Here is a 144,179-nt window from a genome sequence, read left to right as displayed (position 1 = left end):
TTCAGTGACTCTGAATGGACTCTCTTTTGCTTCTCTTTCCCTCTTATTACCAGGAGTGCTGAGTGACACGACTGGCAACCCTTTGATTTCCTTAGGGCAGGCAGATGGCAATTTCACGTAATATTACATGACAATAAAGGAATCTTAAAGTTCCCATGAACATTGTATGAATACTGAGGAAGGATTAAATCCATTCACCAAAGAATTAGAAAATTAATGGGGCTAAAAGCTTATCAAGTCCCCTGGCTGGCTGGCCCAGATGGCTTGTGTCCAAGGATCTTAAAAACAGTGGCTACTGAGATAGTCATTCAGCAGTATTAACTGTACTCTTCTAAAGAAGTGACAGAGGACTGGAAACCTGTCAATGTAATACCCTGTTCAAAACAGAGAGCCAAAAGGAAATAACTGTTGGTTTATTGGTCTAACATCTATTGTTGCGAAATATGAGAACCATTAAGGAAGCTGTATGACTTACCATGTTTGCTGATTATGTAATCTAGCAGAATTAGCATGGTTTCATGAGGGCAAATCACTTTGGACAAATTCATTGGAGATGTTTGACTGGAGAGGGGCGAAGCACTGCAGAAAGTAGGTGGTTAAGCATAGAAGATTCACAAGGATTGGAGGGCGCAAGTTATCAGGATCAACGGGATATTTACATCCTGGAGGTGATGAAATGACAGGTATAGAAAACTATATAGAGGGGCAGAGATGGGGTTGATTGATGGTCAGTGCCGCTTCCCACGGTGGGGAGGCTAAAAATTAGAGGGCAAGGTTTTAAGAGGAAGATGTCTAAAGAGGATCTGAGGAGTGATATAGACAAGAGCAATCCAGGAGTACAGGTACATAGTATCTTGAAAGTGGTGTCACAAGGTGGTCAAAAGACTTTCAGCACATTGGCCTTCAACAGTCAGAGTAGTGAGCATAGAAATTGGGAGGCTATGTTGCAAATATTGGCGAGGCCTCATCTGGAGAATCGTGTTCAGTTTTGGTCATTGTACTGCAGGAAAGATGCCGCCAATCTGGTCAGGGTACAGAGAAGATTTATAAGGAATTGGCCAGGACTCATGGGAAAGGATGAGCAGGTTAGGGCTTTATACTTTGGAGTACAAGAGGATGAAATGTGATCTCACAGAGGTGAACAAAATTATGAGAGGAATAGATCGGGTGATTGCAGAGAGCCTTTTTGCCCAGATTAGGGTCATTGGTAACCAGAGGACATAGGTTTAAGGGGGTTGAAGGAACCTGAGAGGGGGTGGCTGAGGCAAGTACTACTGCAAAGCTCAAGAAAAAAAATGGATGGATACATGGATAGGATGGGCTTAGAAATATATGGACCAAATGCAGGCAGGTGGAACTGGTGTGGGTGGGACATTTTGGTCAGCGTGGCCAAGTTTGGCCAAAGGGCCTGTTTGCACACTTTGTGACTTTCTAACACTACAGTGGGAGTATTATATCCAATTCCAGGTCCCATCAATTCAGAACAAGATCTTTCAGAGTTATTGACATCAGATTCAACCCTGAGATTCTTTTTCCTGTGAGTGAGGCAGAATTACCACTTAATGATAGTGCAAATAAAAACAAACATGCAAACAAAGAAGGAAATGTAAACAAACTGACAATATACAGGGAGAGAAAAAAAATCAATAAAGTGCAAAAATAAGAGTCCTTAAATAAGTTCCTGATTGAGTTTGTCATTGAGGAGTCTGATGATGGAGGGGTAGCAATTGTTCTTGAACCTGGTGGTGTGTCTTGTGGCACCTATACCTCTTTCCTGATGGTAGAAGCTAGAAGAGAGCACGTGTTGGGTGTTGAGGGGTCTTTAATGATTCCTGCTACTCTCCGACAGCAGTGTTCCCTGAAAACGTTCTCAATGGTGGGGTTGGTTTTGCCTGTGATGTCCTGGGCTGTGTCCACAACCTTTTGCAAGGCTTTATTTTATGTTCAGGGATATTGGTGTCCCCATACCAGACCGTGATGCAGCTATCAGCACGCTTTCCACCACACTTCTGTAGAAAATTACCAGGGTTTCCAATGTCATGTCAAACCTCTGCAAACTCCTGAGGAAGTAGAGCGTGTACATGCTTTCTTCACAATGCTATTGGTGTGTTGGGCCCAGGAAAGATCCTCCAAGATAGCGACTTACAAGAACTTAAATTACTAACTTAAACAAGGGAACTTAAATAGGGGACTTCACCTTGGAACAAAGGTTAAAGAACTGAACACAAATGTTCATGATCATAAACTGTTTGGATGAATTGAATAACAAACATTTCCAGTGATAGGACGGCGGGTAACCTGAGGGCACCGTGTGAAGGTGATTGATATCATTCTATGATACTTCAGAGGAGTTCAATTAGCATATTGCGCCACCTTCACCTTAGGTGTACTGCAGTGTATCAGACCAGGAATACCTGCCTCCCATATTAAGAGGAAGTGCAGAGCTACTCTTTAATGAATGAGCATCAGGATGGATGACCAGAAGTTGGTCAGGAACTAGAAGGTGATCATTGATAAAGGAAGAAAGGGAAATAGAAAGGATGGTGGGGGGAGGGGGGGTCCCACACCTTGGGTCACAAAAGCCCTCCATTTAACAACACAGAAAAGGCCCTCCAGCCCATGTGTCTGCAGTGTACCAGATGCCCAAATTAAACTGGGACTGCTGTTTGCACATGATCCACATCACTCCATCCCCTTCATGTGTCTGCCTAAAACTTCTTAAGCATTACTATTGAGGCTGCTTCCAACTGACACCCACCACTGTGCATCTCCTTTAAACCTCTCCCCCCCTGACTTTAAACATGTGACATTTCCACACTCTGGGGAAAAAAAGATTACGATTGTCCATCCTATGGTTTTCATAATTTTATAAAACTCTATCAGGTCTCTCCTCTAAGCCTTAAACACTCAAGGGAAAGCAACCTAAGCTTGTCCAACCTTTGCCCATAGCTCATAGCCTCCAAGGGAGCATCCTGGTAAACCTCTTCTGTAGCCTTTCTAAAACCTCTAAATGTGCAACCACAATTTGCATTGAAGAAACCAGAGGTGGCACAAGATGTCAGCCTGGAGGATCGGGGGAACGGAAATGGTGCATGAATAGAGCAGGCTGCAGAGATAGCGAGGGGGTGAGGCCTGACAAGAATTAATTTTGAATTGGTACATAGGAAATGAGGATCATGTCTGGGATGACTCCAGATGTGTTAAGGTCCATAAATTGTGCTCTTTAGACAGTTATCCAAATATTAGGTTAACTTGCCAAACCTTACAGTTGTGTTGGGTTCAGACATGCTCATTATAAAAATTACCTTGAGCCTGGAATCACGTTTGTAGCTTGTTTTATTTTCCCTGCTCGTCCTGAGCCTCTCTCTCCAAGATGCAGAAGTCTTGCCCCGTGATCTCATCGGCCTGCTTGCTCTCCCACCAATAGTGTAACATCACATCCCCCTTTGCGTTCAAAGCCCCCTTTTCTGTGGCTTCACCTGCTGCATTTACCTTTACACATTCCAAATCAAATACACATACAACACTTAAAACACACAAGTCTTTCTTGCCTCTGGTGTTTTACAGTCTCTACAGATTCAGTCTCCGTGTCTCTTTACTTCTCATCCTGACCTCGTTCTTATTATGCCAGGTGAACTCTGTGTTTCAGTCGGCAGAGTCTCTGGACCTGCCTTTGCAGGAGTGTCCATTTTCAGCCTGTGCTCTTGTTGCTTTTCATCTTGAGACTCTGATATGGGAACGAGTTATTGACAATTCCGTCTCATTGGCCCTTGTGGTCCACTAACCATGTATGACTGTGGGCTGTGGTGAACAGAAGTTACTGTACCTTGCTGTCTTGCATTGGAGATCCACACCTCATCTCCTGGTGCCAGCTTTTCCAGGTCGCTCATTCTCTGTCTCTTGTTATACTCCTTCACATCTGTATACGTCTTCTTCCTCTCCTTGTCCTGGAGTTGTAGCAGGTCTGAGAGTTCCGGCTGCAACCTCTCTGGAAGAGTTGGTAGAGTTGTGTGAAAGCAATGTCTTATTAGCAATTGGGCTGGACTGTAACTGTTGCTCAGTGGTGTGGCTCTGTACGCCAATAGTGCACAGTAAGCATCTTTTGCTTTCTCAAGCAGGTTCTTCACTGTTTGTACTGCTCGTTCTGCCTTGCCATTGCTTTGTGGATACTTAGGGCTACTGGTCACATGCTTGAACCCATAATGCGCTGCAAAAGCTTTCAGATTTTGTCCAGAGAATTGTGGACCGTTGTCGCTTACTAATGTCTCTGGAATGCCATGCTGTGCAAACATCGATTTTAAGTGAACAATTACTTCGGTAGCTTGTGTCGGGCTGAGTTGTGCTATTTCTATGAATCTCGAGAAAGAGTCCACAACTAATAAATATGTGTTCTCTTCAAGACTGAATAAATCTGGGCTCAGTTTTTGCCATGGCCTGTCAGGGAATTTACTCAGCATCAGCGAATCTCCTACATTTGTTCTTTCCTGGATACTCTCTGTGCCTCAAGACAATCTCGCTTATTTGATTACTCAGACCTGGCCACTAGTTTGATTAGCATGTTCCCAGCACTTTACAACCCCCTGGTGGCCTTCGTGCATTTTCTCGAGTATCTTGTTCTGCATGTTAGCCAGAATAACTAATCTCATACCACACAGGAGTAGTCCATTGTGCACACTCAGAACGGCCTTCTCTTGCCAGTGTTTGACTGGTCCTTGTAACCGGTTTCTGTCTGGCCAGCCTTCAGTGCAGTATTTCATGAACTGCACATGCACACACTGTCAGCACATAGTTGCTCTCGGTGCTCTGTGAGGTATTTGTCGCTCGTTGGGAGGTTTTCCATCAACGTCTCGACGTAGATATCAGTGTCCTCCATGAGGTCTTTGTCAGCACTCGTGGTTCCATCTTGTAGTGGGGAGCCTGACAGTGTATCCGCTGTTGTGAGGTTCTTCCCAGGTGTGTGCGAGGTCGTGTATGAGTATCTCATCAGCCTCACCCTGCACCTCTGTATCTGTGGCAACAGCGAATCCAGCACTTGCCCACCTAGCAGACTCACAAGTGGTTTGTGGCCTGTCTCCAACTCGAACTGTAGTCCTAAAATAAAATAATTTAATCCCTCGCAAGCCGAAGTCAGTGCCAAAGCCTCTTTTTCCAGCTGTGCGTATCATTGCTCTGTTTCTGTTAGCAATCTGGAAACAGAAGCGACTGGTGACCAATTGTCTCCATCCTTCTGTAGTAATACCGCTCCCAGTCCATATGAAGAAGCATCAGCTGATATTTTCAGTTGCCTATTTGAATCAGACAACTGAAGTCCCGGTGTGGATGATAGCTCTTACTTGAGGTTTTCTAAATGTCCTCTGTTACTCATGTCGCCAGCTCCATTGGTTTTTCTTGGACAGAGCTCTTTCAGTGGTTTGTCCTTTTCAGCCAGGTTTGGTATGAACTTCCCTCGTTGGTTCACCATACCGAGGAAACTTGAACTCACTTATGATTGTCGGCTCTTTCATGTCCTGCACAGCTCTAGTCTTGTCTTGGTCTCATGTCGTCTGCTGAGATGATATACCCCAGAAATTTCACCTGCCTTCTTCCAAATTTTTTTTCACACTGCCATGTTGAGAGTGACCCCTGCCTTTTCTGCTCATTCTAGGACTGCATGGACCCTCACGTCATGTTGGTCCTTAGTGGCCCCCCAAATGAGGATATGGTCCATATGTCGGACAACTCCTTCTAGGCCTGCGGTAACCTCGGTCACCATTCTGTTCTGGAAGTGTTCAGGGGCAGAGGAGATACCAAAGAATAGGCAGTTGAAATAGTAATGCCCGAATGGCGTGATAAATGTCACATAGAGAACTAATTCTTTGGACAAAGGAATTTGCCAAAATACCATGTTCGCATCTAACTTGGTAAAATATTGTGCACCGGTGAGTATGCCTCAGGTTTGATCCACCGAAGGAAGGTTAAACTTTTCTCTGCACACCATTCTTTAGGCTCCTCTATGCGGCTGATAACTCCAAGATTCTCCATCCTTTCAACCTATCTCTTCACTTTGCCCATGAGCGGCAACGGGACCCTTCGAGGTACTTTCAGTGAAAATAGTTTCACATCAGGCTTGAGTTTAATGACATTCGGCTTCTGTACTAGTCTGAGTCCATCGCAAAGTTTGGGGTGTGCCTTTCTGACTGTCTCCTGGTCTAGGGCGTCCAATTTGGCCACTAGCTGGAGTCTCATCAAAGCTGGTCTGCTCAACAGCTCAAGTCTCTCACCGTGTACACTTTTTCTGTGGTGCTCCTCTCTCTGTTTGAGAGCATTTCTTTTGCCAATCCCAGGATCATCAAATTTCACTCCACCCGCACCATAGATTGGTTTCTGTGCTTTTCCTAGCTTGATGTCTCCAGGTATAATTCTTTTGGCACTTGCTCCGGAATAGCTGAAACATTGGCCCCTGTATCGATTTTGAAGGTCACTTTGCTGCCTCCTACGTTAATGTCAGCCATCCAGGGCTCCACACCTGATGCTATTTCTCCGAGGAACAATCTGTCCATGTCCTCCGCTACCTCATTCACCATGTGGGTTAACCTACAGACTTTTCTGTTGTGTCCTCGTTTACCGCAGTTGTGCCATTTTGCACTCCTGGCTGGGTATTGAAATGCTGGGTGGAACAGTTGTTTTCCACATTTGGGGCATGTCTTGTGCTTTGCTCTGTGTCATTGTTTCAATTTTTTTGCTGTCCTGACATCTGCCCTTTGCCTTCAAACTTCTGCTGTCTTCCTCTCTTATGTTGCACTGTGTCTATTGCTAGTTTGCTTGCACACAGTTCTTGCAAGCCGGTTTGGTGCTGCTTTATCGCCTCTGACTGTCTAGCCATTGTGACTGCTTTCATGAGGGTGAGGTCTTTGTCAAGTTGCATCTACTCCTACAGTGACGAATCTCTTAGACCCACTAGTCTGTTGCGTAAAAGTTGGTCATGAAGATCCCCATATTCGCAGTTCTCTGCCGGTACATACAAGGCTGTAATGAATGTGTCTACTGATCCTGCACTCTCTTGTTAAATGTTGCCCATTCGTAAATTACATTCTTCTTAGGCACAAAATAATAATAAAATCCTCTCCATACTGCGTCGTACTGCTGCCTCTGCACGTCCGTTAAGTCTAAGCCTCATGGGGGGAAAGCTGATAAGAAGAAAAAGAAGAAAACCAAGTACAAATACATTGAGGGAGAAGAGTTTAATAGAATTAAGTTAATTTCGATAGAGAATTTTGAAGATGTTATAAATGAAGAATATGGAGAATTTTATAAGAGTATGAACTTTTTCTTTTTTTATATAAGGGGAGGGGAAGGGAATAAAAAGTTTATCTGATTGTTTTTGTAAGGGATGTTTTTGTTCTCTCAATGAATTATAAAGGAAACTTGGTATTAATGGAAATTCTGTATTTATGTATTATTAATTATGATTTTTTGTATAACAGATATGTGGTTGATATATGATTTTAATATTTGAACTTAGTTTTAAAGTGGATTTCATTTGTTAAATACATGTATTATGTTTGATTTAAGTATATGTTTAAGGGTATTATTTTAGTATTGATTTTTTTTTGTTGTTAGTAATTTTTTGTTGTTGTTAAGTTTTATCCTTTTTTTTGTAAGTGGGGTTTTTTCTATTTTATTTACAACATTGTTAATTAATTCTTCACTTTTTATTTTGGGGGGAGGGTTGGACTAATTTTAAATTAGACGATTAATGTGTTATCATTATTGGGGGGGTTAATTTGTGTAGTTTAATGATGTAGTATTCTAATTTTTATTATCTTATTTTTTATTATTTCTTTATATGTAATTTTTATTTTATTCATGTCATAAAATTTTAAATAAAGTTTAAAAAAAAGTCTAAGCCTCATGGCAGGTTGTCAGCCTCGTCCCCCACCTGGTTAGCTTCAGCAGAATTATTTACATTACTTGCCAGTCTGAAGCACCCGAATCTTCTCATCCACTTCTCCCACTCCTGTGGCTTATAGAAGTCGAGGGGTTCTGGAGGTTTTATTGTGAAAGTCGCCGTTGGAGGAGCCGCCACTCCCAATCGGGGTGCCTCTACATGTTCAGGCCCGTCCTCCATCTTAGCTCACCTCTTTCACTTTTATTCTTTCACAACCTGTCCTTCTCCCTGTGGCTCAAAGCTCCACTTCTGACACCACGTTGCACTCGTTATAAAAATGACCTTCAGCCTGGAGTCACGTTCGTAGCAAAAGTCCAGCCCTGTGATGTCATCGGCCTACTCGATGCCCCACCAATAGTGTTACACCACACTTACCACTTCTAAATAGACTATAAGGCAGAGGAGCAGAAATAGGCCATTCAGCCCATCAAGTCTGCCCTACCATTTTACCATGAGCTGATCCATTTTACCACTTGGCCCCACTGCCCAGCTTTCTCCCCATAACTTTCAATGCCCTGGCTAATCAAGAACCTACCAATCTCTGCCTTAAACACACCCAACAGCTTGCTATTCCTTTCCTGCTCTTAACAACAGATGTTGAGCTAACCTGCCTAGTTTCCTCCTTCCTGGACGAGGGAGTTAGATTTTTTTGTACCCTCCCTGAACTCTGCAAGTCTCAAAAGAAAAAAACATTCCACTATCACCTCAGCAGCCCCTTCCTTTAAAATCCTTGAAGGATTTGGCAAATGATCCCTCTTTAGTCTGTTGATTTTCCCAGTGCCTTTTGCCTCTCATGTTTGGGATAGTTACAAGTTTTTCTCTTCAATTGGAAACTGTTCCATCTGTTAGCTACAGGATGCTGGCAGTGTCCTCCACCATGACATTGACACAAAGCAAGAGATTAATGTTTCTGCCATTTCCTTGTTTCCTGTTATTATTTCTCCTCTCTCTAAGGTCTTGCACTTTTTACCTCCACTTTTATGAAGAGAAATAGCTTGAAAAAAAAAGGCCCTTTAGACCAACCTGTTCATGCCATCAAAGATGCCTACCTGAGCTAGCCCCATTTGCCTGTGCTTAGCCCACAAGCCTCTAAATTGTTCCTATCCATGAACCTGTCAACTATCCCCGTCGCCACCACTTCCTCTGGCAGCTCGATCTGCACGTCCTCTGTGGAAAGTTACCCCTTAGGTGCCCTCTTCCCCCTCACCTTAAGTAATTTTCCTTGTTATACAAATCCCAGTTTTAATATTCTTTCCAAAATTGTTCCTGAAAAACTCCTGGTCTTTTGATTCACAACTCTATTTAACCATTTTGTAAGCTTCAGCTTTTTATTCAGAATTTTTTCTTGATATCTTTAGTTAACCACAGATAATTAATACTTCCTCTTTCTGATTATGAAAAACAACTTTGAAACAAAAACTACAGAATCTTGAGCAAGCTGTAGGGACTCAGCAGGTCAGGCAGCATCCGTGGGGAGAAACGGACATCGTTTCTGTTAAACAAGAAAGTCTGCAGTCACTGGGGTTGTGTTGAAGAAACTTAGCAGGTCATGCAGCATCCATAGGAAATAGAGTGTAGCCAACAGTTCAGGCCTGGGCCCGTCATCAGGACAGGACCTTTTATTGTAAGGGGAAAGAAGCATTGGGCAGGAAGTAGAGAGAAGGACCATGGGAGGTGGAGGGGGATGTGGGGGTGGGGAGGGGGTTGTTGAAAGAAAAGGTGAAGACAAAGGGAAGAGTGGAACCAGATACCAATAACAACTTCTGCCTGACCCACTCAGTTCCTGTTTGATCAAGAAACAGCAACTTAAATATCTACTTTCCCATTTGCTGATTTTTCCATTAGCCAGTATTGTTCTCCATACATCAGCGTGGGATTCTTTCGGGCGTTCTAGTTTCCTCCCACCCTCCAAAACGCACGGGGTTCTAGGTTAATTTGGGTGAAATTGGGTGGGACAGGTTTCAAAGGCCAGAATTGGCTTCTACCATGCTGTAAAAATAAATTTAATATAAAATTAAAATATTCCCATCCACTCATTTCTCATTTTAATTGTCCTCACTTGAAGCAAGATGATGACTTTTGAACCCAAGTATTCATCTCAAACTGCATCTGGAATTCTACCACTTTGCTATCTCCTACTCCTCAGAGGATCCATATCTCTTATTAATCCTATCCATTAGCTGACCCAATCGCTTCGATAAATTCCAGGACCACCAGATGTTTGATGGATAGATAGTGATGTAATTGAAGAGAACCAAGACACTTGAACTTCCATCAAGCCACACCACAGTCTGTTAAAGCCCAGGGAACCACTCCAGCTTTCCAACCACTTCCCTCCAACATGTTTCTCCTACCTTGCTTATTGCTTTGTCTTATTGCTGCTGTCCTCCCCCTTTTACTCCAACCTAGAACCAATCTAATTTCCAACTTTTCTTTGTCCTTTACGTTGTTATCTGAGACGTTACTGGTTTTTCTCTCTCCACAGATGCTGCCTGACCCAGGCAGTCTAATATGTATTTTATTTCAGATTTCCTACATCTGCAGCATTTCATTTTATAACCTCACCATGCAATTTAATTCTCAGAATCCAGAGAGTACTCTTGTAAACGACACACTCTGGTAAGGCTCGAAATTGTGTTCTTCAGAAGTATGGAAATTCAGGTGCGATTTAACGGTTAAAGAATTTTAAAAACTTTTTTTTAAAGACATTTAGCATAGCCCATGAAGCCGCGCCGCCTCAATGCACCATTTACCCTACACACCCTGTCCATTTTTGGAGGGTGGGCAGAAATCAGAGTACCTGGAGGAAACCCATGCAGACACAGGGAAAAGAGACAGCACTGGATTCAAACCCAAGTCGCTGGCACTGTAATAGTGTTGCGTTGGTCACTATGCTGATGGGGCTACCCTTTTATTCCCTTGCATTGTTTTCTAAATACAAAGCCAGGATATCAGTCTTTTCTGTACTTGCTGATGACATTTTAAACATCTCTATGGATGGATCTAATCCCAAAAATTCCCCTAGTAAGTACTGTCCTTTTCTAAAAAAGTTTAATGTTATTAACCTCATATTTTCCCAAATCCCATAATCTGTACGTTTAAGCCTTTAGTCTTAATTTATTAATATTCCCATAATTTAATGCTACGAATCCACAGCTTATAACATTGACTATCTGCGTGTGTTGTTGTCACACCAACGTCATGCCTCATCCGAGCTGTTAATCAATCCCTAAGCACGAGGCCCCAAAACACATCTTTCCAATGATCACAACAACAGCCTCCTGCCACCCAATTCTCCAACTTGGATACTAATTCGTCTTCAATTCCAGGTGCTTCAAATTTAACTGATAGTTATTCACAAGGGATTTAATGAATGCCTTATGAACATGTATCAATAACACCACGGACTTGCCAGTCTGTTACTTTAAAAACTAGGGTCAGGTTTGCCCTTTAACAAGGGCCCACTAGCTCTCCAATCAGCTAAAAATGCCCAAAATGTGCATTCAGTCAAGCACTTCAATAAATCCCCGACAGATATCAGTTAAATGGCCTCTATTCCCTGGATTCCATCTGCTTTCTAAAAGAGAATTCCATGTGCAATTTTTCCAATCAAGAGAAATGGTTCTCTATTCAAGAAAACTTTGGAAAATTATTCTGAGGGAATCGGAAATATCACTGGCAAAGCTCTGGGGATTTGCCACTCCACAATACAAATAATTTCTTCTGCTTTTATTTTCCTTCTGTCATTGAAACGGTTTCCCTGGGATACCTGGCATGCAGTCATCTTCCAAAGTCAAAATCACAACAGCTATTACTCCGAGTCTGGCATTCCTTTATTTTCACTTGCAGTTTCCCAGGTTCTCAAATGGGCCCACGTCATTCCTAGCCACTTTCTATTTCCAAATAATAAGTATAGTTAACAAAATTTTCCTTTCAAAATGTCCTAAAATCTAATTACTCTTGAACGGCCTATGGAAGCCTAGTTTATGTGATCTCCTTGGAGATTACCTCATCCTTGGAACTCTATTTTATTGTCATGTAATAAAACCGAAAATGTGATTTTAAATTTTAAATGTAAACATACAGCATGGTAACAGGCCATTTTGGCCCATGAGTCTGCACTGCCCATTTTACACCCAATTAACCTACACCCCCTGGTACATTTCGAACAGTGGGAGGAAACCAGAGCACCCGGGGAAAACCCACACAGACATGGGAAGAACATACAAACTCATTACAAACAGCGCAGAATTCGAACCCCGGTCCCTGTCGCTGGTGCTGTAAAGGCTTTGCGATAACCACTAGGCCCACCAAAATTTCCTTTAGCCTATTCTAAAGATCACCTATCAGCAAAATTTGTCCAGCGCCCTTTACAGTTAGAGAATGAGAAGCAAAAGAGAATCGCCCTCCCCAAAGGATCACTGACTATCCATGGCTTCACCTTCATTGCTCCCGCAGCCGCACAGCCTTCAGTCCATCAGCAACCCAGGTTCAAGATGTACACCTCTGACACAGTCAGGAAGCCTCCAGCACCTGCTCTAGAAATCTGCTGGTATTCCAAGCTGTGCTTACCCAAGTCCCTTACATCTTTCCCATGCTGTGGTCCCAGAATGGAACAGTGCTCAGATGTGCTTTAACCAGAGCTCTGCCGAGATGCAGCAAATCAAAGTACAGTATTACACTAATCAGGAGAATAAGCAGGTCCACAGTTTCAGATGATATTCATCAGTTTGCTCTTCCCGATCTCCTCTGCACCTCCCCAACACCCTTAGTGGTTCCGGAGATGAATCACTGGCTGGGGCAAACGAGGAACCAGTTCCTTTAATCCCTCCCACAGTTCGAGATTCACTGATTCCAGAAACCAACTACAGCGCACCCGGCGAAGACTGTCCGCCATCACCCAGGGCTTAGATAGAACATAGAATACCGCATCACAGTACAGGTCCTACAGCCATCACTGTTGTATCTTCCTACTGTATATACTCCTTCCAATAAAAACTACCTACCTCGTAACCCTCTATTTTTCTTTCATCCACGTGCCTGTCTAGGAGTCTCTTAAATGCCCCTATTGCTTCAAACTCCACCACCACCCCGCCAATGCATTCCAGGCACCCACAACTGATGTTTCCCCTAAACTTACCTTCCCACAATTTACTGAGGTAGATTTGCTACTCCCACCCTGCAACAAAAGCACAGGTTTTTTGCCTTATCTTTGCCCAAGATTCTTGTAGCCCTCTATTGTCATCCTTCTTCACTTCAAACAGAAAAGTCCCATCTCTGCTAACCTTGCCTCATAAGACTTCTTTTCCAAATCTTTTCAAAGATATTTTGGCTTCAGTTTACCAAACAAACTGAATTTTGTTTATGATCTTTGCTTCAGTTGAGATCGAAGTTTTGTGAGTCTTGTGTGTTTTGTGTTTGTTTTGTGACTAAGTTTTTCTGTGGGCTGGTTGGAAACATAACTTAGACTTTAATTACATATGTTATATTTAGGCTGGAGAATTTATTAGTTTTACACTATTATAGAAATTTGCAAAGTAACCAGTGGGCATTGTTATAAAAGGGGGGGATTTTGAATTAAAGTTTGAAGGTCAATTTTTGTTAATAAAGTAATTGATTTTTACTCATGTGATATGCCTTCTTTGTGGTTGCTGGTTTGATCTTGTAACATAATTTCCTGGTAAATCTCCTCTGCACCCTGTCCTTAGTTTCCTCTTCCTTTAATGAGGTGACCATAACTAAACACTAAGTGTGGTCTCACCAGAGATTTGTAGAGCTGCAACATCACCTCTCGACTCTTGAATTCAACCCCCCAACTAATGAGGCCTTAACTATCCTTAGCAAACTGCATGGAAACCTTGAGGGATATGCAGATTTAGACCCCAAAGTCCCTTAGTTCTTCCACGCTGTTAAGTATCCGACCATTAACCATGTACTCAGCCTTTAGGTTTGACCTTCCAAAATGCATCTCCTCACATTGATCCAGACTGAACTCATCTGCCGCTTTTCCGCCCCAGCCCTGCATCTTATCTATATCTTTCTTTACCTTACCACAAACTTCAACATTATCCACACCTCCTCCGACCTTCGTTTCATCTGCAAACTTACCGATCCATCCCTCCACTTCTTCATCTGGGTCATTTATAAATATATCACAAAGAGCAGGGGTCTCATAACAGTTCCCTGCAGAACTCCACTAGTCACGGACCTCCAGGCAGAGTACTTTTGTCCATGACTTTTCTCTGCTTTCTACAGGCAAGCCAAATCTGAACACACACAGCCAAGGTTCTATGGATCCCATGACACATAACTTTCTGAGCAAGTCTCTCATGGGGACCTTGTCAAATGCCTTACTAAAATCCATATATACCACACCTACCTCCCAACCTTCATCAATTTCCTTTGTTACCTCCTCAAAAATCTCAATTAGGCTCATGAGGCACACCTTCCTCTCTCAAACCCATGTTGACTATCCCGGAGAAGATTTTACTCCTCCAAATGGTCATAAATCCTGTCCTTCAGAATCCTCTCTAATAGTTTGCATGCCACTGATGTAAGACTCACTGGTCTCAAATTCCCAGGATTCTCCCTCTTAGTTTTTTTAAACAAGGGGAATCACATTTGCCACTCTCCAATCCTCCGGCACCTCTCCTGTGGCCAAGGAGGGCGCAAAGGCCAATGTTCCAGCTATTTCTTCGCACAGCAACCTGCGGTATATCTCATCCAACCCCGGGGACTTATCATTCTTAAATGTTTCTGAGAAGATCCAACACTTCCTCTTCCCTAATCTCAACATGATCCAGCATTCTAGCTTGTTTTATTTTAACCTCACCTTGACCAAGCTCCTATCCTCTCCTTGCGCCCTCACTCCCTTCTCCACCTATCACCTCCTGCCTTTGTGACCACACACCCCCCCACCTTACTCTTTTGCTCAGACACCTACCAATATTTTTCCATACCTCAATGAAGGGCTCAAGCCTGAAATGTCAATTATGTATTTTTACATTTGCTATATAAAGAACACTGCTTGACCTGCTGAGTTTCTCCACCTTTATGCTTTTACTTCAACCACAGTGTCTGCAGATTTGCATGTTTTACTTCTCCTTTTTCTCTGGTGAACGCTGAAGTGAAGTATTTATTTAGGACCTGCCTTTGCCTCCAGGCATACGTTGTCTGCTTTATGGACAAGCAGCCCTACCTTCATTCTCGACATGTTCTGTTCTTCACCTACACATACAAAGCAGCATACGATTTTCCCCAGATATGGCAGGATGACAGACATTCTCATGGCACACAGAACAGTACAACACAGGAACAGCGCTTTGAGCAACAATGTTTGTAGTAAATACATGCCTGCACATGATCCCTCTAATGCCTGCCTATTCATATGTCGAGGTTAACGATTCAAAGTTCCTTTTATTATCATACACATGATAAACTTCAACTTTCATCTGCTATGTGGCAAACAAAGAGCCACCATGAGCATTGCCCAGTACCCCTTACAATACAAGAAAGAGCCCCTTCAGAGGCACCGAATATCCACGGATTCACTTCCGCAGACTCCGGTTCAAACCATCAGCACCCCGAGGTCCAGATCTCCCATGCAATCAGAAATTCTTTTGTGCCCAAGGCCCTTCATTTTTTTTTAAATTTTTTATTTTTCACACTATAAACCATATTGACCAAGATACATACAGACATTTTTCTTCTTAAATATATAGTGTCGTTTTCTCCCCCTTTTTCCCACTCCCTTCCCTCTCTCCCTCACTCCCTTCCCCATTTATTTGAAGTTCAATCTATAAGATACATTAAACCCGTTAAACAATGTTGTCACATAATAAAAATAAACAAGAAATTTTACTGAGTCAGTTCTTTTCATTATCTTCTCCTGTCATTTTAGGTGATGGAAGTCCACGGTAGGATTTCTCTATTGTATTTCATGTATGGCTCCCATATTTATTCGAATATTGTAATGTTATTTCTTAAATTATAGGTTTTTTTTTAATGAAATACATTCATTACAGTCGGGAGAGGAGAGGACAGAAGACAGAACTAGATAAACTAGACAGAAAAGAAAAGAGTCGGGGGAAGGTAGGAAAACTTTTTTTAAAAAGTCTCTTACCAGGGCCTGAGGGGAGGAGTCGGCGTTGGAGGCGGCCATTGGTCGGGAGGCCGTGCAGGTGAGCGTGTCGGGAAGGTAAGGTGTTTTAAAAAGGCTTTTACCGGGGACAGGGCCTAGCAGTCGGGAGAGGAGAGGACAGAAGACAGAAAAGAGTCGGGGGCAGGTAGGAAAACTTTTTTTAAAAAGTCTCTTACCAGGGCCTGAGGGGAGGAGTCGGCGTTGGAGGCGGCCATTGGTCGGGAGGCCGTGCAGGTGAGCATGTCGGGATTAATTGGGTAAAAGGCAGATAAATAAGAGGCCCAGCGCGTGAGTGGCCCAGCGCATGAGTGGCCCAGCGAAGGAGTGGGACTTCCAGGCTTTGGCTCATCAGGCTTCGGCGAAAGCAGGCGTAGAGAAAGACCTTCCTAGGTAAAGTGCATTGTGAGTACCCTACCATTAAAAGGCTGAGCCATGTCCATGGGGTTGGTGCTATGCTCAAGTTGCCAGATGTGGGAGCCATGGGTGACCTCCACCCTCCCAAAAGACCCTATCTGTGCCAGGTGCAAGGAGGTGGGGTTCCTTAGGGGCCGAGTTGAGGTACTGGAGCTCCAACTAGATGACCTTAGGCTCATCAGAGAGTGTGAGGAGGTTGGTGACAAGACCATAAACATTTCCACTGGACATACCTGCAGGGGATGTAATGAGACACAAGCATTTAGGAAAAAAATTAAAGAAATGGAGATGCAGCTAGATGATCTGAGGATAATCAGAGAGAGCGAGGAATTTATTGATTCAACACTCAGGGAAGTGCTTACCCCTGGATTGGGGGGGTCAGGAAAGTGGACTACTGTCAGGAGTGGGGCAAAAGTTGCTAGCTCTGTGGAGAGCACCCCAGTGGCTACAGATCTTAGCAACGAATATACAGTATTGGATGAAGTAGGGGGAGATAACCTGCCAGAGGTAGCGACAAAGGAGACAGTGGTACGGAAGGAGAAGAAGGGGAACAAGGTGGTCATTGGGGACTTCATCGTTAGGGGAACGGACAGAAGATTCTGCGAACCTGACAAGTGTTCCTGTATGGTGTGTTGCCTCCCAGGAGCCAGGGTACGTGTCGTCTCGGATAGGGTTCAGAGTATCCTGGGGGGGGGAAGGAGACCGGCCAGAGGTCTTGATACACGTGGGCACAAATTACGTAGATAGATTGATGGAGGAGATCCTGAAGAGAGACTACCGTGAGCTCGGAAGGAGGTTGAGAAGCAGGACCTCCAGGATTGTAATCTCGGGGCTGCTTCCTGTACTGTGCGAAGGTGGGGGCAAGAATAATAAAATCAAGAGGTTAAACGTGTGGCTGAGGGAATGGTGCAGAGTGCAGGGATTCAGGTTCATTGACCATTGGGATCTCTTCTGGGGGAGACGGGACCTATACAGGAGGGATGGTTTACACCTGAATGCGAAGGGGACCAATATACTGGCAGTTAGGTTTAATAAAGCTGTCGGAGCTGATTTAAACTAATTTGGCAGGGGGAAGGGAACAGGACTGATAGGGAAGTAGATAGGAGAGAGAATATAGGGGTGGTTCCGATAGACGGTGAAACAATAAGGAATAAGGGAGCTAAAAGTGATAGGAGAATAAGAACGAATGCACCAAGAACCAAGGTGGAGGGAGAAAGGAGGTATGGCATCAAGGTATTGTGTATGAATGCAAGGAGTGTAAGGAATAAAATGGATGAGCTTGAGGCGCAAATGGCGATGGGAGGTTATGACATTGTCGGAATAACGGAGACATGGCTGCGGGAAGGGCAGGACTGGGAAATAATTGTTCCAGGGTACACGTCCTTTAGAAAGGACAGAAAGTTAAGAAGAGGAGGTGGGGTAGCTCTGTTGGTAAGAAATGAGATTCAGGCGTTTGAAAGGAAGGACATTGAAACAGGTGAGGTAGAGTCTGTTTGGATTGAATTAAGAAATTGCAAGGGCAAGAGGAATATAATGGGGGTCATTTACAGGCCTCCGAAAAGTAGCTCAGATATCGGTAGTAGTATAAATCAGGAATTAAGAGTGGCATGTCAAAGTGGTAGCAATACGGTAGTTATGGGGGACTTCAATATGAAGGTGGACTGTGTTAGGTCTGCTTTGTTCATGAATGAGTGAGACAAACACCAGGCTGAGTCGAAATCAGGGTTCTTTGTTCTTTATTACCGGATTGTAACACTTGCGACCAACCATGTTAGTCGGAGAATGCATTCTGCCGTTATCAGCAAAATGGTGATTTTTTATACCCTTGGATATGTGCTTAGAACATCATCATATCATTACTTGTCCAATGACTAAAACTGTTGCTATCCTTTCCCTGCTAGCTTCCTGCCTCTCAATCCATCAATGTCTCTCTTATCTTGTAAGTACAAGGATGCATTCACATCTTGTTACTGCCCCGTACATTCCCATCTCATGATGTTTTACCTAACAGGAGTACAAGGACACCTCCCCTTCTTGTTACAGCCTTGTACAGGGTAACTCCCTACACATTCCCATCTCATGATGTTTTACCTTACAATTGGGATAATCAGACGGGGGCAGGAACACAAGAGAGCGAGTTTATAGAATGTCTACGAGATACTTTCTTGGAACAGCTAGTGGAGGAACCTACCAGGGGGAAGTCGATTCTGGACTGGGTGCTGTGCAGCGACGCAGACTTAATAAGTGACCATGATGTAGGGGAGCCATTAGGGAATAGTTACTTTTAAGCTGCAATTAGAAAGGGAAATGGAAAGGAAGTCGGAAGCATCTGTACTTCAGTTAAATAAAGGGAATTTTGCAGCTATGAGGGAGGAGCTATCCAAAATAAAATGGGAAGATACACTAGCTGGGAGGACAACTGGGGAAGAATGGCAGGTTTTTATGGACATTTTTCACAGGATTCAGGTCAAATTTATTCCAAAATGGAGGAAAGGCTCTAGGAGATGCAAATGGCAGCCCTGGCTAACTAAGGAAATCAAGTGCATTATCAAGTCCAAAGGGAGTAATTATAAGATAGCGAAGCGGAGTGGGAAATTAGAGGATTGGGAAACCTTCAAAGAACATCAGAGGGTAACTAAGAAAGCCATAAGAGACGGGAAAATGAAGTACGAGAGGAAATTAGCAGATAATATTGCGGAGGATAGCAAAAGCTTTTTTAAGTATGTGAAGAGGAAGAAATTGGTTCGGTCTAAAATTGGACCTTTGAAAATGGGCAAGGGTGAAATTATTACCGGAAACAAGGAGATGGCAGAGGAATTTAACAAATACTTTGCAACTGTCTTCACCAAGGAGGATATAGGTTATAGTCAGTTAGGGGGTAGTGGTCATGCGGTACCAAGAGACTTGGGGAACTTTACTGGGGAGGTAGGGGATCTAATGGATATCCGGATCCAGAAGCAGGAGGTTATGAGTAAATTGTTGGGACTGAGGGCTGATAAATCCCCAGGGCCTGATGGGCTGCATCCTAGGGTGCTTAAAGAGGTGGCTATGGAAATTGTGGAGGCACTGGTCGACGTTTTCCAAAGTTCCATAGATTCCGGGGAGGTCCCTGAGGATTGGAGAGTGGCTGATGTGGTGCCGCTTTTTAAGAAAGGAGGGAGGGAGAAAACGGGAAATTATAGACCGGTTAGCCTGACATCAGTGGTGGGGAAGATATTGGAGTCCATCATAAAAGGAGAAATAGCAGAACACTTAGTCAGTAATAATAGTATAAGGGCTAGTCAGCATGGATTCCTTAAGGGTAAGTCATGCTTGACTAACCTTCTGGAATTTTTTGAGGATGTGACAAAGAGGGTGGACTCAGGAGAGCCAGTGGATGTGGTGTATTTGGACTTCCAGAAGGCCTTTGATAAGGTACCACACGGGAGTCTAGTGGGCAAGATCAGGGAGCATGGTATTGGAGGTAAGGTGCTGACGTGGATAGCAAATTGGTTAAGAAATAGGAAACAAAGGGTTGGAGTAAATGGGTCTTTTTCAGAATGGCAGGATGTGACGAGTGGAGTGCCTCAGGGATCGGTGTTGGGTCCTCAGTTGTTTGTAATTTATGTTAATGATTTGGATGAGGGGATTATAAATAACATGAGCAAATTTGCAGATGACACTAAACTGGGTGGCGGTGTGGGGTGTGAGGAGGATGTAAGGAAAATGCAGAGGGACTTGGACAGGCTGGAGGAGTGGGCGGCTAAATGGAAGATGAATTTCAATGTGAACAAATGTGAGGTTATTCATTTTGGGGGAAGTAATAGGAAAGCTGAGTATTATTTAAATGGAGACAAGCTAGGGAGTGGGGAAGTGCAAATGGATCTGGGTGTACTTGTTCACCGGTCACTGAAGGCTAGCATGCAGGTTCAGAAAGCTGTGAAGAAGGCAAATGGAATGTTGGCTTTCATAAAGAGGGGATTGGAGTATAGGAACAGAGACGCCCTTCTGCAGTTATACAGGGCCCTGGTGAGACCCCACCTGGAGTACTGCGTCCAGTTCTGGTCTCCAAACTTGAGGAAGGACATACTAGCTATAGAGGGTGTGCAGCGCAGATTTACAAGGTTAGTTCCAGGGATGGCAGGGTTGTCATATGCAGCAAGGCTAGAAAAACTGGACTTGTATCCATTGGAGTTTAGAAGGATGAGGGGGGACATGATTGAGGTATACAAAATCATCAGGGGGATAGACAAGGTGAAGTCTGATTACTTGTTCCCAATGATGGGGGAGAAGAGGACTAGAGGGCATAGTTTAAGAATACAGGGTAGGCCCTTTAGGACGGAGATGAGAAAGCATTTTTTTACCCAGAGAAGTGTGAATCTGTGGCATGCTCTGCCACAGAGGGTGGTAGAGGCGGATTCGCTGATTATGTTCAAAAGAGAGTTAGATAAGACTCTTGTGGGTAACGGAGTTAAGGGTTATGGGGATAAGGCTGGAAAGGGGTACTGATGGTAATGATCAGCCATGATCTGAATTGGCGGTGCTGGCCCGACGGGCCAAATGGCCTACTCCAGCTCCTATTGTCTATTGTCTGTTATTCATTTCTAAGTACCATTGTTGTATTCTCAAGTTGTCTTCTAATTTCCAGGTTGACATAATACATTTTTTTGCTACAGCTAGGGCTATCATAACAAATCTTTTTTGTGCTCCATCCAATTCGAGTCCAAATTCTTTGTTTCTTATATTACTTAGGAGGAAGATCTCTGGGTTTTTTGGTATAATTGCTTTTTGTGATTTTATTTAATATATGGTTTAGATCTTCCCAAAATTTATCCACTTTCACACATGTCCAAATTGCATGAATTGTTGTTCCCGTTTCCTTTTTACAGCGAAAACATCTGTCTGATACTGTTGGGTCCCATTTATTTAACTTTTGAGGTGTGATGTATAGCCTGTGTATCCAGTTATATTGTATCATGCGTAACCTCGTGTTTATTGTATTTCTCATAGTTCCGGAGCATAGCTTCTCCCATGTTTCATTCTTTATGTTTAGATCTTGTTCCCATTTTTGTTTAGGTTTACCGTTTGTTTCCTCGTTCTCCTTTTCTTGCAGTTGATGTACGTTTGTTACAAATTTTTAAATTATCATTGTGTCTGTAATCATATATTCAAAATTGCTTCCTTCTGGTAACCTAAGACTGTTTCCCAATTTGTCCTTCAAGTAGGTTTTCAGTTGGTAGTATGCAAACATTGAATCGTGAGTTATATTATATTTATCCTTCATTTGTTCAAAGGATAATAATTTATTTCCCGAAAAACAATTTTCTATTCTTTTGATCCCTTTTCTCTCCCATTCTCTAAAGGAAAGGTTATCTATTGTGAAAGGGATTAGTTGATTTTGTGTCAATATTAGTTTTGGTAGTTGGTAATTTGTTTTATTCCTTTCTACATGAATCTTCTTCCAAATGTTGAGCAGATGATGCAATACCGGTGAATTCCTACGTTGCACCAATTTTTCATCCCATTTATATAGTATATGTTCAGGTATCTTCTCCCCTATTTTATCTAGTTCTAATCTGGTCCAATCTGGTTTTTCCCTTGTTTGATAAAAATCTGATAGGTATCTTAATTGTGCGGCTCTATAATAATTCTTAAAGTTTGGTAGTTGTAAGCCTCCTTGTTTGTACCATTCTGTTAATTTATCTAGTGCTATCCTCGGTTTCACCCCTTTCCATAAGAATTTCCTTATTATTTTCTTTAACTCCTTGAAGAATTTCTCTGTCAGGTGTATTGGTAATGACTGAAATAAGTATTGTATCCTTGGTAAAATGTTCATTTTAATACAGTTTATCCTTCCTATCAGTGTTAGTGGTAAGTCTTTCCAATGCTCTAAGTCGTCTTGTAATTTTTTCATTAATGGATGGTAATTGAGTTTATATAGATGGCCGAGGTTTTTATTTAGTTGTATACTATATGCGAGCTCTCCACTGGCCACCGTGACAGAGGTGCACCAAAGAAAAGGTACAAGGACTGCCTAAAGAAATCTCTTGGTGCCTGCCACATTGACCACCGCCAGTGGGCTGATAACGCCTCAAACCGTGCATCTTGGCGCCTCACAGTTTGGCGGGCAGCAGCCTCCTTTGAAGAAGACCGCAGAGCCCACCTCACTGACAAAAGGCAAAGGAGGAAAAACCCAACACCCAACCCCAACCAACCAATTTTCCCTTGCAACTGCTGCAATCGTGTCTGCCTGTCCCGCATCGGACTGGTCAGCCACAAACGAGCCTGCAGCTGACGTGGACTTTTTACCCCCTCCATAAATCTTCGTCCGCGAAGCCAAGCCAAAGTAAATACCTAGGTATCGCATTGCTTGTGTTTGCCATCTAAATGGCGATTCTTTCTTAAACTTTGTGAAATCCGCATTATTCATTGGCATTGCTTCACTTTTATTTGCATTGATCTTGTACCCCGATACTTCTCCATATTCCTCCAATTTCCTATGTAATTCTTTTATTGATATTTCTGGTTCTGTTAAGTATATTATAACGTCATCTGCAAATAGACTGATTTTATATTCCTTCTCTTTTATTTTTATCTCTCTTATTTTATTTTCTGTTCTTATCAGTTCTGCTAGTGGTTCAATAGCTAATGCGAGCAATGAGGGAGATAGTGGACATCCCTGCCTTGTTGATCTGCTCAAGTTAAATTGTTTTGATATATATCCATTTACTGTCACTTTTTCCAATGGCCCCTTATATAATGCTTTAATCCAATTAATATATTTCTCTGGTAGGCTGAATTTTTGTAGTACTTTGAATAAATAATTACATTCTACTCTGTCAAAGGCCTTCTCTGCGTCTAAAGCAACAGCTACTGTTGGAGTTTTATTTCCTTCTACTGCATGAATTAAGTTAATAAATTTACAGATATTGTCTGTTGTTCATCTTTTTTTAATAAATCGAGTTTGGTCTAGATTTACTATTTTTGGTACATAGTTTAGCTATTATCTTATAATCTGTGTTAAGTAGAGATATTGGTCTATATGACGCTGGTGCAAGTGGATCTTTCCCTGTCTTTGGTATTACTGTAATTATTGCTGTTTTGCATGAATCTGGTATGCTTTGTGTTTTATCAATCTGGTTGATTACTTCCAGGAGGGGAGGAATTAATAAGTCTTTAAATGTTTTATAGAATTCTATTGGGAATCCATCCTCTCCTGCTGTTTTATTGTTCGGTAGTTTTTTTAATATCTCCTGTAATTCTTCTATTTCAAATGGTTTTATTAATTTATTTTGCTCCTCTGTTTGTAATTTCAGTAGTTCAATTTTAGTTAGAAATTCATCTATTTTGTCTTCTTTCCCTTCGTTTTCAGTTTGATATAGTTGCTCGTAGAATTCTCTGAAGTTTTCATTGATCACCGTTGGATTATATGTAATTTGTTTGTCCTTTTTCCTTAATGCCAATACCATTCTTTTAGTTTGTTCTGTCTTAAGCTGCCACGCTAGAATTTTGTGCGTTTTTTCACCTAGCTCATAATATTTCTGTTTTGTCTTCATTATGTTCTTCTCCACCTTATATGTTTTGTAGTGTTTCATATTTTATTTTTTTATCTGCCAATTCTCTTCTTTTAGTTGTATCTTCCTTTATTGCTAATTCTTTTTCTATATTTCCCTTTCCAAAACTCTTCTGTTTCCCGATTGTAGTCCTTCTTCATCCTAGTTACATAACTTATTATTTGCCCTCTAATGAATGCTTTCATTGCATCCCATAGTATAAACTTATCTTTCACTGATTCCGTATTTATTTCAAAGTACATTTTAATTTGTCGTTCAATGAATTCTCTAAAATCCTGTCTTTTAAGTAGCATGGAGTTTAATCTCCATCTATACATTCTTGGTGGGATGTCCTCTAGCTCTATTGCCAATTACAGGGGTGAGTGGTCCGATAATAGACTAGCTTTATATTCCATTTTCCTAACTCTCCCTTGAATATGGGCTGATAACAGGAATAGGTCTATCTTTGAGTATGTTTTATGTCTACCCGAATAATATGAATATTCCTTTTCCTTTGGGTGTTGTTTCCTCCATATATCCAAAAGTTGCATTTCTTGCATCGATTTAATTATAAATTTGGTTACTTTGTTCTTTCTGTTAAGTTTTTTTTCCAGTTTTATCCATGTTTGAGTCCAAATTAAGGCTAAAATCCCCTCCTATTAGTATGTTCCCTTGCGTATCTGCTATCTTCAAAAAGATAGCTTGCATAAATTTTTGATCTTCTTCATTAGGTGAATATACATTGAGTAAATTCCAAAATTCTGAATATATCTGACATTTTAATCATTACATATCTCCCTGCTGGATCTATTATTTCCTCTTCTATTTTGATTGGTACATTTTTATTGATTAATATAGCTACTCCTTTGGCTTTTGAATTATATGATGCTGCTGTTACATGTCCTATCCAATCTCTCTTTAATTTCTTGTGTTCCACTTCAGTTAGATGTGTTTTTTGTATGAATGCTATATCAATTATTTCTTTTTTCAGTAAATTTAACAGTTTCTTCCTTTTGATTTGGTTATGTATTCCATTAATATTTAAAGTCATATAATTCAACATAGTCACTTCATACTTTGTTTATCTTTCCTTTCCGTTTCCTCATCACCACCTTCCCTTCTTATCCATTTCTGCTTTTTTTTTTGAACACATTATAAGACAACATTTCTAAAAGAAAATATTTCCACTATTCTCATATCTAAAATTCCTTTAACCCCAATAGTCCCTCCCTTTTCTGAGTTGCCCTTTGTCCCTTGTCGGGCAACCACATCTCCCCTCTCCATTTGGATTTGCGAATCCGCTCACAAGCGTCAACTGATTTCGCAGTGACTGTTATTCTTCCCCACCCAGCCCCCCCAGTAAAGATTTTAATCTTCATATATAACAAAGGTCTTAATTCCCTCCTTACTTCCTTTCTTTCCCTTCTTAGTTCTTACCTAAACTCTATTTTGATATATATATATATATATATACACATATGCATATATATATATATACACATAAACATACATATATATACATATACATATATATACATATACATATATATACATATACATATATATACATATACATATATATACATATACATATATATACATATACATATATATACATATACATATATATACATATACATATATATACATATACATATATATACATATACATATATATACATATACATACATATACATATATATACATATACATATATATACATATATATACATATACATATATATACATATACATATATATACATATACATATATATACATATACATATATATACATATACATATATATACATATACATATATATACATATACATATATATACATATACATATACATACATATACATATATATACATATATATACATATACATATTCTTTGGCTTGGCTTCGTGGACGAAGATTTATGGAGGGGGTAAAAAGTCCACGTCAGCTGCAGGCTCGTTTGTGGCTGACCAGTCCGATGCGGGACAGGCAGACACGATTGCAGCGGTTGCAAGGGAAAATTGGTTGGTTGGGGTTGGGTGTTGGGTTTTTCCTCCTTTGCCTTTTGTCAGTGAGGTGGGCTCTGCGGTCTTCTTCAAAGGAGGCTGCTGCCCGCCAAACTGTGAGGCGCCAAGATGCACGGTTTGAGGCGTTATCAGCCCACTGGCGGTGGTCAATGTGGCAGGCACCAAGAGATTTCTTTAGGCAGTCCTTGTACCTTTTCTTTGGTGCACCTCTGTCACGGTGGCCAGTGGAGAGCTCGCCATATAATACGATCTTGGGAAGGCGATGGTCCTCACACACACACACACACACACACACACACACACACACACACACACACACACACACACACACACACACACACATCTAGTTTGTTGTCATTTTTGTTCTTGTTACATCTCTTCATCTCTCTGTCTGTTTTGTAGTTGTTCTGCAAATTTTCGTGCTTCTTCCGGATCCGAGAATAGTTTGCTTTGCTGCCCCGGAATAAATATTTTAAGTACCGCTGGGTATTTTAACATAAATTTATAACCTTTTTTCCATAGGGTCGTTTTTGCTGCATTGAACTCCTTCCTTTTTCTTCAGGAGTTCAAAACTTATATCTGGATAGAAAAAATTTTTGGACCCTTGTATTCCAGTGGTTTTTTGTCTTCTCTTATTTTTTTCATTGCCTTCTCCAATATATTTTCTCTTGTTGTATATCTTAGGAATTTTACTAGAATGGATCTTGGTTTTTGTTGTGGTTGTGGTTTAGGGGCTAATGTTCTGTGTGCCCTTTCTATTTCCATTTCTTCCTGTAATTCTAGTCTTCCTAGGACCCTGGGGATCCATTCTTTTATAAATTCTTTCATATTTTTGCCTTCTTCATCTTCCTTAAGACCCACTATCTTTATATTGTTTCTTCTATTATAATTTTCCATTATATCTATCTTCTGAGCTAACAGCTCCTGTGTCTCTAACTTTTTTATCAGATTCTTCTAATTTCTTTTTTAAGTCATCTACTTCCATTTCTATGGCTGTTTCTCGTTCTTCCACCTTGTCTACTCTTTTTTCTATATCTGTCATGATCATCTCTAATCTATTCACTTTTTCTTCTGTACTTTTTATTCTTCTTTTTATTTCACTGAATTCTTGTGACTGCCATTCTTTTACTGTTTCCATATGTTCTTTAAAAAAAATATATCCATGTACTTGCCCTTCCCTTCATCTTCCATTTCTCTGTGTTCTTCCTCCTCTTCTTCTGAGTCCACTCCAGGATCTGTGTCCTTTACCTCTGTCTCTTCTGGTTTTCTTGTTGGGTTGTTTGTTTTATTTTGTTGGGTATTTTTGGTCTTCTTATTTTTATTAGAAGTGTCTTGGTGTTGGTCTTCTTCCTCTGGGTTGGTCATCTGTTGTTTCTTTGATTTCCTATTTTTATTCTCTTCCTTCTTGTTCTCGTTATTTTCTTTTTTTTCCTGTTGAGAGTCTTGCTGTTGTGTTGTGGTTGTCTGTTTCAGCTGTGGAGATTTACTCCTCAGTTGGTCCCCCCTCCCATTGGTGTTTTTTTTGTCTTGCGCATCGCGCATTTTTGTTTGGGTCCGTGAGCCATTTTTGTCGTCCTGAGTTCGGGGTTTCCACTGACCTCAGGGAGCTGGCTTCTCTCTCCACGGCGGGCCTCCTCGTACCAGTAAGGCCTTCACCTTCCTCCTCCGACGTCCTTCCTTCTTCTTTTCTTCCCGTTTTTGGTTTTTCTTTCTTCGCTGCCATTTTCTCCACACTTTCACTTTCACTTTGTTATGGTTTCTATGTTTGTGCCTTTGTTTTTTTCTCTATCTTTTTTTAACTTTTCTGGAGAGGGCTGGAGGTCCCCTACCGGCCACTACTCCATTACGTGACTCCTCCTCCCCGAGGCCCTTCATGAAGCATTTATTGTCCTCAGCACCCCTTGAATCCTGGTTCCCACGAGCCAGTCTCCAGCAGCTCACTTGGATCCTTCAGCCGCTGAGCCCCTCGGTGCGCTGCCCTGGTCACCTTCCCTGTGGGCTCACCTGCTATGCTTCACCTTCTCAATGAACTTTGCTCTCCGGTCCGCTGCTCCCCCAGAATCTGTGCCCCTCGTCGTGCTGCCCAGAACAGGCACCACCATCTTGGGCACAGAGCTCCGTGGTAACATTTTAATAGGCCCCAAATGCTACTGTTACACCTGCTTCCACCACTACTCCTGGCAGCCAGTTCCAGGCACCCACCAGTCTGTAAAAAAAAACGACTACATCTTTTTAAAATCTCTCCCTCTTTTATATACAGTATGTCCTCTGAGTATATAACATTGTTACTATGGGATAAAGGCTACTTTCCCCATCTCTGCCCCTTATAATCCTGCACACCTCCTCAGGTCTCCCCTCAGCTTCTGACACTCCAGAGATAACCACCCATTTGTACAACTTCTCTATATAGTTCGTAGCCTCTAATCTTGGGAGTATCCTAGTAAATGCATACGAAACATCAAACTTGAAGGCGGAGTACATGAGAATTCTTAACAGTGTGGAAGAACAGATGGATCTTGGGGTCCAAATCCATTCATCTCTCAAGGTTACCGCTCAGGTTTTTAGGTTGTTAAAAAGGTTTATGCTATGCTTAATTATTATAAATATTAGTTGGGGGATTGAGTTCAAGAGTCATGACATAACATTGCAGCTCCATGAAACTCTGGTTAGACCACACTTGAAATATTGCGTTCATTTCTGCTTGCCTTGTTGCAAAAAGGATGTGGAAGCTATGAAAGAGTGCAGAGATTTATTAGGATAATGCCTAGATTGGAGAAAGTGCCTTATGAGAAAGCTAGGGCTTTTCTCTTTGGAGTGAAGAAGAAAGAGATATTTAATAGAGGTCTACAAGATTATGAGAGGGGGGAGAGCAAGCACCTTTTTCCTAGGGCAAGAGTGGCAAACACCAGAGGACATCTGTACAAGAAATGGGGAGCCACACACAGAGTAATAGATGACTGGAATACATTGCTGGAGTGGTGGCGGCAGCTGGTACAATAGCAACATTTAAAAGGACTCAGACAGGCACATGGATGTTAGAAAAATAGAGGGTTAGGGTGTGAGGTAGGGAAGGGTTAGTTTGTTGAGCAGGCTTCTATCGGTCAGCATAACATAATGGGCCAAAGAGCCTGCACTGTGCTGGAATGTTCTATGTTCTACATCTCTTCTGTAACCCTTCCAAAGCCTCCACATCCTTCTTGTAATGGGGCCACCAGAATTGCGCACAGTCTTCCAAATGCAGCCTGCAACATGGCTTCCTTACTCCAGTATTCAATGTTTCAGCCAATGAAGGCAAGCATCCACAGCCTCCTGACCATCAAGGAGTATTTTTCGGGATGAGTGGCAGAGAGGTTAAGCTTAAAAACATAGAGCCTCAGCAACTGATGCATTTGCCATAGATTACTTGATTACATTTTCAAATACTTAATGGCCCAGAAAGGGAGCAAACATAAATAAAGAGGGGGGAAAAATGCCGATGCTACTGCTGGTGTGGACCCGGGTGGAGCAGGGAGTGGAGACAAAGCACTCCTCTGCAGGGTTCAACTGCCCAGTCTAACTATCAAAAGCTCTGTTCAGGCTTTAAATGGCCTATTAAAGGAGCTGGCTGTGTTTTATTTTAAAATCCTGTGACTGTGGGATCTGGACCCCAGATGGCGATGCCTGTTCTGGCAGCTTCCTCGAGGGGTTCAAGACTCCGGGGAAGTAGAAGGTGGGCGCAAGGCACCAAAAACCACTCCCAGTACAAGAAGCAGAGACGATGACCCTATGGGACAGAGACCACAGCAGACAGACAGCCCTATGGCTGAAGAACACACAGTGGGGGGCTGTTGGTGAATCAAGGCAAGGAACCCTTGCATGCTGTGGGCTGCTGGCAACTTGCAGTCAAAGGACTTGCACCAGGCTACCACCTGCTGGAGACTGGCTGAAGGAGTACCCAGATATCAGAACTGGGATGCAAGAGGGTGCCAAGGACAAGAGGAGCTTCAGCAGAGGCTTGGGCACTGGTTTCCTGATCATGTTAGTGGTTCGGATCTAAAGCTTGGGATGCCAATGGATTGGACTGAAGTCTGTGTGGCTGCCAAGGATACGGGAGAACAGGAGTGAATCCACGGACACTTGGTGTCTGAAGGGACTCCCTTTAGCTTCTCTTTCCTTGACTGTAAGGGGTGGCGGGCAATTTTTGGTGATGGCGAATTTTTGCCTGAAGTAATTTCATGTTATATTACATCTATTTTATGACAATAAAAGAATCTTGAATCGAACCCATGGAGGTCAGGCAGGAACCGAAGAGTTAACAGGATTTATTGCAAGACAACTCACAGGCAGAAAGTATTTGGGTGAACTCGGGTTCACAGGGGAGAGAATGAGGCAGCATATCCAGAACTGTAATGGAATAGTCAGGTCTCGAGGTAAGAGGGACATTTAACACCATTTGTGAGAAGACAGTTCACAGAGGTCTTAAGGATAGAATTACAGAAAATTTCTGAAGCAGGAGTTGTTAACTATAGGGAAAATTGAAGAGACCTAACCTGTGATTATTAAAATATTTGAAAAGGGAGATAAATGCTTCCACGTGTGGAGGAAACCTTAGTCAAGAGTTCATCGATATATGAGTCACCAATACATGTCTTTCAGGGAAAATCTACATTCCTGGAAAATGGTAAAATATGGAACCCATTAGCAGGGCCAGGTTGGGGTCAAGGGGAAGATCACATTTTTCTAGAGCCACTAGGCTTTTTCAGGTGCATTCTATGCTAAGAATATGCCTGAAGAATCAGAAGAGGCCCTTTAAATTGCCATTCAGGTGGCTGCATTTAAAGCACAACGCTGGCTACCTGAAGGACTCAGCTGCACAGGATGCGGCTCTGAGCGCACTCCGGCTCCTGCCCAGGGTCAGCTGTGATCAGCAGCCTGACCCTTTAACATCCGCTTTCAGCCAGCTGCGTTTAGGTGGCTGGGGGAGCCACTGAGCTGAGCTGATTATCCCTCTCGGAGGAGGGTTACGTAGCTCGCCTCAAGAGCGCCTCCTGCACATTCAGGTGGCCTCAAAACAGCCGCATATTGCCTAAACATGAGGCTTTACATGCGGGGCAATTGGCCACCTGAAAGTACCTACTGTTTACAATAGGATGTAATGATAGGATTAGATTACAGGGGGAAGGCAAGAACAAGATGGGAACAGAAAGATTAGCAACAATTTGGTGTCCGACAGAACCAACATCAATGCTGCAAATCTCGTGCATACATGCACATGTAGGATGGAAAGCAAATCTCAACCCTTCGGTGCTGAAGCTTAGACACACCTGCACCACGTCACACACATGCACAACTCACGTCTCTCACACACATCCCTCACAACTCTCATACACAAATACACACCCAACTCTCACACCTGACTGACTCTCTCACACACATCCTCCTGTCCCTCACAAGCACGCATCACACCACCCCCACCTCTCACACACATTCCCCATCTCTCTCACACACATACACTACATTGTTACTCTTTCTCTCTCACACACAAACATGCACTAACCATCCCTGTTTCCTCTGTGTATAGTCTCTCTCATGTGTGCATGTCCCTGTCTTGCGCACATCCCCCATCTCACACACATACACAATCCTCATTTCTCACATATACACCTGCTACTCACACGCACATCCCCAATCTCTGATACACACAAAAACGCACACCCTGTCTCACACGTACACAATCCTGTCTCTCTCACAAACATAATCCCCATCTGACACACATACACCTACCACTATCACACAGGCCCACCTTTTTCTCTCTCTCACACACCGGTCTCAAACACACCAATCTCGATCTCACAAACATACCCACCACCATCTCTCACAAACACATTCCCCACTTAACAAAAACACACATCGCTTGCTTCTTTCTCACAAACCCATGCCACTTCTCATACCCACACTCTCCCATCTCACACACACACGCCTGTCTCTCTCCCCAACATACACCCCGTTACTCACACATCCCCCCTCACCTCTCTCTCTCTCACACACACACACACACACACACACACACATCCTTCCCCCGTCTCTCTCTCACACACACACCCTTCCACCCCCGTCTCTCACCCACACACACTCTTCCCCCCCCGTCTCTCACACACATTCTACCCCCCTTCTCTCACACACATTCTCCCCCCATCTCTCACACTCACATTCTTACCCCCCCCATCTCTCACACTCATTCTCCACCCCACCCGTCTCTCACACATTCACAGATTTCCCACCTCTCACACAAACACAATGCCCATTTCTCTGGCATACACATACACCCATCACTATCTTTTCATCTCCCTCTCTCAGAGATTTCCCATCTCTCTCACACAACCCTAATTTCTGATACACACACAGATGCCAATGTCGCATACACACATTCCATCTTACATACACACACCCATCTCTCATAAACACCCACCATGTCTCACACACTCCTGTTACTCTCTCACACACACATCCTACCGTGCATCTTTTAAATACATCCACCATGTCTCATACACAGACTGTCTCTCTCACACAAACCCCTACCCCGTCTCTCTCACACAAACCCCTACCCCGTCTCTCTCACACAAACCCCTACCCCGTCTCTCTCACACAAACCCCTACCCCGTCTCTCTCACACAAACCCCTACCCCGTCTCTCTCACACAAACCCCTACCCCGTCTCTCTCACACAAACCCCTACCCCGTCTCTCTCACACAAACCCCTACCCCGTCTCTCTCACACAAACCCCTACCCCGTCTCTCTCACACAAACCCCTACCCCGTCTCTCTCACACAAACCCCTACCCCGTCTCTCTCACACAAACCCCTACCCCGTCTCTCTCACACAAACCCCTGCCCCGTCTCTCTCACACAAACCCCTGCCCCGTCTCTCTCACACAAACCCCTGCCCCGTCTCTCTCACACAAACCCCTGCCCCGTCTCTCTCACACAAACCCCTGCCCCGTCTCTCTCACACAAACCCCTGCCCCGTCTCTCTCACACAAACCCCTGCCCCGTCTCTCTCACACAAACCCCTGCCCCGTCTCTCTCACACAAACCCCTGCCCCGTCTCTCTCACACAAACCCCTGCCCCGTCTCTCTCACACAAACCCCTGCCCCGTCTCTCTCACACAAACCCCTGCCCCGTCTCTCTCACACAAACCCCTGCCCCGTCTCTCTCACACAAGCCCCTGCCCCGTCTCTCTCACACAAGCCCCTGCCCCGTCTCTCTCACACAAGCCCCTGCCCCGTCTCTCTCACACAAGCCCCTGCCCCGTCTCTCTCACACAAGCCCCTGCCCCGTCTCTCTCACACAAGCCCCTGCCCCGTCTCTCTCACACAAACCCCTACCCCGTCTCTCTCACACAAACCCCTACCCCGTCTCTCTCACACAAACCCCTACCCCGTCTCTCTCACACAAACCCCTACCCCGTCTCTCACACAAACCCCTACCCCGTCTCTCTCACACAAACCCCTGCCCCGTCTCTCTCACACAAACCCCTGCCCCGTCTCTCTCACACAAACCCCTGCCCCGTCTCTCTCACACAAACCCCTGCCCCGTCTCTCTCACACAAACCCCTGCCCCATCTCTCTCACACAAACCCCTACCCCGTCTCTCTCACACAAACCCCTACCCCGTCTCTCTCACACACAACCCCGTCCCCCACACACACATTTCCCAGACATATGAACCTCAAATTGCCTAAGTGCAACGCTTAGGCAACTTGGAAAAGCTCAAGGAAAAAAAAAACATGTATGCCAGATCAGCACTATCTGAAATATGAATCACACACCAATGACTAATCGACACCGAATTTTGTTGTGATCCCGTATTTATTGGCCATGTACGGGAACCATCATTTTCTAGTAAAATTGACAGAAGCAGAGTGAACAGTTCCTTTCTGATCATTGGGAATGGTTTGATTCCTTGGGGGTTGTAAATTATGATGGAAATAATCACAGAGAGCCACATGAAGACAAGGGTGCAATGTTAAATAGATGTTATCTGCAGCCAATGTCAGCTCCAGATTGAAATTTGAGGCACAGAATGTGAGGCACAATCTTTATTAAATCAAACAAACTATTTACTTCTCTCAAGAGTACAAACTTAAAAAAAAATAAACTGCAGGCATCAGCCTTGTGCAATGTGACTTTGAAATATGTTCTATAAAAACAATGTGTGAATGAAATGAAAATCATAATCACATGTTTGAAGCTCAGTCCATATTGTTCAGTTTGGTTGGGGTTAAACGACTCTCAGTGGTGGAGCCACAAGAACCACACCATCCCCACGGACAAACAGCATTGGGATATTTCTCTTGGTGGACTGGGGAGAGAAAGGAAAAGATCACGGATAAGATATTTTGATGAAAACAATCCTGAGTTCATTTTGATAGTGGACTAAACTGTTGAGACTATTTGCCAGATGGTATTTATCTGCCTAGTTGCAACATTACCTCCACAGCTATGCATTGCTATAGTTTGACAGCACCATTATTTGTGACAAGGCTTGATCAAACAAAACCATGAGTGAGACTCCACATCCTGCAGCACTGTTGAAAGCCAGCTTTCATACATGTAGGCCAATGGTTGAGCCAGTGCTACAGGTAACGCGAGGTCACTTGTACTCCCTCTGATCAGCAGCGATTCAGTGTTCCTTCACAGGCTCTGCTGTTTGCACCCTTCACTGTAATCCAGGCAAATCACGAGAACTGACTTGAATTTCCTGAAACTGTAAGCTCAGTTATGCCAGTCTAATTTAGATTTCAATCCCACAGTGCAAGGCCCCAAATAAAAACACCAGCATCAGTTTCTCTGTAAAAAATGCTTATGATCCTTCAGCTTTGATTTTAATACATGGGTCCTTATTTAGAAACGCTGCACTGGGGCCAGTACTGCGCACACTGCACTCCACCTAAAAGCTCCTTTGCGCAGGCCTGAGGACAGGTCCACGTCCTCCCCCTCAAAAGATGCTCACAAACTCAAGCTCGCATGCTGGAACATCAGAACCATGCTAGACAAGGCTGACAGCCACCGACCTGAACGTCGGTCTGCCCTCATCGCACATGAACTCCTCAGACTTGACATCGACATGGCCGCTCTCAGTGAAGTCCGCCTTGCAGATGTAGGCAGCCTCCAAGAACGCGGCGCAGGCTACACACTCTACTGGTCTGGCAAGCCTATGGATGAACGACGCCTATCTGGTGTAGGCTTCATGGTCAAGAACTCCATTGCCTCCAAACTCGAAAACCTCCCGACAGGCCACTCGGAACGGATCATGTCCATGCGACTCCCCCTTCAAAACAAGCGTCGCATCACCCTCATCAGTGTCTATGCTCCAACCCTCCAGGCGAAACCAGCAGAAAAGGACAAGTTCTACACTGATCTGCGCGACCACATTCAACGCACCCCTACAGCCGACGAGGTTGTCATCCTTGGCGACTCCAACGCTCGCGTTGGCAAAGACTCAGAAACCTGGCCAGGAATCCTGGGCAAGCATGGTGTCGGCAAGTGCAACGACAACGGGCGCCTCCTGTTGGAGCTCTACACAGAACAGCGGCTTGTCATTACAAACACCCTTTTTCAGCAGAGGGACAGCCTGAAGACATTCAAAAATGTTTTCTGCTGCTCAGCCAGCTCGATGACGACATCACACTCCCTGAAATCTCTCTCAGCTGCAAACAACAGTGGGGATTGGGTTGGGGAAGATCTCTCGCTACAGAAATTGCCAGATCTCTGTTGGAATATTCAAGGTCAGAAGGAGAATTGATTGCTTCATCATTTCCTTTAGATTCTGAGCCACACAGAGTGAAATTCTGATGAGTCACTTCTGTTCCAGCATTCAGTAAGAACAGAACTGATCCTTTGCCTTTTCAACCCCCCATGTCTCCCTTATACAAGTGTTCTCGAATCAAACAGCCGAGAATAAAATTCATCAACTTAGAATCACGGTCCACAATGAAAATCTTTCTCCTATCCCAGATCTTGAGAGCCACTCTTATTTTGATATTATATTAGAGCAGCTCATGTTGTTCCATTGTTTAAAAATGGCTCCAAAAGTAAACCAGGAAATTACAGGCCTGTGAACCTGACGTCAGTAGTAGGTAACTTATTGGAGGGTGTTCTAAGAGAAAGGATATACAAGTATTTGGATTAAGGATAGTCGGCATGTCTTTCTGCGTGGCAGGTCGTGTTTAACCAATCTTAAAAGTTTTTGAGGTTTCCAAGAAAACAGATGAAGGAAAGGCTGTGGATGTTGTCTACATGGACGTTACTAAGGTCTTTGACAAGGCCCCACATGGGAGGGTAGTCAGGAAGGTTCAGACACTAGGTTTTCATGTTGAAGTAGTGAAATGCATTCAACAATGGCTGGATGGTAGAAGCCAGAGAGTGGTAGTGAATAATTGCTTCTCAGACTGGAGGCCTGTGACTAGTGGTGTACCTCAGGGATCTGTGTAGGGACCATTGTTGTTTTTTGTCTATCAATGATGTGGATGATAATGTAGTGAATTGGATCAGCAAGATTGCTGATGGCACGAAGATTGGAGGCGTTGTGGACAATGAGGAAGGCTTTCAAAGCTTGCAGAGGGATCAGGACCAACTAGAAAAATGGGCTAGAAAATGGCAGATGGAATTTAATGCAGAAAAGAGCGAGATATTGCATTTTGGAAGGGCAAACATAGTTAGGAAGTACACAGTAAATGGTAGAGCACTGAGGAGTGTGGAGAAAAAAGGGATCTGGGAATACAGATACATAATTGCCTGAAAGTGGTGTCGCAGATAGACAGGGTTGTGAAGAAAGCTTTGGCAACTTGGCCTTCATAAATCAAAGTATTGAAGTACAGGAGTTGGATGTTATGGTAAGGTTGTATAAGACATTGGTGAGGTCAAATTTGGAGTATTGTGTGCAGCTCTGGTCGCCAAACTATAGTAAGGTATTCAGCAAGATTGAAAGAGTGCAGAGAAGATTTACTAGGATGTTGCTGGGTCTTCATGAGTTGAGTTACAGGGAAAGATTAAACAGGTTTGGTCTTTATTCCATGGAGTGAAGAAAAATGAGGGGAGATTTGATAGTTTACAAAATTATGAGGGGTAGAGAGAGAGAGAGTGGGCTCTTTCCACTTAAATTAAGAGAGATAAATTGAAGAGAACAAGGCTTTAGGGTGAAAGGGGAAATGTTTAGGGGGAACTTCTTCACTCAGAGTGGTAGGAGTGTGGAACGAGCTGCCATCTGACATGGTAAATGTAGGCTCACTCCAGCTTTAAGAATAAATTGGATAGGTAAATGGATGGGAGAGGTCTGGAGGGTTATGGAATGGGCGCAAGTCAGTGAGACAACCAGAGTAATGTTTCAGCACAGACGAGAAGGACCAAATGGCCTGTTTTCTGTGAAGTGATCTATGGTTCTATTACCACCCCTTAGTACAGTGGTTCACAGCCTCCCCCCTACCCTCACATACCACCTTAATTAATCCCTTACTCACCACGGAGCACCTATGACATAGGTGCATCCCATATGGCATCCCTTAAGGGATTACTCAAGGGTGGTATGTGTGTGGGGAGAAAAGGTCGACAACCACTGTCTTAGATTCTCCCATCATGCAAAACAATCTTTCAACGTCTACTGTCTCTGCCTTTCAACATTCAAAATAAAATGAAGGGTCACATTCCCAAAATAAATGGTCCACCATTCAAGTTTCTTCACCTAGGGTGAGCAGTTTATTTTGTGAAGAAATATTGGACAAGTTTGGGTTGTGTCTGCTGAAGCTTAGAAGATTAAAAGACTCAACTGAGAGTACTTGACAGGCTGGATGCAGAGATATTCCTCTTGGAGAAAAAGAATTAGGGGGTTCTATTTACAAACAAGAGGTCATCCTTTTAAGACAAATAAGCTGATTTTTTTCCTCTCAGATGGTTATTAGCATCAAAGAAGCTTGAGTTTTCTTTTCAAGGTTAGGTAGGTTCTGGATAAGCAAGGGTGTGAAAGTAGTCAAGGGTATGGAGTTGAGGTTACAATTAAATCAGTCATGGTCTTGAGGGTAGAGCAGACTCACAGGATAGTGATGTGCTCTTGTTCTTAATTCAAATGTACCTTGTCAAGCCCCCTCAGAATGAGACACAAATAAACACGTTTTCTACATGGAGGTAGTAACAAGCCACTAAACAGTAAAAACACACAAAGCTGGAGAAACTCAACAGATCACACAGTAAACTTTATATAATAAAGATACATAACCAACATTTCAGGCTTGATCAAGGTATGAACAAAATGTAGGCAGGCGCCCAAACAAATAACCATAACCATATAACCGTTTACAGCACGGAAACAGGCTCTTTATCTTTGCTCAATAAAGTACATTGTTTGAGCTGCTGAGTTCCTCCAGCATTGTGTTTTTAACTTCAATCACAATGTTTTCAGACTTGCATATTTTACTCCTCTCTTCTCAATAACAAGCCACTTCTGTTTAGTAACAAGGAGATGCTGGCATTCAGCAAGAACTGCACAAGGGTCCAAAAGAAGTGACGACAGTCTATATCCTGCCCCTTGCTTCTCCACTGGATGGAGAGGGGCAGCCTGAGCAGCCACATCTTTCCCTCTGATGCCGAGATTGGAGACAAACTGCTTGGAGAGGGATGGAAGTAGAAAAATGTACTGCCCAACTCTAAGCTTCCCGATGAGACCCTAACCTGCCACAATAGATGGCAGAAAATCCAAGACAAGATCATGAATACAAGATGCATCTTACTTACTTTGTAAATCTCTTCATAGGTTTCCTCATCAATTTCCACGGTTGTGACAGTCTCTTCGACATCACCCAAAATCATATTCAAATGCTGATCATATGCCTGTGATTACAAAAAGCACATTTCAAATTATTTCTTGTAATCTCAAGAACAATGACAGATTTTGCACCTCATTATATCTGCCTACGCCTGAGAACCTGTGCATTATAAAATACAACGCCCACGTGCATGATGGTGGATAACTGTGTACATTTGTCTGACACATTGCAATCACAGGCATCTGCTGAGAAGATGCTTGATCACCAACACAAGCAGGTGGGTGCTATCGTGGCTTGGTGACAAATGTGAACACAAACAAATATATTAGGAAAATGATAAAAGAACACAGATTGGTCGGATCCAATTATCCCCTCTCCTGCTTCACTCAACTCAACATGCCACACCATAGATGGCTAATTAATAACACTTCAAGGAGAAGAGTAAGCTGGAGTTACGGGTTCTGGTACCTTTCCAAGAAACTATAACATTGCTGCTAGAAACTTCCTGCAGAAAGAATAGTTCGTCTCCCCACCCCCTCCTCCCCACAGTTAGGAGACTCTTGAACCTCCCTGAACCACCCTAATCACCAAAAGACCTACCTGCACTTCTGAAACACTGCTTTCTTTTGCACTAACCAGAACTGTGAACAGGATTGCGGTTTGCGCCAGTGACCAAGGATCGAATCCCCCATTGTAAGGAGTTTATACGTTCTCCCCGTGACCTGCGTGTGTTTTCCCCGGTGCCTCAGTTTCCTCCCACTCTCCAAAAAACATAGGGGGCAGTAGGTCAATTGGGTGTAATTGAGTGGCATGGATTTCAATGGCCAGATTTGCCATCTACCGTGTTGTAAATTTTTAAAAGTGGTATCCTTTTTTGTCTCACAGCATATTGTTTATACTAGAAACCCATAAATTATTTGTCCATATATTTATTTTGGATCACTTGTATACATGTCAGTTGTGTACTGTGTGTTTGTATGTGTACACCATATCCAGGTACACACTGCTTTGTCCGGTTGTATGTGTTGCACATGTACAATCAGATGACGAACAAACTTCAATGTAATTTTTCTTCCTTATGTACCCGTCCAGCTGCAGCACGGAAGAATTGTACAAATGACTCCTGGAAAAACCTCATTTGCTTAAGATGAGGCCTCACACTGTTTAACTACTTTTCTCCATAAAACTATACCCCACACTTTTGTTTGAATTCTTGCACTATGTGCAGGTCGACTTCCCTGGATAGCACGTAAAACAACATTTTTCACCACATCTCAATACTCGTGATAACAAACAATTCAAAAAAGACATTGAACCAGTTCCTTTCAGAAGGAAAATCCTCAAACAACATCACTTTCCACCCTTCCGCCATCAGACAAACAGGCTGAAAGACTCATTTAAGGACTTACTTTGCACATTATTTATTACTGAATTTTTTTTTCTGTTTTGCACATTTCTTTACATTTCTCTTTTGTACTTCTATCTTTTCTTGAGTACTACTGATAAGTAGTAATTCTGCCTGGCCCAGAAGAAAGAATCTCAGGGTTGTATATGATGTCATGTATGGACTCTGGCAATAAATCTGAACTTTGATTTTAAACGTGATTATTTTGCTGATAATTCATTAGCTGTTGATAGGATCTGTGTTTGAAAATTAGTTGCTGCATTTACCACACTGCAACAGTGGCTACACTTCACTAAATCATTTCCTTTTGCAGGCAATGTTCTTTCCTAAACATAGACATTTAATTTACTCATTCCATCACCGCTATTACATTGCATGTTTATTAAGGCAACTTTAAACTCCTTCTCCCTCTGGAATTCGATGTTCTAATGGGAGAGACCTTGCTTTTTCTGTTGGCAGTTTTCTCCTGCAAGCTGAGACTTTGGGCGTATCGTCTTCTGAAAAGCTTTCAACAAAAATCAACCCACACAGGAAATGGCAGTCAAATTAGATGTGCTCCTGGCCTCCAACACAGCTTTTTCCAAGAGTTATAAATCGGGCAACATCATCCAGTGACCAAGTCATGTGGGACTCTGGTGTTCAAAACCAATGCGAGAAACAACATTGTTTTCTCATCCAAAACATAAAACTAGCAGCTTTGTTCCTAATTTATGAGATCAGGTTCCAATAAATCAGACAACTGATTTACAGAAACATCTCAACTTCCAGCTATAGGAGAGGGGGCAGTAGTTTTTGAACTGATGACCTGGGATTCCAATTTACACCCTCCACCCAATACTGTACCAGAACAGTGGTGATCCTGAACAAGGAAACTCTTTTTGGCTCCCTGAGTGCAAAAAAAATGGCGTTTCAAAATTATGCAGTGTTAAATTTAAAAAATGTATTCACACCACTGTGGAAGTTGATTCTAGTAATTTAAACCCGTGCCATCCAATTACACCCAAATTAACCTACAGCCCCATATGTTTTTTTGAGGGTGGGAAAAACACTCAGGGAAAACCAACACAGGCCAAGGGGAGAACGTACAAACTCCTTGCAATCAGTGCCGGATTCGAGTGCTGTAATAGCATCACACTAATGCTTCTTTCACAGTCACTTAGACTTAAGGATCATTTGCTTCTGCGACAGACCTATTAGTCCTGTGTAAACACTGCCAGGGTAAGGCAGGTGGAGCTTGACAAGGTGGGTAAATGCGTGGTTAGGACTGTCATGACTCCATTCACTGTCTGTGTACTCCCAGAGACACAAAGTGTTTGATGCCTTCTTAGATTAAAGATTCCAGGAGCCAGTGCCATCAAGGAAATTTAGAGGATGCCCCCAAAGCACATTTTCTGCCTGTTTCAGGTGCCTGGTGGCAGCCATGCAGATAATATGGCTTTCCCATCACATATGACTTGAGGGCAATGAGAAACTTGATGCTGGAATGTCTGAACTGGTGCGTTTATCATGCCAATGGATTTTGAAGAGATAATAGTGGTGGTGCCTCTCCAGTGCTTTGGGTGTGCTTGCTCTAGATCAGCTATGCTCAAGGTTTTTTTTGGTTATGTCCCCCTTAGGACTTAGCTCAAAGTTTATTGGCCCGCTTTCCTGTGAAACAGTCAAGTTTTGGTTTCTTCTATACTTCTACCAACTAAATTTTAAAAAAAATTATGTTACATGAGGTGAAATCAATGGTTTTACTTAAATGTGCTATGGCCCTCGGGTCCCCTCTTGGCGGCAGGTGCAAGATTCTCAATTGTTCATTTTGCCAAAGCCTGCACAGGTAATTTGAAGACAGTTATAGATTTTTTTTGGTCCTGTTTGAGAAGTTTCTCCAAGTGATCCACATCAAAGAACCTTGCATGCAATACACAAATATGCTGGAGAAACTCCACAGTTACACCGTATCCATTATGTTGGTGTGTTGTACTCCACGGCAGCATCTGCAGACTTCCTTGTTTAACTTGAATGACGGTGGAAGAGTGCAACTTTATATGGTGAGGTCAGGGCTTATTCTCTCATCAGTTTGCATGAAGGAATCAATGAGGATGTGGAGCAAATTTTGGTGGAGGAACTCAGGTCACACAGCATCATGGGTAGAAATAGTCAACATTTTGGGTTGGTGCTCTTTATCTACTAAAGGAAAGGAGGTGATATTGCATATATAAAAGTGGAAGGGGTACAGAGGTAAGAGGGGGAGGCACTGGGAAGGTGGGGATAAGAAAAATTAGAGGGGTGGGGGTTTAGTGTAGGTCACTTCACAAACAGTAACACCACAAAAGACCTCGCATTTAAAATGCTAGAGCTTTGCTGAAGCTTAGCATAGAGGCTCTGGTTGGCTTTGCAGAAGCAATGAAGAATGCTGATCTATTGTGTATGGGCAATAAAGTCCAGGATCTTATAAATATTATAAAGATTGGGTTTGGAGCCTTGGGAGAGGTTTTAAGATTTTTTTCACAAGCAAAGAGAGGAAAAATCAACAGGATTCTTGAGAGAGAGAGAGAGAGAGAGAGAGTGAGGTCAGTTCTGCAGGAGCAGTTGAGACTGCAAAATAACAAGCTGACAGCTTGTTGAAAGACCCCATTTTGAAGATGGGTTGTGAGTTCTGAGTACAGCCTGTTCAAAACCCTTGTAGTCCTTACGAGAGGAAATGGCTGACTGGAGTGTTTCTCCTGAAATAAGGGAAACAAAAGGAACTCTGTGGTGGCCTGGAAGAAAAGATTATCATTTGGAAAACCCATGATGGGGCAAGTTTCTTTGGCAAGACAGTGAAGTGACTGATTGGAGGAAATCAGTTTGTCTATGTCCAACGAGCAACAAATATCTCTCTGAAACCAGCAAGAACTTTCCTGAGCAGTAACCACTTACCTTTAAGCATCAGAGCCTGGTGAAGATTCATAAATATTAAATTCTAAGAATAGCCTGATACCAGTGAACTTGGACTGTGAAACAAAGAAATTTCCTGAACATATATCCATTACATACACAGGACTTAAAATTAGAAGGGGTTTAAGTTAATAGTAATAAGTTAAAGTTTGATCTTGTTATTAAGCTTAAATAAAATTAAAAGCAACTTCTGTTTAAGTAACCATTGTCTTGGTGAATTTCTATTGCAGCTGGGTTTTGGAGTCCTCTGGGCTTGTAAAAGGGGGTAAGTACAGGAGTTGGTAGAGAGATGAAAACAATAGAACCAGATGGGGGTGAGACCACCTAAAATGAGAAAAATCAATGTTCATGCCATTGGGTTTAATTTTGTCCAGGAGAAATGTGATGTCCTGTCATCAACTTTATGTTTGGCCTTATCCTGACAACTATAGATCTATGCATGGGAAGTTGAAATGACTCTTCAAGTTTCATCCATGACTTGTATTATCCAATCTCCGTTTGATCTCGCCGACAATGGAGGAAGCCACACTGAGTTCCCTGAAAGCATTAGATCGTGTTGGAGGATATGCAGGTCTGCCTCACCTGGAAGGTCTGTCTGTGGCCCTGGATGCAGGTGAGAGAGGGGGCAGGGGGGAGATGTGGGGACAAATTTTGCACTTTCTGGAATTACAGTGGCAAGTGCCCAAAGGGTGGTCAGGCATTTCTCATGCTTTTGATCTTACTCCATCTACCCAACAAACAGAACTGGGCTCTGGTCCTCGTTTTCCATCCCACTAGTCACCGCATTCAATATATTATTTTCTGACACTTCCACCAACTTCAGAGCAATCCCACACATTCCTCTTGCTACCCCTATCTGCTTCTCTTTAATACTCTCTGGTCCTCTCTTCCCTTCCACCACCTTGTGACCGCAGAAAGTGAGCAGTGCTTTACGTGCACATCATCCGACCTGATCTACACTGCGAGACCAGATCCAGGTTGGGGACCACTTCACCTGCGCTCTGCTCACCGTTCTCAACTGGAGCTTCCTGTAGCCAACCATTTCTGCTCCCCCATCTATAGCTATACTGACATTAGCAGATGAGGCCAAACATAAACTTGAGGAACAAAGCATCATATACACTTCCAGACAGTCTTAAATCTTATGGCATGAATATGGATTTTTCTAATTTTAAATATCCCCCATCCCCCATCTGGTTTGATTGTTTCCATCCATAAAACATTACAGTACAGGTCCTTCAGTCCATGATTTATGCCAACTGACATAAACTTAGTCAACAAACTAAACCTACCCTTCCTTACACCCATAACCCAACATTTTACTTGTACCATGGGCCTAAGAGTCTCTTAAACGTCCTTATTGTTCAAGCCTCCATTACCACCCCTAATGCATTCCACCCATGACTCTGTTCAAAAAATCTTAACCCTGACGTCTCCTCTTAACTTTCCTCCCCTCACCTTGTACAGATGTCCTCTGGTGTTTGCTACCGCCACCCTGGGAAAAAGGTGCTGGCTGTCCACCCTATCTATAGTCTCTCATGATCTTGTAGAGGTGTATTACATCACCTCTCCTCCTCCTTCGCTCCAAAGAGAAAAGAAACTTGCCAAAGAAACTCTGTTAACCTCGCCTCATTAGGCATGTTCTCCAATCTAAAAAAAAAATTCTGCTAAATGTCCTGTGCAGCCTCTCCATAGATTCCACACCCTTCCTGTAATGAGGCAACCAGAACTGAACCCAATATTCCAAATGTGGTCTATCCAGTTTTATAGAGGTGGAACATTACCTCACAACTCTTGAACTCAATCCACATCTGCAGCATTTGCATTTCTCCAAGGATAATTTGGAGCATGGCCTCCAAATGGGAGCATAAAAAGGGGAGTGCAAAACCATAGAAGACAAAAAATGGTCCTTCAGGTCTGTGTCAGCTCTGAAAAATCTTTCCCAGTTGTCTCACTCACCCTGCAAATTTAACTGAAGTATTTAACCAAGTCCCTTATGTCAGCTGTTTAACCACTCTGCTTCAATCAGCTGTGCGGGCAGTGTTCTGGAATATACAATTCATCAGATAGAACATTCCTTGGTGTCACCTATGATTATATTAAAAAAAACATTTTTATGTGTGAAGGATGACTTGGTTCTATTCCATTTCCACAAGTTTAATGCAGGACCCACAGAATGTCACAGGTGAGACAGGTCGAAGGCCACCAAGGAGGCAAATTCATAGTAACTTTCAGGCCAGCAAAAACTCACAATGTGGAAGGGCATCCACAAGACTATACCATCTTCCTCCGCTGGTGAGGGCTCCCTCCCAGATGCACTGAACAAGTTGTACGTGCGTTTTGAGGAGAAAAATGATGTGGCGGTAAAGAAGACCATCTCTCCTCCAAATGATCAGGCGCTGTGACTTACAGTGGCTGATGTGAGGAGAGCGTTAGGCATAGTCAACCCACGGAAAGCTGCTGGTTCAGATAACATTCCCAGCAGAGTGCTCAGGGGATGTTAAGCTCAGCTGGCAGATGATCTCACCGACATCTTTAACATCTCGCTGAGCAACGCCGTCGTTCCAACGTGCTTCAAAGCAGCCACCATCATCCCCGTGCTGAAGAAACCGTCAGAGTCCTGACTCAATGACTACCACCCTGTCACATTCACCCCTACCATCATGAAGTGCTTTGAGAGTCTCATCATGGGGCACATCAAGCTCCTCCTGCTGCCCCCCTCATTGGATCTTCTGGAGTTCTCATATAGATCCAACTGCTATAAGGACAATGTCATCACCACCACCCTCCATCTAGCCCTCACCCACCTAGAAAATAAGGGCACGCATGTTCGAATGCTGTTTATTGATTTCAGTTGAGCATTCAACACAATCAGTACCTGATTCAATACTATCAGTACCTGATAGGGAAGTTGAGCCTGCTGGGTCTAAATATCTCCCTCTACAATTGGAATCTTGACGGGGAGACTATAGGCCGTCCAGAGCGGAAACAGCACATCTCAGACCACTGATCACAGGGGCCCCACAAGGCTCTGTGCTTAGTCCATTGTTGTTCATTCTGCTGACTTGTGACAGTGCAGCAAAACACAGCTCGAAGTACATCAAGCTCGCTGACGATACAATCGTGGTGAGCCTCATCAACAAGAACGATAAACCAGCATACAGAGATGAGGTCCAGTCGCTAATGGACAGGTGCAGAGCCAACAGCCTGTATCTGAATGTTAATGAAACAAAAGGGATGGTTGCCCACTTCAGGAGGGCCCGGGGTGGGGAATCACTCTCTGCTGATAATATTGACAGCTCTACCGCTGAGATCTTCTTGGTGTGCACTTGGTGGAGAAACTCACCTGATCCCTCAACAGCTCCACAGCCAAGAAAGCCCAGCAGTGCCTCTACTCCCTGCGAAGATTGAGGAAATTTTATCTCCCATCACCAACCCCCCCACCCCGCAACATTCTACAGAGGATATATTGAGAAGATTCTGAATCATTGCATCACTGCCTGGTTTGGAAATTACAATCCAAGACTGCAAGACTCTGCAGAGGATAGTGGAGTAAGCAGAGAAGATTATTGAAAAGTCTCTCTTCCTACTGTGACGGACATCTACAAGACACGATGTATGTGGAAGTCAAATAACATTGTGAAGGGCTTTTCACACCCCTCTTGTAAACTTTTCTCCCTTCGGCCATCTGGTAGGAGGTACTGCAGCATTTGGGCCCATACATCCAGATTGAGCAATGGTTTTTCCCCCAGAAGTCAAAAGGCTCCTTAATTCCGAGAACATATGTGCACTAGTAGATCATGGATTTTTATTGCATTATGTTTTAATATTTAACTCTTATTTATGTAAATCTGCTCCATTGTCCTGAGAAACACTATCTAATTTTTATTGTGCATTGCATTACGGTATGAACGACAAATAAAGGGGACTTGACTTGACTGGCTAGAATATCCTCAGCCTCGAAAGCCCCAAACTCCAATCCCCACTCCTCAACTTTAAGATGCTCCTTCAAGCTTTAGGTCATCAGCCCCAATACCTCTTCCTGGCTCAGTTACCAATTTTGCTTAACCAAACCTTCACAGGGCTATTTTGAACTTAGTTTAAAGGATCTATGTAAACAGAAGTTATCATTAACTTTAGGAGTAAAACACAAAAGTCTGCAGACACCGTGATTGAAGTTAAAAACAATGCTGGAGAAACTGTGCAGGTCAAAAAGCATACTTTATCTTTCTCTTTGGCTTGGCTTCACGGACGAAGATTTACGGAGGGGGTAAATGTCCACGTCAGCTGCAGGCTCGTTTGTGGCTGACAAGTCCGATGCGGGACAGGCAGACACGGTTGCAGCGGTTGCATGGGGAAAATTGGTTGGTTGGGGTTGGGTGTTGGGTTTTTCCTCCTTTGCCTTTTGTCAGTGAGGTGGGCTCTGCGGTCTTCTTCAAAGGAGGTTGCTGCCCGCCGAACTGTGAGGCGCCAAGATGCACAGTTTGAGGCGATATCAGCCCACTGACGGTGGTCAATGTGGCAGGCACCAAGAGATTTCTCTCTTTTTTTTTATTTTTTATTTTTCACACCATAAATCACATTAGCCATGATATACACTTTTTCTTTTTCACACATATACAGTGACTTTTACCAAGAGATTTCTTTAGGCAGTCCTTGTACCTTTTCTTTGGTGCACCTCTGTCACGGTGGCCAGTGGAGAGCTCGCCATATAACATGATCTTGGGAAGGCGATGGTCCTCCATTCTGGAGACGTGACCCACCCAGCGCAGCTGGATCTTCAGCAGCGTGGACTCGATGCTGTCGACCTCTGCCATCTCGAGTACTTCGACGTTAGGGATGAAAGCGCTCCAATGAATGTTGAGGATGGAGCGGAGACAACGCTGGTGGAAGCGTTCTAGAAGTCGTAGGTGATGCCGGTAGAGGACCCATGATTCGGAGCCGAACAGGAGTGTGGGTATGACAACGGCTCTGTATACGCTTATCTTTGTGAGGTTTTTCAGTTGGTTGTTTTTCCAGACTCTTTTGTGTAGTCTTCCAAAGGCGCTATTTGCCTTGGCGAGTCTGTTGTCTATCTCGTTGTCGATCCTTGCATCTGATGAAATGGTGCAGCCGAGATAGGTAAACTGGTTGACCGTTTTGAGTTTTGTGTGCCCGATGGAGATGTGGGGGGGCTGGTAGTTATGGTGGGGAGCTGGCTGATGGAGGACCAAAGATAAAGACACATAGCCAATGTTTTGGGCTTCAGCCCTTCATCAAGGTACGAGCAAAATGTAGGCAGGCACCCAAACAAATCTTTATCTTTGCTTTATATAAAGTGCTGTTTGACCTGCAGGTTTCTCCAGCAAAACTTTTATCATTAACTTTCAATGTTCCCAGTCAAACCAACACAGGTTCTGCATTGTGCCTTTTCCCTAGAACTTCTCTATACACTGAAGGCTTTACGTAGTAGGTTACACTCAACAGCAACACTGGTCATTGGGAAGAGATAATGCAGGAGGTTAATCAGTGCACGTCTGACACAGAAAGCTGGACCTGCTGTTTTTAATTCCAGAGTTCAGTTTAAACCTTTGTTTAAACCTTTGTGTTCTCCTGCAGCATGGATGGATCAAGGTTTTGCCCAAGATCATGTCACAAGTGGCAGTGTTAATCAATCTTGACATGCCCTACAGGAAATTTTTTTTAAGCTTAATTAAAAACAGAGCAATTTTATTAACTGTACACAATCTGCTGCAGCAACTCAATGGATTGAACATCAGTGGGAGAAAAACCATCGTCGATGTTTTGAGCTGAAATCATTCATTGAGGCTGGTCAACCATTCTTTTTCTCCCACGCTGAATTCCTCCAGCAGATAACGTTTAGTCACCAATGTGTCATCAATTGTACCTGTTTTGGGTGTTCACATTCCTGGCTAGTTCTGCATTACTATCCAATGGGGAGACCAGGCTCCAGATGTTAGAATCTGGAGCACAAAACAAACCACTGGAGGAACGCGGGGTCAAGCAGACTGTGGAGGCAAAAGGATGGTTGACAATTTGCATCCAGACCCACACCAGGACTGCTCCAGACAACCTAGTGTTCAGTGATCTGAATAAATGCTCACTCAGGTCCCAATGAATATCGACCTTTCCCAATCTCGCACCAGTTAGAAATTACTCTACTATTCTATTTTCTGAATGATCTTACTTTTTCCCCTTAATACATTGCATCTGCCATGTTTTCAGTCAGCTCATCGATATCCATTTAATGCCTCTTAAGTGGGATTCTGACCAGGGAGTCAGAATCCCATCCAGTTTAAATTTAAACTTAGACATAGAGCATCTTAACAGCCTGTGCCGCCAATTACACCCAGTTAACCTACAACCCTGGTATGTTTTTAAACGGTGGGAGAAAATCTGAGCACCGGGGGTGGGGGAAACCTACACAGACACGAGAACATACAAACTCCTTACAGAAGGTGCCAGATTCAAACCTTGGTCGTTGGTGCCGTAACAGTGTTGGTGCTAACTAACCATTACACTGCCCTACTCAAAAGCAGCAGCTTGGATGCAGCACATTTAGACTCCACAGCCAAATCATTATAAGGATTGGGAATCACTGGGGCCCAAATACCAATTCCTGTAACAACTGCTAACCAGTGAAGCACCCACTTGTTCCCACAGCAGTGAAATCATTCAAATGGTGACCTACGTGTAATCTGCCCCGAAGTTCTCGATCGTTCCTCATCTTCACATAAATCCGTTCATCCAGACTCAGTCTAATCAAGTCCAAGGGCTCCTCAACGGTGTTGGTTGTTTGAGGCTAAGGTGGAAGGAACGGAAAACAATCTTATCAGAAGGTAAACACAGCAAGCTCCTGGGTTTCAGTGAAGCTTTCAATGGCAAGATAGATTAGACAATGATAATGCATTGAAGCAGCAACTTACATTTACACTGCATCTGTAAAACTTCCAAAGGTAATTCACAGGAATGCAAAACTCAGGACAGATAAGAGTTTCAGGTGAGTATATTTTCGTGAAGGACTTTCAGACTTCAGGCAGTTTAATCCGCAATGATGAAATGAAGAAAATCAATAATATACAAGAAAGGTAGGGCACAAATTTCCCAGAGCACACTGGGTCTGGATACTATTTACTGTTATGGAATAAAACAGAAATGTAACATTACACAAAATTGCTTTTAGTCTGCCATAAGGCAGACAAACATTCACCATTAGCATTGCCCAGCACCCCTTAGAGAAAGAGAAGCAGAGACCCCGAGAGTTATTGATTGCCTGTGAATTTGCCTCCAGCCTCTGCAGTTGCACAAGTCTTCAGCTCAGTTCAAACCATCAGCAATCCAAGCCCAGATCCAAACCTCTGACCCGCTCAGGAAGCCTTAAGTGCTCTGGGCCCTACGGGAACTCTTCCTGCCCTCGCCATCCTCACAAATCCCAGTTCTCCTGAGCCAGTCTCCAGCAGCACGCAGTGAATCCTTTGATCTGGTCACCAGCATTCCATGATCTGCGTGGGTTGCTCACCCGCAAGTTGACAATAGCTCAGCTGCAGAGCCCCTTGCTGGATCAACCACTGCAGTTACAGTACTTGGGATCACCTCCTCTGCTTCTCTTTCTCAATAGGGGGGCCATTACTGGTGGCCTGCGCTGGTCCACTGCTCCCCCGGAGTCTGAAACCCATCAAGGCCGCTGCTGAGCACAGGCACTGCCATATTGGGCCCAGACACCAGTCACAGGATTTTAAATTAAAGCACCATAGGCTCCTTTAACAGGCCTATAAAGCCCAATCGGAGCCGTCATCAGTAGAACTGGGCAGTAGTACCCTGTGAGGGAGCACCGACTCCCCTGGGTCCCCACCGTCTCCCCCGGGTCCGCACCAGTGGCAGCACTGCCAATTACATGTTTAAATCAAGATTCCCTTTATAGTCACAAAATAATACAAAAAAATTATATACTTCAACTTTTGCCTGCATTAAGGCAAACACAGAGTCACCATTAGTATTGCCCGACACACCTAACAATAAGAGATAGAAAAGCAAAAGAGTTCCTTCAGGGACACAGTGTCCATGGATTCATCTTCAGCATTCCCACAGCCTTTGCAAGCGCATAGACTCCTGTTCAAAACAATGGCATCCCAAGTCAGCAAACAGCGGATAAACACTGAGGTGGGATTTGGTCACAGAGTTTTTGAGGAGTTGTAACTCATGATAAATGTGAGGGCTGCCAAATGAGGAGAGAACAACATCAGATCAGGATCTTCAGGCAGGAAATATTACACAAGTGAAATATGGTGGCTATAGAAGAAATACAGTTGGAAGCATACAGGGCAGGGAGAGGAGAGGGAACATTGATAAGGTACATAAGACACCAAGACCACTAACATCCTGTTCAACTCATGTTTTGAACTCACCCACATAACAGGGTCTCCAGCACCTTGAAATCAGTTTGCATCCATTCCACTACCATTCTTAATACAAATAAATCAGAATTTGTGAAATTTTCCAACAATTTAACCCCTGGAGCATCAGGCATCATCCTGCTGAACCTGTTACATTCACAGAAATGGTTCGTCAATTTGGCACCTTGGCAGGTGTTAGCAGTGAAGGTGATGCTGACGAGTCACATGGGTCAAGGAAACCATCTCAATGTAACAGAGAAAAGAACTGGGGGGATAGAACCAGAAAAGGTTGGAACAAGGACTGCTCTGCATTGCCAATGAAATGGCAAGCTTGGCCACAACCCATGCAAGTGTCCTTGGCTACACCTCTCATTTGTGGAGAGCAAGAGAAGTCAAAAGAGATGTCCAGGGGAAGAACAAGATCTGTCAGGGAGATGTATTTTTGTTGATGAAAGTGGGAGGACTTAAGGCCTTTTTTTTTTAAATTTTTTATTTTTCACACCATAAATCACATTAGCCATGATATACACTATTTCTTTTTCACACATATACAGTGACTTTTTCTCCCCCCCCCCCCTCCTCCCAAGCCAACCCCCCCACCCCCCCCCTCATCCATTTTAGGTATACAATCTAGGTTGCATTAAGCCAGTCAGACAATGTCATTCAACAAAAATACACCAGAAATTCTACTGAGTCCATTCTTTTCTTTCCTTCTCCTTCCATCAACTTAGGTAATGTTTGTCCTCGGTAGGTTTTCGCTATTGTATTTAATGTAAGGCTCCTATACTTGTTCGAATATTTCAATATTATTTCTTAACCTATATGTTATTTTTTCTAATGGAATACATTTATTCATTTAAATTTAGTAGTTTCTTCCTTTTAATTTGGTTATGTATTCCATTAATATTTAAAGTCATATAGTTCAGCGTAGCCCTTTTATATTTTGTTTATCTTCTCTTTCCGTTTTTCCATCATTACCTTTCCTCCTTTTCCATTTCTGTTTTCTTATTTTCAACTCTTTATAAGACAACATTCCTACAACATCCAACATTTTCCTTATTCTCCTATTTCTATCTTATTTATCCCCAATCTCCCCTTCCCCTCCTGAGTTGTCCTTTATCCCTTGTCGGACAACCACATCTCCCCTCTCCATTTGGATTTGCAAATCCACTCGCAAGCGTCAACTGATTTTGCAGTGACCGCTATTTCCCCCCACCCCGCCCCCCCCAGAAAAGATTTCACTTTTCATATGTCACAAAGGTCACTCTTTTAATTCCCTCCTTATTCTCTCTATTCCATTACCTTCCCTTATTAATTCTTGTCTATACTATCTATATTTTCCTCTAAGTACAGATACTTTCACGTATGCACATTGTCTCTATTCACTCTTATACCTCTTTACCCGCATACATATCAATCGTGATCATTTTTACTCTCATTACCCGTCTTCCTCCCTCAGTCTATTTTTGTAATTGTTCTGCAAATTTTCGTGCTTCTTCTGAATCCGAGAATAGTCTGTTTTGTTGTCCTGGAATAAATATTTTCAATACCGCTGGATGCTTTAGTATAAATTTATACCCTTTCTTCCATAAAATCGCCTTTGCTGTATTGAACTCCTTTTTCTTCTTTAGGAGTTCAAAACTTATATCTGGATAAATGAAGATTTTTTGCCCTTTATACTCCAATGGTTTGTTGCCCTCTCTTACTTTTTCCATTGTCTTCTCCAGTACCTTTCTCTTGTAGTATATCTTAGGAATTTTACTACAATAGATCTTGGTTTTTGTTGTGGTTGTGGTTTAGAGGCCAATACTCTATGTGCCCGTTCTATTTCCATTTCTTGCTGTAGTTCTGGACATCCTAGGGTCTTGGGGATCCACTCTTTTATAAACTCCCTCATATTCTTGCCTTCTTCATCTTCCTTAAGGCCCACTATCTTTATGTTATTTCTTCTGTTATAATTTTCCATTGCATCTATTTTTTGAGCTAGTAGTTCTTGTGTCTCTTTAGTTTTTTTATTAGATTCCTCCAATTTCTTTTTTAAGTCTTCTACCTCCATTTCTGCTGCTACTGCCCGCTCTTCCATCTTGTCCATTTTCTTTCCCATTTCTGTTAAGGTCATCTCTATTTTATTCATTTTCTCTTCTGTGTTGTTTATTCTTTTTCTTAAATCATTAAATTCCTGTGTTTGCCATTCTTTAAATGATTCCATGTATCCTCTAACAAGAGCAAGTATATCCTTTACCTTGCCTTTCCCTTTATCTATTTCACTGTATTCTTCCTCTTCTTCTTTCTCTGGGTTGGCCATCTGTTGTTTCTTTGGTGCCCTTTCCTTCTCTTCTTTCTTGTTTCTATTGTCTTCTGTGGTCTCTTCTTGCTGCAGGTGTTCTGCAGCTGTCGTTGCCGGCTGTGGAGATCGACTCCCCAGCTGGTCCCCCCTCCCGTCGGTGTGTTTTCTTTCATTCGCATCGCGCATGCGCGATTCCTCGCGCATGCGGGGTTGCGCACTTTTACTCGGCTCAGCGAGCCATTTTTGTAGTCCATTATTTACTGACCTGAGGGAGCGGGTTTCTCTCTCCGCAGCGGGCCTCTTCGGACAGGTAAGGCCTTCACCTTTTTCCTCCTTTGTCTTCTCTTCCTCTCTTCTTACCGTTGCTTTCGATTTTTCTTTTTTTGTCGCCATCTTCTTTCCACCTTTATACTCACTTTTCTGTAACTTTTATTTCTGTGCCTTTGTGTTTTCCTTTGTTTTTCCCGACTTTTCTGGAGAGGGCTGGAGTTCACCGTCCGGCCACTACTCCATCACGTGACTCCTCCGACTTAAGGCCTTCTTGATGGAGAATGGAAACATTTAAAATTGAATATCCAAGAAGATGAGGGGCTGGAAATTTGAAGTTATCAAATTGGTGGAGGGCATGAGGTGCCCTGGATGTATGCAAGAAGAACGAGACAAGGGGCGAGAGGACAGAGTAAAGTGAAAAGTTCAGAAGAAACAGAAACTTTCTGTTGCATCTATTAAGATCCAAACCTCATGACTTCACATCTACATTATCATTCACAGGCCTTTTATTCTATTATTCTGTCTAGACCAGGGGTGTCAAACTCAAATTCACGGAGGGCCAAAATTAAAAACTTGGACTAAGTCGAGGGCCGAACTAAATATTTATTGAAAATTTTCAACAACATCTGCATGTTTTCTCTTCTTTCAACATATGTAATGTTAAACTTTAGGATATAACTTTAGGAGGATAATGTTACAGGTCAGGTAGCTCAAGTTCACCCTTTGCTTGACCTGAGGGAAACCTATTTGGTCCCTGTGGAGATGTAGTCAGCATTCACAGGCTGTGTCCATTTTGGCCTGCATCAGGACTCAGCATTTCCTGCTCACTTCTCAGGCTCTAGGCCTCTATTCACCCTCGACCCACCATCCCTCTACCTGACCAGTCCTTTACCCAACCTCTACTCACCCCTCACTCCACTCGCTCTGCCTCTACCCACCCCATCCTATACACGCCCCTCTACTGCCTCTCCCCTCAACCTGTTCCTCCCTCTACCCGTCTCTCACCCTCTAATCACCCCTCCCCTACTCACCCTGCCCCTCCCCTTTTACCTCTTCCCTATCCACCCCTCCTTCTACTCATCCCTCCCTCCAACTGCCCCTCGCACCACCATAACTTCCCCTGCCCATTACTCCTCACCTACACCCTCTGCCCACCCCTGCTTACCCACCCACTCAGGCCCAGCGCGCTGCCGATCGGCCTTTGCGGACAGCCACCATCTCTCTCTTCAAGTGCAGGGCCGAACCAGCCGTCCCTGGGGTCCGCGCGGGTGCAAGCACTGAAGGCCGTGGCGACCGGAGAAGTGCGCTCGCGCTGTGGAAGGGCCGTCCGGTGCCAGTCGCGCGGAGCTCGCGCAGCCCGGGGGCCATGCGCAGCCTGCCATGCCCGTCGCGCCGACAGGAAATCACAGGCGCTCGCCCATCCGCCGCACCGCTCGACAGGTGGGAAAAGTGACTGGTTGTGCGGGGAGCCTTCCAACTGGCTTGCCGGCTGATGACATCGACAGACTTCTCGTTACAATTTCTCGTGTTACAATGGGGAAGGATGTTCAATGAAGGGGGAGGATGGTGGGGGTGACATTACCAAAAAACAGCATCGGCTCTCGCTGCAGGGCGGGCCACCTCTAATACATTTTTGAAATGATCTTGCGGGCCAGAGTTTGACATGTGTGGTCTAGACCTATTGATCTGCATCCAGTCTATATCCCTTCATACCCCTCCCATCCATGTACCCGTCTAAATGTTTCTTAAAATGTTAAAATTGAGCCCACATTCACCACTTCAGCTGACTGCTTGTCCACACTCCCACCATTCTCTGTAAAGAAGTTCTCCCTAAACCTTTCCCCTTTCACCCTAAACCGATGTTCTCGGATTCATCTCTCATGTCTCATCTAACCTCAGTGGAAAGAGCCTACTTGCATTTACTCTTTACCCCTCAATTTTTGTATACCTCTATCAAATCTCCCCTCATTCACTCAATCAAATCTCCCCTCATTCATTTTTCACAACTTTAACCAATCTCTTAATACATCTTCAAACTTAACACTTCCACCTGCATTGCTCACAGTAGCACCTATACAGCCATTCCCCGACATGCGTGCAAGTTCTGTTCTGATCAATGGTTGGATTGCGAAATGGATGCTAGTTGGATGCATGTTATGAAGGCATGTAGAAGTTGTATACCTCTACAGCATTCTTTGGTATTTAATACAATAATGGTTTAATCCAGCAGGAAAATTTGTTAGATTTATTTGAATAATGCACACTTACCGAATAGCAATTGAGAGAGTTGCTGTGATGTACATAATATTGGGATGTCGTCTGACAGTCTCTATTGTACACACACACAGCCTTTAGCACTGGTGGACATACGACCAAGCGTAATTTTTATATTTACATATATTTTTTGATTTTTTTTTTTTTTTTACAGTATTTTTTTCAATCTTATGCATGGGTGGTCATAAGTCACAGATTGTAAGTAGGGGAGAGGCTGTATTTGAGTCAGCAAAAAACTTCATTATGTGGTTTTTTTACTCCATCCCAACAATCTACAAACTCCAAGTTCCCAACACCCCGACCGCCCCAACTATTCGCTCACCAGAGCTCCTGATGCCACAACCACAGATCCTTGCCTTGGCTGCCTGCTCATCCAAGCTCCTGACACCTCAAAGATGGACTTATCAACTGGGATACGTTCCAAGCGGACGACCTGCAATCTTGAATTTGTGCCCTCTTGTCCTCAACTCTCTCACCATGGAATGACGTAGGTACTTACCATGGTCAAAAGTAGTACCCATGTAATAATAGATTCCCCCAAAATTTAAACACAAAAGATTGGTCCCAAAACTAAACTATTTCTCAGGTACATATGGTAGATTGGGAAAAAAGAGTTGGGACTGGATCTCAAGAGAGAGATTTTGGAGATAGCTTTTTAGAGCATCTTTTCAATAAGGGAATTGGCTATACTGGATTGGGTGTTGTGTTATGCACCCAAGATAATTAGAGAGCAAAAGGGCACAATGGTCGCATTACAATGGAGTTCATTTTGAGATTTAACAAGGAGAAAGTAAAATCAGATTTGTCAGTATTTCAGCGGAGCAGAGAATTACAGTGGCATGAGAGAGGATCTGATCAATGATGGAGGCACTAGTCAGGAAGATGGCAGAGCAGCAATTGATGGGGTTTCTGCAAGAAATGGGGAAGGTGCAGGATAAATACATTCAAAAAAAGGAAATTGTGGTGCTGCGAGCAGCTGGCAAAAAACGCAGTCACCACACCAAAGATCGTTTATTCAAATTCAGTGCGCGCCCCTTTAAGGCCAGCTCGGGCTCAGTCACCATGTGCATGGTGATGTCATAATCACTGCCCAGAGCGCGCACTGTAAGGGAGGCTGAAGTCGGAGAGAACCCCTGAAGACGCCATCTCCCCATGGCTGCCCTGCCACGTGGCTATACACGCAGGGCCGGTTCACCATGAGGATGTGCCCCGCCACACAACCCCCCAGAACTGGCTACGCATCCCACCACTTTGGCGGTTGTCCCCGGCACTTGGGCACGGCCATTTGCACCGGCTGGGATGTCCAAATGAGTGGCTTTTAAGTGGTCCACAGTAGAGTTCCTCTTCCCCCTTCAAATCTAAGGTGAAAGTTCCACCTGACTGCTGGAACTCTATACGGCCCTTCATATGGGCACTGTAACAGGCCCCCTGTGGTCCTCCCTGGACAAATACAAACTGTGCCACATCCAAATTGGGTCGATGGGATGGTCGGGTGCCATGGTGTGATGGGGAGGCAGGATTGGGTTGGCCAGTCTTTGGCGGAGCCGCTCACTTTTCTTGTGCAGCGTATTGGCCACCGGGCCGAAAAACTTTCCTGGCAGGGAGAATGGCGTGCTGTAAGCCATCTCTGCTGATGAGGCTTACAGGTCCTCGTTAGGCGCCGTTCTGATCCAGAGGAGGACCCAGGGCAACTCGTTTACCCAGTCTGGGCCAGAAAGCCTTACCATCAGAGCGGACTTCAAGTGCCGGTGAAATCTCTCTACCAACCCGTTAAGACTGTGGGTGGTAGGCCTTGGTGAGGTGAAGTGGCTAAAAGCCTCGCCAGCTGAGTCCATAGCGTGGAGGTAAACTGAGCGCCTCTGTCGCTCGAGATGTGCACCGGCACACCAAAACGAGCGATCCACTGGCTGACCAGGGCTCTGCCACACGTCTCCGCTGACGCCTCGTGGACCGGGATGGCTTCCGACCATCTCGTTGGTCTGTCCACTATAGTAAACAGGTAGCGTGACTCTCTGGACACCTGCAAGGGGCCCACGACATCCATGTGGATATGCTGGAACCTCCGTGTTGCCAAGTCGAAATGTTGAATGTTGAAATGCCTGCGCGTGCCTATGAATTTTAGACGCCTGGCACCTGATGCAGTTGTGGGCTAATGACGCCACCTCTTTCTTGAGTCCATCCTAGACGAATCGTTGCACCACCATCCCCACAGTTGCCTTTATTGAGGGTGGGCGAGATCGTGGATGGAGCTGATGACCCTTGCCCTCTACTCCTGTGGAACTACCAGGTGCGGTGAGCCAGTGGAGGTGTTGCAGAGCAGCAGCTGGGCAGAGTCAGGAAGCCGGATATCCTCAAGGAGCAGACCCGAGATGGCAGACCAGAGAGCTTGTGTTTCGGTGTCGTTTTGTTGGGCCTGCGCTAGTCACACGTAGTATAGGCCGGGCGCTAACATGTTGATGGGCAGCCGGGAGGGAGCGTCTGCAACCACATTGTCCTTGCTCACCCTATACCAGATGTCCGCAGTGTATTCAGACACAGGCGCTGTTCCCTGGCCGACCACGGGTCCTTGACCATAGCCTTGGGTGAGGGGCTTGTGATTGGTAAAAACAGTAAAAGTTCGGCCCTCCAAGAAATAACAAAGTGGCAGATGGCCAGGTACACCGCCAGGAGCTCCCAGTTGAATGCACTGTATTTAAGTTCTGGCTGCCTCAATGCTTACTGATAAAGGCCAGCGGGCACTATTGTCCGTCCAGCCACTGTTCCAATACTCCCCGACTGCCATAGCGGAAGCATTGACCGAGAGTGCCGTGTGTGCTTCCAGGTGTGGGTGTACCATTAGCATCACCTCAGCGAGGGTCTGTTTCGTCGCAGTAAAGGCCTCGTCCGCCTCCTCCAACCAGGCCAGGGTCTTCTCTTTTGCCGCAATCAGCCCGAATAGAGGGCGCATGGTGTGGGCGGCGTTGAGGATGAATCTATGATAGAAATTTACCATCCCCAGAAATTCTTGTAGGCCTTTAAGGGTGAAGAGTTTGGGGAAACGCTGGACGGCTGCCACTTTCTCTGGTGCCGGAGCTGCCCCAGACGCTGAGCTGGTGTGCCTCAGGAACTGCAATGTTTGTTTCCCAAACTGGCATTTGGCCTTGTCGACCGTGAGGCTGAACTCTGCCAGACAGGCAAACAGGTTACGGAGATGGGTCTTGTGCTCTTCGTGGCTGCAGTTGGCCACCAGGATGTCATCCAGATAGATAAAGATAAAGTCCAAATCCCTACCCACCATGTCCATGAGGCGCTGGAACATCTGGGACGCATTCTTCAACACGAACGGCATCCAGAGGAACTCGAATAAGCCAAAAGGGGTGATAATGACGGTCTTTCCAACATCGTTGGGGTGAACCGGGATCTGGTGGTATCCCCACACCAAATCAACTTTAGAAAAGAACCACGTGCGTGGAGGTTGGCCGCGAAGTCCTGGATATGGGGGACCAGGTACCTGTCTGGAGTCGTGGCATCGTTCAAGTGCCCGTAGTTTCCACAGGGTCTCCAACCACCAGATGACTTCGGGACCATGCCGACCAGACACTGTCCGACCGCCAGACAATGCCCAACTCCTGGAGCCTGGAGAATTCCTCCTTTGTCTGCTTCAGTTTCTCCGGTGGCAGCCATCTAGCTCTGGCGTGCAACAGGGGGCCTTGTGTGGAGATGTGGTGGAAGATTCCGTTTTGGGGGAAAGCAACATCGAAACATGGCTCCAGGATGGCGGGAAACTCACTGAGGATCTCATTGTACTCGTCCTTGGAGGCAGGTACTGTGGAAATTCTGGGTCTGTCATCGTCCGCCGTGTCCAGTAACACTGAGTGAAAAGTTGAGCAGCATCCTACCCCTCACATCCACCAACAGGCTGTGAGCCCTCAGGAAGTCAGCTCCCAACAGCGCGGTGCCCACCAAGGCCAGCACGAACTTCCACTTAAACTTTTCTTCCCCGATCTGTATCTGTGTCTTGATTGCGGAGCCATTGGCAGCCTGCAAGGTTGGACCGGGAGCCCGGGTATGAGTCTCCAGTGCTGTTAGGGGAAGGGTGCTCAGCTCGGCCCCTGTGTTCACCAGGAACCGGCAGCCCGTGGATTTGTCTGATGTAAAGGAGGCTGTTCACGTGGTCAACCGTCGCAGCCGTCAACAGCGGTTGGCCTGGCTGTTTCCCTGAAAATTGCAGGGTTGGTGGCACTTGCAGGCTTGCGCTCCCCAGCGCTGGTGGTAAAAGCACCATGTTGACTGGGTTTCCTCTGGCTTGTGCTTGGGGGCATCCTGCGGTCAATGGGGCCCCAGTTTTGAAACCTGGCTGAGGGCCGCCTCGCTTTCCTGCTTTGTGGGCCAGAGGGCATCTGCCCGGGCTGTGGCCTTACTGGGGATCAGTGAAATCTTCTTCAGAAAGATGTAGCCAGATATCTTCTGCCATTTGTTCTAGAAAAATTTGGCGAAAGAGGAAACACGGTTCACGATTCTCCGCCAGAGCCAGCATCTCATCCATGAGGGGAGAGGGGCTGCGGTCCCCCAACCCGTCCAGGTGTAAGAGCCTAGAAGCACGCTGCTGGGGAGCAAGGCCAAACTTACCCAGGAGCAGGTTTTTGAGGGCGGTATACTTGCCCACTGCTGGTGGTCGATTATAATGAGGTTGTCCACCCTCGCCGCTGTCTCCAGATCCAGTGCGCCCACAATGTGGTAGAATTTCGAGGCGTCAGCTGAGATGTTACGCAGGTGAAATTGTGCCTCTGCTTGCACAAACTGCGTTCGTGGATGATGGGGCCAGAAGGTGGGAAGCTTAAGGGCTACGGCGTTTACCTTGGCTGCATCCATCGTGAACTGGGTCCAGATAGACGTCTGGGCCTGTCGGGGTCACCACTGTGGTGCTGGGAGCAGCTGCCAAAAAACGCAGTCACCACACCAAAGATTATTAACAACTGTTTATCCAAATTCAGCATACGCAGTCACCATGTGCATGGTGACCTCATAATCGCTACCCAGGGCACGCGCTGGAAGGGAGGCTGGAGTCAGAGAGAACCCCTGACAACGCCATCTCCCCATGGCTGCCCCGCCACGTGGCGATACACGCGGGGCTGGTTCACCATGAGGATATGTGCCACCACAAAATATTCAAATGGAAAAATGGGAATGGGAATAAAATTGAAAATACAAAAATGTAAAGGGACCTGGGAGTTACAAGGCACTGGTGAGACCTCAGAGTATAGTGAGCAATTTTGGGCTCCTCATTTAAGAAACAATATGCTAAAGTTGGACAGGATTCAGATGATTCTAGGAATGAAAGGGCTATAATATGAGGAGAATTTGATAGCATTTGGCCTGTATTAATTGGAATTTAGGAAAATGATGGGGCTCTCACTGAAACATGGATTGAGTAGATGTAGAAAGGTTGTTTCCCATGGTGGGAGAGTCCTGGACAAGAAGGCACAACTTCAGGATTGTAGGTCATCTGCTTGTAACAAAAATGCACAAGAATTTCTTTAGCCAGAGCATGGTAAATCTGTGGAATTTGTTGTCACAGGCAGTTGTGGAGGTCAGGTCATCGGATGTATTTAAAACAGATTGAAAGGTTCTTGACTGGTCAGGTGGGGCTGCGTGGGAAAATGGATCAGTTCATGACTAAATGGCGGGGCAGACTCCATGGGCTGAATAGCCTATTTTTGTTCCTATTTCTTATGGATTAACAACTTTTTGAAAAACCACCGTACATTTTTCACAGCAGAACACAAAAGATGATTTTTTTTGAAGTATGGTTATTCTAAGGTTTCTTCTGCAGCATCTACTTGGTAGGACAGCTTCAACATGGACAAGTCAATTGCCTTATTCTGGTCATATCATAAATTACTCAATCAGTGGGCCATTCAGGAATCAAAAGTAAAACAACCTCTGGCTTTACTTTTTAAATAAAACCACATTGTGGCTAGCACCTGAAAATGTATACCACACAAGATAAACAAGAGGTATATTTAACAATCTCAAAAAAGTCTTGAGGTTAAAGACTTTCTCACAGCTGTTCAAAGTGAGAATGAGACATAATAGGACAGGGAAGCCAGAGTCAGAAAGCTGCTGGTGTCATCCATGTTTAGAGTTTGCTAACTGCAGGTTGGTCAATGGCAAGGGTAATACAATGTTCCTTCCCTGATCATGCGTGGTTATTCCACAGGGGATATTGATTCCATTCCTCCCTTATCCCTCCAAAATCACAGCCCAGAAGAAAATAATTACAAAAGTAGTAAAGTTTGGCACATATACACAAAAATGCTGGAGCATTCACTGGAGGTAAAGACAGACAGCCAACATTTCAGACCCGAGCCCATCTTCAAGGTAAGAGGATATACTTGAAAAAGGACTCGGGCATGAAACATTAGTTATATTTCTTTACCTCCAATGAACGATTTGTAACCTGTTGAGTTCCTCCAGCATTTCTGTGTTTTGACTACAATCACAGCGTCTGCAGACTTTGGTGTTTCACTCCAGGTGAAGTTTGTAAAGAAGGCAAAGAGCTGGTGAGACGGCGCAGAACCTGCAAGGAACAAATTTGGGATGGGTTGGAAAGAGGGAACAAACGACAGCTGGGTTTATTCTCACTAGAAAGTGCAAAGCTGGAAGGGGGTGGGGGTGAAAGAGATAGATAGGATAGTCAGAATCTTTTCCCCAGGGTAGGGGAGTTAAGAGCACACACAGGTCCTCCAGCCTCGAATGTCTGCACCAAATCATGTTAAATTTAACTAAAACTCTTCTGCCTCCACATAAGCCATTTATACCTCCAGTCACTGCAAATTTATTTGTCCATCTGAAGGTATTTCTGGCCACCTGTTGCAGGCACCCACCACTGTGTTTTAAAAAAATGCTTCAGAATCAGAACTTATTGTCATGAACATGTCACGAAATTTGTTGCCCACGCATCTCACTTAAACTCTGCTCTCCATGCACCCTCCCCCACCTTCAGTATTTGACTTGATCCTGGGAGAAAGAATCTGACTGGCTATCCTGACTACGCTTCTCTTAATTTTAAGCTTTTATCAGGTCTCCCCTCCAAGCCTCCAGAGAAAACAACTCGAGTTTTCTTACAACTCATATCCTTGCAAACCTTTCAGTACTCTTTCCAAAGCTGCCACCTGAATTTCATGCAATACTCCAAGTGTGGCTGAACCAAAGTTTAATAAAACCGTAAAACAATTTCCTTGCAGTCCACACACTGAACAATAAAGGCAAGCATACCATGACAATGAAAATGGCAGTGCTACCACTGGGGCAGACCCGGAGGAGCAGAAACACAGTGCAGCTCTGAAGGGTTCAACCACCTGGTCCTAATGCTTTAAAAGGCCTTCTAAAGGAGCTGACAGTATTTGTTAGTAATCCTTCAATCACAGAGGTCTGCGCCCAAGATGGCGACGCCTGCAGCCACTGGGGGGGGTTGCAGACTGTGGGGAGCAGCCAACCATCGCAGGGCACCAAAAATGGGAAGAACAACCCCCATTGAGGAGGTGTAGCAGAGGAGAGAACCCTACAGGATGATGACCACAGCAGCAAAACAGAGAAGAGCTCAGCAGCTGTAGGACACACAAAAGCTGCGGGCAACTTGCAGTTGGGGGACCCACACGGGTTGCAGGCTGCTGGAGACTGGCTCACAGGAACCAGAAATTGGAGCTGGGATTCAAGCGGGCGCTGAGGGCAAGAAGGGGCCTCAGGCACTGAAGGCTTTCTGATCACTTTGGAGGTTTCAATCTGAAGCTCAAGTTACTGATGAATCGAGCAGGAATCCGTGTGGCTGCAGAAGCTGTGGAGGTGAATCCATGGACACTCGGTAACTCTGAAGAGACTCTCTTTTGCTGCTCTTTCTTACTGAGTGACTCTAGTGGTAGCTTTGTCTGCCTTACAGAAGGCAATTGGGTTTGATATTACATTTCTGAACTACTAAAAGACAATGAATTAATCTTGAATCTTTATCAACTTATCTACTTGCTTGCTACTTTCAATTAGCCATGCATCTGGACCTGCACATCCCCCTGTACATCAACACTTTTCTTTGGCTTGGCTTCGCGGACGAAGATTTATGGAGGGGGTAAATGTCCACGTCAGCTGCAGGCTCATTTGTGGCTGACAAGTCCAATGCGGGACAGGCAGACACGGTTGCAGCGGTTGCAGGGGAAAATTGGTGGGTTGGGGTTGGGTGTTGGGTTTTTCCTCCTTTGCCTTTTGTCAGTGAGGTGGGCTCTGCGGTCTTCTTCAAAGGAGGTTGCTGCCCACCGAACTGTGAGGTGCCAAGATGCACGGTTTGAGGCGATATCAGCCCACTGACGGTGGTCAATGTGGCAGGCACCAAGAGATTTCTTTAGGCAGTCCTTGTACCTTTTCTTTGGTGCACCTCGGTCATGGTGGCCAGTAGAGAGCTCGCCATATAACACGATCTTGGGAAGGCGATGGTCCTCCATTCTGGAGACGTGACCCACCCAGCGCAGCTGGATCTTCAGCAGCGTGGACTCGATGCTGTCAGCCTCTGCCACCTCGAGTACTTCGACGTTAGGGATGAAAGCGCTCCAGTGAATGTTGAGGATGGAGCGGAGACAACGCTGGTGGAAGCGTTCCAGGAGCCGTAGGTGATGCCGGTAGAGGACCCATGATTCGGAGCCGAACAGGAGTGTGGGTATGACAACGGCTCTGTATACGCATATCTTTGTGAGGTTTTTCAGTTGGTTGTTTTTTCAGACTCTTTTGTGTAGTCTTCCAAAGGCGCTATTTGCCTTGGCGAGTCTGTTGTCTATCTCGTTGTCGATCTTTGCATCTGATGAAATGGTGCAGCCGAGATAGGTAAACTGGTTGACCGTTTTGAGTTTTGTGTGCCCGATGGAGATGTGGGGGGGGCTGGTAGTCATGGTGGGGAGCAACACCTTGCATTTGCCATTTCTCCACCCATGTAATTGACCTATATCTTTTTTTGTGTTCATTGCTAGCCCTCCATATTGTCTACAGCTCCACCAATCTAAACAGCAGGGATCCCAGCACCTATTTCTGCAGAGCCCACTGGTCATGTAACTCCTCAATAATGCCCATACATCATGCCTTTTCTGTTTTATATGTGCAAGCAATTTTGAATCCATACCTACAATCCAGTGTGGATCCCATGAATCTGTACCTTCTGGATACCCTACCACGAGGAACCTTTATCAAAAGATTAAACTCTATGTAATCACTATCCTCTGCCCAACTTATCACCTTTGTAAGTAAAAACTCAAAATGCTGGAGAAGCTCAACAGGTCAAACAGTGTCCTTTATGTAGCAAAGGCAGAGATACATGATCGACATCTCAGGTGTAAACCCTTCATGAGTAAATGTCCGAACAAAAGGTGGGGGGGAAGAGGGGTGGCAAGGCAAGAGATGATAGCTGGAGAGAGGGAGGGGACTGCAGCAATGTGGGGAGAGGGAGATGGCTGGGCTCCATGGGTGAAAGAACTGAAAGAACAGGAAAAGGGGAGGGAGGGGAAAGAAAGGCAAGCTGGTTTAATGGAAATCAGTAGTCAATGTTCATACCATGTTCCCAGTCAGAAAATAATGTGTTGCTCTTCCAATCTGCAGGTGGTCAGGGTGCTGCTGTGCCCTCCCTCCTTTCTCCACCTATCATCTCCTGCCTTGCCACCCTCCTTCTCCCCTCCTACTCTTTTGTACTTGCTGGCATTTTCTCATACTTTGATGAAGGGCTTAGGGAATTTTGCCACTACACAGGCAAATCTAAAAAGAAATGTGTAGGAATTTTGAGTCAATTCCTGCACTGCAATTTATCCTTTTTGGAGGAAGCCTGCAGCGTTAATTGTACCGGAAAAATTCATTGACGGTCATCCACTCTACTGCACGCTCAACCACCGGACCTGTTGCACTCAGGAACTTGCAGTCTAAAAAGGCGCCCAGTGCGAATGACAACACAGGCAGTAATTATGTTCATTTTAAACTGTGATTTTCCTGACAATGAAGTCTAAAAACCATAACCGGCTACTCTCCAGTTGGTCAGGACATTATCTATTGCTAGTGAAAATGCAAAGATCTCCACTAAGGCACTAGCAATATCCTCCCTCGCCTCTTTCACTAACCATATAACCATATAACCATTTACGGAGCAGAAACAGACCATGTTGGCCTTTCGAGTCTGCACCGGTTCACTTGTATATTTTCTTGCCAGTCATCCTTCTTGTCACTCCTCCTCCTCTCTTCTCCAGTCCTGCAAACGTTCAGCAAATTTTTGGGCTTTCTTTGAGTCCGAGAACAGTCTATTCCATTGACTCTATACTGCATATAAATGATTTGTAAATGTTTGTTTTTGCACCGAGGACCAACCATTTGTCGAGTTGTACTTTAAAATTGTATGATAATAATACACTTGAACTTAATATTACCATGCATTTGGTATTCACTGAGTCAACAATTTACAATGCTAAAAAATGCTGCAGAAATTCAACAACCTGGGATATATCCTATTGAGCCCTGAGGACAATCAATCTTGAGCCTCTTCAAAAGACCCACCATCACAAAAAGCCCAAGCATATTAGAATTCCCCAAACTATCCTCCATGTCCTTCCTCTTGGTGGCAAAATACTCATTTCGTACCTTGCCCATATCCTTGGCTCCAAGCATAAATACCTTGTGCTTTCCTTGAGTGGTCCTACCCGCCCTTGTTTTTAAACTCACGAATAAAATGTTTTGGCGTTCTCTTTAATCTTACTCAGCATGACTCCTATTACTTCCTAATCCCCCGCAAATTCTTATGTTTCTCATAGCTCCCACGTGCTTCCTTTTGTTTTGCAACTCAATTCACCTCACTCAACACCCTAGGCTTCCTCAATTAGCTTCCTTGTCTGTCCTCCTTACTGGAACCAGGGGAATGAGCAGTATACACCTGAGAGAAATGTAAAGGAGATCTGAGGGGCAAGTTCTTCCACTCAGTGGCCACAAGGAATGAGCTGCCAGAGGAGGTGTTGGAAGCAAATAACTGGTGTTTGAAAAGCATTTGGACAGCTGCTTGGAGAAGAAAGATGGTAAGGGATACAGACCTAATGAAAACAAATAAGGTTAGCGTATGAGAGGCATGAGAAAGGGGGGCTGAAGTGCCAGCTTCTGTGCTGAACAATCATGAGACTGCTATAAAGCCTCATTAGCAGTGTTTTAGCTTATTTGAGAAACAATAGATTACTTTTAGAAGTCTAGCTCGTCAGACTTTGCTTACCTATGGTCCTGACCACCCACTGCACATACCTTACAAAGTCATTTGGCTCACTGCTTTATTCTAATGGGGTGAAAGGCCAACATAAGCCTTCCTTCATTTTGATAGATGTCCAAAGATTTGACTACAGTACAGTCCAATAATGCCAGAGTATGCAAAAAAAATCAATGGAAAGGCTTCTCTTCTTGCAAACATTGTAAAGTAACAGATTCTAAGCAATGGCACCACAGTTGTTCAACGCCCTGAGCTTGATACCTCGTGATGAACAAGTGACGACGGGCTGCTGCATTTCAGAACCTGTTTGGAACATTTGAGTCTACAGCACCATCTGGTGGGAATATTTAAAAACTATAATCCATATGCAACATCTGGATATTTACTATATTGCACTGCAACCCCATTAACAGATTACCTCCAATCAGTTCCATTGATGCCATGTCACAACATAAAAACCATCCAATATCATTACTGGCCCGCCTACATTTAGATATGACCTCTCTTCCTGATCAATTTAATTATTTGTAACTGATGCCACTGCAAACATAAAGGAAATTAATACTGTGGGACTGTCACATGACACAGGCTCTGGTAACTGAACAGGAACCATCCGGAATACTTAATAATTGAAAGTCACCTGCTCCGCATTTGAGAAGTGATTGGCATGCAGCCCATGAGGATGACGCAAGATACTGCTCATTCCCCTGGTGATCTTCCATACTCCAGATATAATTTATTAAGTCATGGTTACAAACTGATCACTGTGTCTATGCCATTTTACCTCAACTTTCAAGGGCAGATTAAGAATTACAGCCACTCACTGCAGACTCATCCCAAGGTTCTACTTTGTTTGTCATCAATTTGTAATGGATGCAATTAGAGCAAGAGCATTACAAGGATCCCTGACACTCCTTCAGACTTGACCCCCCCAACCCAAAACCTTGATTCACATCAGCATTCTACAAAGCTGCTCTGCACGTATAATTAAAAGGAATTATGCCTCGAAAGCTTAGAATTAACAAGTTGTAATTGCATGACTTTAGCACAAGTGGTGAAGAAGGCAAATTCAATGATGCCATTAATTTCAAGAGCAGAATATAAGAGCAGGGATGCGATGTTGAGGCTTTGCAAGGCACTAGCAAGACCTCACATGGACTATTGTGAGCAGTTTTTGGTCCTGATTAAAGTAAGGACATGTTGAGGGTTCAGGGATGGCTCACAAGGATGATTTGGGATTAAAAGGCTTATCATATGAGGAGCATTTCATGGCTCTTGGCCTGTACTTGGTGGAATTTAGGAGAATGAGGGGAGGATATTATTGAAACATTTCAAATGCTGACAGGCATGGACAGAGTAGATGAAGAAAGGTTGTTTCCAATGGTGGGAGAGTCCAAGACAGAAAACACAGCACAGAAAGTAGGCCATTCAGCCTTTCTAGTCTGTGCCAAAAACATCATACTGCTAGTCCCAATGATCTGCACCCATTCCATAACCCTCCAGATCTCTCCCTCCTTATCACATCAGATGGCAACACGTTCCACATTCCCACCACTCTGAGTGGAAAAAGTTCCTCCTAATATTCCCCCAAACCTTTCTGCTTTCACCCTAACGCCAGTTCATCTCGTATTTATCTTTCCTAATCTAAGTGGAAAGAGCTTACTCGCATTTACTCTGTCTGTACCTCTCATAATTTTGTAAACCTCTATCAAATCTACCCTTATTCTTCCATGATCCATGGAATAAAATCCTAACATGTTTAAACTTTCCCTGTAACTCAACTTCTGAAGACCCAGCAACATCTTAATAAATCTTCTTTGCACTCTTTCAATCTTACTGATAACCTTCCTGTAGTTTGGTGACCAGAACTGCACACAATACTCCAAATTGGCCTCATCAATGTCTTGTACAACCTCACCATAACATCCCAACTCCTGTACTCAATACTTTGATTTCTGGCCAAGAAATCACAATCCCGTCTGCCTGTGACACCACTTTCAAGGAATTATGTTCAGTACAACTCCGATTATCCGAAATCTGATTCTCCAGGATATCCGAAACAAATCAGAAATGCTCATTAATCCAAAATTTTTTCAGAGCCGAACTGACCGGGGATACAGGGCTGCCAGCAGCAGCACGGACCTCAGTGGGGAGGTGTTGGCGATCGGCAGCAGCCAGCATTTTTTTGGTGAGAATTAATACTTAAAAAGCCTTCCCTTCTTGTTTTTTGCTGTTTAAAAGCTGTTACAAGTGATTTGCTGTTGCTATTGGGCTCTTTTTTTAAAAAATGACCAGTTCTCCAAAAAAACGTTTTTCCGTCATAGGCATAGTCCTGACTATTTTGGATAATTGGAGTTGTACTGTATTTGAATTCCAAGATCCTTTTGTTCCTCTGCACTCCTCAGTGCCCAACCATTTACTGTGTATGTCCTACCTTGGTTTGCCCTTCTAAAATCTAACACCTCACACTTGTCTGCATTAAATTCTATCTGCCACCTTCTGGGCCATTTTCTCAATTGGTCCAGATCCCTCTGCAAACTTTGAAAGCCTTCCTCGCTGTCCACAACGTCTCCAATCTTAGTGCCATCAGCAAACTTGGTGATCCAATTTACTACATTATCATCCTGATATAGACAATAAACAGCACCAATCCCTGAGACATACCATTAATCATAGGCCTCCAGACTGAGAAGCAATCATCCACTACCAATCTCTGTCTTCTCCCATTCAGCCAATTTCGAATCCAGTTTACCATGGATACCTTCTGATTTAGCCTCCCATGTGGGACCTTGTCAAATGCCTTACTGAAGTCCAGGTAGACAATAGCCAGAGCTTTTCCTTCATCTATTTTCTTGGTAACCTCCTCGAAAAACTCTTAAGATTCGTTAAGCACTACCTACCACGAGCAAAGCCATGCTGACTATCCTTAATCAGACAAGAGGGCACAACTTCAGGATTGAAGTTTTGAACAGAGATATGGAGAAATGTCTTTAGCCAGAGGGTGGGGAATCTGTGGAATTTGTTGCCACAGGTGGTGTGGGTGCATTTAAAGCCCTTTCACACTGCCAACCCTCCTAGGAAGCAGGTAAACTTACTGGGTGTGCTGCAATCGGGAGCCTTTCAATCACCGGTGCTTGATTTACCTGGTTCATCAGGAACCCAGCATTTTAAGAGAGATGTATTAAATACTTGCAGAGCAGTGAAATCATAATGGGAATAAAGCACCTATGCACTCAATGTATAAAAGGCCATGGGAAAATCTACCGCAATGGGCTTTAGACTGTTCAAACTTAGGACAAACCCACAGACCAACTTACCATTATTCCCTAAACAATTTACATAGCATTACTTTTAGGTATTAAAAGTAACCTTGCGATGATTTAAAGCACAGGTATGTACTAGCAGCCCTGCCGAGTACACAGTTATATTTCATAGCGCAGCCAATCATGCTCTGACCACCACACCGACTCGTTATATTTTACAGAGCGGCCGACCATGTTCTGACAGACTGACACAAGCACGCAGACATTAATGGTACCTGGTAATTCGAGTAGACCATTCACACTATTAGAGTGTTTAACGAGTTAACTCGGCCGGGCTCTAACACTTGCTCCCACCAAGAGTCAAAACCCAGTTGATTTTTACTCCCCCTGCCCAATTGGAACCTTTCACATTGCCAGATTACCCGCTCCGTACCCTCTCATTTGGTCAGGTCAACCACATGAACTTGGCAGTGTGAAAGAGGCTTAAGGCAGAGATTGATAGGTTCTTTGTTAGCCAGGGAACCACGGGTTATGGTTGATATAGCAGTTAGTGCCACACCTTTAAAGCACCAGTGACTGAGATCAGGGTTCGAATCTCGCGCTGTCTGTAAGGAGTTTGTATGTTCTCCCTGTGTTTATGTGGATTTTCCCAAAAGGCTCCAGTTTACGGGGGTGAAGCTTAATGGGGTGTAAATTGGGCAGCATGGGCTCGTGGGCCAAAATGGCCTGTTACCGTACTGTATGTCTATAAAAAACTTATGGGGAGAAGGCTGGGCAGTGGAGCTGAATAGAAAAATGTATCAGCTCAAGATTGAAATGACACGGCAGACTCGATGGGCTGAATTGCCTATTTCTGCTTCTATGTCTCATGGTCTGATAGGGAAATATCCAAATGCATTTCAGTCACACTGGGAAACAAAAAGAAATATTCAAGAAGATGACTAAAGCTTGATCAAGGAGATAGAACTTGATTGCATTTTAAACGAGTGACTGGGGAGGAGAGGCCTGGGAGGGAACTCCAGAATGAAGTGCACCTAGCTTTCAAAGATGGGGCGATTAAGTTCAAGAAGAAAACAAATCCAAATGCTTGAATCCAAAACAAAAAAAAGACATTGGGAAAACTCAGCAGGTCAAGCAGCATTTGTGGAGGTACAAGTCAACATTTCAGATCAAAACCCAGCATCAGGCCCGAGGGAAGAGAAAAGACAGCCAGTGTACAGGAGTATGGGATGAAGGAGGGTGGGTGGGTGCATGAGATAGACTAGTAGGTGGTGCCAGATGGAGAAAGGATGATGGGCTAATTGAACCACATGGTGGAAGAGAACAGGAGGAATGAACAGAAAGAGAAAACTAGGTAGCATGTATGGAGAACATGAAGGATATGAATTACATGAAATTGTATACGCGCTATACGCTACCCATGCAGAACACTAGGTGGTGTTAGAACTATAGAAACAGCCCCTCTAGTCTTTGCATAACTATTATTCTGCCCTGTCTCAATGATCTGCACCCAGTCCATATCCCTCCATACCCCTCCCACCCATGAAGCTTGGCAAGTTTTTCTTAAATGTTAAAAATGAGCCTGATTTATACCCCTCATAATTGTGTATCAAATCTCCCCTCATTCTTCTACATTCCAATCTTAAACTTTTTAACCTCTGTAACTCTGTTCCTCAAGTCCCAGCCACATCCTAGTAAATTTCTGCACTCTTTCAATCTTATTGATATCCTTCCTGAAAGTAGATAACCAAAACTGCACATCATACTGCAAGTTTGGCCTCACCAATGGTCATTAATTTGTGTTTAGCCTTTTCACAGCAGGGGGACAGACAGGTCAGAGTAGGATTAGGAAAGAGAGTTAAAGTGATATACATGGCAGTTGTGGACGGTGCAGGGGTTCTGCAAGGCAATCGCCTAGTCAACCTTCGGGTACTTTGTTGCAGAGGTAAAGAAAGCCAGGATATTAATAAACAAGCATTTTATGTGTAAGAGGTAGCTTCAGCAAACAGTTTTAAAAAAAATTAAATACACAAAAGCAGAGGGTTATGGGTGCAAGGTAGGAAAGGTTTAGATTATGTTTATATAGGTCTGCACCACACTGTGGGCCAAAGGGCCTACGCTATGCTACTTTAAGACAACTCAGGAACACTTTAATGATTTTGTTTCAATGGAACAGTGTTTGAAAGATTGTTAATAGGTGGCACAGTTAATGTAGCAGTTAGCACCATGCTGTTAGAGCGCCAGCAACCGGAGCTCAAATCTGGTGCTGTCTAGAAGTTTGTATGTTCTCCCCTTGGCTGCGTGGGTTTCCTCCGTGTGCTTCAGTTTCCTCCCACCATTCAAAACATACTGGGGTTGTAGGTCAATTGGGCAGCTCGGGCTTGTGGACCGGAAGGGTCTGTTCCCATGCTGTATGTCTAAACTTAATTTAAATATAGCATACATTAACTCTGCATTGAAATAGTGCAAGGTCAAGAAGCAGAGCATGATTTGGGTCAAAAATAATCCCCCTGAAATGAATGTACTGAAACAGGGTTATGTTTACAGACTGCAGAATGTCAAAGTCAGGCACCAACTTTGAATGTAGTACATCATGCAAGATTCCTTTATTATCATGTAAAAGTAAAGAACATGCAATATTACACATATTTGACTTCTTCCTGTCAGAAGGCAGACAAAGAGTCACCATTAGTGTCACCCGGATGCCCCTTACAGTACAGGAAAAAGAAAAGCAAAAGAGTCGCTTCAGAATCACTGACTGTTCGCCTCCATCACTCCCACAGCCTCTGCAGCCGCACAGACTCCTGTTCAATCCATTGGCAACCTGAGCTCCAGATCCAAACCACCAACACGATCAGGAAACCTTCAGCACCCAAGGCCCTTCAGGAGGTCTTGTTGCCCTCAGCATCCTCTGGAATCCTGGCTTCAGCAGCCCATTCAGATCCCTTGACCGCAAGTCGCCCGAAGTCCACGAGTCCTTCAACCACAAGATGCTCACAATCTGTGTGGGTCCCTCAGCTCCTGAGCCCCTCACTGACCTGTAGGATCATCTCTGCTGCTTCTTCTCAAGAGGGTATGGACTCCCCATTTCTAGTCTGCTGCAGCCCTGGAGCCTGCAACCTCTCATGGCCACTGCCAACATAGACCTGTGGTTGCAGGACTTGCAAACACTATCGGCATCTTCAACAGGCCGTTTAAAGCCTGCAAGGAGCCATGGCAGTAGGAACAGGCGGTTGAATCCTTCAGAGTGGCGCTGTGTCAATGCTCTCTGCTCTCCTGGGTCCACCCCAGCAGCAGCGTTGCCATTACAGCTATTCCGGCAGCACTGCTTTTCTTTGAAAGCAAACAGATCACCTGGGGCAGAACAACTGCATTAAATCTACCAAGGCTCTCATACAGTATATTATTTGAAGTAGAGATAGAACATTGATTAACAAATAAAAGAACAAACAAAGGGTTGAAGCACTTCAAGGGCCATGTTGCTGAAACAAATGACATTTGTCACAGAACTGCAGACAATGTAAAAGGTTCATGGAGCAGCTGAATCTGCTGCGCAATAAAGGATGATGAGGAAGAGGAGATGCTGTTAGTTATAAATGAAGCAAAATGTAACTCAGTAACTGGGTTCTGGACTTCCTAACAAAAAGATCAGTCTGTCCAGGTTGGCAGCGGAATGTCGAGTACCATCACGCTGGGCACTGGCGCACCTCAGGGTTGTGTGTTCAGCCCTCTTTTGTTCATACTACTGACCCACAACTGTAATGCCAGTTCAGCTACAATGGTCATATAGCTTGTAGATGACACAACAGTAGTTGGCCTTATCAGTAATAATGAGTCGCACTACAATGTGGTGGAAAACTTCGTAAAATGGTGTGAGAATAACCACCTGGACAAGACGAAGGATTGTGGACTTCAGGAGGATCAGAGATGATCACCCTACATCACACATTAAAAGCTCAGTAGTGAAGAGCACCAAGTTCCTCAGAGTTCACTTAACATGTAAGCAATCCTAGACAAAAACATGTCAAGAAGGCGCAACAGCAACTAGACTTCCTGAGAAGAGTGAGATGGGCAACATCTTGTCAACTTTCTACAGGAGCTCTATCAAGAGCATTCTGGCCAATTGCATTGGATCGAAGGTCAATCCACAGGTTTATAGGAGCGGCAGAGGATCACTAGAGTCTCCCACCTACTGCCCCCACCCCCCCAACTCCATAGAGGATCTACCGAGATCTTTATCTGGATGGGGGGGGATCGTCGCAAAATCGTTGAGGACCCTTTCCACCCTGCACACAGCACCTTTTAGCTCCTCCTGTTGGAAAAGAGATACAGGAGTATCAGAGCCTCAACCACCTGGATGAGAAACAGTTTCTTCCCACAGACCGTGAGCCTGATGAACTGATCATTCATACAAGCCCTCCGAGACTCTTGCTATTTATTTAAATATATTTACTTGTTTTTATATATGTATGTATGTACTGCGCACACACATGTATATAATTTGCCTGCTGTTTCATCAGGTTGAACTTGTACAACTGATCAATAAACTTGAAAATGTTTTAGAACAAGGACAATAAAATTCAGAAAATTGTCAGCGAACCCATTAAGTTTGTAACAAACATTCCCTGTACCAGGTGATTTGTTGTGGTCATTCTCTTAAGCTGTGTTAAACTAAATATGAATTGGCAAATTTACGTTTTCATCAGAAAAGACAGATAACCAAAAAGGAGGGTAAACCAGCAATCAAATGAGAGTTAATGATTAAACATTGACTAACATCAGTTGTCTGGAAACTGTCGAAACATGTTAATTCAAGAAAATCTTCTAATTAGGCAGAGTCGACATGTTTTGTGAAAGGGAAATAGCATTTAATAAATCAAAGTTTTTTTTTAAAGAGGACGTAGACAAGAGTGGAGAAAATCAGGATTTTTCAAAAGATACAAGATATCATTCATAAAGCAAAGCAGGAATAAACAGTGGTCCATTTCAGGTTGGCAGGCTATTAAGAGGGCCACAAGGATTTAGTAATAGCCATCAGTTCTTTACAATCTCAGAGAAGTGCAAGGTGTTGTATTTGGGTAAATAAAAGCAGACAGTACTTGCTCTATTAACAGCAGTGGCCTGCAGAGTGTTATGGAGTAGAGGGACTTAAAGGTGCACATACATATATCTTTAATGATGGTAGCAGAGGTGGACAGAGTAATGAAGAGAGCATTTAGGACACGCCATCATCGGTAAGGGCATTGAATACAAGTGTTAAGACATCATGTTGAAGTTATACAAGTCATTGGTGAGACCACACTTGGAAATGTATGTACAGTTTTGATCGCCTAACCAGAAGAAGAATATTGTAAAATTGAAAAGGTTACAGATTTAATGAACGTTGCCAGGATGAGGAGAGTTATTGTAAGAGTCTGGAAAAATTAAGCCCATTTTCCTTAAAGCGTAGGGAGTTGGAGTAATCATGAGACGTATAGATGAAATGACTTGTGATAGTCCATTTCCTAGACTAGAATCTCTTCTTCTTTGGCTTGGCTTCGCGGACGAAGATTTATGGAGGGGGTAAAAAGTCCACGTCAGCTGCAGGCTCGTTTGTGGCTGACAAGTCCGATGCGGGACAGGCAGACACGATTGCAGCGGTTGCAAGGGAAAATTGGTTGGTTGGGGTTGGGTGTTGGGTTTTTCCTCCTTTGCCTTTTGTCAGTGAGGTGGGCTCTGCGGTCTTCTTCAAAGGAGGTTGCTGCCCGCCGAACTGTGAGGCGCCAAGATGCACGGTTTGAGGCGTTATCAGCCCACTGGCGGTGGTCAATGTGGCAGGCACCAAGAGATTTCTTTAGGCAGTCCTTGTACCTTTTCTTTGGTGCACCTCTGTCACGATGGCCAGTGGAGAGCTCGCCATATAACACGATCTTGGGAAGGCGATGGTCCTCCATTCTGGAGACGTGACCCATCCAGCGCAGCTGGATCTTCAGCAGCGTGGACTCGATGCTGTCGACCTCTGCCATCTCGAGTACTTCGACGTTAGGGGTGTAAGCGCTCCAATGGATGTTGAGGATGGAGCGGAGACAACGCTGGTGGAAGCGTTCTAGGAGCCGTAGGTGGTGCCGGTAGAGGACCCATGATTCGGAGCCGAACAGGAGTGTGGGTATGACAACGGCTCTGTATACGCTTATCTTTGTGAGGTTTTTCAGTTGGTTGTTTTTCCAGACTCTTTTGTGTAGTCTTCCAAAGGCGCTATTTGCCTTGGCGAGTCTGTTGTCTATCTCATTGTCGATCCTTGCATCTGATGAAATGGTGCAGCCGAGATAGGTAAACTGGTTGACCGTTTTGAGTTTTGTGTGCCCGATGGAGATGTGGGGGGGCTGGTAGTCATGGTGGGGAGCTGGCTGATGGAAGACCTCAGTTTTCTTCAGGCTGACTTCCAGGCCAAACATTTTGGCAGTTTCCGCAAAGCAGGACGTCAAGCGCTGAAGAGCTGGCTTAGACTAGAATCTAAGACAACAGGTGACAGGTGTAATCTAGAAGGAACATAACAGGATAATTCTTCACTCAAGAGGGTGGTGGGCACATGGAATGAGCAGCCCAAATGGAAGAGGCTGTCATAAATTTAGGCAACCAGCTCGGTAACAGGCCCTTCTGGCCCACAAGCTCATGCCCCCCCCCCCCCAAATACACCAATTAGCCTGCCCACATGCTTTTGAAGGGTGGAAGGAAACTAGAGCACCCAGAAGAAAGCTATGGAGATCTGGGGAAAACGTTCAAGCTCCTTACAGACAGCACTGGATTCGAACTTGGGTCGCTGGTGCTGCAACAGCATAGCACTGACCGTGCCACTCATATACAGTATTAGTTTCATTTAGAAATACCTGGATAACTCCAAGGATGGGAGCAGATTGGAGGGATATAGGCGTAATGGGGGCAAGTGAGACTAAAGCAGGAGGGTACGTTGTTCAGTATATGTGATATTGCACAATGTGTATGCCAATGAATTCATTATCTCTCATCTAATTCCCTGGAAAAGAAATATCCTATCAGGGATGATGAGTAATATTGGTCTATATTCAATGAAAAAAGTTGTGAAATAATGTTCTTTGAGAGACGACATTGTACATCAATAGAATAGAAATAATATCACTTAATAGCAAGAATGAAGAGATTGTTAGCATGTATATTCAGAAATCTTTGCAGGTAACAGGTTGTGAATCAGTTAAGAAAGCTTTTAGCATGTTGATGATGTCTTTGTGAAGCACTATGGGAGATTTTCACATTTAAAGGTCCAGTCAAACTGTTGCAAGGGCAGATACAAGAAACCATGTCTACATTACCAAGCTATTTTCTATAGTAACCACATATGGGCAGTACGGTCAGCATAACAGTTAACGCAATGCTTTTACAGTGTCAGCAATCAGGACCGGACCGGGGTTCAAATCCTGTGCAGTATGTAAGGAGTTTGTATGTTCTCCCCAGATCTGTGTGGGTTTTCTCTGGAGGCTCCTGTTTCCTCTCACCATTCAAAAATGTACCGGGGATGTTGGTTAATGCTGTGTAAGTTGGGCAGGGTGGACCCGTGGGCCGAAATGGCTTGTACATCTCAAATTTTAAAAACAAAATTCCATAATTACATTAACATTAAAAAATCTATCAGTCTGTCATGAACTTAGAATGACTGGGTCTCCACAACCCTCTTGCAATAGAATGACAACCTTTATGGCAAAGAAAATTCCCTTCACAGGTCCTAAGAGGGTTACCATTCAACTTCAGACTAGACACACCAGCCTGGGAAACAGTATCCTGGTACATATTCAGTCAAGTCCTGGAAATATTTTATACGTTTAATGAATTCAACCCCATTCTTCCAAACTCTAAAGCTTGTTGTGCCAGCCTACATTAACCTCTCCTCTTTGGAAGGACCTACTCACTATTCAAGGAATCAAAAGAAATAATAATTCTCTTCCTCTCTCCCCTCACCAAAATACATTCCCTTTTAGATTGTAACAATCCACCTGAAAGTGTGCTTGAAACAATTCCATGAGTATTTAAAATGATAATTGGATATGTCCTCAGAGCAAAAATTGGACACATGATGAAAGGCCTTCTGCTTCTTTGCTCTTACATTTGACTTGGATACAACTGTCATGGATTTAAAAATACATTATACTATTAAAATTGAATATGTTTCAAGTAAAATTATATTGCTAAAAATTTGGAAGTTGGATATTGATTTGGGAATGGACAGATGACATGCAGAAGTTCAGAGTTATATTCCACTTGAGAAAATACTTAGAATTTAAGAGATAAATATCAATTTTTGTGAAATATGGAACCCATATTTACAAATTGTTGGTATTAAAATTTAAATGAATCTCGAACATTCCATTTCTCCTATGGGTCTCTTTAGCCCATTTCACACTTGCAAGTGATACCAGGAATTAAATGCCAAGTGTGAAAGCAAAATCAGCTCAACACCAGGGATTGACAGCCTCGACCCCGACATCGACGTTGCAATCAAGCAAATGTGAAACGGATAGTTGAATTGTGGGATTGAAAGGACCCAAGTTTTTGTGTGAGTGCAGGAAGATTAAAATGAAGGAATAAACTTAGCCATGGGAAAGTCGCAGTGGGGAGAGAGAGAGAGAGGAAATAAATAGCAATAAACAGCATTAAATAGCAACAGTGGACTTTTTTAAACAACGTGGGAAAATTGGTAGCACTGTAGCATACAATTTATAGACTGTGGGGAAAAAAGCAATGGTGGACCTGACTTCTCAGAACACCATGCGGCAGAGAAACCCCTCTATGAATGCTCTATGCATGCAGCCGATCATACAGCCCTTTCTCTGCCACATGGAATTCTGGGAGGGCAAGTCCACATCCGCTTTTCCCTCCACGGTATTTATAAATTGTACATGATAGTGCTACCAACTTTTCCACCCTGTTTAACAATTGTCTGCTATTGCTATTTATTGCTGGCACTTCCCCACGGTCCCTTATAAAGATTTATATAGGTCGACACAACAACAGCAGGGGCTGAAGAGCTCACACTGTGCTGCACATAAAGCTTAATTATGTTATAATTAATTTTGTTCAAATACAAGATCCTATTACATTGATCAGGATTTAGGGCAGGTCCACCATCACTTGATGCGTCATGACATCACTGGTAGAAGGTAGAACAGTCCTAACCCCAGGGATGGCTCCTTGCAAGTGTGAAAGCGTGCAGTGTCCCAGTTAGGAGTGGACATGTGTGAAAACCGAAAGCCCCATTCCTATCCCAGGAAACTGAGCAGCCAATTTAGTGGGATACAAGCATGAAAGGGGCTTGTGAAAAAGTATTGGATGTGATCCTGTTGTGGTTTTCTTGTCCATTTTCTTTTTCCTTTAGTTTGTAGGGGGTTGGGAGGATTTAGAGGAGGTTTTTCTTTTCTTTGTATATTTAATATATAAAAATACCAAATGTATTTGGATTAAGTTTGAAATATTGTGATATGTTTGATGTGGTTTTATATTAAATAATTTTTTTAAAAATACCATATACTTTGGGAATGTAATGAAGTCAATGTTATGTCCGAGAATTATTGCACAACAGATGATGGCACGATGCTGCAGAACGATCCAGCCAGTTGCTTTCCCTTGCTCTAAACTATTTAATTCCCTTTTGAGAGTCCTGAAAAACTCAACCCCCATCATCCCTGCAAGCAGTTAGCTCCAGATCATTACCCACACAGAAAAATATTTGTCCTCTCATCCTTCTTTATCTTTAGCTCTTTAAATTTGCACCCTGATCCTTGAATTATCCACAAATCGGAACCTTCTCCCTCTATACCTGATGGAGCCTTGAATGCATCTCATCTATTCTCCTGGACCTCCCCTCTCATCTGCTCTCCCAGACACACCAAGTTCTGCAGTCTTCATCTTCTACCCACCTTACATCCAAGAGATTATCCTTTGCCATTTCCACCATCTTTACTGATATTTTACCACCAGACATCTCCCCTTTCCATTCAAGATTCGGAAAACAGCACCACAGGTGAAGAGGCTAGTGAAGGCAGTTGCACAAAGTACCTAGTGAGAAGCATTATTCTGCAAGCAGACTTTCAGGTTATCTCAAACATTCACACAGCCATATAAAGCACAAAATTATAGTGTAAGATTGCAGTGAACAGATTAATGAGAGGTGGGGTTCATTCAGTAGCCCAATAGCTGCAGGGAAGAAACTAAGTTCACACTCTTAAAACCTTCTCCCTTAAGGATGAAGGTGATGGGTCCTTCAGTACAGTAGCTGCCTTTCCGAGGCTGCAGAAGTGGGTGGAGTCCATGGAGGGGAGGGAAGTTTGCATGATGTCCTGAGCTGCACTTATTACCTTAGTCAGTGTAGTTTCTTCTGACGTTGAGCAGAGCAGCTCTTGTGCCACTCTTTGATACATCCAGCAGGTATGCTTTTAGCAGGCTGAGTCTGTACAAAACACTGGCTAGACTGCTAGTAGCTAGACAACAGGAAGGAGGTGGGAGCAATGGGAGTCAGTGAAGAGATTCACTAGCATGATGTTTGGAATGGAGGGCTTCAATTATAAGGAGAGATTGGATAGCCTAGGTTTATCCTTAACTGAAATGAGCACAATTATGGAGCGACTGTATACCAGATAAACTCATGTAAGTCAATCTCATGTAATAGTCGACCCTGTAGCGGCCCACGCACGGAGATGCGGACCAGCCCACAAAATGGCCAATAAATGCTGTGACCATGCAGACCTGGAGTGACACCAGCTATCATCCCAGGTGACCTGCATGGCAGGAAGACAGCAAGCTGTGGCAGGAATGCCAGCCAATCCCAGGCTGGTGCTCCAGTGATGTGGTGCCCTGATGTCAGTGCCTAGGGCCCAGATACACGCTGCAGCCAGTGCAATAAACCAGTCTCAACTTCAAGACTCCATGTGTGCGTGTCATTCTTCTCCACATCCACGTAGCGCAAACGCTACATTGGTGACCCCAACAGATCCAACCAGCAGTTGGACTTCAAGATGATGGACCAGGCAGAGCCAACGATCATCCACATGGTATCTCTCAGGCTCCCATTGTTTTGGGTGTCACAGTCACATGTGGTTCGAGCAGGCTGAGGCTCAGTTCCAGCTTCGACCCATCTCTGCCGACGACACCTGCTACTTCTACATCGTGAGCACACTCAATCAAGACACAGTAGCAAGGGTCGTAGACTTCCTTCGACAACCTCTGGAGCAAGGCAAATACGTGGCCCTCAAAGAGCTGTTAACCCACACTTCTGGGCTCTCCTGGCGCGAGCACGCTGCCCAATTGCTGCACATGGACGAATTGGGGGACAGGGCCCCATCCATCCTAATGAGCGAAATGCTTGCTTTGACCAAGGGCCACAAGTCTTGCCTGCTCTTCGAACAGATCTTACTCGTGTACGAGGACTTCAGCGACCCCCAGAGAGTTGCTTGCTGTTAAATGAAGTTGGGTCAGTTTTTAAGCCTGAAAGCCTCTGGATTTCAGTATCTAAAATACAAAGAAAGATTGAGTAGACTGGGTCTTTATTCATTGGAGCTTAGAAGGTTGAGGGGGGATTTGATAGAGGTATATAATATTATGAGGGGATAGATAAGAATAGATGTGAATACGCTCTTCCCCTTGAAGGTAGGTGAGATTGGAACAAGAGGGCATAAGCGTTGGGGGCAAAAGTTTAGAAGTAACATGAGAGGGGGTTCTTCACTCGGAGAGTGGTGGCTGAATGGAATGACCTTCTGGAAAAGGTGGTTGCAGCTGGATCAATTTTGTCATTTAAGAGAAGGTTGGGTGAGTGCATGGATGTGAGGAGACTGGAGGGTTATGGACAGCGAGCAGGTAGGTGGGTCTAGAGGAAATCACTTAAATCGGTACGGACTAGAGGGGCTGAGATGGTCTGTTTCCATACTGTCATTGTTATATAGTTACAGGAACTTTGACCTCAAATTCAAACCAGCAGCGGCCTGCATCATACAACCCCTCTTCGCACTAATGGCAGGCAAGTCAAAGGACATTACCTGGGACAATGAGTATTCGAGGGTGTTCCAGAACACCAAAGACACACTGTACCCTCCTGGTCCACCCAAGACGAGAGGCACCTACCACTCTGACAGTCGATGCCTCCAGCACAGCAGTAGGGGGCGTACTGGAACAGCTCATTGAAGGCCAGTGGCAACTCCTGGCCTTTTTCAGCAGACACCTCCGCCCACCGCCCCCCCCACCACCCATCCCACCGAGCTCAAATACTGTGTTTTCAACTGAGAGCTATTGGCACTGTACCTGGTGGTCAGACACTTTAGTTACTTTTTGGAAGGTCAGCAATTCAAGGTTTTCACTCTTCACAAGCCATTGACTTTCACCTTCCATAAGGGATTGGACCCATGGTTGGCCCAGCAGCAGAGACACTTGTCCCAAGTGTCCGAATTTACCATGGACATACAGCCCTGTGATCGTATCAGTCCACACCCTGTCCCAGGGGTCTATGTGGCTCTTGCCAAGGCACAGCAGTGGGACCCTGAATAAGATAGTGTCTCCAGTCTCAGGGTAGAAGACGACACGTCGGCCCAGGTAACCTGACACTCCACCAGAAGTCCTCACCCCATTGTGCCAGCTGCATGGAGGCACCAGGTTTTCGATGCCACACACAACCCGGTGCATCTGGCCATATGATGGTGGCTAGGAGGTTTGTCTGGTGTGGCCTCTGGAAGCAGGTCAGCCAGTGGGTCAAGACCTGCACGCACTGCCAGTCCTCAACAGTGCAGACACAAAGGCGCCCAGACAGATTTTTGAACCAGCACAGTGCCGGTTCAGCCATGTCCACATCAATCTAGTGGGGCCATTACCAGTGTCCTGTGGGGTGAGATACCTACTTACCATGATCGACCAAGGTGGCCCAAGGCAGTCCCGCTGGCTGATACCACCACAGAACCTGCACCAGGGCACTCATCGACACATGGGTGCCCAGATTCATGGTCCCAGAGCACCTAACCTCAGACGGGGGGGGGGGGGGGCGGCAACAATTTACTTCTGGCCTCTCGGCAGTGCTGACTAACTTCCTGAGGACACACAGCTCCACCACACCATGGCATACCACTCTCAGGCCTATCTATGGGTTAGTGGAGCAGTTTCACAGGCACCTGAAGGCAGCCTTGATGGCCCGGCTCAAGGGTCCCACCTGGTGGATGAATTGCCTTGGGTCCTGCTGGGTATTCACACCGCGCTAAAGGAAGACCAACACCTCGGCAGCAGTGATGGTCTACTGCACACCTATAATCATAGCAGGGCAGTTCCTGGCCCCCAACAACTGCTCAGAAGACCCTGCGGCGAAAACTGGGGTCCCTGGTCCCGCAACAACCCCAACCACATGGCCAGCCTAAACATAACATACTTGTCAATATGGGTTTCTGCAAAGGACCACCCCTACAATGACCCTACGAGGGGCCCTACAGAGTCATCAGGGACAACACTTTCATCCTTGACGGCAGTGGTAAGGAGACCTTTACCATAGACCACCTGTAACCAGCTGGTCTCCACTCCTCCCTCACGATGCAGGGGCAGACCGCCCAAGTCAATGGCCCAATCACCGATTCTGTGGGGCCTGCACATAGAGTCGCAGACCAGCCCACAAAATGGCCAACGAACACGGTGGCCATGCGGACTGGCGGGAAGATAGCGAGGTGTGGCAGGAACGCTGGTCTATCCCAGTCACACTCTCTCCCCACCCCACCCAAAAACTGAGTTGGCAGAACTAGAGTGCACATGTTTAAGCACAAGGAGAGAAACGAGATGGGTAACACTTTCCACATAGAGGGTGGTGAATGTCTGGAATAGACTAACAGAGGAGGTAGTGGAGGCAATAAAATTGTGCTTAAAAGGCATTTGTTCAGGTAGTGGATAGATAGGACATGGGCTAGACGAATGACATGCAGTGGATATTGTATAACTGGAGTTTCAAATAGCCTTTGAATGGGAAGATTCTAATCCACCTACTATGACTCAATGGTTCTCTCATTCCAGTACCCCCCCATTGCTGTGCTGGAGGCATCGACTGTCAGAGTGGTAGGTGCCTCTCGTCTTGGGTGGACCAGGAGGGTACAGTGCGTCTCTGGTGTTCTCTCATGTTTAAGTTTAGAGAAAGTTAAAAGTCGTACATTTGATACTTCTGTTAAATTTGAAGAGATTTTCTGACCTTTTATAAATCATTTCCACGTGATTTAATATAATTATTTTCCCTTCCAGACTATATTTCATACTATTTCTTTTCTTCTTGTTAGTGAAGACCAGACAATTAATTTTTATTCATAAATTCTCAGGATAGACTGACCAGCCCTTTTTTCCTTAGATTAGGTGGGGTTTTATATAATTTTTCTTTTTTGAAAATTTCAGTTTGAGGAGATGAGAACATATTCATTAACTGTGGTGTAATGCATGTAGCCGGTTTTTTAACATTTTTTATTTATTTTTTAATCAGCTCAAAGTAAAAAATCTTAATTGAAACTTTTTTGATACTTGGTATTTTTTCAATGATTTTTTCATATATTTGAACTGTTTGAATTGTTTCTTTTTAAAAATGTTTATTTAATTTCACATATGCATTAAAAACAGCTTTCTTATTCAAAATTAATGAATAAAATTAATAGTGATTTTTTTTTAAAATTTCCTCCTCTCACCGCCCCTCTCCCCCAAACAACTCAATAGAAAAGAAAGAAAACATCTGGATAGTATTTATAAAAACCTATAAAACTATCAAATAAAATTTAACATATCTTAATTGTCTTGATTTTTGACACAGAATTGAAATTGAAATTAAATAAATATCAAAAAGAATTTGTTAAAATAGCCCTAGCGGCAGCTGGAAAATGTGTGGCAGTAACTTGGATATCAGGTGTGCATTTGGGAAAGGGTAGATGGCATCCTGAAATTGGTAGTTGCATAACATTTGAAAAAAGTTACACATAATTTGTAACAAATTTGAAATTTTTGAAAAAATTTGGGAATCATATTTACAAATTGTAGGAATCAAGTTGTAATCATCCAACCTGAACCTTCCGACTTTTTTTTCTTGATGATTTATTCCTGTAATATGATCAATAAAAAGATTGAAAAAGAAAAGGCCTTTGACAAGATGAGAGCCCATGGAAATGCAGGAACAATACTTGCATGGGTAGAGCATCGGCTGATCGGCATGAAACAGAGTGGGTGGTTACTGGTTGCCACTGGTGTTCCACAGGGGTCAGTGTTGGGGCCAATTCTATTTATGTTGTATGTTAATGATTTGGATTGTAAAATAAATGGCTTTCAGGCTAAGTTTGCAAATGATAGATGGAGGGTCAGGTAGTTAGGAGGAAACAGTCTGTAGAGAGATTAGGAGAACGAAATGGCAAATGAAATACAATGTTGGAAAGTGTACGGTCGGTCGTGCACTTTGGTTGAAGGAATAAAAAGGGCCGACTATTATTTGGGTGGGGAAAAAATTAAAAATTCAGAGATGCAAAGGGATGCGTGAGTCCTCGTGCAGCATACTCCAGGTTGATTGATGAAGAAAATGAATGAAATGTTGGCATTCCTAATTAGAGGAATAGGATGCAAGAGAAGGCACTGGTGAGGCCTCACTTGGTGAACAGGGTAGTTTTTGGGCTTCTTATTTAAGAATGTCCTGGATTTGGAGAAGGTTCAGAGAAGATATAAAAGAATAATTCCTGGAATGAACATAATAGGAGCAAGAGTAGGCCATCCAGCCTGCTCCACCAGTGAATCAGCTCATGGTTGATCTGATGATAGGCTCATCTCCACCTCCCTGACTTTTCCCTACATCCCTGAATTCCAGTACTTAATAAAAGATCTATCCAACCTGGTCTTAAATAGATTTACTGAGGTAGCCTACACTGCTTCAATGGGCAGAAAATTCCATGCTTCTAAATTCAATTCCTCTCGTAATGAATTCCATGAGCTTTCTTGAAAGCCTGCAGCACCTGCAAACTTTTGCGATTCATGCACAAGCACTCCCAAGTCATTGTGCACGTCAGCATGATGCAATTACTTGTGGTCAGCATGTGAGGAACATTTGATGGGGTTCAGAGAATAAGGGGAAACCTCATGGAAGTATTTTGAACATTGAAAAACCCAGACAGAGGAGATGTGGCAAAATTGTTCCCCATGGTAGGGGAAATCAAGGCCAAGAGGGCACAAATTCAGGACTGAGGGGTGCTTATTTAAAACGGAGATACAGAGGAATTTTTTAGCCAGAGTGGTGGATCTCTGGAATTTGCTGCCATAAGTTGCTGTGGAGGTCAGGTTGTTGGGTGCATTTACAACAGAGATCAATAGGTATCTGAATAGTCAGTGTATCAAAGGTTATGGGGAGAACATTGGGGAGTGAGGCTGAGTGGGAGAATGGATCAGTTCATGATGGAATGGCAGGGCAGACTTGATGGACCAAATAATCTACTTCTACTCTATTTTTACAGTTTTACAGCTCAAATGGAATGAGTGGTTAAAGGCATGACAGTCAGCCTACATCAGTTCCTGTGCTCTACAATTCAACGATTCTATGCTTTTGAAATCCATCGAGATTTCAAAACAAGCTCATGAAAGAGTGATGAGACAAAGACAAATCTGAAAAAAAAATTAGAAATGGCTGTTTTATGGATGAAGGGTTCTGGGATCTCAATGATAATAAAGCCAGAGAAGACACCACACATATGGGCTACAGGGCTTCAATGCTAAAGTACTTATGCTGCTCTTGGGCCTTAACCATACAACCATATAACCATTTACGGAGTGGAAACAGGCCACATCGGCCTTTCGAGTCCACACCGGTTCACTAGAACTTGTCCCAAACTTATTCTTCAAATCTTTTCACCTGGCTGTCAGCATAGAACAACACAGCTTCAATCCAATCAACAATCTAAACCTACTCAACAAATGAAGTTAAACCTTCCCAACCTCACACCTAGATCCCTCCATTTCTTTTACCCATACACTTATCTAAGTTTTTTTTTAAAATGTCCCTACTGTACCAGCCTCCACCACCACCCCAGCAACACATTCAGAGTTTCCATGCCACTTCTTATATTTGACAGAGCTCGTGGCCTCATTTTTTTCTAACCAGCATGCAAAACATCTTACATTACCTTGACTTTTTTTGTACATACACCATTCAGCAGGGTCACCAATGTTCTCATCTATATACTCACAGAACTCTTTGATACCAAGAAGGACCCATGACAGGAGGTGGAATTAAGCATCAAGTCAATTGTACTACCAAGAAGGACCCATGACAGGAGGTGGAATTAAGCATCAAGTCAATTGTACCACCAACATGGACCCCTATGCCTCTTCTAACAGTTCCCCATTCCAAATCCTCTTCCCTCCACGCCACCTGGCTTCCACCCTCCCTCCATATCCCCCGCTCAATATCCACTACACACACACTCCACCTCATTCCACAACCCTCCTCCACAGTTTCCCTTCCTCCCCAGCCCCCTCCCTTCCTAGCTCCAAATACCTCCCCAATCCCATCCTCCTCACCCCCTCCTCCCCTTAACTCCCTCCCCCTCCGAAACCCTACCTCCACCGTACCCTCTCCTCCCTCTGCACTCTTCCTCCCCACTACCTCCTACATCCCTCCCTACCCTACCCCCCTCCCTAACTGCTTCCTCGCCCACCCTACCCCCTCCCCACTCTCCAACCCCTCTCGCCGACCCTACCCCCTCCCCACTCTCCCACCCCTCTCGCCGACCCTACCCCCTCCCCACCCTTCCCCCTCCCCACCCTTCCCCCTCCCCACCCTTCCCCCTCCCCATCCTACCCCCTCCCATCCTACCCCCTCCCATCCTACCCCCTCCCATCCTACCCCCTCCCATCCTACCCCCTCCCATCCTACCCCCTCCCATCCTACCCCCTCCCATCCTACCCCCTCCCATCCTACCCCCTCCCTCACCCCTTATCCTCTTCCTCCATCCTCTCCCCACCCCTTATCCTCTTCTTCCATCCTTTCCCCATCACACCCTTCACTCCCCACTCTTTCCCCACACCCACCTCCCCTTCCTTCTCTCCCTCCACATATCTCAAACGCACATTCTTACCTGCTCCACTTCCTCCGCCATCTCGAGATTCGAATCCGCGCAAGCGCACTGATCGTCTTCACGGCGGGCCGCGCAAACGCACTGTTGGGCCACCTGGCGGACTGCGCAAGCGCACTGTTGGGCCACCCGGCGGGCTGCGCAAGCGCACTGTTGGGCCACCCGGCGGGCCGCGCAAACGTACACACCGCCCTCACGGAGAGCCGCGCAAACGCAAATTTCGCATTTTAAAGTTTAGTAAATCCGGGTGGGGGTTGACGGCGAAGATCTTTCTCTCTTTCACTTCGAATTATGCAACTGCGATTTGCCCATGCGCAGACCGACGGTGGGGGGGGGGGGGGGGGGGTCCACTGTGCACATGCGCAGAGCGACGAGCGGTGCTGCTGAACCGTTGCCAAGCATGTCGTTGTGTAACCGGGGAGGGAGGAAGGTTCCCTAGTCATCTTACAGAACGGATCGGAAGAATCTGGGAATAACACCTCATATCTTCTCTAAACTTGCATCAGGCGTAAGGATGGTCAAAAGGAAAGGATCGACTGAGTCTGCAGCCCAAACTGACAGCAAAAGAGCGAGAGAGGAGAGAACGAAACGGGCCAAAGAGCACGCAGCCAGCAGAGCAAAACCTGCGGAGCATCTGCATTCTGGTAACTGGACTAAAGTTGCATATCTTTGATAAAGTTTCAAGTAGATGGTGGCTCTGAACAAATGCAATGCAGTTTTTACCCTTTAGATCCCTGAACAATCACTACTTTATCTAAAGCCGCTTTCAGGTGGCCAGACTACCCCCCCCCCCCCCCCCGATGTAACGCCGCCTATTCTACCCCAATGCATAGGGGGAGACCCCCTGAAAGTGGAGAACCCGGCCAGGAGGAGCACTTACCTGACCCTCCTCCTGTCGGTATAATCTGCGGCTCTGAGAATTCTTTCCCCCCCCCCCTCCCCCCCCTCCTCTCCCCCCCCTCCTCTCCCCCCCCTCCTCTCCCCCCCCTCCTCTCCCCCCCCTCCTCTCCCCCCCCTCCTCTCCCCCCCCTCCTCTCCCCCCCTCCTCTCCCCCCCTCCTCTCCCCCCCTCCTCTCCCCCCCCTCCTCTCCCCCCCCTCCTCTCCCCCCCTCCTCTCCCCCCCCTCCTCTCCCCCCCCCTCCTCTCCCCCCCCTCCTCTCCCCCCCTCCTCTCCCCCCCCTCCTCTCCCCCCCCTCCTCTCCCCCCCCCTCTCCCCCCCCTCCTCTCCCCCCCTCCCCCCCTCCTCTCCCCCTCCCCCCTCCTCTCCCCCCTCCTCTCCCCCCCTCCTCTCCCCCCCTCCTCTCCCCCCCTCCTCTCCCCCCCTCCTCTCCCCCCCTCCTCTCCCCCCCTCCTCTCCCCCCCTCCTCTCCCCCCCTCCTCTCCCCCCCTCCTCTCCCCCCCTCCTCTCCCCCCTCCTCTCCCCCCTCCCCCCTCCTCTCCCCCCTCCCCCCTCCTCTCCCCCCTCCCCCCTCCTCTCCCCCCTCCCCCCTCCTCTCCCCCCTCCCCCCTCCTCTCCCCCCTCCCCCCTCCTCTCCCCCCTCCCCCCCTCCCTCCCCCCCTCCTCTCCCCCCTCCTCTCCCCCCCTCCTCTCCCCCCCTCTCCCCCTCCTCTCCCCCCCTCTCCCCCCTCCTCTCCCCCCCTCTCCCCCCTCCTCTCCCCCCTCCTCTCCCCCCCCTCCCCCCCTCCCCCCCTCCCCCCCTCCTCTCCCCCCTTCCCCCCCTCCTCTCCCCCTCCTCTCCCCCCCCTCCTCTCCCCCCCCTCCTCTCCCCCCTCCTCTCCCCCCTCCTCTCCCCCCCTCCTCTCCCCCCCTCCTCTCCCCCCCCTCTCCCCCCCTCCTCTCCCCCCCCTCTCCCCCCCCTCTCCCCCCCTCCCTCCCCCCCTCCTCTCCCCCTCCTCTCCCCCCCCTCCCCCCCTCCCCCCCTCCTCTCCCCCCCTCCCCCCCTTCCCCCCTCCTCTCCCCCCCCTCCCCCCCTCCTCTCCCCCCCCTCCCCCCCTCCTCTCCCCCCCCTCCTCTCCCCCCCCTCACCTGAAAGCAGCAGAGGGGCTACGGCCGCAGTCCACAGGAGCCGGCGTTCACTCGGACTGGTGACAGAAAGGCGTCTTCTCCACGGCCACCTGAACGTCCTGGCTGCCGGCGCATTATCTGCGTCCGAGCACCTGAAAGCGGCTTATGAGGCGATTTGAGACTGAAATAAAAAGCTGCACTTTATCGGAATCAGGTTTGTTGTCATGAAATCTGGTGTTTAAATGTATTCTGTGAATAAAAGAATTTAAAAAATGAACAATTATTGCAATAAAGTGAGGTCATGTCTGTAGTTCAGTGCCCATTCAGAATGATGGTCTTAATGGAGTGAAGACTGACGCTCATGATGGCACTGGCCAAGTTCACGACTCTCTGTAGACTTTTCTGTAGAGAGTGTTCTGCACAGGACAAGTGTTCCTGTAGAAATTTGGTGACATACCAAATCTCCTCAAACTCCTAACGGAGTATAGGCACTGGCTTTCCATCTCCATGATGGCACATGACAGCACCAAAAACAGGCCCTTCAGGTTTAGGCTGAGCAGTTCTGCCTCGTCCCATTAACTGGCACCCAGTCCATCACCTTCCCATCAACGTAACTGTCAAATTTTTCTTAAATGTTAAAATTGGGTCCGCATTCAACATGATGGTCCCAGGATAGGAATTCAGCAATGTTGACAACCAGGAATTTCCTGGCCCCTTGATGAGAACTAGTTGGTGTTCACCCAGCTTCCCCTTCTTGAAGTCCCATGATCAATTCATTAGTTTTACTGATGTTGAATGCAAGGTGGTTGTTGTGACATCACTTAACCTGTTAATCTATCCTGCTTCTCTACACTTTCTCATTGCTGTCTGTGATTCTGTTGCCGACCGTAGATGGCATTTGAATTGTGCCGAGTCTCACAGTTAGGAATGTAGAGAAAGTAGAGCAGTGGGCTAAACACCCATCCTTGAGGTGTGCCTATGTTGATTGTCCAGCAGCATTACAGTGCAAACCACTTTACCAAATAAATAAAAATAGTGCACAAAAAGTCAGGCTAAGGCAGTGTCTTTGGTTCAGTGATCATTCGGGAATGTGATGGGAAGAAGCTGTCCTCGTGCTACTGAGTGCTCATCTTTAGGCTGCTGTACCTTTTTCCTGATGTAGCAGAGTGAAGAGGGGATAGCCTGCGAGGGGTGGGGGGGAAAGGAGAGTCCTTGTGGATAGATGCTGCTTTCTTAAGACACCGTCTCTTGTAAATGTCCTCGATGGAGTGAAGACTGGTGCCCGTGATGTTGCGGGCCGATTTAACAACCCTCTGTAATTGTTTTCTTGTCCTGAGCATTGGCACCTCCGTACCAGACAGTAAGGCAACCAGCCAGACTGCTTTCCACAGTGCACCTGACTTTGGCGACATAGCGAATCTCCTCATATTCCTCACAAAGTATAACTGCTGGCAAGCCTTCTATGTGATTGCATCGACGTGGAGGTTCTAGGACAGATTCTCAGAGATGTTGACACCCAGGAATTTTGAAGTTCTTGACCCTCTCCACTTGTGACCCCACGATGAGGTCTGGTTCACGTTCTCCTGATTTCATCCTGAATTTCACAATCAACTCTTTGGTTTTGCTAACATTTACACCATTCAACTATCTGATCTATATCCCTCCTGTACTCTTCCTCATTGCCATCTGTGATTCTGCAGACAACCATGATGTCACCATATTGTAGAGAGCATTTGAATTGAGCGAAACCACACAGTTGCGAATACAGAGTGAATAGTGCAGTGGGCTAAGTACACCTTGAGCTGCACTTGTGTTGATTGTCAGTGAGGAAGAGACATTATTACAGGTACCAATCTGCACGATGAGGAAGTCGAGGATCCCGTTGCAGAGGGAATAGCACTTTACAAGGTGATATTAACAACCATTTGAAGCCAATTAAGTATGCAATCACCGATGAAACACAAACACAGCAAATCTGTGTCCAATAAGATTGCAAAAAACACAGTCTGGGATTATGCCCATATAATCTGTTTTGGAAGCTGTTTGTTCTGGGATGAATGTGCTCTGCATTAGTTGAGATGACTCCTGTTCTTCAAAGTAGAATATAGAGATTTTAGAGATTAGATGTTCAGATTGTGTTTAAGAAATGAGTGGGGGTTAATTATAGGCAACCAACCAGTATGTGTATACCAATTCAGGAAATTAGGGGTTCAAGTAATGGGGGCATTAGGCTAGATGTCCAATTGGAGGGAATGAGGTGGAGGAGAAATTGATGGAGTGAAAATGAGATAGTTTGTATTGTAAGGATGGGCTGGCTCAGTAGTGAGTATGGAACGATCTTCCAGATGCAGCAATGGAGATGGGGACAATTGCAATGTTCCAAAGATATTTGGACAGTGATTTGTAAAGGAAAAGTTGAGAGGAAGATGAGCCAAAAGGAGGCAAATGTAAACTAGCTTGGGAAGGTAACCTGTTTGGTATGGACAAGTTTGGTTTGTTGGGGGAGTCACGTGATGGAGTAGTGGCCGGTCGGGAAAACCAGCCCTCTCCAGAAAAATAGGAAAAAAGTTAGGAAAAGACAAAGCACAACAAAAATAAAATATAAGATTAAGTTACAGAGAAGAGAAAGAAGATGGCAACCAAGGAGGAGAAAGTAAAAACAACCGAAAAAAAAAAAAAGTAGAAAAGTCACCGGAGAAGAAAAAAGAAGGCCTTAACTACTTGAAGGAACAGGGAGCTGTGGTGGCGAGGAGCGCCAGATCCCTGAGGTTAGTGCCTGCCCTGCGGAGTCGCGACCTCCTGATCGGTGGACTTCAAAAATGGCTCTCGGACCCAAACAAAAGTGCGCAATCAAAGGAAAAAGAGGACACCAATGGGAGGGGGGCTCAGCAGAGGAGCGGGCAGCCACAGCAAGAACAGCTGAGGGACACCTGACACCAGGGCACTCAGCTGGAGGACGAGAAAAGGGGCAGAGGAGGGAGTGAGGAAACAGATGAGGGAGAAAGATGGAGGGGTGACCGACAAGGGATCAACAACAGGAGGCCCGACAGACGAGTACCCCAGGAGGGGAAGACCAACAGCAAGAGGAGACCCGACAAAGAGATACAAGCAGCTCATCAGAAAAACAGAAAAGACACGGACACAAAGAAGAGAAGAAGAAGAAGAAGACACAAACACAGGTACAGACACAGAAGAAGAGGAAGAAGAAGACCAAGATCTTCACAGAGAAATTGAAGGTAAAACTGAAGGACAGAATATAGATAAATCTTTTTGTGAAGAACAAATGAGATCATTAAAAGAATGGTTAACATTAGAATTTAGTGCAATTAAAAGGAAAATGAAAAGAGCAGAAGATAAAATGCAAAGTTTAGACCTGGTCATGATAGAAATAGGGAAAAGAGTAGAGAATGTGGAAGAGTGGGAAACAGCTGTAGAAATGGAAGTAAATGACTTAAGAGGAAAATTGGAAGAAAGTGACAAAAATTTTTTTTTGCTACAGCTAAGGCTATCATAATGAATCTTTTTTGTGCTTTATCCAATTTGAGGCCTAATTCTTTACTACTTATGTTACTTAAAAGAAAGATCTCTGGAGAAATTAAACATGGTATTGAATCTAAGGAAAAGGCTTCTAATGACACCAGTCAGCCATTTTGGAACTCATCAAGAACCTTATTTTCGGAGGAGTCACGTGATGGAGTAGTGGCCGGACGGTGAACTCCAGCCCTCTCCAGAAAAGTCGGGAAAAACAAGAGAAAACACAAAGGCACAGAAATAAAAGTTACAGAAAAGTGAGTATAAAGGTGGAAAGAAGATGGCGACAAAAAAAGAAAAGTCGAAAGCAACGGTAAGAAGAGAGGAAGAGAAGACAAAGGAGGAAAAAGGTGAAGGCCTTACCTGTCCGAAGAGGCCCGCTGCGGAGAGAGAAACCCGCTCCCTCAGGTCGGTAAATAATGGACTACAAAAATGGCTCGCAGAGCCGAGTAAAAGTGCGCAACCGCGCATGCGCGAAACTTCGCGCATGCGCGATGCGAATGAAAAAATACACACTGACGGGAGGGGGGACCAGCTGGGGAGTCGATCTCCACAGCCGGCAACGACAGCTGCAGAACACCTGCAGCAAGAAGAGACCACAGAAGACAATAGAAACAAGAAAGAAGAGGAGGAAAGGGCAACAAAGAAACAACAGACGGTCAACCCAGAGGAAGAAGAAGAGGAAGAGTATGGTGAAATAGAAGAAGAAAAGAAAGGCAAGGTAAAGGATATACTTGCTCTTATTAAAGGATACATGGAGTCATTTAAAGAATGGCAAACACAGGAATTTAAGGATTTAAGAAAAAGAATAAACAACACAGAAGAGAAAATAAATAAAATGGAGATGACCTTAACAGAAATGGGAAAGAAAATGGACAAGATGGAAGAGCGGGCAGTAGCAGCAGAAATGGAGGTAGAAGACTTAAAAAAGAAATTGGAGAAATCTAATAAAAAAACTAAAGAGACACAAGAACTACTAGCTCAAAAAATAGATACAATGGAAAACCATAACAGAAGAAATAACATAAAGATAGTGGGCCTTAAGGAAGATGAAGAAGGCAAGAATATGAGGGAGTTTATAAAAGTGGATCCCTAAGACCCTAGGATGTCCAGAACTACAGCAAGAATTGGAAATAGAAAGGGCACATAGAGTATTGGCCTCTAAACCACAACCACAACAAAAACCAAGATCTATTGTAGTAAAATTCCTAAGATATACTACAAGAGAAAAGGTACTGGAGAAGACAATGGAAAAAGTAAGAGAGGGCAACAAACCACTGGAGTATAAAGGGCAAAAAATCTTCATTTATCCAGATATAAGTTTTGAACTCCTAAAGAAGAGAAAAGAGTTCAATACAGCAAAGGCGATTTTATGGAAGAAAGGGTATAAATTTATACTAAAGCATCCAGCGGTATTGAAAATATTTATTCCAGGACAACAAAACAGACTATTCTCGGATCCAGAAGAAGCACGAAAATTTGCAGAACAATTACAAAAATAGACTGAGGGAGGAAGACGGGTAATGAGAGTTAAAATGATCACGATTGATATGAATGTGGGTAAAGACAAAAATAGACTGAGGGATGAAGATGGGTAATGAGAGTAAAAATGATCACGATTGATATGTATGCGGGTAAAGAGGTATAAGAGTGAATAGAGACAATGTGCATACGTGAAAGTATCTAATTAGAGGAAAACATAGATAGTATAGACAAGAATTAATAAGGGAAGGTAATGGAATAGAGAGAATAAGGAGGGAATTAAAAGAGTGACCTTTGTGACATATGAAAAGTGAAATCTTTTCTGGGGGAGGCGGGGTGGGGGGAAATAGCGGTCACTGCAAAATCAGTTGACGCTTGCGAGTGGATTCGCAAATCCAAATGGAGAGGGGAGATGTGGTTGTCCGACAAGGGATAAAGGACAACTCAGGAGGTGAAGGGGAGATTGGGGATAAATAAGATAGAAATAGGAGAATAAGGAAAATGTTGGATGTTGTAGGAATGTTGTCTTATAAAGAGTTGAAAATAAGAAAACAGAAATGGAAAAGGAGGAAAGGTAATGATGGAAAAACGGAAAGAGAAGATAAACAAAATATAAAAGGGCTACGCTGAACTATATGTCTTTAAATATTAATGGAATACATAACCAAATTAAAAGGAATAAACTACCAAATTTAAATGAATAAATGTATTCCATTAGAAAAAATAACATATTGGTTAAGAAATAATATTGAAATATTCGAACAAGTATAGGAGCCTTACATTAAATACAATAGCGAAAACCTACCGGGGACAAACATTACCTAAGTTGATGGAAGGAGAAGGAAAGAAAAGAATGGACTCAGTAGAATTTCTGGTGTAATTTTGTTGAATGACAACATTGTCTGACTGGCTTAATGCAACCTAGATTGTATACCTAAAATGGATGAGAGGGGGGGGTGGGGAGAAAAAGTCACTGTATATGTGTGAAAAAGAAATTGTGTATATCATGGCTAATGTGATTTATGGTGTGAAAAATAAAAAAATTAAAAAAATAAAAAAAAAGAACCTTATTTTCAAAAAAGTGAAGAATGAAAACCGGAGTAAACTGGAAAAAAATGTAAATTGGATCAGCACGTTTGCAGATGACACTAAGATTGGAGATGTTGTGGACAGCAAGAAGGCTTTCAAAGTTTGCAGAGGGATTTGGACCAGCAAGAAAAATGGGCTGAAAAATGGCAAATGGCATTTAATGCAGAGAAGTGTGAGGAAGGACAAACCAAGGTAGGACGTACATGGTCAATGGTAGGGCACTGAGGAGTGTGGTAGAACAGAGGCATCTGGGAATACAGATACTTAATTGTGGCATCACAGGTAGATGGGTTTGTAAAGAGAGCTTTTGCATATTTGTCATAAATCAAAATATTGAGTACAGGAGTTGGGATGTTATGGTGATGTTGTATAAGACATTGCTGAGGCCAAATTTGGAGTATTGTGTGCAGTTTTAGTCACCTAACTACAGGAAAAAAAATCAATAAAATTGAAAGAATGCACAGAAAATTGACTCGGATGTTGCCTGGACTTGAGGAACTGAGTTACAGGGAAAACTTAAACAGGTTGGGACTTTATTCCCTGGAGCATAGAAGAATTACAGGAGATTAAATTGAGGTATTCAAAATTATGATGGGTATAGAAAGAGTAAATGCAATTAGGCTTTTACGACCGAGGTTAGGTGAGATACAAACCTGACGACGTGGATTAAGGGTGAAAGGGGAGAAGATTATGGGGAACTTTTGGGTGAATTTTTTCACACAGGGTGGTGGGAGTGTGGGACGAGCTGCCATCTGAAGTGGTGAATGTGGGCTCAATTTTAACATTTAAGAAAAATTTGGACAGGTACATGGATGGGTGGGGTATGGAGGGATATGAACTGGATGCAGGTCAATGGGACTGGTCAGAGTAATAGTTTGGCATAGACTAGCAGGGCTGAAGGGCCTGTTTCTGTGCTGTAATATACTATAATTCTATGGTAATGACTTACTAAATTTACAGAATACGCCAAAATGGGTGGTATTGTGGTAAAGAAGGTTATCTGAGATCACAACAGGATCTAGAGGATTCTCAACGGGGGTCCTTTGGCCCCCTTGGGGACCACTGCACGTGTTAGTAAAAGCCTTGTTTTCTCTTCATCTCGCGTAATATAGATATTTTAAATGTTTTTTTTGTGCAGTCGGTAGGAGAGAAAAGCGGAAGAAATCAAAATGTGACTGCTTCACAGGGAAGGGGGCTCATAAACTTTGAGCAGAGACCTAAAGAGGCTGTAGCCAAACAAAATGTTGAGCATTGCTGTTCTAGATCATCGAGGAAAATGGGCCAAGGAACAGCAGATGGAACTTAACATGGACAATGTGAGATGTTACAGTTTGGCAGGTTAAACGATGGTTCCTAGAGACTGGGTGGCACAGGAAGCCAGTGTGCAGCTGCTGTCAGCGGTTAAGAAAGTAAACGGTATATTACAAAGAAGCGTGGTCACAAGAAGGAAGGTGTGTTCTTAGTCAGATGCAGCTGCAAGCTTGGGTACTGTTGTGGTCTCCTTACTGAATAAAGATTGTGTAATGGAGTCAACAGATTGGTTCTGGGGATGGCGGGTCTGACTAAACAGTGAGAGATTGAGTGCACTGGAACTGTGTTCTTTGGAGTTTGGAAGAATGAACAAAAATTTAGGGAATTCGTATGGGTCTGATGGAGGTGCAACTGTAACAGCAGCGCTGCCACTGGTGCAGACCCAGGGAGAGCAGAGATAGAATGCTACTCTGAAGGATTCAACCCCTACCTGGTCTTAATGCCAATGACTCTGTACAGGCCTTAAACAGCCTGTTAAAGGATGTGTTTGTAAGTAAAATCCTGCATCCACGAGAACTGTGCCCAAGATGGCCACATCTGTGCTCAGTGGTGGCCAAGAGGAATTGCAGACTCTGGGAGCAGAGGACCAATGCAGGGTACCAAAAACAGGAAGAATGTTCCACCCACCCCACCCCCACACCCCCCTGCCACCTGAGAAGGAGAAGCAGAGGAGATGACTCTACAGGACGGTGACCACCGCAGCAGACCAGCGAGATGCACAGTGGCTGAGGGACTCACACAGGCTGCGGGCGACTTGCGATCAGAGGTCCAGCACAGACTGTGGGCTGCTAGAGACTAGCTCATGGGAAACAAATATCAAAGCCAGGAATCGAGAGTGTGCTGAGGGTAAGAAGGGGTCCCGAAGAGCCTCTGGCACTGAAGGCTTTCTGATCGTATCGGAGGTTTGGATCTGGAGCTTGAATTGCTAATGGATCAAACAGGAATCTGTGCGGCTGCAGAGGTTGCAGGAGTGCTGAAGGTGAATCCACAGACACTCGGTGACTCTGGAGAGATTCACTTTTGCTTCTCTTTCTCTCTTGCTCTAAGGGGTGTCAGGTGACACTAATGGCGACTTTTTGACTGCCTTACGAGAAACAAGTCAATTTCATGTAATATTACATGTGCTGGACTATTACATGACAATAAAGGAATCTTGATCTTGCTCTGTATAGGGACAAAAATCAGGAAAAGTTTCTTCACCTGGAGGATGGTGAATTCTCTCCTAATATAATGGGGGTTCATATTCTTGAGTTCATTGAAATTGGAGATCAAAAGATTTGTGGGTGTTGTGCGAAGCCTCAGAGATGGTAACAAAGCAGGAATTTGGAGGTGATTAGAAGATCACTTGAGAAAACAGATTTGAAACAAACATTGGTTTGGAGGCAATTCCATTTCCAGTCACCTAGCTATATAGAAAGGATGTGATGAGGCTAGAGAGGGTGCAGAAGACACACACAAGGATGTTGCCTGGATTGCAGAGTTTGAGTTATCAGGAGTGATTCGATAAACTCCATCTATTTTCCCTGGAGTGAAGAAGGCTGAGAGATGACATGATAAAGGCAATGATAAGATTCTCTTGTTCTAGGCCATTGAAGGTGAGAGGACGGAGGTTTAAAGGAGATCTGAGAGATAAATGTTTCACACAGAGGGTAGTCAGAATCTGGAATGAGCTGCCAGAGGAGATGATGGAGGCAGGAACTGGAACAAGATTGAATACACATCTGGACAGGTAGTTGAATGAGCAGGGAATGGAGAGAGATAGAATTGCTTCAGACAGATGGAATTAATGTCTAGAGGGGTGATGGTCAACATGGACAGGGTAGGCCAAAGGGCCTGTTTCTAACCTGTACAACTCGAAGACCACAACAATATTCTTGCTCGCTGGAGCTCCCTGGGGGAAATTCACTACAGAAAGGGATGTGAATGGTGCTGTTGAAATGTTGGTATTGTTCTAAATTCCATGGGTAAATCAGTCAATTTTACCTATAGCCATTTCCCAATGCCATATTCATTAGCACACAATTGTCATTTAATAAAACACCTGATTATTTGTTCGGTTCTGAAATCTCCTTCTACGTCTAAACAGATGACGACAGCCAGGACTTCGAAGCAGAAAAGCCTCAGCTGAAGGCCAAAGTGCGTGGAAAGAGAGCAGGTCAGCAAGCCTGCCCAATCATGGAGCATGAGAATGCACCAAAGAGAAAGCCTTCAAAGGGCAGGAGGAGAAGAGGAATGCCTCCGACCAAGGAGGGACTGGCAGGAGGAGCTTCCGCTGTTGTGAGGTAGGCTCCAGGCTATCTCTGGCTTCTGCAGTGAAATGGTCAGAACTTAAAGACATTGTTATTCAGGGCAGAAGGGAATTCAGAGAACAAAGAGGAACTACTTCTCCCAGAGAGGAGTGAATCTATGAAATGCTTTGCCCAAGGAAGCAGTGCAGGTTGCCTATAGTGGAATGTATTTAAGACTCTGATCGATAGGGTTTTTTTTGTATAATAGGGGGAATTAAGGATCATGGGGAACAGGGTGGGTAGGTGGAGCTGATCCACAACCAGATCAGCGCAGGCTCGACAGGCCTACTCTTGCCTCTGTTTCTGATGTTCTCATGACTTCCTGCAGCTAATATCACTTGAATGTGTACTTAAGCTGAGTTCAACTCTGTCACACTTGATGGCATCTGAACAATCAGGCTTTGGAAGCAGATGAACTAGAGTTTGTCTCTGTAGCCAACTGGGATCATTGCAGCAGGTCTGGTTATTATTCACATCAGGGTGGGTGACAGTGCTATTGAGAGTCAGAGACTGACAAAGCTAAGTAGTCCTTTAAACCAAGGTAGGGGATTAAAGATGACAGGGGAAGCGTTAAAGAGGACCCGAGGGACACTCTCTTCACCCAGAGGGTCTGTGGAACAAGCTACCAGAGAAAATTGTAGATACGGGGACAATTCAAGTTTCTTTTATTGTCATGTAATAAAACAGATGTAATATTACACAAAATTGCATTTTAGTCTTGTCGTAATGCAAAGATTTGCCAGCAGCAGGAAATTACTCGGTGCTCCTTACAGTCGGAGAAAGAGAAGCAGAAGCGTGCCTATGGATTCACCTCCAGCACTCCCACAGTCTCTGTGATGTCTCAGATTCCTGTTCAACCAATCGACAACCCGAGCTCCAGATCCTCACCTCCAACACAATCAGGAAGCCTTCAGTGCTCAAAGTCCATCGGGAGCCCCTCTCATTCTCAGCACCCTCTTGCATCCCAGTTCAATTATCTGGTATCCTTTCAGCCAGTCTCCAGCAGTTCACTGCCTGGTGTGTGTCCTTTGACCCCCCAGGTCACCAGTAACCCACAGCCTACATGGGTTCCGCACCTAGAGTCGCCAGCAGCCTGCCTCCTGTGTGTTTTTCAGCCACAGAGCTTCTGTCTCGTCCTGTCGTTGTGGTCACCACCATGCTTCTCCTTCTTAAACAGGAGGGTGTTCTCCCCATTTTCTCTAGCCCTGCACAAGTCTTCTGCTTCCCTGGAGTCTGCAACTACCAGCACAGGCACTGCCATCTTGGCCCAGACCCTGCGGTTGCAGAATTTTAAAATAAAACACCATCAGTTCCTTTAACGGGCGGTTTAAAACCTGCGCGGAGCCATCGGTGACACGACTGGGCAGTATCACCCTGAAGAGTAGCACTGTGTCTCCCCTCCCCACTCTTCCAAGGTCTGTGGCAGCGCTGCTGTTGCAGCAGCTCCAACAGTGTTTAAAAGACCTTTTGATAGATGCATGGATAGGTAAGGTTTAGAGGGAAATGGGCCGAATGCAGGCAAATTGAATGAGCTTGGTCGACAGAGAGAAGTTGTACTGAAGGGCCTGCTTCTGAGCTCTATAATGCTATAACAATCATCTGAGGGGCTGCAAGCACTCGGCATGAGCAAGGGACAAATGCCTGGTTATTATGCATGATCATGGTTGCAATGACATTGGATGTCCCCCTATGATCTCCTGTGTGTCAGTTTGACAGGCCAAGAGGAGGAGGAAGGTAGTTCATGGGAGGAGAGTGAAGACGAGTGGGAAGAAGTGGAAGGTGAGTGATCTGTTTCCTTTGCTCTCCAACAGCCTGCACAAATTCAACACAGCATAAGGAGTAGGTGTCTAAATTGTACCAATGGGGTGTGTGATGGGACAATGTGGAGGGAGTTTCACCCTGTGTCTGACCCTGGAAATATGTGATGCAACGGTGTAGAAGGAGCTTCACCCTGTCTCTCACCCTGGGAATGTGTGATGAGAGAGCTTAACTCTGTCTGACCCTGGGAGTGTGTGATGGGATGGTGTAGAGGGAACTTCACCCTGTGTCTGACCCTGGGAGCGTGTGATGGGACAGTGTGGAGGGAGCTTCACTCTGTATCTGACCCTGGGAATGTGTGATGGGACAGTGTGGAGGGAGCTTAACTCTGTGTCTGTCCCTGGGAATGTGTGATGGGATAGTGTGGAGGGAACTTCACCCTGTGTCTGACCCTGGGAGTGCGTGATGGGACAGTGTGGAGGGAGCTTCACCCTGTGAGTGTGTGATGAGATGCACAGAGGGATCTTAAGACTGTCTGATCCTGGGAGTGTGTGATGAGACAATGTACTGTAAAGGGAGCTTAACTCTGTCTGACCCTTGGAGAGTGTATGATGTGATGGTGTGGAAGGAGTGTGTGATGGGACAGTGTCGAGGCAGTCATTGCCTGCTGCCTTGGGAGCCCTGGTTACAGAGCTGGTTGTCATTTCCAGTTTAAACATCCCCTTTTGTTCTTGTCAGAACTGCTCCCTGATGCAGCCGAAGAATCTTTGTCCTTTCCCCTTCCTGAGCACTCTCTTCCAGAGAAGCCACTGGAGATTGAGATTGAAACACCATTGCATGCCAAGGAGAGGGAGAGCAGGTCAGTGATCTTCTCATCATTGATTTTGCTTGTCTTGATTACACATTTCCCTGAGTGCCTCTCTGGGATCCATTGATGGCGATGCCTTTCGAGTTTGGAGCTGCATAATCTGCAACCATATCCTCTGTGCATTTCTGAGGGAAGATCACACTGTGGTGGGGGGGCTGTACTGAGGGAGGGTCATACTGTGGGAGCGGTGGCGCTGAAGACAGAGAGAGACAAATGTTTTAAACGACTGAAATGGGATTTGAATCGAAGTGGGTTTTGTGTGTTTAGTGTGGGAGTACTCGGGCAGAATTCTTCTTCAGAAGAAGTCTGCTGCTTGTGGGTAAAGCTCTGCTGTCTCCAACTACACAGTTCAAGCAATGTGCCAGGCAGTGCGCCAGGGTGGATTTACTCCACCACAGAACTACTATCTTTTATCTAATTTGCTCATTAAAAATTTACCATCGGTGAGTCCACTGCCGATTCATCACTGATTAGCTTGGTGGTGGACTCACCGATGGTAAACTTTTCGATGCTTCTCAGGCCTGGGAGCCTCAGCTTCACCTTCAAGGAGTTCAGGAGGTTTTGGCGGATTGCTGGTCATTTCTGTTCATTGCTCTGCTATCTCATCATCTGGATAAAGGACTCACATCTCAGACACTCGTTTTGACGTAGGGAATACAGATTGGTGTGGATTGAGGAAGACTCAGTTAGCACGACCGACCAGTCAACATGAGACCTGCCCGCTCCTGTTATGGTCTATTGTTTTCTACAGTGGTCTAGTTTGTTTGTTTTTCAAAAATATGCTAGTTCCGTCTTCCGAAATACCTGGGACTTTAGGAGTCATGCTGGGCCAGTGACTTCAACAACTCATGGCCAGGAATTCTTTCACATCACTTGGAGACGAGAATGCAGTCATGATCCTTGTCCCCAACTATCACAGTTGGAAAATGCATAAAGGCAATGGTGGGGAGCGATGGGACCCCGGGCATTACAGCGAGTGTGAAAATGGAGGGGGAATCTGTGATTTGTCTACGAAATGCAAAGGCGGTGGGTCTAATCACAAGTTGAGTCGATTCATGGACTCACCAGCCATCTGTCACTTTAGCGGCTTGGTTGAGACCGTGTTTCACGGAGGTATGGAGTGTGTGAAGGTGCAGCCCCTGCTCATATGCTCACTCTGATACAGGTGAATTTTGGTCTCATCTGTGCACAAGACCTTTTTGCAGAATTGTGCAGGTTCTTTTAAATACTTCTTGGCAAACTGTAATCTGGCCATCATGTTTCTGTGGCTGACTAATGGTTTGCATCTTGCAGTGTAGCCTCTGTATTTCTGTTCATGAAGTCTTCTGCAGACAGTCGTCATTGACACATCCTCATCTGCTTCCTGAAGAGTTTCTGATCTGTCGGACAGGTGTTTGGGATTTTCTTCATTATGATGAGAATTCTGTCATCTGCAGCTGAGGTCTTCCTTGGCCTACCAATCCCTTTGCGGATACTGAGCTCACCAGTTCACTCTTTCTTAATGATATTCCAAACAATTGATTTTGGTCAACCTAAGGTTTGGGTGATGTCTCTTGTTTTTCAGCCTCATAACGGCTTCTTTGACTTTCATTGGCACGACTCTGGTCCTCATGTAGAAAAATGGTACTGCAGACTCCAAAGGTGATCAAAAGCTTAGAAGCAAACCTAGCTCTCTTATATCTGCACCAATGAAGCAATTAAACATACCTGAGTACTCAGGTGAAGTCAAATGTTCCAAACATTATGATGCCCTGAAATGAGGGGACAATGTATAAAAAGTGCTGTAATGTATACATGGTCAAACCGAAATGTTTACAAATAACCTTGCATAAATCTGGAATGTGGACTTGAATTGCATGTGATTTGTTTGATCACAAATTTAAAACTGTGGAGCACAGGGGCAAATAAAGGAAAAAAGTGTCTTTATCCCAAACATTATGGAGGATACTTTGCTTTGCTGCTGGTATGGATGGAATCCCCCCAGAAGTCTGGAAGGCTGGCGGCAAAACTCTGCATGCCAAACTGCATGAGTTTTTCAAGCTTTGTTGGGACCAAGGTAAACTGCCTCAGGATCTTCGTGATGCCACCATCATCACCCTGTACAAAAACGAAGGCGAGAAATCAGACTGCTCAAACTACAGGGGAATCACGTTGCTCTCCATTGCAGGCAAAATCTTCGCTAGGATTCTACTAAATAGAATAATACCTAGTGTCGCCGAGAATATTCTCCCAGAATCACAGTGCGGCTTTCGCGCAAACAGAGGAACTACTGACATGGTCTTTGCCCTCAGACAGCTCCAAGAAAAATGCAGAGAACAAAACAAAGGACTCTACATCACCTTTGTTGACCTCACCAAAGCCTTCGACACCGTGAGCAGGAAAGGGCTTTGGCAAATACTAGAGCGCATCGGATGTCCCCCAAAGTTCCTCAACATGATTATCCAACTGCACGAAAACCAACAAGGTCGGGTCAGATACAGCAATGAGCTCTCTGAACCCTTCTCCATTAACAATGGCGTGAAGCAAGTCTGTGTTCTGGCACCAACCCTCTTTTCAATCTTCTTCAGCATGATGCTGAACCAAGCCATGAAAGACCCCAACAATGAAGACGCTGTTTACATCCGGTACCGCACGGATGGCAGTCTCTTCAATCTGAGGCGCCTGCAAGCTCACACCAAGACACAAGAGAAACTTGTCCGTGAACTACTCTTTGCAGACGATGCCGCTTTAGTTGCCCATTCAGAGCCAGCTCTTCAGCGCTTGACGTCCTGCTTTGCGGAAACTGCCAAAATGTTTGGCCTGGAAGTCAGCCTGAAGAAAACTGAGGTCCTCCATCAGCCAGCTCCCCACCATGATTACCAGCCCCCCCACATCTCCATCGGGCACACAAAACTCAAAACGGTCAACCAGTTTACCTATCTCGGCTGCACCATTTCATCAGATGCAAGGATCGACAATGAGATAGACAACAGACTCGCCAAGGCAAATAGCGCCTTTGGAAGACTACACAAAAGAGTCTGGAAAAACAACCAACTGAAAAACCTCACAAAGATAAGCGTATACAGAGCCGTTGTCATACCCACACTCCTGTTCGGCTCCGAATCATGGGTCCTCTACCGGCACCACCTACGGCTCCTAGAACGCTTCCACCAGCGTTGTCTCCGCTCCATCCTCAACATCCATTGGAGCGCTTACATCCCTAACGTCGAAGTACTCGAGATGGCAGAGGTCAACAGCATCGAGTCCACGCTGCTGAAGATCCAGCTGCGCTGGATGGGTCACGTCTCCAGAATGGAGGACCATCGCCTTCCCAAGATCGTGTTATATGGCGAGCTCTCCACTGGCCACCGTGACAGAGGTGCACCAAAGAAAAGGTACAAGGACTGCCTAAAGAAATCTCTTGGTGCCTGCCCCATTGACCACCGCCAGTGGGCTGATCTCGCCTCAAACCGTGCATCTTGGCGCCTCACAGTTTGGCGGGCAGCAACCTCCTTTGAAGAAGACCGCAGAGCCTACCTCACTGACAAAAGGCAAAGGAGGAAAAACCCAACACCCATCCCCAACCAACCAATTTTCCCCTGCAACCGCTGCAATCGTGTCTGCCTGTCCCGCATCGGACTTGTCAGCCACAAACGAGTCTGCAGCTGACGTGGACTTTTTACCCCCTCCATAAATCTTCGTCCGCGAAGCCAAGCCAAAGAAGAGATGGAGGATACTGCAAGTTACAAATGAAAACCTGATTATCTCCATTGATACCATCAAACCCTCAGGGAGCTAACCATTCCCGGAAACCAGGAAGACAGAGAAAGATAAATGATTTTAAATTGTTGAAATGAGATTTGATTCAAAGGGATGTCTTGTATGTGTATTGTGTAAGTACTCGGACAGATTTCTTGTTCAGAAGAAGTCTGCTGCTTGTGAGTAATTCTTCAACTACACAGTTCAAGCAATTAGTTGGCAGTTTTCCAGGGTGGATTTACTCCACCATGGAACAATGATCTTTTGCCTAATTTGCTCATAAAAAGTTTAACGTCAGTGACTCCACTGCCTGCTCATCACTGATTGGTTTGAAGTTATTTGTTGATGACTTTTTGGTGATGTATCGAAGGTCTGGGAGCCTCACCTTCGAGGACTTCAGGAGGCTTTGGCGGATTGCCGGGGAGCCAGTTCGCGAAGCATCTAATGATTTCTGTTCTTCGCTCTGCTATCTCATCATCCGAATAAAGGACTCACATCTTGGATTCTTGTTTCGACGTGGGGAATACGGGATGGTATGGACTGAGGAGGACTGAGTTAGCATAACTTCAATCTACATGAGAGTTGGCTTTTCCTGTTGTGGACTTTTGTTTTATACAGTGGTCTAGTGTGTTTGCTTTTCATAAAAATGTCATATCCGTTTTATGAAAGATCTGGGCCTAACAGGAATTGTGCTGGGCCAGTGACTTCAGTGTCCCCTGTGGCCAAGAATTCTTTTGCATCACTGGAAGACGAGAATATGATTGTGATACTTGTTCCCAACTCTCACGGTTGGAAGAGGCATAAAGAAAAGGGTGGGGAGTGATGAAACCCCTGTGTGAATAGCCTGAATTGTAAACTAATGTAATACAGTGAAACCTCGTTAGAACGCGATTCGTTAATCCGCGGAATCGCTTATAACGCGGGTGTCTGTGAACCCCAAACATTGATTTTAGGATGCCAGGCTAACAGTGGCTAACAGCCACAAACTCAAAAATGATCTCATATGACTCATTTACAAGATGTGTATGTTAATATGTGGAGTTTAAAGGTCATATTATAGGGCTTGAGTCACAGTGTTCTGTTTTCCCGCTTCCTGAATCATGACGTATATGCATCTGTTCCGCGACTCGGCTGTAACGTATTATGAAATCTTGGACCCCAACTACCGCGTTCTAACGAGGTTTTGCTGTACTTGTAACTTCTGGATTAAAAATAATAAAGGGGCGGTATTGATTTAACTCCAAAAAGGCAACAAAAAAAGAGGGCAGTGAGAGAGCCCCCATGCTGCGGAAGGTGATGGTGAGGGCGCAGTGAAACAGTGGAATTGAGTTACGAAGTCACTGCTCTACCTATTCCCTTGGTTTGAAGAGTGGAGATTCTGCTGTGGGCAGTATTTACCCTGTGAATAGATCATTTAATTGCGAGGAGCATGCTGTCCAAACATTAACTGCATCATAACTAGATTGCCAAAGGCTCTTTGGGTTGAAAGTTTAGAATGTACTACATAAATGCAAAGCCTTACCACATGGAAACAAGCCCTTCTGCTTGCGTATTGACACACGATTGAATCGGTCAGTGTGTCGTCTGCATCCAGCTGTCATCCCCATCACAAAACTCCATACATCTGACAATGTTCTTGAACTAAGCTGTTGAACTGCTGTCCCTTGCATTGCAGAGAGAAGAGGGAGGTTGAATTTGAATCCTATCTCCGGCGAGCAATAAACCGTTTCACCCGGCAGCTACAGGAGGACATTCACAAGGTTTGCAACTGACGCAGAGAGAGCATGGGGTCTCAGTATTTCCCAAGGGTTCCATCAGTGAGGGCAGGCTCCCACATGAGGAAGCAACTTCACAGAGTGAAAGGTGAATCACCAGCTGACCACTGTGGGTCTCCCTCACCGCACATCCCTCTGAGGGGGCTGACTTCCTCCAGCCCCCAACTCCCCCCCCCCCCCCACTAAAATGAACGCCCACCACTCCTAAGCACCAGAGGTAACAATTGAAACATCAGAACTTCTAAGAAAAACTGCAGGGTGGATCTGGAGAGGTCACTTCCTCTTGGAAGAGAGCTCAGAACTGAGGGTTACTATTTCAAAAAGGAGAGGAGGTAATTTTATTTCTCTTCGGACTGGGGGTCTTTGGAAGTTTTCTTCAGAAGACAATGTAAGTCCAACTTTCAAGCAGAAGCAAGCGGATTTGTGATGAGCAACAGGATAAATGGGAATATGGAGTTGAGCCCATAAGAAGGCCCTTCAGCCAGATGAGTTCACTCCAAGTTCATCATGAGCTGATCTATTCTATCATTCAGCCCCCCTCCCCTATCTTCTCCCTATAACCTTTGATACCCTGACTATTCAGATACATATCAATCTCTGCCTTGAATACACCCAACGACTTGGCCTCCACAGCTTCCTGTTATAGCAAATTCTAGAGGTTCACCGCCCTCTGGCTTAAGAAATTCTTCCGCATCTGTTATAAATGGGCGTCCTTCAATCCTGAAGATGTGCCACTTGTCCTTGACTCTACTACCATGGGAAACAACTTTGTCACATCTACTCCGTCTGGGCATTTCAACATTTGAAATGCTTCGATGAGATTCCCCCCCCTCATTCTTCTGATCTCCAAGAAGTACAGTCCAAGAGCTCTCAAATGTTCCTCACATACCATTCCCTTCATTTCAAGTTGCAATCACATCAGCCATGATCTTGTTGAATGATGTGTGTCACACATGAGAGGATGTGAATTTAAGGGGAAGGGGGAGTTTAAGGGAGACGTGTTGGATGTTTTTCCCCCACAGAGAGTGGTGGGTGCCTGGAACAGCCTGACAAGGGGTGGTGGTGGTGGAGGTAGATACATTAATGCCATTTAAGGAAGCTTCTATATGGACACATGAATATGCCTGGGATGGAAAAATATGTATTTGTGGATGCAGCAGAATTTTAGTTTGACTTGGATATCATGGTCAGCACAGAAACATGCTGGACTGATCCGTGTTCGATGAATTAAGGTTTGGTGGCCTACCCTTGCTTTTCATTTGGATGTTCTCGCAAATGGTGGTGCTGCTTAGCAAGGCCTGGGTGCCCTCAACCACAGTTATGACAAGTTGGGCGGCACAGGTTAATGAAGCGATAAGCATGACTCTATTACAGCGCCAGTGACCTGGGTTCAAATCCAGTGTTGTCTGTAAGGTGTTTGTATGTTCTCCCTGTGTCTGCAGTTCCCACTATCCTACAAAATGAACGGGGTTGTTGGTTAATTTGGGCTTACAGGTGGACCGTAATTATATAGGCTAGTACAATATCATGGGCCAAAGGGTCTGTACTTTTCTGTAACGTCATACGTTTCCCCTGCAGACACATCTCCTCTGCCTGTTGGCCAATGGAATGTTCCGGAACAGGACATGCAGTGATCCTGAGCTTCAGGCTGTGGCTTTGTCCTTACTGCCTGCTGAGCTGACTGTCGTGTCAGCCAGGCATGTGGACCTCCTGTACATCTCCAAGCTGCTGAAGTGGTGAGATCTGTGCCCTTCCCCCATCCCTATCTCCACACCCATCTTACCCACACGTGTGGGCATGTAATCCTGTGACGCTCACCTCCAGACACACAGAAAATGCTGTGGAACAGAGACTGAGCACAGGGACATAGTCCCTGAGAATGAAGACGCAGAGAATGATGGTTTTATCACAGCCGAGTTTTAACAGGGGACATTCTTTTTAGATTGGGCGCTGAGAGGTTTCTGGGAGATGTGTTCCCTGACAGCATTTGATAAACTTCCCCTCCCCCTCCCCTCTCCACCTCTGTACCTCTGACAGGCAAACCCGCTGCAGTGTGAGCAGAGAGTTTAAATGAGAGTTGAACAAGCTGGTCTTCCTCCACCAATCCTGCTGTCATTCTGGACTCCTCTGCCTCATCTATCATGGATGCAGGCTTTCCCCACTGAGGTTGGGTGAGGTGCGAGTGGGAGGTCATGGGTTAAAGGTGAAAGGTTAAGTGTTTAAGGAGGAACCACCTCACGCAGAGAGTGGCAAGAGTGTGGAACGAGTTGCTAATGGAAGTGGTGGATGCGGACTCGATTCCCACATTTAAGAGGAAAATGGACAAGGGCAATACACAAACATATTGGAGAAACTCAGCAGGTCACATAGCATCAATAGGAAGTGAAAGGTAACCACTGTTTTGACCTGGGCTCTTCGTTAAGTAATGGATAGGTACATGGACAAAATGGATATGGAGGGCTATTGTCCAGATGCAGGGTTGATGGACCAGTTGGAATATTAATAGTGGGTTTGATGGACTCTGGATCAGCTCCTAAATGTGTCTTAGGAGGGCTTGACTTGCATATTGCTGAGGTTTATGGGCAGATATGTGAGGACCATGTCAGCATCTTGACCCCTCCTGCGCTACCCGCCCTCTCTCATCTGGTCCAGCGTTAATTCTGGCCTGTCGCTCCCCTCCTCAGGTTTGTGTCGGCCTTCGAGCTGGACTTCTCCCTCCCTCGGAGTGACTCGGGGGAGCTGTTCTGGTCTCTGCAGCAGGGATTCACCAGCCGTTCCACAGGGAGTGAAGAGGAATTGGTTCACGTGTGTATCGTGGTAAACCCATCAATGGTGTCCCTCAACCAGAAACACAGTGCTGGAAACGCTCCCAAGCCAGGACGCAAATGTTTCTCCTCCCACAGACGCTGCCTGACCAGCGAAGTACTTCCAGCACTTTCTGTTTCGGTTTTGGATTTCTACCATTTTGTTATTTTCCCCAACAGTGCATTTCTGCAGCCTCCAGATTCGTCCCCTCCCCTTTCTGTCCCTTCCTGTACCTGCTACCTTCAAGATTCCTTTATTGTCACGTAATAGTACAAAACAGGTAATATTACACAAAATTGTCTTCTGTCTGCCGTAAGGCAGATAAATAATCATCACCAGCACCCATTACAGTTAGAGGGAAAGAGAAGATCTTCTCTCGAGCTTTCACTTTCTTCCTCCCTCGGCCTCCACCCGTCTGCGCCCTCTTTTCATTCTCTTGCTCCTGCTTACCCTCTTCCTTCTTGGTCCCCTCAGCCGTCTCCCTTTTTTACCCTGTTCTCCACTCCTCTCACATTGTGTGGAGAGTGTTGGTTGATGCAGAGGTTGGGGTGATAACTGTGGGAATTGGTTCTCCTCCACCGCGCTCCACAGGACCTCACCCTGTCCATTTTAATTACAGCTGTTTCTCGTCACACTGCGAGCTCTGGCACTCTCCTCGCGCCTCATCATCTCTCTGCAGCCCATTCCGTTCAAAGAGAGTTCAAAGCCGGTAAGGAACATGCCTTCCGAAGCTCTGGAACAGTATACTTGCAATTTACCGCACAGAAGGGAGCCATTTGGCCCATTGTATCCTTGCTGAACATGGAGTTATCCCACTTCCCAGTCCACAGCCCTGTGTGTCACAGTTTGTCTTCAGGATCTTCTAACCATGAAGGGAGAGAAGAATCTCTGCCTCCACCTCCCCTTTTTGAGCTGTGAGTTCTGGACCTCACCACTGTCTATTCCTAAAGACAGCAGTGTGTAATCCAAGCCGCTCAGCAAGCTTGTTAATGAAAGAAATGATATGTCCTTCCTGTTCAATACCCACAGCTTTGGAGCTCAGGGACCAGGGATCAAGGAGGAACTATGCAGGGCAGGTAGCTGGGTGGGGGGTTGCTCAAGCTCGGATTCCACAGGCCTCATCTCTGGACAATGTGTGGTTACAAAGAGCCAGGCTGTCTGCTTCAGAGGAGAATCTTCTACCACTCTCTGTGAACCTTCCCTATCTCCTTCCTTTTTCTGCAAGGTAATGGCAGAGAGTGCCAGCTCTTCGCAGGCTTTAACCAGAAAGCATGGAGAGATATTCACTGCATCTCACTGCACGGAACCATGATAAATACATTAACTTCTTCTCCTCCTTTTATTCCAAAGGAAATTAGTCCAAGCCCAGTCAGTGCCTCCTGGTGACTTTAAATTTAATTTTAATAAAATTTTAATTTAAAAAAATTAATTTAGTCATACAGCATGGTGACAGGCCAATTCGGCCCGAAGAGTCCATGCTGCCCAATTTACATCCCATTAACTTACATCCCGGTATGTTTTTGAAGGGTAGAAGGAAACTGGAGCCCCCAGTGAAAACCCACGCAGACATGGGGAGAACATACAGACTCCCTACAGACAGCATAGGACTTGAACCCATGTCCGGTCCTGAATGCTGCCACCATAAAGGTGTTTTGTTAACTGTTACGCCAACCGTGAAGCCCGGTTGGCACAGTGTGAACACAGGCCCTTCGGTCAAATTTGCCCGCGCCAACCAAAATGTCCCACCCACAAATCCCACCTGCCTGTGTTTGTCCCATATCCCCGAAACCATCCTATCCTTGGATCAGCCTGATTTTTCCTTAAACTGTATTAGTACCTGCCTCTACAGCCTCCTCCGACAGCCCATTCCACTCACCCACCACCCTTTGTGTTTATAAAAAAAAAAAATCTCTCACCTTAAACCTACAGTATCCTCCATAATGTTTGGGATAAAGGTACTTTTTTCTTTTATGTGCCCATGCTCCACAGTTTTAAATTTGTAAACAAACAATTCACATACAATTAAAATGAACATTCCAGATTTTATTCAAGGCTATTTGTATACATTTTGTTTTGACCATATAGAAACTATATATATAGTCCCCTCATTTTAGGGCCACATAATGTTTGGGACTTTTGGCTTCACAGTTGTTTGTGAGGACTCGGGTATGTTTAATTGCTTCATTGGTGCGAGACTTACTTCTAAGCTTTTGATCACCTTTGGTGTCTGTAGTTGCCATTTTTTAACATGAGGACCAGAGTTGTGCCAATGAAAGTCAAAGAAGCCATTATGAGGCCGAAAATAGAATAAAACAGTAAGAGACATTATCCAAACCTTAGGATTAGGAAAAACAACTGTTTGGAACATCATTAAGAAGAGTGCTCTGGTGAGGTCAGTAATCACAAAGGGACTGAAAGGCCAAGGAAGACTCCACTGTTGATGACAGAAGAATTCTCATCAAAGTAAAGAAAAAACTTCCCAAACATTTGTCCAACAGATCAGAAACACTCTTCAGCTGGCAGGTGTGGATGTGTCAATGGCGACCGGCCGCAGAAGACTTCATGAATAGAAATACAGAGGCTACACTGCGAGATGCAAACCATGGCAAAGATGACATGCTTTGGATCTTGGGCAGTTCCTTTATGCCCCCTACTTTGCTCTTGCCATCACTCTGATACAGGTTAATCTTGGTCACACCTGTCCACAAAACCTTTTTCCAGAATTCTGCAGGCTCTTTTAAATACTTCTTGGCAAACTGTAATCTGGCCATGCTGTTTCTGTGGCTGACTAAAGGTTTGCACCTTGAAGTGTAGCCTCTGCATTTCTGTTCATGAAGTCTTCTGTGGACGGTCGTCATTGAGACATCCACACCTGCCTCCTGAAGAGTGTTTCTGATCTGTCGGACAGGTGTTTGGGGATTTTTCTTCATTATGATAAGAATTCTTCTGTCATAATCAGAATAGCAGTCCCTTTGTGATTACTGACCTCACCAGAGCACTCTTCTTAAATGATGTTCCAAATAGTTGTTTTTCCTAATCCTAAGGTTTGGATGATGTCTCTTACTGTTTTATTCTTGTTGATCAGCTTCAAATTGGCTTCTTTGACTTTCATTGGCACAACTCTGGTCCTCATGTAGAAAAAATGGCAACTACAGACTCCAAAGGTGATCAAAAGCTGAGAACCAAGCCTAGCTCTCTTATACCTGCACTAATGAAGCAATTAAACATACCTGAGTCCTCACAGACACCTGTAAAGCCGAATGTCCCAAATAGTATGATGCCCTGAAATGAGGGGACTGTGTATAAAAAGTGCTGTAGTTTCTACATGATCAAACCAAAATGTTTACAAATAACCTTGAATAAAATCTGGAATGTGGACCTTAATTGCATGTGAATAGTTTGATTACAAATTTGAAACTGGGGCACAGGGACAAATAAAGGAAATGAGTATCTTGGTCCCAAACATTATGGAGGGTATCATTACCAATTAAACCACTCTGGGTAAAAAACTGCGTTCACTCCATCCATTCCTTCTCATGATTTTATGCACCTCTATGAGATCACACCTCTCCTGTCCTCCAAGCAGTAAAGTTCCAACCTGCTGAACCTCTCACTGTAGCTCAGGCCACCGGAGTCCTGGCATCTCCCATGTCAATTTTCTCCATCCTGGCAATGTCGTGTTCCTCCTGTCCTGCCCTTCTGTGGACTGGTGACCAGGACTGTGTGTTGCACTCCAAGTCTGTCTATAACAGACATCTATGGCTTCCTGAAGGCAGCAACCAAGGGTGGGAAGCAGAAACAGGAGTAGGCCATTCAGGCTTTCGTACCTGCTTTGCTATGGCGGACAGAATTGTGGTAATTCAACAGGGAGACAGTTCCTTTGGCCTACTGAACTTGTATCACCCATCAACCCAACTTTTTGTTCATACTGATCCCATCCAACCTCCACCCTCCCTCTACATCCTCCCCCTCACCCACACAGTGGGTGGTAATTTAGAGTGGCCAATTAGCTTTGTCTTTGGGATGGTGGGGGTGTTCTGGAGCCTCCAGGGGAAACACTTGCAGTGATGAGTAATGTGCAAACTCCACACAGACAGCACCGGAGATTAGGAACAAACCTGGTTTCTGAAGCCACGAGGTGCTGGCGCTACCCACTGCAATGCCCTGCCCCCACTGTTTTCCACCCTGACGCCGTGACCTTTGTGGTTGGTTCTTCCCCGTGTCTCAGCTCCACTTTCCTCCTTTAGGACAACCAAAGAAAGGGAAAAGCCAATTCCACGGAAAGCCTCCACTTGCACCCCTATGCTAAACCTGAGACAAAATCTGGGAAAGGGAAACCAGGAACCAAGCAGGAGGAGGAGGGAAAGCTGTGGGTGAAGACAGAGAATGTGGACAGAAGGAGCAAAGCCTCGGCTCTAGTTCACCGAGGGAGAGGTGAGAAGGTCAAGAGTCCAGAAGCCACTACCAAGTCCGGATTTAAGGAGGATGAACATCCAGAGCACCCGAGGCCAAAGAACGAACGCAGGAGACGGGTTGCCTCGAAGGTGTCATACCAAGAGCCAGACACCGACCCGGACGATGACAGTGACTCAGACTTTGAACTTGTCGGTGGCTCTATTGGATCCAGTAGTTACTCCAGTGGAGATGAAGAAGTTGGCCCTGGGGTCAAGAGGGCCCATTTGCGAGGGAAGGTTCTACCAGGCCAAGGGAAGGGTGGGACCTTGGTGAGGGGCTCAGAGGATTGCGAGGAAGGGGACTTTGAGAATGGCCCAGGGAACGCAGCGAAGAGGAAAAGATCCTTGGGCAGCAGAAAGAGCAGCAGAGGCAGCGGCAGTAGAAATACAAGGATGGCAGGCGCCAGAGCTTCAGATCAGTGGGTTGAGGTGTATGCTGAAGCAGAGAAAGCGTGGATTGCGGTGGACTGTGTTCGCAACACTGTCAACTGCCCGGAACTCCTCACAAAGTACGCCACCAAACCCCTCTGCTACATTCTCAGCTTCGATAACGAGAACTGTGTGAGGGACGTCACGCCTCGCTACGACCTGGCTTGGATGACCGCCACCAGGAAGAGGCGAGTCGACGCTGCGTGGTGGGATGAGACTTTGTCGCTGTACAAGGGCACTAATACTGAACGGGACACAGAGGAAGATGGGCAGGTAGGTGGAGATTCAGAGACAGTTCTCCCTCCGGATCCTCTGCCAATAAATCCAGCAATGTTACTCAAGTTTAAATTTAAATGATATCTGATACAGAGGTTTCTTGTGTAGCTGTCTAACAGGTTATCTCTTAAAAACATCCGAAGTAGAACAAGATGACAAGTGCAGAGCGTAGTTACAGTTTTAAAGATCAATGAGCACCATGCAAGGGCAATATGGGATCACTGTTGTGGGGTTCATTGAAGAGCCTTATGGCTGCGGGGAAGAAAGTGTCTTTGAGCCTGTTTAGAATCTACTTTCCGATGGGAGAAGGATGTCTGTGGTGTGATGGGTCCTTCAGTGTGTCGGCTGCCTTTCCCAGGCAGCTGGAGATGTACATGGAGTCCGCTAAAGGGAGGGACATTCTAAGCTGTAATCACCACCTTCTGCAGCTTCTTCCGCATTGAGCAGAGCAGCTCCCATCCCAAGCTATGATGCACCCAGCAGGTCTGCTCTCGATGGTGGCCCCTGTAGAAGTTGTCCCAACACCTGTTCTAGATTTGAAGAGTACTCATATCCATCTTCTTAAAATCTCCTCCTGCAACAAACTCAAGGTTCCCACAGGTGGGGAGACCAGACCTGGAGGTGCACTCTCTCCAGTGCCCTAGATAATTGGAGCAAGACATCTCTCTCTTGAACTTAAATCCTCTTACAATCAAGGTCATTTCCCTTTGTTACTGCTTGTTGATTGTTAACATTCAGTGATGTGTAAGAGGATTATCCGGGTCCCTCTGATGTTCAAATCATTTGCGTTTTAAAAATGATTCAATTTTTCCATGTTTTGTTCCACCAAGTCAATGAGCTCACATTTTTCCACATTTTATTCAGTCTGTCAATTCCTTGATCATTTTAGACTGCCTCCATTCCCCCAAACTCTCCATAACATCATCATTCTGTGCATCATCAGCTTGCTTGGATATGCAGTAAATCCCCTGGTATCAGGAATTCAAGCAACCAGCAAAACAAAATTGAGGAAAATAAATAAAATTTTTTTAATGAGTAAGAATAAAATAATAGGTAAAAAACGTGCAAGTTTAAAATTGGTGTGCCTCACCACGAGTTCGCCAATCCACCACTCACAGGCCAGGCGACCCCTGCAACCAGTCCCTACTTGTTTTTTTATTTTAAAGCTTTATTTTAAATTTTGAAAATTACATATAATAATCCTCTACAAATACAATACAAATAAACTATTAACTATAACCCTAACCCCACCCCCCTACTAAACGCAAAAAAAACCCCGAAAAAAGGAGAAAGAAAAAAAAACAACCCCCTCCCCCTTCGGAGCTTAAAAGAAAATTATATTAAATGCTTTATGTTTGGAGAACCATTCACTTAACTTCTAATGACATATGCTCTAAATATAAATTCCACATATCAGTAAAAAAAGAGAAATTATTTTGTAAATTATATGTTACTTTTTCTAAATATAAATACGATTACATTTCATTATGCCGTCTTTGCAAACTCAATTGTATATAATTTTTCCATGTTACAACAATACATTTTCTTGCAACTGCTTATCCTAGTCTTAAAAAAGTTAAATGCGGTTTAGTCATTTGTGATTCTGTAAAAGGTAAATTAATATAACCCATTAAACACATCAACGGATCCAATTGCAAATCTGTTCTGAACGAATTCCCAATGAACTTTATAGCCTAATAACTTACCATATTGATTTAACAAATCTTGTAATAACTTCAATGAACTTTTTGGATTTGTTAAATAAATTAGAACATCATCTGCAAACAAACTAATTTTATATTCACTTCCTTTCACAGTTATCCCATCAATATTCAAATTCTGTCGAACAGCTTGAGCCAAAGGTTCTATTACCAAGGCAAACAACGCAGGGGAAAGAGGACAACCCTGTCTTGTTGAATGAGATAAATTAAAAGAATCTGAAATCTGACCATTCGTCATTACTCTTGCTGTAGGTCCAGCATATAATGCTTTAACCCAACTTCTAAATAACGGACCAAAATTAAATCTTTCTAATACTTTAAACAAAAATTTTCACTCAACTCGGTCAAATCCTTTCTCAGCATCTAAAGATATTACCATTGGTTGATTCAATTGCTGTTTTGCTACATTGATTAATTAAATTAATTTAACTATATTATCCGCTGAGTATCTATCTCTAACAAAACCTACTTGATCAATATGCACCAACTTCGGTAAATAATTAGCCAATTTGTTAACTAAGACTTTAGCCACGATTTTATAATCAACATTCAATAACGATATTGGCCTATATGAAGCCACTTTCAAAGGATCCCTATCTTTCTTTGGTATAACTGTAATCAATGCTTTTAAAAAAGATTCTGGGAATACACCCGTTTCCATTGCTTGTTTTCCATAAGATCGTTTTCGATGTATTGAACTCCTTCCTCTTCTTTAGGAGTTCAAAACTTATGTGTCTTTTTAGTTCGCAGTCTTTTGTACTCTCGTTACACGTCTTCATCTCTCAGTCTATTTTGTAATTGTTCTGCAAATTTTCGTGCTTCCTCTGGATCCGAGAATAGTCTGTTTTGCTGTCCTGGAATAAATATTTTCAATACCGCTGGATGCTTTAGTATAAATTTATACCCTTTCTTCCATAAAATCGCCTTTGCTGTATTGAACTCCTTTCTCTTCTTCAGGAGTTCAAAACTTATAAATGAAGATTTTTTGCCCTTTGTACTCCAGTGGCTTGTTGCCCTCTCTTACTTTTTCCATTGTTTTCTCCAGTACCTTTTCTCTTGTAGTATATCTTAGGAATTTTACTAAAATAGATCTTGGCTTTTGTTGTGGTTGTGGTTTAAAGGCCAATGCTCTATGTGCCCTTTCTATTTCCATTTCTTGCTGTAGTTCTGGACATCCTAGGATCCTAGGGATCCAATCTTTTATAAACTCTCTCATATTCTTGCCTTAAGGCCCACTATCTTTATGTTATTTCTTCTGTTATAATTTTCCATTATATCTATTTTCTGAGCTAACAGTTCTTGTGTCTCCTTAACTTTTTTATTAGATTCCTCTAATTTCTTTTTTAAGTCCTCTACCTCCATTTCTACTGCTGCTTCTCGTTCTTCCACCTTGTCCATTCTTTTTCCCATTTCTGATAAGGTCATATCTATTTTATTCATTTTCTCTTCTGTATTGTTTATTCTTCTTCTTAAATCACTAAATTCTTGCGCTTGCCATTCTTTAAATGACTCCATGTATTCTTTAATAAGAGAAAGTATATCCTTTATCTTGCCTTTCCCTTCTTCTTCTATTTCACTATACTCTTCCTCTTCTTCCTCTGGGTTGGCCATCTGTTGTTTCTTTTTTGTCGTTTTCTTCTCTTCTTTCTTGTTTTCGTTGTCTTCTATGTTCTCCTCTTGCTGCAGGTGTTCTGCAGCTGTCGTTGCCGGCTGTGGAGATCGACTCCCCAGCTGGTCACCCCTCCCGTCGGTGTGTTTTTTTGCATGCGCATCGCGCATGCGCGAGGAGTCGCGCATGCGTGGTTGCGCACTTTTACTCGGCTCAGCGAGCCATTTTTGTAGTCCACTTTCTACCGACCTGAGGGAGCGGGTTTCTCTCTCCACCACGGGCCTCTTCGAACAGGTAAGGCCTTCTCCTTCTTCTTCCGTTGTCTTCTCTTCCTCTCTTCTTATCGTTGGTTTCGATTTTTCTTTTTTCGCCGCCATCTTCTTTCCACCTTTATACTCACTTTACTTTAATTTTTATTTTTGTGCCTTTGTGTTTTCCTTTGTTTTTTCCGACTTTTCTGGAGAGGGCTGGAGTTCACCGTCCGGCCACTACTCCATCACGTGACTCCTCTCCCATTGCTTGTTTTAAAGAAATCTCTTGGTGCCTTCCACATTAACCATCGCCATTGGGCTGATATCGCCTCAAACCGTGCATCTTGGCGCCTCACAGTTCGGCAGGCAGCAACCTCCTTTGAAGAAGATCGCAGAGCCCACCTCACTGACAAAAGACAAAGGAGGAAAAAACCCAACACCCAACCCCAACCAACCAATTTTCCCCTGCAACCGCTGCAACTGTGTCTGCCTGTCCCGCATCGGACTTGTCAGCCACAAACGAGCCTGCAGCTAACGTGGACATTTACCCCTCCATAAATCTTCATCCACGAAGCCAAGCCAAAGAAGAAGATATAACGGAAATAATAAATCATTAAATTATTTATAAAACTGTTGTAAATCCATCTTCTCCAAGAGATTTCCCATTAGGCATCGAATACAAAGCTTCCCTCAACTCTAAATCAGTAAAACCAGCATCTAAATTTTTTATATCTAACTCATTAAAAATCGACAAATCCAATCTAGATAAAAAAGAATCAATTTGTTATTCCCCTTGACTACCCTCTGATGTATACAAATTTTTTAAATTCTTCATTTATTTCCTTCTGTTTATAGGTAATTCCACCATTTTTCCTAACAGCATTAATTGTCCTTGATACTTGTTCAGTTTTAAGTTGCCATGCTAAAACTTTGAGCTCTTTCCCCAATTCATAATAGATCGTAATATCATTTTTTCATATCTATATGTTTGTAGATTATTATAACGTAATTTCAATTTGGATAATTGTAATTTATCATCTTCAGTATATTTCCTCTGTAATTTTTTTTCTCCAAACTTTCAATTTCATTTTCCAAAATTAAACTTTCTGAAGGATATTGTTTCTTAATCTTTGCAGTATAACTAATAATTTGACCTCTCAAATGAGATTTTAATGCATCCCATAAAATAAATTTATTTTGCATTGAATCTTCATTCGTCTGCAAATAAAAACTTATTTGATCTCTTAAAAATTTAACAAATTCCGGTCTCCTCAATAATATCTCTTTAAACCTCCAACGATATGCAGTTTCAATTACTTCAGCATCCAAACATATTAACTAACAACAAGGAATGATCTGACAATAATCTACTTTTATACTCCGCATAATTAAATCTCCCTTGTAACTGCGCAGAAACCAAAAATAAATCTATTCTAGAAAAATAATTATGCCAGGATGAATAAAAAGAAAAAATACTTTTCAGTTGGATTTAATTTCCTCCATTCTTCCACCAAATTCAAATCTTTCATCATCTCAAGCAACCTTTTTGCCATTTTCGATCTTTTTACAGTTTTTAGAGATTTGTCCAACAAAGGATCCAAACAACAATTAAAATCTCCTCCTACTAAAACATTCTCATTTGACTGATTTAAATTTAAAAATACGTCAGATATAAAAGCTTCATCTTCATTTGGTGCATATACATTCATTAATGTCCAACACTCTGGGGGAAAAAATCTTACAATTAACTACTAAAACTCTCCCAGCATTGGCAGAAAAAGAATCCAAACTAAACTAAACTTTTTTATTTACCAATATTGCCACCCCTCTAGATTTAGAATGATATGAAGATGCAATCACATGTCCTACCCAATCCCTTTTTAATTTCAAATGTTCTTTTTCTGTCAAATGTGTTGCTTGTAAAACTGCAATATCTACTTTTAATTTTTTAATATAATCCAAAACATGTTTCTGTTTTATCAGATGATTTAATCCTCTAACATTGTTACAAAATTTAAAGTATTTATTAAATCTTACAAATGGCATCCAAACTTACAATTAGCTCTGAAAAAGAAACCCCCTTATAACAACTTAAAAAAAACGAAAAAGGGATGGGGTGCGTGACTGAGGGAAGGAGGGTTGATGGAAGGAGGAATGGAGGGGAGGGGTTGTGTAATGGAGAGGGCGTGTTACGGGGGGTGCATGATGGAGAGGGGGTGTGACAGAGAGGAAGGGGTTGTGTGACGGGGTTGACGGAGGGTGGGGTAACAGAGGGGAGGAGTTGTGTGAGAGAGGGGAGGGGGTGTGTTGACAGAGGGCAGGGGCTATAATGGCCTGAGCTGTGTTTGGACTCTGCATCTTCTAGTGGTCTTGGTACCACTTAGTTCCACCACATAACTCACATCTCAGAGCGCTGACAGTTCCCATCACACGCTGTGACCATCTGACAAGATGCTTTTGATTGCGCTCCTGTGGAAATTGTTGAGGGTTGTAGATTTATTGACTCATATTGCGTCCTGGCCAGTTTGTTACTGCCACCTCAAAGGTTCGTGCGGTGGTCCCTGCGTCACAGTGGATGTGACTTGTGGAAATCAAACATCAACTCATCCATACATTTTTAAAGTATCTTTCAAGATAGCAAGTTAGAACATGGAACATTCCAACACAGTCCAGATGCTTTGGCCCACAATGTAAACCTATTGCACCACAGTTTAATTGTTCTCTCCTTCACACTCATAGCCCTCTATTTTTCTTGTATCCAAAGGTTACGGGGAGAAGGCAGGGGAGTGGAGCTGAGACGGAGAATGGATCAGTTTATGATGGAATAGCAGAGCAGACTCAATGGGCTTAATAGCCTACTTCTGCTCCTTTATCTTGTGGTTTTATGTGCTTGTCTTAACAGCCTTTTAAATGTCCCTATTATACCAGCCTCACCACCATACCCAATAATGCATTCCAGGCACCCAGCATTCACTGTGTTTAAAAAAAAAAAAAAAAAACATCTCCAAAGTCTCCCCTAAACATTCCTCCCCTCATCTTGAACATCTCCTCTGCTGTTTGCAACTATCGCCCCAGGAAAAAGGTTTTGGCTGGCAACCATATCGGAGCCTCTCATAATTTTGTATACTTCTTTTAAGTTACCTCCCATCCTCCATCGCTTCAAAGAGAAGAGTCCCAGCTCATGTTCTCCAAGCCAGGCAACAACCTGGTAAATCCAAAGCTGTTTCGTCGGGTTGTACTTGTGCAAGCAGATGACAATAAACTTGCCTTGAGTGCAAATATAGGTGCCATCAACCAGCTCCAGGAACAATTTTTACCCCTCCACCATCAGACCCCTAAACAACAAACTCAATCAGAGACTCTTTTAAAAACTGAATATTTACTTTTTTCTTAATTGCAGTCACTTTGTTTACATTTCTTTTTTGTATACACAGTTTTTTGCACTACCGACAAGTAGAAAATCTGCAGGCCCACAGAAAAAAATAATCTCAGGGCTGTTTATGATGTCATGTGTGTACCCTGGCAGTTAATCTGAATTTTAAGTGTAGGCCGAACGATACGAGGTTGGTAGTTAGAGATGATGGTGTTACCAACTGCGCGTAACGAGCAGCAATAGGCAATGAACCAGACAATGTTTAATTTTAAAAGACTAATTTTATTTCTTACTCTTCAACTATTGTCTTAACTCGTAAACTATCCTTAATGCTCACTCTATCCCCAACTATGCACAGGTGTGATATACCCAAACTATTACAGTCCAGGCCAAAATCTGGAAAGTTACTTCAAAGTTCATTTTTTCAAATTCAGTTTTGAAGTGTAGGCCTTTGAAATTTGATGCCCAGAATTAATGATGAATTGATGGGAAAACTGGAGTTGTGTCTGCTACAGACTCACGAATTCTCCTCATGTTGCCTTGGAAGAAATGTCCATCCACACGAGCTGTGGTCACAACACTCCTGGGCCTCTTGTAGGCAAGACTCGAACTAGGCGACCTCCACGAAGTTTCCAAGCACCGGTCTCTCCAAGTGACTTTCACTGATAGTCACATCAAAATGAGGCACTTTGCTTCCCAAAAGACCCATCTGGCACAGGTCAATCCACCGAAAAGGCCCAGTCATCCACAGAGCATGCTTTGGTCTGAATGCCACAGAAATGGCCGGCCACAAGAGCTGCTTCAAAAAGCTGCTTTCTCTCCAGCTGTCAGAATTGTTCTCCCTTTGCAAAATTACAATGTCTTGGCAAATGGATCGAATCTGGAACAGACTGTAGCAAGCCTTCCCTCAGTTCTTCCAATATATCGAATTGTCTCTGGGCTGTGACTTGGTGCTTGTCTGAAATGTTAAATTTTAAACTGTGGCCATTCAGATCTTCCTGTCTATACTATCCCTTACAGTGATAAATCAATTTTACTAAAATGGAAGCTAGTAATAACAGACATTCTAACATGAGAAATTGGCTTGTGTTCCATTCTCGGGCGGGATCTGTGTGAGCTGAGACCAACTGATTTGTCGAAGGTGATTTGCTCTGGTTTCTGGGTTTGTCAGCTCCAGGTGAAGCTGCTGGACCAGCCACTGCCCACATCCATTGCCGAGTTCAAAAACCACCCGCTGTACGTGCTGCAGAGGCACCTGCTGAAGTATGAGACCCTGTATCCTCCCACCGCCTCCATCCTGGGCTACTGCAAGAAGGAAGCTGTCTATTCCCGGTGAGTTCCCTCTCCTGAGCCACCAGATCAATGCACTAATTGAGGTCGGGGGGCAACATTCCATGGTCGTCAGCCCTCCAGTGGCTGTGTGGCTTGTAGGCCAGGGCCTGCTCACTTCTCCCCTCTCCCACACTTCACCCAGCACCTCCTTCACTCAAATGTTATCAATGAGGGGTGGGGGAAGGAAGGAAAATGGGATTGAGATGCGAGTCAAATGGTGGGGCAGACAATGGGTCAATTGCCCTAATTCAGTTCCTCTCACTTGTGTTCGCTCCCTGCCACCACACTCTCCTTCCAGCCCCCTCCTCCTCCACCTTCACTTCCCCCATCTCTCTTTTCCTTCCCACACCTTTACCCCTCCTCATCGCCTCAGTGCTGGAACTCAAGGTTAGGTGGCCAATGTATGAACTCTCTACGGCTGACCCAGACCTGCCATCGGTCACTCCAGGCCCCAGTGTATCAGCTCTCCCAGGCTGACCCAGAGCTGCAGCCAAACACTCCAGGATCTGGGGCCAGTGTATTGGCTCTCTCCAGCTGACCCCAGACCTGCTGTCGGTCTCTCTGAACCTTGGTAGCTGGCAGGTTCTCCCATGGTTTGAGTACCGTGTGGGCAGTGGTGTATCTAGGTAAAATAGCACCTATGGCAAGCACTGAAATTGCGCCCCCTGGTTAAAAAATTGAAATAAAGCTGCCAGTTGGGTGATTTTCACACACAATTGGGCTAATTTTGGAGATCAACCACGGGATGTTCTGAGTGCCTGTGAGTTGCGGGTTTTGGGCTACTTTTAAGGGTCTGTGTGTGTTTTTGGGCGGTTATCCATGATGAAACCATGGCATCACTAAACAGAACCACGAGTCTGCTGATTTCAAAGGGACCCTCTATCCTGGATGGGGTTTAATTCCAGGAGGGAGTGGGGAGCACTGCACCCCACATGCATAATCCCAGACACCAGTCGCCCAGCTCCTGAGGGTGGGGAGAGGGGAGAAAGAGGGAAGAGGGGGATAGGAGGGAGAAAGAGGAGTGATTAAAGGAGAGAGAAAGGGAAGGGAGAGAAGGGGAAGAAAACGGAAAAGGGGGTGAGAGAGGGAGAAGGTGGAGAGAGGGGGATGAGAGAGAGTGGGACAGGGGAAGAAGAGTGCACGCTACGTCCTGGGATGGACAGACCCATGTGCGCAACATGTTATAATCGATCCATACGTACTTCGCTGTAAGATCTGCTCCTGGGATCATTTCAACCCCCACTCTCTAGGTACACAGACCCCCTCCCCATCCCCAAACACTCCACCCCCTCCAACAGATCCATCAGGACGAAATTTGAGAGCGAGGAAGAAACTTTTCCAAAAGGTCTGGGGAAACATTTCTTGAACTTCTGAAATATTGATTTTTCTGGGTGGTGCGGCAGAAGCAGAGACATTGGGCTGCTGGCAGGAGCAGGGACATTAGGCTCCCAGCAGCAGCGGGGACCTCGGACTCCGGGCAGGAGCAGGGATTGCCATCAGAAATCAAAATGTGACAGTGTCATCAAAGAACCTCAGACTCTCACCCATATCTCAATTCTTTTGTCAGATGGAGATTCTTTGTTGGCCTCAGGGCTTGAGAGTTCGATATTGGGTGGGCGAGGCAAGGGCAGTGGCTCCTCCTTTCAAGTAGTGCCTGGGGCATGTGCCCTGGCTGCCATACCTTAGATACACCTATGTGTGTGAGCTGAGGTCCTGTATGTGAATCAAAAAGCAGGGTGCGTGGGTAAACAGTATCATGTCCTCACCCTCCTTGTGTTGCGCCTGTTTCAGGGACTGCGTCCATGTGCTGCATTCCAAGGACACCTGGCTGAAGGAAGCCCGTGTGGTGAGAGAGGGAGAGGTGCCATGTAAGGTGCGAGTCCTGCACTGAGCTGTCCCAAATGTTTGTTGTCTCCCCACGTCCCTCCTTCCTGCTCCCGCAGACCACTACATCCGCCCTCCACACAAGGCCAAAGAAACCAGAGCCATCCAGCATCACCTCCCCACCCCAGCTTGCCCCACAACTCCATTATCCTGAGCTTGGACTCAGACCCACGTTCCCACCTGTTCCTCGGGACACTCATCTCCCCTGTAGGAGCACACCTGCCATTGAGTGTTGTATGTAAACAGGCCCTTCAGCCCAACCTTTCCATGCTGGCCAACTTCTCCATACTGAGCTAATTCACTTGGCCTGCGTTTGGCCCTTCATCATCATTCAGGTGACTTGCCATTGGGGGTGGGCAAACTTGTCTCTCCATCCGTCACAATCTCTGACCCTGCGAATTGTTGCCTCCCCTGTTCTCCTTCAGTGAAGGCTCCATCCTTGAGCTGAGACCATAGTCAATGCTGAGTTCATGATTATACAAGGGGAAAAATACTGAAGTAGTTTCCCATTGCCTACTTCAGTTGCAGTGTCCATACTGGATGGGTCTCCCTGCCCATTGATCAACAGGTTCATCTGCCCAGCATTTAGTTTTACAACCATAATTTCTAATTTATAGAATCTGCTTGTAAAAACGATCCACCATCTGTATTCCATGGCTTCATGAGGCCCTGATTGGAAGGCTAAACAGGTCCTACACCTTGCCCAAGGGTGACCTGAAGGCTATCAGATGGAAGGAGTGCCCTACACCACCTTTTGCTGAGCAGTTGCACAGCAGCGACACCATTTGGCCCTTAGAAGACCATAAAACAATAACATCCCTCTCAACCTCTCCTACCCAATGAAGGTAAGCATTCCCTGCATCTTCTTTGCCACCTGATCTGATCTACTTGTGTGGCTGCTTTCAGTGAGCTGTGGCCTAGGACCCCCAGATCCCTTTGCACAATAGTGCAATGAAGGGCCCTGCCATTCACACCCAAGACTTGTCCAAATTAAACTCCATCTGCCATTTCCCTTCCCACATCTGGAACTGATCCACATCGTGCAGTATCCTTGGACAACCCTGAACACTGTCCACAACTCTCCCAATCTCCATATCATCTCCATAACCTCTTATTTCACCAATCATTTATCCAGCTTCAACATTCCTTGTAGTGTTGCATAATAACACATTAAAAATGTAATCTACATGATATAATTTAACCTCTGCCTGCTGAAAGGTAAAGAGCCGCCATTAATCTGGCTTTGGTTTTTTTTCCACTGAACCAAGCAACGCCGGCATAATGCAATTCAGCGCTATGACAACCTCTGCTGCCAGTTTAAACGCGGGACTACAATTCCATGTTCGTACCTTTTACATAGAACAGTGTGGCGCAATAAAGGCGCAATAGTCCCACCTTGAAGAGGCTGTGTAAAAGGGGCTACCGAGTGTCCTGCTCCCACAGCCTCTGTAGCCTCACAGACTCCTTTTCGATCCATCAGCAACCCGAGCTCCAGATCCAAACCTCCAATATGATTAGGAACCCTTCAGAGCAGACTATATTGTCCACATCGCAGACAATGTAATCTTCACTTGTCCGTAGATGTGGATCAGTCCCTGCTGCCCCAGGGCAGTAAGTGTGGGAACCAGTGTCCAACCTCACCATCGCCACCCCAACCCGGCTGATATCCTCCAGAATCCCGGCCCCTTTGGTGGTGACCAGGCAGGGTTGACCTTTGACCTGTGATGCCACAGATGGTGAAGAGCCAATCCAACCGCGCACGCCGTGCCCGGTTGGCCAACTGGGAAAACCGGGACAAGGATGACCTTGGGCTGTATGGGCGCTGGCAGACAGAGGAATACCATCCCCCACGAGCCTGCGGTGGCAAGGTGAGGAAGCGGCAGGGGATGGTGTGTGCAGAATTGTGATGGTGTGGGAACGGAGGAGCGTGATTGGGGCTGTTCAAGGTGTGAGCAGGGAGGACATGGGGTAGGGTGGGGGGCAGGGGCAGAGTGGGGAAAGGAGGGAATGGGGCAGATGGAGGGAATGGGGTAGTTGGAGGTGGGGAAGGGGTGGCATGGGGAAGGTACAAGGTGGGCAAGGACTGGATTGGGCAGGTTGTCGAGGGGCAGGGCAGGGTGGGGATGGGAAGGATATAGGGAGAGGGGAAGGGTGGTGGAGGGACATGGGGAAGGGTCAGGTGGGGGCAGGGGATGGAGTGGGATAGTGGTGAGAGGCAGGATGGAGGGTGGGGGAGGAGATGGGACAGGGTGAGGGAGGGGAAGGGGCATGGGGAGATGTGATGGAGGGACCGGGTGGGGGAAGAGACGGTGGGGGGGTGAGAGAAGAGACGGTGGGGGGGTGAGATGAGGGTGGGGCAGGGGAGGGGAGTTATGTGTGGAGTGTGGTGTACACTGGACTGAAGGTATTTCACAAGATCACAAAATAAAGGAACAAAAGTAGGCCGATCAATCCATCGAGTCTGCTCCACAAATCAACCTTGAGCTAAACTGTTCTCACATCTTGTTCCAAATTCTGGCCTTTTCACCATAGCCATATTTGTAACACAATAGATGAGCTTACACACAATTAACACTTGGCCGATATGACATTGTATAACAGTGACGTGGGTGAGGGAGGGTCACAGCTGTGAGTGCAACAGACAAGGATAGACGTCCTATAGAAATGACAGGTGGGGAGGTTCCGTTGGTAAAAAATAAAATCAACTCCTTAGCAAGAAGGGACATAGGATCAGAGGTTCCAGAATCCATGAGGGTAGAATTGAGAAACTGCTAGAGTAAAAGACCCTTGTGGAAATTCCATGCTGGCCTCCAAATAGCAGTCAGGTTGAATCAGAATCAGGATTTATTTTCATGAAAATATTGCTATCAAATTGCATTTAAAAATAAATAAAATTGTGCAAAAATAAGAGAAAGTGAGGTAGTGTCTGTGATTCATTGTCCATTCAGAAGTCTGAGGGAGGAGGGGAAGAATCTCTCCTTGTACCATTGGGTGTACGTCTTCAAGCACCTGTACCTCCTTCCTGATGGTGGCAGCGTGAAGAGGGCATGGCCTGGGTGGTGGGGGTCCTTGAGGAGAGAGGCTGCTTTCGTCAGATACCGCCTCTTGTAGATGTCCTCAGTGGAGTGAAAGCTGATGCCCATGATGGCGTTGGGCAAGTTCATCACTTTCTGTAGCCTTTTCCTGTCCCATGCATTAGCACCTCCATACCAGACAGTGATGCAACCTGTCTGAATGCTCTCCATGTACACCTGTGGAAATTAGCAAGAGTCTTTGGTGATGTACCAAATATCCTCAAACTCCTCACGAGGTACAGCCGCTGGTGAGCCTTCTTCATGTTTGCATCGACATAATGGCCCCAGAACGGAACTTCAGTATTTTGAAACCCAGAATTTGCAGTTCTTTACCCTTTCCACTGCTGACCCCCTCAAGGAGGACTGGTTCAGGTTCTTCTTGCACCCAAATGTGGGGTGCAAATTACAATTGGAGTTAGGCAAGGCTTGTGTGAAAGGCAATGGTCATGGGGAGGTCTGGAATATGCAGGCAGACTGGGGAAATCTGGTTGGCACTGGATCCCCACAGAAGGAATTGGTGGAATGTCTTTGAGGTGACTTTTTAGAGCAGTTTATGGTTGAGCTCTCTGGAGAAAAGGCAATTCTGGATTTGGTGCTGTGTGGTGAACCAGATTTGATCACAGAGCTTGAGGAACCATTAGGAAACAGTACGATATTGTGACCATGATAGAGACTTGGCTGGTGGAGGAATATGATTGGTTAATCCAAGTACCAGGGTTTAGAAGTTTTAAAAGAAATTGGATGGGAGGTAAGAGAGAGGGGGGAGGGGGTGGTGGAGAGTGGCATTTCTGGTCAGGGATAGTATCACGGCTGTAGAAAGGGAGGATGCTGCAGAGGGAGTGCCTACTGAGTCAGTGTGGGTGGAAGTTAGAAATAGGAAAGGAGCAATCACTGTACTGGGAGTTGTCTACAGACCCCTAAGTAACCCTCAGGACTCCAAAGAACAGATAAGTTGGCAGATTTTGGAATGGTGCAGAAATTACAGGGTTGTATTGACTGGCACCTCCTTACTGGAAGAGGACTGGATGAGGCAGAATTTGTCAGGTGTGTCCAAGAAGGTTTCCTGACACAGTATGTGGACCAGCCGACGAGAGTAGAGGCCACACAGATAATGAACCTGGTCAGGTGGTGGACCTCTCGGTGGGGAGCATTTCGTAGAAAGTGACCACAACTCTCTGACCTTTAGCATAAACTATAGTCAAGGATAGGACAAAATGGTAAAGTGTTTAATGGGGAAGGGCTTGGGGTCGGGCTATTTATGATGGAATTAGGCAGGAACTGGGTAGAGTAAAATGGGAACATATGTTCAATGGAGTAAGTACAGAAGTAATGTGGAGAATGTTTGGGGACCACTTGTGCCGGGTTCAGGATAGGTTTGTCTCACTGAAACAGGGAAAAGATGGTAGAAAAAGGGAACCGTGGCTGTCAAAACAGTAGGCAACTGGTTAAGAGGAAGAAGGAAGCATCCATTAGATTTAGGAAGCAGGAAACAGGATGGGCTCATGAAAATTATATGATAACCAGGAAGGAACTTAAGAAAGAACTTAGAAGAGCTTAAGGGGGGCATGAAGAGGCCTTGGCAAATGGAATTAAGGAGATGACTAAGGCATTCTATAGCCACTTTCAGGTGGCCAGAATACTCATCGTAAAGCCGCCTAAAATACCCGAATGCGGCTGTTGGGTGGCCTCGGGTAGGTGTATTCTCCACTTCTTAGCGCTCCCCCTAGGCACCTGAGAGCAGCCGGGACTACAGCCACAGTCAACAGGAGCCTGCATTTGGTCCGCGGTGCCTCTCCCTACTGCGGACCTTTCAGGTGCCAGAACAGCGCCTTCAGCACTGCCACCTGAATGTCGCTTCGCACACACCCACAGCTGCCTCCGGAGCCGCATTCTCCCAGCTACTCCACCTGAAAGCGGCTTATGCAGTCGTAAGGACAGAAGAATGATGAGAATGAAGGTGGGGTCACTAAAGGATAAAGGAGACAACATGTGCCTGGAGGCAGAGAAGGTTGGGGTCATTTCAATGATTACTTTGCTTCAGTATTCACAAGAGAAAAGAACATTGATCGGGGTGATGTTAGAATAGAAGTGTCTTGTGTGCTGGACGATGTTGAGATTAGGGAAGAGGAAGTGTTGGATCTTCTTAAAGATATTAAGATTGATAAGTCCCCAGGGCCGGACGCAATATACCCCAGGTTGCTATGGGAAGTGAGGAAAGAGATAACTGGGGCATTGGCTATGATCTTTGCATCCTCTTTGGCCACAAGGGAGGTGCCAGAGGATTAAAGAATGGAAAATGTGATCCCCTTCTTTAAAAAAGGTACTAAGGAGAATCCTGGGAATTATAGACCAGTGAGTCTTACTTACATCAGAGGTGTGGAAATTATTGGAGAAGATTCTTAATAACAGGATATATGAGCATTTGGTGAAGTACTACTCAGGGAGAGTCAGCATGGCTTTGTGAGGGGAAGGTTGTGCCTCATGAGTCTAATTGAGCTTTTGAGGTAACAAAATAAATTAATTAAGGTAGGGGCAGAAGATATGACCTAAATGGATTTTAGTAAGACATTTGAGAAGGCCCCCCATGGGAGACTTATTCAGAAAGTCATTTGGCAGGGGATCCATGGAACCTTGGCTGTGGATTAAAATTGGCTTGCATGTAGAAAGCAGAGAATAGTAGTGGTTAGAAAGTATTCTGCCTGCAGGTCAGTTCCACAGGGATCTATTCTGGGACCCCCCCCCCCCCCCCCTGCTCTTTGTGATTTTTATAAATGACCCAGATAAAGAAGCTGCAGGATGAGTCAGTAAGTTTACGGATAATACAAAGTATTGAGCATAGTGCTAAAGGTTACAAAAGGATATAGACAGGATGCAAAGTGGCAGATGGAGTTCAATCCAGATAAGTGTGAGGTGATGCATTTTGTAAGGTCAAACCAGGAGGTTGAGTACAGGGTTAACAGTGCAGAAGACAGAGGGATCGTGGGGTCTAAATCTATATATCCCTCAAAGTTGCTTTGCAAGTTGATAGGATAATTAAGAGGGCCTATGGGGTGTTGGGTTTCATCAGTAGGGAGATTGAGTTCAAGAGTTGGGAGATGACGTTGCAACTCTACAAATCACTAGTGAGACCACGTGTAGTATTGTGTTCTGTCTGGTCACCTCATTACAGGAAGGATGTGGAAGCCATGGAGGGGGTGCAGAGGAGATTTACCAGGATGTTACTAGATTGGAAAGTAAGTCTTATGAGGCAAGGTTAGCAGAGCTAGGGCTTTTCTCTATGGAGTGAAGAAGGACAAGAGGTGACTTAATAGAGGTCTACAAGATTATGAGAGGGTGGACAGCCAACACCTTTTTCCCAGGGCAGGAATAGGAAACAGAGCATTTGTACAAAGTGAAGGGAGGGAAGTTTAGGGGAGACATCAGGGATATGTTTTTACACAGAGAGTTGTGGGTGTCTGGAATGCCTTGCTGTGGATGGTGGTGGAGTCTGAAACATTAGAGGCATTTAATAGACTATTAGACAAGCACATGGATTAAAAAAAAGGTTATGGGGTAGGCAGGGCTTTTCTTTTGGTAGGACTATATAGGTCGGCACAACATCGAGGGCTGAAGGGCCTGTACAGTGCTGCAATGTTCTATGTTATAACATGGAAGGGCGGGTGGGTGGGGAGTGTGCTGTGGTCTCGACTGAGCAAAGCTTCCGGAAGAAACTAACTCAGATTCTTTCCTTTCACCCGCCAGGTCCCACGGAATGATTTTGGGAATGTCTACCTCTTCAGATCATGCATGCTTCCCCTCGGCTGCAAACACCTGTGCATCCCCAACCTGAACCGCGTGGCCCGCAAGCTGAACATCGACTGTGCGGCTGCAGTGATCGGCTTCGATTTCCACTCCGGACACTCACACCCAATGTAGGGAATCATGTCTGGGTGAGGATACCTCACCCTCCCCTTCCATTGTACCAGTACCCAACCATCCCTGTCCGTTCTCTCCCCTCCATCCCCATGCCTCATCTCCATCCATTCCCTCAACACCCATATGCATTTCCCCTCCCTCATCCACACATCCTATCCATACCCACCTGGACCATTTCCCACCCAAACCATTCCCCATCCTGTCCATTCCCCCCATCAATTCCCTCATCCAACCACCCTATCTATTCCCACCCGGTCCACTCCCCCATCCCTCCCTGTCCATTCCCACCTGGTCCACTCCCCCATCCCCTGTCTTTGTGACGAGTATTCTCTGTTGCTCCTGTTGAAGCCTCTCATTTGTCCAATTTTGTGATTCGAAAACACGAGGCATCTTCCTAGACTCCTGTGGTGCTGAGTTATTTTAACGATACAGCATGGTATTTTAGACCCATGAAACCCATGGATCCCCTTTCCCGGCAGGTGTAGGGAGGAGGAAGGAGTGCACAGGGAGGTGGAAGGATGAGGGTGGGGAGCAGAATCCTGAAGTACAGCGGGCAATCCCCAGTCCTGCCTCTTGAAAGGTCACTTCAACCACCCCCACCCTCCCCCCGGCCACAAGAATCTGAATGGGATCAGGAGGTTTGGACATTCTAACTTGTTCCTTTGGTTCCACATCAGAACAGACGGCTACGTGGTATGTGAGGAACATGTGGAGATCTTGCAGACTGCCTGTAAGCAGGAAGAGGCAGAACAGGCCAAGAGGGAGTACATGGTGAGTGTTTCTGGCTGACAGAGCCATGCCCCAGGTGGGACACAGCGATGGACGGTTGTGGATCGCTGCCACCCTCCTGGCTCCAAGCCCAACATAAAATATGTGGTGCTATCTCAGCCAGTCCCAGTACCAACCAGCTTACAGCCTTAACGACCACTCACACGGCCTCCCACAGAGACTGCAGCAGAGATGGGGTGGGAAATAGAAATGTGCAGAATGTGTGAGGATAGTGTTCCTGAACCTGAAGGAGTGTGATGGGTCAGTGTGGAGGGAGCTTCACTCTGTGTCTGACCCTGGGAGTGTGTGATGGGTCAGTGTGGAGGGAGCTTCACTCCGTGTCTGGCCCTGGGTGTGTGTGAGGAGGGAGCTTCACTCTGTGTCTGACCCTGGGAGTGTGTGATGGGATGGTGTGGAGGGAGCTTCACTCTGTGTCTGACCCTGGGAGTGTGTGATGGGAAGGTGTGGAGGGAGCCTCACACTGTGTCTGACCCTGGGAGTGTGTGATGGGACGGTGTGGAGGGAGCTTCACTCTGTGTCTGACCCTGGGAGTGTGTGATGGGATGGTGTGGAGGGAGCCTCACTCTGTGTCTGACCATGGGAGGGTGTGATGGGATGGTGTGGAGGGAGCTTCACTCTGTGACTGGCCCTGGGAGTGTGTGATGGGACGGTGTGGAGGGAGCTTCATTCTGTCTGACCCTTTTTTTTAAAACAATGTTTTTATTCATCAAATGCCAAACAGTACAATTTTGACTACATTTTCATCTAACTATCCACATAATATATTGTCAGATTAAAATATTATCTTCTATGGGGCAGCACAGTTGGCAAACTGGTCAGCACAATGCCATTACAGTGCCAGCGAACAGGACCAGGATTCAAATCCTGCATGGCCTGTAAGGAGTTTGTACGCTCTCACCGTATCTGTGTGGGTTTTCCCTGGGGGCTCTGGTTTCCTCCCACCATTCAAAAACATACCAGGGGTGTAGGTTAATTGGGTGTAAATTGGGCGGCACAAACTTGTGGGCCAAAATGTCCTGTCACCATTCTGTGTGCCTAAATTTAAAAAAATTTAAATGTCCACAATACCATTGACCCCTTGGGGAACCGACCATTCCCAGAAACACTCCAAGGTACCCATAAGCACCGAGTGCTCCTTCTCCAAGGACCCTCGGGTGTGCAGGGACCCTCGGGTGTGCAGGTACCCTCGGAAGAGGTGCAAGCTGTCAGCCCGAGCTGAACCCTCGATTGCCCATTGCCTGGACACATCCCTCAGCCGACCATCCCCCCTCCGTACTGGGTGCCCAAATATCAAAAGTGTAGGGATGAAATGCAGCCAAAACTTTAGGAGCTACCCCCTCAATTACGTGAACAGGAGTTGCAACCTTACACACCCCATATATATGTGAAACACAGTCTCATCCAAGACACAGAAAGGACAGGCGGCTGGTGAGTCCGATAACAAATTACAGCTTTATGTAACACCCTCCACCCTAAGTCCCCAATGTAAAAGGGGAGGACTCTCATATATAAAGACCTCCAGTGGAAACCTTCCTCGCTGCCAAGTCATATCTGGCTGGCAGACAAGGGCGAGAAAGTGGATGGTGAGCAGGAGCAGTCACTATACAGTATATCCTGCCTCCCCACATCCCGGAACGACAAAGCATCTCCTCGAGATGACTCGCGGTGTGGGACTGTTTCCCAAGAGTAATTCCGGCCGTGTTGGGGTTAACTTGGACAGGACAACTCCACTCCCACAAGCCTCTCCACCACCCTGAGGGACAGGTTGCCAAATATGTAGTCGGACGCCTTCTCCTGGGTAAGGGAGTGAAAGGCAGCTGACAGGCCAGTCCTCTGGGTCAGGTGGGCCAGGTCCCAGACCAGATGGATATTATCCTGGATGGACCGGCCTGGGACCATGTAGGACTGGTCGGGGTGGATCATTTGGCCAGCACTGGACTTAGGCAGTTTTCCATTGCCAGAGCCTCAATGAGTGAAAACTCCCGTTTCCTTCTCCAAGTGGCCCAGATTCCCGGAAGTGATCATCATCCAGCATCTGGTTATTGAAATGCCAAATCACTAGCTGGTAGTCCAAGCAGGAAGCCGGCTTCATGGAGGCTGTGGTGACACTGGAGAGGTAGGCCTTTCAGATGTACAGGTGGTCGAGGCGTGAGCCATCTCCCATACACCTCCGGGAGAAGGCACTGGAGTCAGGGTGGAAGTTCTGCCAGGCATCTGCTAAGTAAAAGGAGCCAATGAGCTCCCTCAACTTGTTCACTGATGCCTGGTCTCACTGTAACCCCAAGCGATCCTCTTCTTCAAGGGAAAAGTCCATTCCAAGGATAACACATTCACTCAAGTCCAGTGAATCGAACAAAACCAGCACCTGTTGGAACAGGGCATGCCTGCTGTACGCTGGGCCTGGGGGCGTCCACGATAACAAAGTGGAACGGCCACACCATTCAGGCGCCCAGCAAAATGGAGAAGGCATCGTGGCACAAGGGTGAATCTCCGGCTGGAAGTTTGGGGCCAATAAAATGGCCACCCCACTGGAATTGGTGCTGAGGTGACTCACATAAACACTTCCTCACTCCTCCAGGTTCCAGGTCTGTTCATCTATCGGAATAGTGAGAGTTTCCTGCAGGAAGCTCACCGCATACTTCCCCTCTCTAAGAACTGAAAAGTTCTGGTACCTGTGATGAGCAACTCTGCTGCTGTTAATATTCAGACGTTACTGATACTGACATAACAAGAGCACATTCCTTGTGCCCAGTCTACCCCCTCGGGAGATGACAGGGCTTCTCTTCACCTTATGGTGCCGAACAAGGGCCTCCAGGAAATCCTTCAGCCTCCGCCACTCATTCCCTTCCCCTTCTTTTTCAGGATGTCCCTTAACACTATGACCCCTTCCAAATACAGCCAGCGGGCCGCAGCCAACTTGGCTTTATTTATGACACCAAACATGTCAATAAGGAAACCCTGACTCTCTTCAGTAACGTGGAGTCACATCAGGGTGGACAAGGGCGTCCATTGTGGGCAGCTTATCTCCAACGCTGAACGTTGAATCCCCATCCTCCTCGGGACAACTGTTACTGGTGACCATCTCACTTGATGGACTTGGAGCAGCGAGTGCCACAAACTCACCTGCTGGCTTCACCTCCGTCAGTGTCCCACCCAAAGGACTCTGACGGAGTGTGATAGGATGGTGTGGAGGGAGCTTCACTCTGTGACTGACCCTGGGAGTGTGTGATGGGACAGTGTGGAGGGACCTTCACTCTTGTGTCTGACCCTGGTAGTGTGTGATGGGAAGGTGTGGCAGACGTGAGTAAAACTAGCAATTGCCCGTCAGGCAAACCTGCCCATCTGACTCAGGTCTCTCATTGCTATGCAGAAGCGGGAGAAGCGAGTGCTGGGAAACTGGAAGCTACTGGTGAAGGGACTGCTCATCCGCGATCGGCTGAGGGCTCGTTACAGCTCACAGGTAACCAGCTCGGGGCCTTGCTGAGAACCTGTTCACCACAGCCGACTTTGTCCTGAACCAGTGACTTAATACCACACCATCTTCGATTCCAGTCCCAACCCACTCCCCAAGCCTAACACCCCTCCCTATGTCTGTAACCTCCAGTTGTTCCCCCCTCCCTGTCCCTATAACCCCTCCAGTTTTCACCCCTCTTCATCTCTGTAACCAGCTCCCTATCCCCAACACCTCTCCCTTTGTGTCACCTCCAGATGTCCCCCCATCCTTGTAACCTGCTCCTTGTCCCTGTTCCCCAACCGTTCCTTGTGCCCCAAACCCTTCCCCATGTCTGTAACCTCCACAGTTGTTTACCCCACCCTGTCCCTGTAACCTCCAGTTGTTTACCCCACCCTGTCCCTGTAACCCTCTCTGGTCCTAATACCCCCATCTGTGGTCACCAACACCCCTTCCTATCTCTGTAAGCCTCTCAGGCTCCAGCTTCCTGTAACCCTCCTTATCTTTGAGACCCCCTTCAGTGCCTACATTCCCTGCCTGTCCATATAACCTTCCTCTCCCCCCACAAATTCCCAACACCCCTCATCTCTGCACCCCTTGTTAGCAGAATAACCTCGTAGATCGCGATCCTTTTAATATTTCTGCACTTCACTGAATTCTGCTTGGTTCGTTAAAAGTTTGCCATAACTCATCCTCTCTCCCCCACGCCCCCCTCCCCCCTGCGTCCCAGATGAGAATGCAAGTATCGTAACTGTTTTCCCCTACAGGAGACCACTCCTGTGGATGTGGGCCAGGGTACAGCAGGCTGCCGAGGAGAGGAGGGTTCCAGTGACACGACCCCCATCACTGACGTCGCATCGTCCTGGCCCCTGAACCGACAGGACATCAAGCAGAAAGAGAAGAGCCACAAACTGAAGCGGGGGTTGGAGAAGCACCTATTCCCCTTCGAGAAGCTGTGACCTCAGCCCTCTCTGGAAGATGCTGTCATGGCTACTGCCTGAGACATGCCTGCTGTTACCAGGGTCTTTGGCCAGCTGTGTCCACTCACTGTGTTCCCTGTGCACGTGAGCTGCTGTGGGCCAAGGCAGCGTGGAGGTGGTACCAACTCTGTGTACACTGAAACCACTATGTTGGTTATCAGAGTTCCCACCTCAATGGGAAAGGCAAGACCTTATCTCAATCATTCTATATCGCCATCCTTACACACATACCTTACGTGCCAGTTCACCAGGAAATTGTTAACTTTTTTCTACATTTGCAAAATAAAAATAAAGCATGTTAATTTGTATTAAACTGTTTGGAGTTTAATTGGACTCAAGGAAGCACTAACAGTATCAGTCCAGCAGCAGCTGATTCCACAGGACAGTGTTTGGGCTAAATATAGCTGGAACACCATTCCCCACAGGCCTGCTTGCTTTGCCTTGCTGGGGCCACTCTCCACCCCCCCCCCCCCCCAGGGGCGAGAGGGCAGAGTAAAGGTTTAATCGAGGACCTTGGGCAAGAGGGTGTGGACTGGGCTGTGACTTCAGAAGGTTGCTGCTGCTCCAAACCAACCTAACCACTTTGGTGTTTCAACCTCATGAACAGAATTGTTTTTGTGTCCCAACACACTACAAGAAAATTTGTTTTAATGAGCTATCAAACTGCCCTTTAGTTGCCCGAACTTGATCCCAAGATGAGGTCTTCCAGTCCAGATCATCTGAAATGTCTTCCTTCTTCCAAAAGTGGCTTGCCCTCCACCACCATCAACTCAGCTCAAATCTCCTCCATTTCCCACTCATCTGCCCTAGCCCCCTCTGCCCCCAGATGCAACAAACCTAAAACCCTACCAGCCTCTGTATCCAACACATCCTCTGTAATGTCTGCCACCTACAACATCAGATACATCTTCCCCTCTCCACCTTCTGTAGGGACTGCTCCATCCAGGACACCCTCATCCTTTCCTATTAATCACGCACTTGGCACCTTCCCCTGCGGCTGCAGGAAGTGCTACACTGGTGCCCACACCTCCCCCACTACCATTCAGTCCTTCCAAATGAAGCAAAATTTACATATCCATGGGTGTCATCTACTGCATCCAGTGCTCCCAGCTACATCAGAGAGACTGGACGCTGACTGGGAGATTGCTTCGCTCAGCATCAGAGAGACTGGACGCTGATTGGGAGATTGCTTCGCTCAGCATCAGAGAGACTGGACGCTGACTGGGAGATTGCTTCGCTCAGCATCAGAGAGACTGGACGCTGACTGGGAGAATGCTTCGCTCAGCATCAGAGAGACTGGACGCTGACTGGGAGATTGCTTCGCTCAGCATCTTCGTTCTGTCCATATCAGTGCCAGGGATCTCCCAGTGGCCAACCATTTCAAATCTATGCCTCACTTCCATGATGACATCTGTCCATGGCCTTGTATTGTCAAACCAAGACCACCTGTACGTTGGAGGTACATCACCTAATTTTCTGTCTGGGCCACTCTCCCAACAGGATGGCATTAACATCGACCTTCATTTTCTGTTAGCCTACTCCCTCTCCCTCTCCCTCTCCTCCATCCCTCTGTCTTCTTTCCTCCAGCTCTCCACCCCTCTCCTCTCCAATCATAGAGCCATCCCCCCTCCCTCCCTTATCCACCGATTACCAGCTGCTTTTGGGACTATGTTGCTCCCCCTTACCACAACATTTTGTCCACATCTTGATGAAGAGCTCAAGCCTAAAATGTTGGTTATGCATCTTTACCTTTTTGCTGTTTGACCTGCTGAGTTTCTCCAGCACCAGCATTGTGTTTTTACTTCATCTCTGGTGTCTGCAGGCAGTGAAATGCTGGCTGAGGTGTCACAGTATGTCAGAGAGCAAGTCTTAAGACAAGCATCATTAAACTGTGCAGGGACCCTGTTTACCAATGTGAGGTTTATTCAAGAGTTTGGCAACAGCAGGAAATAAAGTATCCGAGAGTCTGGAGGTGTAATTTCACTGTGCCTTGGTACCACACGACAAATAATTTCAATGCACTGGGAGGTTTGGACCTAGATCTCAGGATGCCGATGGTTTGTGAGGCTGCGGGAGCGCTGGAGACAAATCCATAGAAACTCAGTGAATCTGATAGCTAATTAAAACAAAGTTTCTTGCAGTGTGTTTGCTTCTCTTACAGCAAAGGTCAAAGTGTATCATGTCTGTTACATTTTAACCTATTTTTACATGACAGTAAAAGGAACCTTAAACCTCTGTCCATGCAGGTCTTGGAACCTCATCCACCCCTTCCTTCACAATTTGCTCCCACCCATCACTCAGCATCCTGCTCCCAAGGGGAGCCACCCCCTTGGCTCCTGTCCACAATCACCCACTGGCCCTGCTCCCAACACCACCCCCTTGGCTCCTGTCCACCAATCACCTACTGGCCCTGCTCCCAACACCACCCTCTTGGCTCCTGTCCACAATCACCTACTGGCCCCTCCTCCCAACTCCACCCTCTTGGCTCCTGTCCACCAATAACCTACTGGTCCCTGCTCCCAACACCACCCCCTTGGCCCCTGTCCACAATCACCTACTGGCCCTGCTCCCAACACCACCCCCTTGGCTCCTGTCCACAATCACCTCCTGGTCCCTGCTCCCAACACCACCCCCTTGGCTCCTGTCCACCAATCACCTACTGGCCCCTCCTCCCAACTCCACCCTCTTGGCTCCTGTCCACCAATCACCTACTGGTCCATGCTCCCAACACCACCCCCTTGGCCCCTGTCCACAATCACCCACTGGCCCTGCTCCCAACACCACCCCCTTGGCTCCTGTCCACAATCACCTCCTGGTCCCTGCTCCCAACACCACCCCCTTGGCTCCTGTCCACCAATCACCTACTGGCCCCTCCTCCCAACTCCACCCTCTTGGCTCTTGTCCATAATCACCTAGTGGCCCCTGCTCCCAACACCACTCCCTTGGCTCCTGTCCAACAATCACCTACTGGCCCCTCCTCCCAACTCCACCCTCTTGGCTCCTGTCCATAATCACCTACTGGCCCCTGCTCCCAACACTACCCCCTTGGCTCCTGTCCATAATCACCTAGTGGCCCCTGCTCCCAACACCACCCCCTTGGCTCCTGTCCACAATCACTTACTGGCCCCTCCTCCCAATTCCACCCTCTTGGCTCTTGTCCATAATCACCTAGTGGCCCCTGCTCCCAACACCACCCCCTTGGCTCCTGTCCAACAATCACCTACTGGCCCCTCCTCCCAACTCCACCCTCTTGGCTCCTGTCCATAATCACCTACTGGCCCCTGCTCCCAACACTACCCCCTTGGCTCCTGTCCATAATCACCTAGTGGCCCCTGCTCCCAACACCACCCCCTTGGCTCCTGTCCACAATCACTTACTGGCCCCTCCTCCCAATTCCACCCCCTTGGCTCCTGTCCACAATGTCCTACTGGCCCCTCCTCCCAACACCACCCCCTTGGCTCCTGTCCATAATCACCTACTGGCCCCTCCTCCCAACTCCACCCTCTTGGCTCCTGTCCACCAATAACCTACTGGTCCCTGCTCCCAACACCACCCCCTTGGTCCCTGTCCACAATGTCCTACTGGCCCTGCTCCCAACACCACCCTCTTGGCTCCTGTCCATAATCACCTACTGGCCCCTCCTCCCAACTCCACCCTCTTGGCTCCTGTCCACCAATAACCTACTGATCCCTGCTCCCAACACCACCCCCTTGGCCCCTGTCCACAATCACCTACTGGCCCTGCTCCCAACACCACCCCCTTGGCTCCTGTCCACAATCACCTCCTGGTCCCTGCTCCCAACACCACCCCCTTGGCTCCTGTCCACCAATCACCTACTGGCCCCTCCTCCCAACTCCACCCTCTTGGCTCCTGTCCACCAATCACCTACTGGTCCATGCTCCCAACACCACCCCCTTGGCCCCTGTCCACAATCACCCACTGGCCCTGCTCCCAACACCACCCCCTTGGCTCCTGTCCACAATCACCCACTGGCCCTGCTCCCAACACCACCCCCTTGGCTCCTGTCCACCAATCACCTACTGGCCCCTCCTCCCAACTCCACCCTCTTGGCTCTTGTCCATAATCACCTAGTGGCCCCTGCTCCCAACACCACCCCCTTGGCTCCTGTCCAACAATCACCTACTGGCCCCTCCTCCCAACTCCACCCTCTTGGCTCCTGTCCATAATCACCTACTGGCCCCTGCTCCCAACACTACCCCCTTGGCTCCTGTCCATAATCACCTAGTGGCCCCTGCTCCCAACACCACCCCCCTTGGCTCCTGTCCACAATGTCCTACTGGCCCCTCCTCCCAACACCACCCCCTTGGCCCCTGTCCACAATCACCTACTGGCCCTGCTCCCAACACCACCCCCTTGGCCCCTGTCCACAATCACCTACTGGCCCCTCCTCCCAATTCCACCCTCCTGGCTCCTGTCCATAATCACCTAGTGGCCCCTGCTCCCAACACCACCCCCTTGGCTCCTGTCCACAATGTCCTACTGGCCCCTCCTCCCAACACCACCCCCTTGGCTCCTGTCCATAATCACCTACTGGTCCCTGCTCCCAACACCACCCCCTTGGCTCCTGTCCACAATCACCTCCTGGTCCCTGCTCCCAACACCTCCCCCTTGGCTCCTGTCCACAATCACCTAATGGTCCCTGCTCCCAACTCCACCCCCTTGGCTCCTGTCCACAATGACCTACCGGCCCCTGCTCCCAACACCACCCCCTTGGCTCCTGTCCGCCAATCACCTACTGGCCCTGCTCCCAACTCCACCCCCTTGGCTCCTGTCCACAATGACCTACTGGTCCCTGCTCCCAACACCACCCCCTTGGCTCCTGTTCGCCAATCACCTACTGGCCCCTTCTCCCAACTCCACCCCCTTGGTTCCTGTCCACCAATTACAATGCTCCTGCCTCACTTCCGCTCTTGTGAGGCCAGTGAGATTTCCCCTCTTCACTCACTGCTGAGGCAATATCTCAATCTTG

General features: G+C 45.5%; 2 protein-coding genes across 8 annotated transcripts; one reads left to right on the top strand and one right to left on the bottom strand.

The window, feature by feature from the left end:
* Nucleotides 1–34,107: 34,107 nt before the first annotated feature.
* lsm3 (LSM3 homolog, U6 small nuclear RNA and mRNA degradation associated) lies at nt 34,108–89,107 on the bottom strand. The gene is made up of 4 exons (XM_069936245.1): nt 89,005–89,107; nt 49,863–49,973; nt 38,810–38,905; nt 34,108–34,385 (listed from the first exon to the last, which is right to left on the bottom strand). Exons 1-4 carry the CDS (start codon nt 89,023–89,025, stop codon nt 34,305–34,307), a joined length of 309 nt encoding a protein of 102 aa, XP_069792346.1. The 5' UTR covers nt 89,026–89,107; the 3' UTR covers nt 34,108–34,304.
* A 264-nt stretch (nt 89,108–89,371) lies between these two features.
* On the top strand, nt 89,372–139,496 carry xpc (xeroderma pigmentosum, complementation group C). Of its 7 annotated transcripts, none has more exons than XM_069936504.1 (16): nt 89,372–89,645; nt 100,506–100,701; nt 102,416–102,486; nt 103,204–103,324; nt 108,747–108,831; nt 110,425–110,582; nt 111,531–111,651; nt 112,271–112,360; nt 115,899–116,807; nt 124,936–125,096; nt 126,888–126,969; nt 128,714–128,848; nt 133,796–133,965; nt 134,647–134,740; nt 138,129–138,218; nt 138,977–139,496. In XM_069936504.1, exons 1-16 carry the CDS (start codon nt 89,516–89,518, stop codon nt 139,166–139,168), a joined length of 2,805 nt encoding a protein of 934 aa, XP_069792605.1. In that variant the 5' UTR covers nt 89,372–89,515; the 3' UTR covers nt 139,169–139,496. The 7 variants fall into 7 exon arrangements, with proteins under 7 accessions (XP_069792605.1, XP_069792604.1, XP_069792606.1 ...); XM_069936503.1 differs by having other exon boundaries at nt 111,531–111,663; XM_069936505.1 differs by lacking the exon at nt 112,271–112,360.
* The last annotated feature ends 4,683 nt before the right edge of the window (nt 139,497–144,179 follow it).

Source organism: Narcine bancroftii, chromosome 5 (genome assembly GCF_036971445.1).
Source record: "Narcine bancroftii isolate sNarBan1 chromosome 5, sNarBan1.hap1, whole genome shotgun sequence".
NCBI classification, from domain to species: domain Eukaryota; kingdom Metazoa; phylum Chordata; class Chondrichthyes; order Torpediniformes; family Narcinidae; genus Narcine; species Narcine bancroftii.
Note: the sequence above shows the minus strand (reverse complement) of the source record. Positions and strands in the feature narration are given on the sequence as shown.

What these genes read in the sequence shown, in the direction of transcription:
- xpc (XM_069936503.1), top strand. Translation starts at nt 89,516, where the DNA reads ATGGTCAAAAGGAAAGGATCGACTGAGTCTGCAGCCCAAACTGACAGC. An exon ending in TGCGGAGCATCTGCATTCTG is followed by an intron (nt 89,646 to 100,505) that starts GTAACTGGACTA and finishes ACGTCTAAACAG; the next exon opens with ATGACGACAGCCAGGACTTC. An exon ending in AGGCCAAGAGGGAGTACATG is followed by an intron (nt 134,741 to 138,128) that starts GTGAGTGTTTCT and finishes ATTGCTATGCAG; the next exon opens with AAGCGGGAGAAGCGAGTGCT.
- lsm3 (XM_069936245.1), bottom strand. Translation starts at nt 89,025, where the DNA reads ATGGCGGAGGAAGTGGAGCAG. An exon ending in TGGCGGAGGAAGTGGAGCAG is followed by an intron (nt 49,974 to 89,004) that starts GTAAGAATGTGC and finishes CTTCCACCTTAG; the next exon opens with CCTCAAACAACCAACACCGT. An exon ending in CCTATGAAGAGATTTACAAA is followed by an intron (nt 34,386 to 38,809) that starts GTAAGTAAGATG and finishes TTCTCTCCCCAG; the next exon opens with TCCACCAAGAGAAATATCCC.